The sequence below is a fragment of the Chiloscyllium plagiosum genome, unplaced genomic scaffold (genome assembly GCF_037043375.1).
Source record: "Chiloscyllium plagiosum isolate Xiang-an unplaced genomic scaffold, Cpla_swu_hap1 HiC_scaffold_47, whole genome shotgun sequence".
NCBI classification, from domain to species: domain Eukaryota; kingdom Metazoa; phylum Chordata; class Chondrichthyes; order Orectolobiformes; family Hemiscylliidae; genus Chiloscyllium; species Chiloscyllium plagiosum.
Genome location: NW_028270185.1, coordinates 29429107 through 29562078, shown reverse-complemented (window position 1 = coordinate 29562078; position 132972 = coordinate 29429107). Strand labels below are relative to the sequence as shown.

The 132972-nt window shown below is 43.3% G+C and overlaps 2 pseudogenes; one reads left to right on the top strand and one right to left on the bottom strand.

The window, feature by feature from the left end:
* Positions 1–74763: 74763 nt before the first annotated feature.
* On the bottom strand, positions 74764–114861 carry LOC148136041 (uncharacterized; annotated as a pseudogene).
* A 30-nt stretch (positions 114862–114891) lies between these two features.
* LOC148136040 (putative G protein-coupled receptor 139) lies at positions 114892–119217 on the top strand (annotated as a pseudogene).
* The last annotated feature ends 13755 nt before the right edge of the window (positions 119218–132972 follow it).

The window sequence follows — 132972 nt, the reverse complement described above, 5'->3', positions numbered from 1 at the left end:
TGAAGGTTTGTTTTCAGACATTTTGTCTCCATACTGGGTAACATCATCAATGAGAGTCTCTGAATGGACAAATGCATTAGAATGAAGCATAAGCTTTAAACAGTAAACACAGAAAAAGAAAAAAAAAATCTTGCACTACAAGATAAGTTAGATAAACTCATACAAAGCTTCATTTCATACAAAACTGATGTTTAGATAAAAAATCTTTCAGACCATCCACTTACCGATACAGGAAAAGCAGTCCTAGACAGAGAGTTAAACTACAATTACAAAGACATGAGTAAAAAGGATTTCCTCACAGCATTTGAACCTACTTTAGAAAAAGGTCTTTCAGAGGAAACACAGCAGACCATAGGACAAGCTATTGCACCGACATTAGGCCGATAAAAGGAAGGAAGCACACTTAATGCTCAAGAAAACAAAGCCTTAGAAAAACTTAAAAAGGAGAAAAACACGGTTATCCTACCTACAGACGATGGACGCATGACTGTTATTTGAAAAAAACTGCCTATTTTAAAAAGGCAAATGCTCTACTTGCAGATACTGAAACTTACCAGTAGGTGGCAATACTTCATCAAACAAACTTGCAGGAAACTTGGCACCAGGATACATGAACACCAACTGGCCACCAAAAGACATGACCCACTATCACTAGTTTCTATACATAGAGACAAAGAAGGACATCACTTTGACTGGGACAACACACATATCCTAGGACAGGCAAAACAGAGACACACACAAGAATTCTTAGAGGCATTGCATTCTAAGGAGAACTCCAACAATACACACATCGAGTTAGACTCTATCTACCTTCCCTTGAAATAAAATGGAAATGACATCACCCACCTGAAGTAACCAAGACCTAAATAGAGAGGTGGGACACACAACCAGCACTTCACCAGAGACTCTCCCTGATGATGTTGCCTAGTATGCTGATGAAACGTCTGAAAGCAAACCATCAAGCTCAGCGAGCTAATTACTTACTTATTAGCAACTCCTCTCGATCTGTCAGAAAAGGAGGAAAAATGCACTTGTTCAATCCAACCTCGTTTCAACTTAGGACTGTCTTTATTTTTCAAGTGGGTTTCTTGTAAGTAAATTATCTGGTCATTAAGATGGTGTAAATAATGTAAAACCTCACTGTGTTTGATTGGGTTGTTCAGGCCTTTGCAATTCAGACTGGCAAATTTAATGTTCCCACCTGCCAAGGGCAGTGAATCATTAGCTGTGTCATATGTAATACTCACCATTAAATCCCAAATGTGCAATAATAGATAAACAAGAGTAAACCTTGCAAAAGTGAGGTATGTGTCACTCCCCCCACCTCCATCAGAACAAAACAAACTCCACCAACTCCCATAATAGTAACCCCCCAAATGGAATACCTGCCTACCAACCCCGCCCCCTCCCAGCAGAAGCCCGCTCTAGATGAGTACGTGCTCTCTTCCCCCACAGTAAAAATCAACTGTCGCGTTTTGTAGCTCAAGCAAACTACAACGTGACCTTGGGGAATGTAAAAGTTAACTGTTCAAAAACTGTGAAGCAAAAACGAGTAAATGTAATAAAAATAGTTACTGTATCTACTTAAACAATTAAACTCTACATTCTTTGGTACTAATAGTGCAACCTCTCAAAAAAAATAAAGTCTTGAGTAAGGAAACATGTACTTCTTGGTGGATGAGGTCAAATGTAAAAAGAAATCAAATCCAAGTCTGTAAACACAGTATACCATCCATTTTAATCTCCCCAGTGGGAAATGCAGTCTTTGTCCGTAGTAGCATAAAACTAATGTCGAACTGACCTAGTTAGGCCCAAACATCAAACCGGCTCTGGAACTGCAGTCTTTTTATGGTTTTTATTCACAAGGTCCATAGCCCAACCCAGGTCATCAAACCTATGTGTTAGTCTGCTCGGCAAGATGATATGTAATATCGCTGGATAACAAAGACCAAATTTAATGTTAGGACATGAGTGAGGCTCCTTCTTTACCTTGGCAAAAGCCGCATGCTGCTTAGCAACAGTCGGGTGAAATCAGGAAAAATGTCTCCTCTCTTTCCATTATATACAAGGGGAGAAGCTCGTCCAGCACAGCGCAGAATGTGATTTCTCACTTGAAACTGGTTCACCCTGACAGCCATCGGGCGAGGTAACCCGCCTTCTTTCAGGTTAGCACGCAGCGTACGATGAGCCTCGTCCAACACGGGTTTAGCCTCAAGTACTAGCAAGGCCTGTAAAAGTCAGGCTATAAATTCTGTTGAATGAAAATCCTCCGATTCTTTGGGTAAACCCACAAGTCGAATATTATTCCTGGAGCAGGTCTCCAAGTCTTCACATTTCTCCGTTAGAGACTCAATCGTAGCAGATAACATTAGCTTGGAGGTTAGTTATCTGGTTATCATGCTCATGAGCCAAATGTTCCAGGTTCAAAATACTCCTGCATTGTGAAGAACCGTTTTCCTCCAACAGCTTCAGAGCAGCTGTTACCTCCTTCCAAACCCTCTCTCAAATTACAGATTCAAACTTGATAATGATTTCAGTCCGTAAATCCTCCATCACGTCCTTAATGCTAAGTAGCGTGGCTTCATTGGTATCCGGTTTCTCTGGAGCCTTCGGCTCAGGCGAATGGCACAGCCTGGCACGATTGGAATGGGCTGTCTCAATTTTTGTTTGAGAAGGTGTCATTTGCAAGGTTACAGGTAAAAAGTAGGTCGTATTTTTTAAAAATATCCAAACTGAGTGTAGAGGGCATGTAACGGCTAAATTTAAGAAATCAAAATATCTAAATTTACTACATTCCCGAGGAGTGACCACAAACTACACCCTACATCCTCCGTGCCAACCTGCACTCCCCATTAGGCAGTCTCAAGGTCACTCTCCTCCATGGAATATCTGAAGGAGTTCGATAGTTCTGAGGGTGACCTGTTGGTTATTCCCAGTGTCACATGTTCCTGGTCCGATCCAGGCTGCTTCCCTCTCCTGAACCTCGAGACCCCCCATGAGCTGCAGCAGCGAAGCTGTTTTCTTACAGTCACTGGAAGGAGTTTGTTTTAAAAAAACCCTCTGACTCCACTGCAGCTGAAACCCCTGGGGTAGAGAGGAAGAGCCAGTGGCCGCTCCGTGGATTCCGGCTTGAAATGCTGCAGCCACATGTATTTTTCAAACTGATCAAATTCCTTTCGCCTTTGGGTTTGCCTTTTGAACAATGTAAAAACTCTCAACTTGCGATTGCCAGGAATTAAATTGGCCCGAGGGACTTACCTCAAGAGTCAGGTCTCTGTTTTTCAGGAGCAGCAAGGAGAGAGGGAGGGAGGAGCAGGGGCTGTTAGGAGATATGTTTCTGCTTTGAAAACTGACCTCGTGAATAGGCTGAGCACAGGCTGAGCAGGAACGGACATGGGACTGCTGAGTGAGTGAAGTAATATATTTGGGTGCTTGGCTTCCCCGAAACACTACTTAGGTGGTGTCTCCTACCCATCATCCTCCTCTCACCAAAACAGGATTCGGTGTGCCGGATTGGTAAGGTAACTAATTTTTTTTTTCAATAGCCTCTTTGGGAATTTAGAATAGTGGGAATGGCAGTTAGGGCAGTTGAATGTTCTTCCTGCAGAATGTGGGAGGTAAGGGACACCACTAGTGTCCCTTATTATGAAGGTGTAGGTGTGTCCTGTACCTTTAAGAGAGAGAGAGGAAGCTCACAAGGCCTGACTGAAAGCACAGAGTGTCCTGAATAATTTAAAAATGTAACACTTGGTTGAAACAAATAGCTGGAGTTGCATTGCCATGGAACAAAAACAAACTCAAATTTGGCCAATCAGTTTAAATTCTGCCCCAGATACCAAAAATCCAATCGAATTTGAATTTAGTGTTTTGATAACATAGAGCCTTGTAAATATTTTCTGAACCCTTTCAAGTTTCAAAACATCTTTCCGATAGGAAGGAGACCAGAATTGCACGCAATATTCCAACAGTGGCCTAACCAATGCCCTGTACAGTCGCAACATGACCTAACTCCTGTACTCAATATTCTGACCAATAAAGGAAAGCATACCAAACACCTTCTTCGCTATCCTATCTACCTGTGACTCCACTTTCAAGGAGCTATGAACCTGCATTCCAAGGTCTCTTTGTTCAGCAACACTCCCTAGGACCTTACCATTAAATGTATAAGCCCTGCTAAGATTTGCTTTCCCAAAATGCAGCACCTCGCATTTATCTGAATTAAACTCCATCTGCCACTTCTCAGCCCATTTGCCCATCTGGTCCAGATCCTGTTGTAATCTGACATAATCCTCTTCGCTGTCTACTACACCTCCAATTTTGGTGTCATCTGCAAACTTACTAACTGTACCTCTTATGCTCTCATCCAAATCATTTATGTAAATGACAAACAATAGAGGACCTAGCACCGATCCTTGTGGCACTCCACTGGTCACAGGCCTCCAGTCTGAAAACCAACCCTCCACCACCACCCTCTGTCTTCTACATTTGAGCCAGTTCTGTATCCAAATGGCTAGTTCTCCCTTTATTCCATGAGATCGCACCTTGCTAATCAGTCTCCTATGGGGAACCTTGTCGAACGCCTTACTGAAGTCCAGATAGATCACATCTACTGCTCTACCTTCATCAATCTTCTTTGTTACTTCTTCAAACAACTCAATCAAGTTTGTGAGACATGATTTCCCACACACCAATGAAATCATCTGATTGTTTGGGGATAAAACCAGACATTCTGAGCAGTTCGGGGGAGCACTGCCACAACCTCAACAAGAATAGACTGCTAATTGAGCCGCTCTCTGAAAGGTACCTGTCTGTAAGAAACGCTGTGCAGGAGAAGACCGAAGAAACATCAACATATACAGAGGAAAGTCTACAAAGGAGAATCGACAAAGCTGACTGGTTTTGAAATGTGATTTTTTTTTTTGTAAACTTAGTTGGGGCTATTTTGTTCAGACCAGTATTGTAGAGTGGGCAGTAAAAGATAGGTTATAAGAGAAAGGAGTTGTAAATAGTTGTCTAATGTTCTCTGTTAAACTTAAAGAATAAAATTGTTAATTTTTACTTTAATAGTGAAATCTGGGATGGTTCTTTGCCTGTTGAAATGTAACAGATTACAGCACGGGGTGAGCATCTCTGTGTGTCAGGTTTAAATTCGCAGAGGGGTTTAACCCGTGTCATAATAGTTTGGTGGATCGTCGCCAGGATTTGAGCAGTTTGAGTCTCCAATTCATGATCTGAATGTGTTTGGATAGATCCAATCTGAGATTTGGACAGATTTGAATAGATTTGGGGTACAAAAAAAGCCCAGTTGATTTAACCACTTACCAATTAGTGTCCTAGATCTTTCATAGGTGAGACAATGAGTTTAATTTTGGTTACCTGTGGTTGGTTAAATTAAAAGTGAGAGAAATGGCTCTTCAAATTGCTAAGGAGGTTCTGGGGTTTGGAGATGATTCCCAAATTGGCCAAGAAATTTAGGAAGAAAAGACGATATTCTTAGAATTAGCAAAGAGGTTAGAATTGGATTTAACCAAGGACAAAAATAAAACTGAAACTGTAAGGGAATTACTCAAACACTCAGGTGTGCCAGAGAAACAGACAAGTGTAGTACAGTTAGAAAAACTTCAATTACAATTGAGGAAAATAGAGTTAGAAGATAAACAAAGAGAGAGAGAGAGAAAAGAAATAGAGAGACAGAGAGAAGGTTCTTAGCTGAACAGAGAGAGAGAGAAGGAAAGTAGAGCAAAAGAGAAAGAGAGAGAAGCACGTGAGACAGAAAGAGAGAGGAGAGAGAGAGAGGCAGAGACAGGAAAAAGAAAGAGGGAGAAAGTTATTCGCTGAGCAAAAAGAGAGAGAGTTTGAACTTGAGAAGTTGCAACTTAGTCAGCAAAGTCAAGTTAACAGGATGGAGATTAAAGGAGAAGGTAGTGATATATGCAAATATGTCAAAACTCTGACACATTTTGATGAGAAAGATGTTAAAGCCTTCTTTATTTCATTTTTAAAAATTGGCTTGGCAGATGGAGTGGTCCGAGAATGTATGGGTGATGCTAATTCAGACTAAGCTGGAAGGCAGAGCTAGTGAGGTATTTGACACGCTGTCAGATGTCGGGTCAAGAGATTATGATGAGGTTAAACAGGTTATTTTGAGTGCTTATCGATTGGTCCCAAAAGCGTACAGACAGTGGTTCAGAAATATAAAGAAGGAACTAGGTCAGACTTATGTTGAGTTTGAAAGAATTAAACATAATCATTTTGATAGATGGATGTGAGCCTTAAAGGTTGATAAGACCTATGAGGCTCTGAGAGATTATTCTGCTGGAGGAGTTTAAAAACTCACTTCCAGAGATGGTCAGGATTCATGTGGAGGAACAGAAAGTTCAGGAAGTGAGAAGTGCAGCAGGATTAGCAGATGAGTACGTGTTGGTGCATAAGAGAAGCTTCAGGGCAGAAGTTTGCCCTGTGTGGGATAGAAGTTGGGAGAAGTGGAGATCCTACACGAGGAAACAAAAAGGAGAGAACATGTAAGTATTTACCACAGGTTAGAAAACAAACCCAAGAGGGTGGAAAGGAGGTGAAAGGCCTCAGGTGTTCCCACTGTGGGAAAGTGACACATTTAAAGTCACAGCGCTGGTTGTTGAAGAAAGGCATTGTGGGAAAAGATGCTAAGCCAGTGGCATTAGTGAAGGTGGTAAAGGAAACCCCAATAAGAGCCGAGGAGCTGCAGGAGAGGCAGGGGCTGGGTATGGAGTTAGTACCTGATCTCTACAAAGAAATCGCCGCTGTGGGTGAAGTTTACTCTGAAAGAACAGGGGGAGAAGAACAAGAAATTATAATTTTGAGAAATACACTATCTAACCAGTCTCTAATTGTAAGAGTTGAGTGAAATTGCACTGTTCCTGATCTGCTACCCGAGAGTTTGGTAATCTGTGGGATAGGCGGACAGAGAGTTAGCATTCCTTTATGTAACATCAGGTTGGAGTGCCAACTCAAGGCTGGGAGAGTAACAGTCCTGCCCCTCAGATGCTGCCTGACCTGCTGTGCTTTTCCAGCACCACTGTCTAATCTAGACTCTGGTTTCCAGCATCTGCAGTTCTTGGTTTTACCTGGGAGAGTAACAGTCAGAGTTTGACAGAGGGTTGGTTCCAGGAATTCAGTTTGTTCTTCTGAATGATTTGGCAGGATCCAAGGTGGGAGTGACATCCCTTCTTGTGGTGAAGCCCAAGGAAGATCACCAAACTGAGGAATTAAAAGAAAAATATCCTGATATTTTCCCAGACTGAGTAGTAACAAGATCCCACTAACATAAGTCACAACAAAAACTGAAGAGAAGGATGAAGGCGTTGAGGTTCAGTTAGCGGACACCCTGTTTGACGTAATGGTGCAGGAAAAACCTGAACAGGCAGAGGGTCAGACAGAAGTGATTACTCCTGAAAGGACTTGCAACAGAAAGATAAGACGATAAAAGATATATAAGTGGATGTGTACTCCGAAAAGGAGGCAAAGAGTATTCCTGAGGGTTATTATCTGAAAGATAGAATCCAAAGATGGAAATGGAGACCACGGCAGGTTAATACAGAGGACAGATGGGCCGAAGTGCACCAGATTGTGTTGCCGGTAGCATACAGACAGAAGATGTTATGGGTAGCACATGAATTACCTGTAGAAGGTCACCTAGGGATATGAAAGATTCAGGCTAAGGTACAAAAACATTTTTATTGGACTGGAATTAACAAGGATGTGATTAACTTTTGTCATATGTGTCATACATGCCAAATGGTCGGTATGCCACAGGCAGTAATAAAACCAGGACCTTTATTGCTAACCCCCTTTTGCGTGGGTTGTAATTGATTGTGTAGGTCCCCTCCCGAGAACTCAAATTGAGAACGAGTACATGTGGACCATAAAGGATGTGTCTACCAGATTTCTGGAGGCAATTCCATTACAGAGTATCAAGGCAAAAAAAAGTGGGAGAAGAGTTAGTAGCTTTGTTCACATGGTATGGGCTACCCAGAGAGATTCAGTCCGATCAAGGGTCACATTTTACTGCTAGGCTGTTTAAGGAGGTTACGGATAGCTTAGGTATACAGCACTTTAAATCCAGTGAATATGATCCTGAATCCCAAGGAGCTTGAAGACCATGTTGACAACATACTGTCAGGATTACCCGAAGGACTGGGATAAAGGTATCCCATTCATATTGTTTGCCATTAGACATGCCCCAAATAAATCTACTCAAATTACTCCCTTCGAGTTAATATTCCACATGAAGTGAGAGGCTGTTTGAAATTAATCAAAGAGAAATTAACAGGACCAAAGTCATAGATCTCACACTTAGATTATGTATCAGAGGTGATGAAGAGACTAAATCGACTAGGTGAGTTAGCTAACCAGCGCGTAAAGAAGGCACAGCATAGAATGAAGCAGATGGCAGATGAAAAACTCTGAGACTCAAACATTTTCCTGAGGGGATGCCGTGTTGGTATTGGTACAAGGATTGGCGATCCATTCAAAGCCAGGTTTAGTGGGACCTATCAGATTGAGAAAAAGTTGAGTCAGGTGATCTATCTAGTAAAGATGGCAGATAGAAGAAAAACTGTACTGGGGATGTCATGTTGAATCCTCATTATGCTAAAGAGAAAGAATGAGAGACATAGACATTAGTTACTGCCCTACAGAGCGAGGAATCAAATCCAGATATTGTGAATTTTGATGTGCCTCAAAATATGTTAAAAAATGAACAAGTCCTTGAGAAGTTGTACATGTTAGTAAGCTGGCAGTCTCAGGAGCACAGAACGCAGTTGAAAGGTTTATTACTGAAGTTTGAAGACATATGTGAGAATCAGATGGGGAGGACTAATGCTGTTGTACTTGAAGTGGACATAGGGAATACTGTCCTGATAAAACAACACCCCTATTGGCTTACTCTTTTCAAAGCCAGACAGGTCCAGCTGGAGGTGGAGGCCATGCTTGACAAGGACAGCATTGAACAGAGGCAGAGCGAGTGGAGTTTGCCGATCGTCTCAGTTCCAGACCAAATGGGACTCAATGATTTTTCGTGGATTATTGGAAGGTGAACGCCGTTACAAAATCAGAATCATATCAGACAAGCCAGTTACATCACAAAGTTAGACTTACTGCATGGTTACCTTTGTCAGAGAAGGTGATAGAAATTTCTGTGTTTGTAACCCCAAATGGGCTACATCAATTCAAGGCGATGCCTTTTGGAATGAACAATGCACCCACCACATTCCAAAGACTCCTGAACAAAGTTGCGGCTGGGTTAACAGACTGTGCAGTCTATGGGGACGATGTAGTGATCTTTGGTAAGTCCTGGAAAGGTCACATGGTATAGTTGGCAGAACTCTGAATGACTACGAGAAGCAAAACTGGTAATAAACTTCAACAAAACTGAATTTGCGAAAGCAGAAGTGACATTCATGGGATGTAACATCAGTCATGGAAGGTTGACTCCCATGGAATGCAAAGACGAAGGCCATCAAGGAATTTCCACAACCAACCTCGAACAAAGAGGTGCATCAATTCTCGGGACTAAGCGGGTTCTACCAGAAGTTTGTTCTGAACATCAGCAGTGTAGTGGCACTCTTTACCGATTTGCTGAAGAATAACACAACGTTTTGGTGGGCAGAACAATGCCAGGAGGCATTTGGCCATTTCAAAGCAATATTAACTATCACACCAGTTTTAGCTACACCAAACCTTTCAAAGTTGCCATCGATGCTTGTGACCCAGGAGTTGGAGCTGTACTGCTACAGGAAGATAAGGATGGGATTGAACTGCCAGGTGGTTACTTTTCACAGAAACTCAACACCCACCAGAGAAAATACTCTATGTTCGAAAAAGAACTATTGAGTTTGGTACTGGCCTTACAACACTTTAATGTGTTCATCACAAACAATGTGTCAGAGACGGTTGTGCACACAGATCACAATCCTCTTTCATTCTTGGAAAGCACTAAAGACAAGGATATGAGACTATTTCATTGGAGTCTTATGTGACAGACTTTTGATTTAAAAATCGTACATGTTCCGGGTCATATGAATGTAATCACAGATGCGGTATCGCAGATTTAATTAATAATGTATTGGTATGTATTTAATGTTTCATATATACGGGAAGAAGTTAATATGAACTTCGATCAAAGAAATAGAGAAAACAAATGAAGCAATTTTTTCATTATGATGGTTCAGTTTCTCCTTAAGGGGGGAGGTGTTACAAAGGTGTAGGTGTGTCCTGTACCTTTAAGAGAGAGAGAGGAAGCTCGCCAGGCCTGACTGAAAGCACGTGTCCTGAACAATTTAAAAATGTAACACTTGGTTGAAACAAATAGCTGGAGTTGCATTACCATGGAACAAAAACAAATTCAAATTCGACCAATCAGTTTATATTCTGCCCCAGATACCAAAATCAAATCAAATTTGAATTTATTGTTTTGATAACATCACACCAATGAAATGATCCGATTCAATTTGGGGGATAAAACCAGACATTTTGAACAGTTCGGGGGAGCACTGCCATGAACCCGAACAAGAATAGACTGCACATCGAATCGCTCTCTGACAGGTACCTGTCCATGAAAAGCTGTGCAGGAGAAGACCGAGGAACAGCTAACCTCGAAAAATCTACAGAGGAAAGTCTACAAAGGAGAATCGACAAAGCTGACTGGTTTTGAAATGTGACTTTTTTTTGTAAACTTCATCGAGTTTTTTTTTAATCAGACCAGTATTGTAGAGTAGGCAGTAAAATATAGGTTTAAGAAAAAGGAGTTGTAAATAGTTGTCTAACGTTCTCTGTTGAACTTAAATAAAATTGTGAATTTTTATTTGAAGTAGTGAAAACTGGGATGGTCCTTTGCCTCTTGAAATTTAACAGGTCACAGCAAGAGGTGAACATCTCTGTGTGTTGGGTTTAAATTAACAGAGGGGTGTATCCTGTGTCATAACACCCTGCTGACTCCGTCTGTGGGAAGTGCACCCAACTGCAGCTCCTTGAAAAACACTTTAGGGACCTGGAGCTGGAGCTGGATGAACTTTGGATCATTCCAGAGGTGGGGAGTTAATGAGAGGAGTTACAGGGAGGTAGTTGCAACTCAGGGACAAGGGCTGATGGGTTCCAGTCAGGGGATGGAAAGGGAACTAGCAGGCAGTGCAGGGATCCCCTGCGGCCGTTCCCCTCAATAGTCTGTCCCTGTTGCTCAGAAGGGAGGGGGAAGATGAGCAGAGAATTAGTCATTGGGGACTCCATAGTTAGGGGGAAAGGCAGGAGGTTCTGTGAGAATGAGAGAGACTCACGGTCGGCATGTTACCTCCCAGATGCCAGGGTTCAGGATGTCTCGGATCATGTTTTCGGAATCATAGAATCGTAGAATTCCTACAGTGTGGAAACAGGCCCTTCTGACAACATGTACACAGCGATACTCTGAAGAGTAACCCACTCAGACCTATTCCCCTACCCTATTATCCTATATTTACCCCTGCCTAATGCACCTAACCTACACATCCCTGAAAACTATGGCCAAATTAGCATGGCCAATTCACCGAACCTGCACGTTTGGATTGTGGAAGGAAACTGGAGCACCTGGAGGAAACCCATGCGGACACCGAGAGAATGTACAAACTCCACACAGACCATCGCCCAAGGCTGGAATCGAACCCGGGTACCGGGTGCTGTGAGGTGACAGTGCTAACTACAAAGTCACTGTGCCACCCATAAGGACTCCCTTGAGGGTGACGGGGAGCAGCACCAAGGTGTGGTCCACACAGGCACTAATGACATGGGTAGGGAAAGGAGTGGGCATTTAAGGCAGAAATTCAGGGAGCTAGGGTGGAAGCTTGGAGCTAGAACAAACAGAGTTGTTATCTCTGGTTTGTTGCCCGTGCCAAGTCTGGCGAGGCGAGGTATTGGGAGAGAGAGAAGTTGAATATGCGGCTAATGATACAGGAGGCAGGGTTTCGGATACCTCGATAATTGGGGCTCATTCGGGGTAGGTGGGACCTCTACAAACAGGATGGTGTCCACCTGAACGAGGGGGGTTCCAATATCCTTGGGGGAGGGGGAATTTGATATTGCTCTTCGGGAGGGTTGAAACTAATTCAGCCGGGGAATGGGAACCGAAATTGTAGTTACAATGTCCAGGAGGGTGAGGGTAGTGAGGTCAGAAATATGGTTTCATGGTCGCAAGAGTGCACCAGCAAGCAGGAAAATGGTTTCAATGTCAAGAGCATCCAGAATAAGGTGGGTGAACTTGCAGGATGGGTTGGTACCTGGGACTTCGATGTTGTGGCCGTTTCTGAGACATGGATAGAACAGGCACAGGAACGGTTGTTGCAGGTTCTGGGGTTCAGATATTTCAGTAACAACAGGGAAGATGGTTAAAGAGGGGGAAGCGTGGCGATGTTAGTCAAGGACAGTATTATGGTGGCAGAAAGGACATTCGAGGACTCATCTACTGAGGTAGAATGGGCTGAGGTTTGAAAAAGGAATGGAGAGGTCACCCTGTTGGGTGTTGTCTATAGGCCTCTGAATAGTTCCAGAGATGTCAAGGAATGGAAAGATGTCGAGGAAAGATGATTCTGGAGAGGAGTCAGAGTAACAGGGTAGTTATTATGGGGGACTTCAACTTCCCAAATATTAACTGGTTATACTATAGTTCGAGTACTTCAGATGGATCAGTTTTTGTGGAATGTGTGCAGGAGGGTTTCCTGACATAGTATGTAGACAGGCCAACAAGGAGCGATGCTGCAGTGGACTTGGTACTGGGTAATGAACCCAGCCAGGCATTAGATTTGGAGGTAGGTGAGCACTTTGGTGATAGTGACCACAATTCATTTATGTTTACTTTAGCAATGGAAAGGAATAGGTATATATTGTAGGGCAAGAGTTATTGCTGGTAGAAAGGCAATTATGATGTGATCAGGCAAGGTTTAGGATGCATATAGTAGGGGGAAGGAAACTGCAGGGAATGGGCACAATTGAAATGTGGAGCATATTCAAAGAATAGCTACTGCGTGTCCTTGATAACTATGTACCTATCAGGCAGGGAGGAATGGTCGAGTCAGGGAACTATAGTTTACTAAGGAAGTTGAATCTCTTGTCAAGCGGAAGAAGAAGGCTCATGTTAGGGTGAGACAGGAAGGCTCAGTTAGGGTGCATGAGAGTTACAAGTTAGCCAGGAAAGACCTAAAGAGAGAGCTCAGAAGAGCCTGGAGGAGACAGGAGAAGTCGTTGGCAGATACGATCAAGGAAAGCCCTCAAGCTTTCTACAGATATGTCAGGAATAAAAGAATGACTACAGTAAGATTAGGACCAATCAAAGACAGTAGTGGGAAGTTGTGCATGGCGTCTGAGGATATACACTCTGGAAAAAGACAACGCAGAGATACAGGGTACGAGACTAGACAGGACTGTGGTGCACAAGGAGGAGAGGTTAGCAAGTCTGGAAAGTGTGAAAATAGTTCAGTCCCCTGGGCTGGATGGGATTTATTCTAGGATTCTCTGGGAAGCCAGCAAGAAGATTGTAGAACCTTTGGCTTTGATCTTTATGTCATCAACGTCTACAGGAATAGTACCAGAAGACTGGAGGACAGCAAATGTTGTCCCCTTGTTCAAGAAGGGAAGTAGGGACAACCCTGGTAATTATAGACTAGTGAGCCTTACTTCACTGTGGGTAAAGTGTTCAAAAAGTTTACAAGAGATAGGACTTAAAATCATTTGGAAAGGAATCAATTAATTCAGGATAAGCAACACGGTTTTGTGAGAGGCAAGTCATTGCTACTTCTCCTTTATTGAGTCATAGAGTCATAGAGATGTACAGCATGGAAACAGACCCTTTGCTTCAACTCTTCATTCCGACTAGATATCCTAATTTAGTCTAGTCCCACCTGCCAGCACCCGGCCCATATCCCTCCAAACCCTTCCTATTCATATACCCATCCAGATGCCTTTTCAATGTTGCAATTGTACAGCCCCTGCCACTTCCTTTGGCAGCTCATTCCATACACATGCCACCCTCTGACTGAAAAAGTTGTCTCTTACGTCTCTTTTATATCTTTCCCCTCTCAGCCTAAACCTATGCCCTCGAGTTCTGGACTCCCCCACTCCAGAGAAAAGACCTTGTCTACTTAACCGATCCATACCCCTCATGATTTTATAAACCTCTATCAGGTCACCCCTCAGCATTCGACATTCCAGGGAAAACAGCCCTAGCCTATTCAACCTCTCCCTATACCTCAAATCCTCCAACCCTGGCAATATCCTTGTAAATCTTTTCTGAACCATTTCCAGTACAACATCTTTCCAAAAGGAAGGAGACCAGAATTGCACATAATATTCCTAAAGTGGCCTAACCAATGTCCTGTACAGCTGCAACATGGCCTCCCAACCCCTGTACTCAATACTCTTGACCAATAAAGGGAAGCATAACAAACCCCGCCTTCACTATCCTATCTACCTGTGACTCCACATTCAAGGAGCTATGAACCTGCACTCCAAGGTCTTTTTGTTCAGCAACACCCCCTCGGACCTTCCTATTAAGTGTATAAGTCCTGCTAAGATTTCTGGCTGTAACAGTTGCTCCATTTTTGAGGTTGTTTTAGGTGTTTGAGGTGATTTCCTCGAATTCCAGGAGTAGCAATTACTGTTTTATTTGCTGTTGTATTGTTATGGAACTTTGGAGAGTTATTGATTAGATTCCCTACTGTGTGGAAATAGGCCCTTCGGCCCAACAAGTCCACACCGACCCTCCAAAGAGTAACCCACTCAGTCCCATTTCCCTCTGGCTAATGCACCTAACATTATGGGTATTTTAGCATGGCCAATTCACCTGACCTGCACATCTTTGGACCTGTGGGAGGAAACCGGAGCACACGGAGGAAACCCACGCAGACACGGGGAGAATGTGCAAACTCCACACAGACAGTCACCCAAGGCTGGAATCAAACCTAGGACCCTGGTGCTGTGAGGCAGCAGCACTAACCACTGAGCCATCGTGCCGCCCAAACTGAGAAGGTGACCAAACTGATGGAGGAGGGTAAAACTGTTGATGTGGTGTATATGGATTTCAGTCAGGCATTTGATAAGGTTCCCCAGGGTAGGCTATTTCAAAAAACTATGGAAGCATGGGATTCAAGGTGATTTAGTGGGTTGGATCAGAAATTGGTGAACTGAAAGAAGACAGAGGGTGGTGGTTGATGGTAAATGTTCATCCTGATGTACTGCAAGGATCTGTGTTGGGTCCATTGCTGTTTGTCATTTTATAAATGACCTGGAAGAGGGCACAGAAGGATGCATTAGTAAATTTGCGGATACCACTAACGTCGATGGAGTAGTGGACAGTGCCGAACAATGTTACAGGTTACAAAGGGACATAGATAAACTGCAGAGCTGAGCTGAGAGGTGGCAAATGGAGTTTACTGTGGGAATGTGTGAGGTGATTTACTTTGGAAGGAGTAACAGGAATAAAGAGTACTGGCCTAATGATAAGATTATTGGGAGTGTAGATGGGGAGAGATCTCAGTGTCCATACAAAGACCTCTGAAAGTTGCCACCCACGTTGATAAGGTTTAAAGAAGGCACACGGTGTGTGAGGTTTTATTGGTAGAGGGATTGGGTTTTGGAGCCACGAGGTCATGTTGCAGCTGTACAAAACTCTGGTGCAACTGCACTTTTGTGTACAGTTTTGGTCACTGCATTATAGGAAGGATGTGAAACCTTTGGAAAGGTTTCAGACAAGATTTACTAGGATTGCCTGATATGGAGGGAAGGTCTTATGAGGAAAGGCTAGGGGACTTGTTTTCATTCGAGACAAAAAGGGTGAGAGGCGACCTAATTGAGACGTATAAGATAATCAGAGGGTTAGATAAGGTAGACAATGAGAGCCTTTTACCTCAGATGGCAATGGTTCATACGAGGGGACATAACTTTAAATTGAGGGGTGATAGATATAGTACAGATGTCCGAGGTAATTTCTTTACTCGGAGACTAGTAGGAGCATGGAAAAACCTGCCTGCAACAATAGTATACTCACCACCATCGAGGGCTGAAGGACCTGTCCTGCGCTGTATTGTTCTGTGTTCTATGTTTAGTGTGAGGAATTGAATGGAAACTAAGTTTGCTATTGTTGAATATAAATGTGCAATTCAAAGACACAGAGACCTGACACTATGTTATTTCCTCTTTTAAACTTCTCATGTTTTTTTGTTAATTTGCCCAGACGTGTGGGTCAGAGTATTCAGTGAGGAAGAGTGGACAGGAGCCTGTTGTTGCATTTCCCTCTATGGCCTGCAGTGAAAGATTACATTCCTGCCTCAGGTAACTGTCTGTGTGGGGTTTGCACATTCTCCGTGTGTCTGCGTGGGTTTCATCAGTTTCCTCCCACAATCCAAAGATGTGCGGGTCAGGTGAATTGGTAATACTAAATTGCCCACAGTATTAGGTGCATTAGTCAGCGGTAAATATAGGGGAATGGGTCTGGGTGAGTTACTCTTCAGAAGGTCAGTGTGGACTTGTTGGGCCAAATGGCCTGCTTTCATACTCTGAACAATCTAATCTCATCTCATCTAATATTCACCTTACTCCATATGATTTATTTTTCTACCCACTTCATTCACTGAGAACAGATTACTTGATATGAATGTTACTTTTGTGCGTATGTAATTCCTCTTTTGGTTTTGCTTGTGTTGATCCACTTCCTACTAATTGTTGCTGATTACTAACAGCACTTTACACTGGTTTTACACCTCCAGTCTCTGTCATTTTGCCGCTCAGATGGAGTCATTCCTTGCCCATGAGGAAAGGAGTGTTATCATGTTGCTGCTCCTCCTTCTCCTTTCGGTCCATTCCTCACGTGGACTCCTCGTTCCATTCTCTGCTGCACCTAATGTTGGCTCTGAGTTACTTGGATTGATTCAAAAATTGAATTATTTTTATAACTGGATATGTCATGGTGTACTTTAACTGGTCTCTGAAATGTTTCTGTGTCACCACATAAATAAGGGCATTTGTGCAGCAACTTAAGTTCCTCAGCATGAATCCAATCTGAGCAAATAGACTCAAAGAAACAGAATCCAAGGAATAACCGGCATTAAAGAAATATAAAATATGCAACAACCAGAGAAGTATGAAGCTGGCAGATATGGCAAAGAGTACAATCACAGAATTCTTCCTACTCTCTACCTCTGGATCATTCTGTGTTTTTCTCTGACCTCTCAGTTCCTTCCGCACCTTAATGGCCTCGAAGATATGTCTGACAGTCAGAATGTTGATAAAGACAATAAAGGTGAATGGGAACATTGGTGTTAAAAAAGTCTGAAAATATCTAAAACCTATCCACCGAGGGTCATTATAATAACTATACCTGGTATAACAGTACCATGGAACATTGTTGATAATCTTTCCAGGGTAATACACAAAGGAGTTGGGAATGTTCTTTAAACAAAAGAAGATGCAGATTGCTGCTAGAACCCTGGTTGCAGTTTTCCCTGTGCAATACTTAGTTTTCATCTCATGTAAACAAATGGCGACAAATCGATCAAAGGAAAAAGCAATGGTGAACCACGCAGAACAGTCAATGCTCAAGCAGCTGAGGAAATGGCGAATGCTACAAACAGGAGTGATTTGCAGGAAACACGGTGGATAATAATAACGTTGAAATCGGTGAAGGATGATACAAAAAACAATGAACAGTAGATCTGAAATCGTCATAGCCACCAGATAGCGAGTGCTGCATGTAGAAAGGCCACATTTGCCCCGAGCTAAGTTTACAATCACCACTAGACTTACTGTAAGAGAAAAAAAGGTTTTCAGTTATTAATCAAAGATTTTTTGTGCCTGAGCCCAGACTGTAAGTAATGACACAAAGATAATTGTTGTTCCATGTCATATGAAGTTTAAAGAATCTGAACCACATCTCTCTAAATTAATAATTTGCACTTTTAAAGGATATAGGGAGAACATGAGCAGCAGATTACTCACAGAAACACAGTCATGTACTCAAGGTGGTTTTGGGTCAGCAGCTGCTTTACAGGTTAGTCTAACTGGCTGACATTTCCCCTAAGTCCCCAGCATTCACACAAAGAAACCTGGTATTAGGAAAACAAAGAACATCAGACACCTAACATGGACATTGATCGCAAAATTTCTGTATTCGGTTTTGGAGTCTCCACAGTTCAGCTTGCCTCCAGAATTCTATATCCCCACTGTATGAACTGCAGGACAGGGCATTTAATCCCCCCACAGTGTCCAGGAAGGCTGGGTTCTATATTATGGATGAACAAATGAAAAGGCATTGAATCTCTCCCTCGTGCACAGGATTGAACATCCTGACCATCTGAACCATGAAGGTGTTCAGCAGCAAATCCAATCACATTGTACCAAGTTGGATACACACCACAATCAGGAAGACTTCAACATTTGACCCAACTCCTCCACCTGTCCAAGATTGTACAACATAGCCCTCAGCAAATAAAACCTGAATTCATGCAACTTTGGTCACTGTAACTGTCCTGAAGAAGAGCCCTGCTTGGAACCTCTACTTTCTTCCTCCTGAGATGCTGCCTGACCTGCTGTGCCTTTTCCAGCACCACGCTCTATCTGCAGCCCCCATTGTCTCCTCATTCCTAATGACCTGCTGAACCCACCCATTACCCTGTTGTATCTGGGCTCCCATTTGGAGCGAGCTGCCTGAACAAGATCCACCAACACAATCCCTTTCCATCAAGGAATGGGAAACACCAGGTGTCACTGAGAGGTGGGTTGTTACAAAACCCACCTGACCGATAGCAGGCTGTGAACTACCACAGAGAGAGGGTGGTCTTCCGAAACACTTTCTAGACCAGCCAGGGGCGGTGCTCAGCCAAACCCCATCAATGTGGTCTCCGTCTAAACCCATTCTGCACATTTTAGAAAAACACAATGCTGAGGACCCTCCTAACTGACAAACTATTCACTTTAAACTCAGTCAGTAAGGACACTATTATCTGACAGTGGGATTTGCCTTCCTAAACGAAAATATATTATCAGTTGTTGATAGAGCATAGAACATTACAGCGCAGTACAGGCCCTTCGGCCCTCGATGTTGCGCCACCCTGTCATACTCATCTGAAGCCCATCCCACCTACACTATTACATGTATGTCCATATGCCTGTCCAATGACTACTTAAATGCACTTAAACTTGGTGAATCTACTACCATTGCAGGCAAAGCATTCCATACTCTTACTACTCTCTGAGTAAAGAAACTACCTCTGACATCTGTCTTATACCTATCTCCCATCACTTTAAACTTGTGTCCCCATGTGTTTGCCGTTCCCATACTTGGAAAAAGGCTCTCTCTGTCCACCCTATTTAACCCTCTGATTACCTTGTATGTCTCTATTAAGTCACCTCCCAGCCTTCTTGTCTAATGAGAACAGCCTCAAGGCCCTCAGCCTTTCCTCGTAAGACATTCCTTCCATACCAGGCAACATCCTAGTAAATCTCCTCTGCACCCTTTCCAAAGCTTCCACATCCTTCTTATATTGTGGTGACCAGAACTGTACACAATACTCCAAGTGTGGCTGTACCAGAGCTTTGTACAGCTGCAGCATAACGTCCTGGTTCCAGAACTCAATCCCTCTATTAATAAAGGCCAAAACATCCCCTCTATTAATAAAGGCCTTCTTAACATCCCTGTCAATCTGGGTGGCAACTTTCATGGATCTGTGTACATGGACACCGAGAACTCTCTGCTCATCTGCACTCCCAAGAATCTTACCATTAGCCCACTACTTTGCATTCCGAATACTCCATCCACACTTGTCCACATTAAACTCCATTGCCACCTCTCAGCCCAGCTCTGCATCCTATCTATGTCTCTCTGCAACCTACTCCATCCTTCTTCACTATCCACAACTCCACTGACCTTAGTATCGCCCGCAAATTTACTAACCCACCCTTCTAAGCCCTCATCCAGGTCATTTATAAAAATGACCAACAGCAGTGAACCCAATACCGACCCTTGCAGTACACTGCTAGTAACTGGACACCAAGATGAACATGTTCCATCAACTGCAACCCTCTGTTTTCTTTCAGCAAGCCAATTACTGATTCAAACTGCTATGTCTCCCACAATCCCATTCCTCCGCATTTTGTATAATAGCCTACTGTGGAGAACCTTATCGAATGCCTTGCTGAAATCCATATACACCACATCAACCAGTTTAACCTCATCTATCTTTTGGTCACTTTGTCAAAAAAGTCAATAAGATTCGTTAGGCACGACTTACCCTTCACAAAACCGTGCTGACTGTCCTGATCAGATTATTCTTTTCTAGATGGTTATAAATCCTATCTCTTATAACCTTTTCCACCACTTTACCAACAGCTGAAGTTAGACTCACTGGTCAGTAATTACCAGAGTTGTCTCAACTACCCTTTTTGAACAAGGGAACCACATTTGCTATCCTCCAGTCCTCAGGCACTATTCCTGTAGACCCAATGATGATTTGAAGATCAATGTCAAAGGCTCGGCAATCTCTTCCCTTGCTTCCCAGAAGATCCTAGGATAGATCCCATCCGGCCCAGGAGACTTGTCTATTTTCACACTCTGCAGTATTTCTAATACCTCTTCCTTGTGAACCTCAATCTCCTCTAGTCTAGATGCAAGTATCCTCACCAACATTTTCATTTTCTATAGTGAACACTGTCGAAAAATATTTATTTAGTGCTGCCCCTATCTCCTCTGACTCCACACACAACTTCACACTATTATGCTTGATTGGCCCTAATTTAACACTCGTCAATCTTTTATTCCTGACATACCTATGGAAAGCCTTAAGGATAATCCTGATCCTATCCACCAACAATTTCTCATGTCCCCTCCTGGCTCTTCTGAGCTCTCTTTTTAGGTCTTTCCTGACTTCCTTGTAACCCTCAAGTGCCCTAATTGAGTTTTCACATTTTGTCCTAACATAAGTCGCCTTCTTCTTCTTGACCGGGGATTCCACTTCCTTAGTAAACCACAGCTCATGCGTTCTATATCTTCTTCCCTGCCTGACAGGTACATACTTATCTAGGACACACAGGAGCTTTTCCATGAATAACCTCCACATTTTTAATGTGCTCATCCCCTGCAGTTTCTTTCCCCATTCTACGCTTCCTAAATCTTCCCTAATTGCATCATAATTTCCCTTCCCCCAGATGTAACTCTTGCTCGGTGGAGTACACCTATCCCTTTCCATCACTAAAGTAAACTTGACAGAATTGTGATCGCAGTCTCCAAAGTGCTCACTTAATTCCAAATCTAGCTCCTGGCCAGGCTCGTTACCCAGTACTAAATCTAAAGTGGCTTTGCCCCTTGTTGGCCTGTCTACATACTGTGTCAGGAATCCCTCCTGCATACACTGGACAAAAACTGATCCATCTATATTACTCGTACTGTAGTGATCCCAGTCAATATTTGGATAGTCGAAGTCCCCCATGACAACTACCCTGCCTCTCTCACTCCTGTTGAGAATCATCTTTGCTATCATTTCCTCTACATCTCTGGGAGTATTCGGAGGCCTATAGAAAACTCCCAGCTTGGTGACTTCTCCTTTCCTGTTTCTAACCTCAGCCCATACTACATCGGTTAATGAGTCCCCAAACATCCTTTCTCCAACTGTAATATTGTCCCTGATCAACAATGCCACACCTCTCCCTCTTTTACCGTCTTCTCTGTTCTTACTGAAACATCTGAATCCCGGAACCTGCAACAGCCATTCCTGTCCCTGCTCTATCCATGTCTCCGTAATGGCCACAACATTGAAGTCCCAGGTACCAACCCACGTTGCCACGTTATTTCGGATGCTCCTCTCGTTGAAGTACACACACTTCAATCCAGGTTCTCGCTCGCCAGTGTCAGGTACTTGATTTGGGAACTCCCTACTCTCATCCTCTTCTGTACCTCTTCTACAATTTTGGTTCCCATCCCCCTGCTGTATTAGCTTAAATCCACCTTAATCACTTTAGCGAATTTCCCACCCAGGACATTGGTACCCCTCTGGTTTAGATGAAGACCACCCTGCTTGTAGAGGTCCCACCAACCGCAGAAAGAGTTCCAATTATCTAAAAACTCGAAACCCTCCCTCCTGCACCATCCCTGTAGCCACGTGTTCAAATCCTTTCTCTCCCTATTCCTCACCTCAGTGGCACGTGGCACGGGCAGCAAACCAGAGAAAACAACTCTGTTTGTCCTAGCTCTAAGCTTCCATCCTAGCTCCCTGATGTTCCATCTCTCTTCCGACCTATGTCATTGGTGCCAATGTGGACCACGACTTGGGGCTGCTCTCCCTCCCCCCCGAAGGATCCCAAAAACACGATCAGAGACATTGCGGACCCTGGCACCCAGGAGGCAACACACCAACCGTGAGTCTCTCTCGTCCCCACAGAACCTCCTATCTGTCCCCCTAAATATCGAGTCCCCAATGACTACTGCTCTGCTCCTCTTCCCCCTTCCCTTCTGAGCAGCAGGTGCCCTACAGCTTTCCCCTGGTAAGTCACCCCCCCCAACAGTATCCAAAATGGTGTACTTATTGTTGAGGGGAATGGCCACAGGAATAAGGATGATTCAATACAGAGTTTTGTATGAGCTAAGTTGTTACAAGACTTACCAGGAACACCAACCACAACGAGGATGGTGTCAAACACCTGATCCACCCTTTCTCTGAGAAGATGCATTTCGTTGTTTCTTTCCCTTCCTGCTGCTGGTAATCTGTTGGAATCGGAGAATTCTCTCGGAGATGGAGCTGACACAGTTCCAGAGACTTTATTTATATTGTGTGGTATTTCCACTGGGAAACCGTGATTACATCTTCAAATTTTTATATCATTTTGAACAAACAATTAATGACAACACATTTATTTTAATGATATGATATCATTGAGATTTAAGTCTGTATTTGAATACCCCAAAGACTAGATTAATCTGATCCTGTTCGGTCTCAAATGTTCATTCCAAATTGTCTTCAACAACAATACTTGCAATATTTCACTCACTATCAGTCCCATCAATATCTGAATATCTTTTGATATTCTTTTCAGTGATGACCTTCATTCTGCTGAAGTTATTCAGTCATTTAATACCTCATGTTGTCGAGCTCCTTGAGAGCTGTTCCACTGCTCACTGTTATCCCACAGCTTTCCTTGTTAATCCAGCTGTACGACTGATTTGGGAAATTCTCTCTGTGAATGAGCACTCTCATACAGAACCTGAAGCTGATACTGACCACACCAACAGCTGGAACTTCCACTCGGTCACATTTTCTCAAAACAAAAATCAGAACCTTACATTCAAATTAATAGCATGATAGCATCATACGGGATAAATGTCCCGTTTGGTCCATCGAGTTTGTACCTCCAAAATTACACAAAAAGCAACACAAGTCTCAGTCCCCAGCATTTCGTCCATGGTCTTGAATGTTTTGACATTTCAGTGCATATTCAAGTACTTTGTGATGGTTTTGAGGATTTCTACCTCAACTCCCCTCCTGGATGATGAAGCGCAGGCCCCTACTATCCTCTGGGTGGCATGTCCTCTCTAAACCATTTGCCATTCAGCTTAAAATTACACCATCTTGTTAATTGCCCTCTGACTAAGGGGGAAAACTGCTTTCCATTCACCCTGTCCACATCTCCCTTGGTCTTATATACCTCGATCTCTGCTCTAAAGAAAGCAGCCTGAGTTTATCCAGCCTCCCCCTTCACAGCAAAACTGCTGCAGCCCAAGCCATGTTCTGGTGAATGTCCTTTACCCTCCCTCCAGTGCAATCACACCCATCCCATGGTGCAGTGACCAGAACTGCACACAATACTCCAACTGTGGCCTATCCAAATGGCTGTAGAGCGCCAACAGGACCCTCCCTGCTCTGATAATCTCTGCCTCAAAGGGTAAAGACATGTTTCCTATCTGCCTTCTTAACTGCCCACTTAACTCAGTGGCCTCCGCACTGGGACTCGAGTCCCAGTGCGGAGGTCAGTGAGGGGAATCGAGTCCCAGTGCAGAGGTCAGTGAGGGGAATCGAGTCCCAGTGCAGAGGTCAGTGAGGGGAATCGAGTCCCAGTGCAGAGGTCAGTGAGGGGAATCGAGTCCCAGTGCAGAGGTCAGTGAGGGGAATCGAGTCCCGGTGTGTGAATGTGTGTGTGTGTCTGTGAATGTGTGTGTCTGTGTAAGTGTGTGTGTGACACACTTACACAGACACACACACTTACAGAGAGATAAACACAGACACGCACAGACACGCACAGACACGCACAGACACGCACAGACACGCACAGACACAGGCACAGACACAGGCACAGACACACGCAAACACAGGCACAGATAGACATACGCAAACACAGGCACAGATAGACATACGCAAACACAGGCACAGATAGACATACGCAAACACAGGCACAGATAGACATACGCAAACACAGGCACAGATAGACATACGCAAACACAGGCACAGATAGACATACGCAAACACAGGCACAGATAGACATACGCAAACACAGGCACAGATAGACATACGCAAACACAGGCACAGATAGACATACGCAAACACAGGCACAGATAGACATACGCAAACACAGGCACAGATAGACATACGCAAACACAGGCACAGATAGACATACGCAAACACAGGCACAGATAGACATACGCAAACACAGGCACAGATAGACATACGCAAACACAGGCACAGATAGACAAACACAGACAGACAAACACAGACACAGATAGACAAACACAAACACAGACAGAGACACACATACACATGCAAACACACTGACAAACACAGATACACAGACACACACTGACAAACACAGATACACAGACACACACTGACAAACACAGATACACAGACACATACTGACAAACACAGATACACAGACACACACAGACAAACACAGATACACAGACACACACAGACAAACACTGACAGAGACTGACAGAGACTGACAGAGACTGACAGAGACTGACAGAGACAACACAAAGACTCACACACATAGACGGAGATACACAGTCACACACACACAGACTCTCACAAACACACATACACAGTCTCATACAGACAAACAGGCACACACACACAAATACCCTGATTCTCTGACTTCTCATTTCCCTTTATTGACATTTCTGTTTATATTTCATGGGATAGACTGGACGCCAATGTCTATCATAAACACCTTGCCTATACATCCACACATCCTGCATCCTGCAGAGACTGTATTCCATTCTCCAACTTGGCAGCGGTCTTCAAGGCAGGCCAATTCCTCCAGAGCAGTCCCACCTCCTTGCAAGCATGACACCGCATAGCCTTCACTGACCAGAATGCCAGGTAAGCAAAGACCTCCTTTAGACCAAGCAGTACTGACACCATACACGAAAACATCTCCCCGAGCTGGTGAAGGTGTGATGGAAGTAAATCAAATGGAACAAAGGGCAGGATGTTCAACAAAATGACCCTCTGGGAAATTACCTCCAGAAGGTCAACAGGCAATACCATCGTAGTGACAGTAAGGCCCTTCTCCAGGGTGAGTTGCACCACCTGCTCAGTCTTCAGGAAGAACACTGCCTTCCTTTACATTTTTGATGCAGCGACAATGGTGGGGAACCAGACTAGCCCCACCAAGGCCGCTGACAGGTCTTAATGGTCATGTTGGGGTGAATGTAACATTTCATCCCGAGCTGGTTTGTTAAATAAGGAAAGGGTGACAATGCCCCGGGAGGGGCTGGTTGGGGAGGTGAAAGATGCATCCACCCCCATGTAGGAATGACTGGGCCCCACCCTCGGTGTTGTTTTACAGAGTCCTGTGATCACCATCGCCCCTCCCAACCTAGACCAACACCTCCCCTCACATAATAGTCAGTAAAGGAAACTGAGAGAGTCCTGTTAGACTTGACCTGTCAGTCCAGTCACCCTGGCAACCATGCCCTGACCTGCTACCCAAACCACAGGTGCAAAACAATTGTTCCCCAGTGCCCAGAGCAATAGTCACTGGCAGCAAATAGGTTACTGTCACAAAGCAGCAGCCAAAAGGAGATGGTCCAGGCTCCAAATAGTTCCAGGACTCCAACATACAGCCACTCACTAAGTGTTCAGCTCACTCTCCCCCCTCCAAGAATTAGTGTCCAGGCCAGAATCCCCAAACCGAAGAAGACATCCAGGCTCCAGAAACAAATCTTCCAGGCACCGGTGAATAGAATTGCAGACCATCAGGCTTCTCAGGGCAGCAGCAGCAGTGACAGCAAGTCCCAAGTTTGGTCCCCTCCAAGCTGCAGTACCTAAGGCCCAGGCTGTAGGCCCCAATCCTCAGCATTTTCTCCCCTGCATAGGAGGTGCAATTACAGCAGTCTTCAACTCACTGAGGAAAAATACAGGCCACCAGACTTACAAAGGCAGTAAAAGGATCAGAGAATCCCAGGTTCAAGTGCTTCCAGGCAGGCAGGCTGCAGCGCTAGAGACTCCATGCTCTAGGCCTCAACCTACTCAGCTGCTCTCAGTTGCAACAACTCAGCATCTATTTTCCAAGGACAGCAGCAGCAGAGTGCAGACTCCCTACATACTGCCCTCTATGGGAGAACAATCCTCTGCCGTCACTCTGTCCCCTGACATTAAGCCAGTTTTGTATCCAAGTGGCAAGATCACTCTGAATCCCTGCGATCTAACTCGATTAATTAGTCTACTTTGTGGAACCTGGTCAAAGACTTTACTAAAGTCCAAGTATACAACATCTACTGCTCTGCCCTCATCCACCTTTTAGATAACTTCTTCAAAAAGCTCAATTACATTTGCAAGACACGATTTTCCTCATACAAATGGATGCTAACTATCCTGAATCAAATTCTGCCTCCATAAATATCCAAAAATCTTAGCTTTTGAGCTCACCTTCAACAATTTAACAACAACAGATGTCAGTCTCACAGGTCACTAGTTCTCCTTACAGCTCTTCTGAAATAAAGGCACTATATTAGACACTGTCCAGTCACCAGGCACCTCACTTGTAGTTATAGATGATGAAAACATTTTGCAAGGGGCCCCGTAATTCCCTCCCTTACTGTGTATATCTGAGTGGGATGCATTAGACCAGGTCCCAGAGATTAATCCATCTTTATATTCCCTAAAACCTCCAGAACACCTTCTTCGGTGATGTGAACTGTTTTTAAAACATTAATATTTATTATTACATTAAAATATCAGGTATCATTTTATGACAGTGAATTCAGAGAAATTTAGAACCCAGCAAAGGAGGACCAAGAAACTGCTCGGGAAATCAAAAGGAGAATGTGAATGCAAACAAGAAACAAACAAATGGACAAAAAGCTTCAATCGATGTTTAAAAGGGAAATGAAAGCAAAGTCCAATGTGGAGCAGTGAATGTGTGGACAGGATAAACTATTGTGGAGAACATGGAAATTACTGGGAAAATAAACAACTACTTTGTGTCTGTTTTCATGGAGTAAGATCCAGCAAATCCCCCAGAAACACCAAGTGACCGTGGGCCTTGTGCAAATAAAGAAAATAAAATCCTTCCTATCAGGGAGGAGGTAGGATTTGGAAACAAAGCTGGATTGAGCATTGATAAGTCTGATGGATGAAATGTACTTCATCCCAGAATTCCGGAGGAAGCAGCAATAGAAGCATTGATTGCATTGGACAGCATTGGGTTTTGCTCTGGTCATTCGCAAAGGCAGGAGTCCATTCTGGGTAAGTGGAAGGTGATTAATGTGGGAGACAGTATGCACTGCAGATGTTGGAAGTCAGAGTCAACAAATGTGAAGCTGGAACAGCAGAGCAGGTCAGACAGCCTCCAAGGAACAGGAAAATCAATGCTTCGGACCAAAACCCTTGGATAACCGGAATGTTATGAACATATTCCGACTACTTGCGAAGGGAAGAAGAAGGAGATTGGCGACCTACAGATCTGGTAACTTGTTATCCACAGTCAGGAATCTGTTAGATTCTATGATAAAGAATGTGATCTTAGATATTTAGAATGTAACAGGAAAATTGGAGAGAAAGATTATGCATTGATGAAAGGGAAATCATTACTGAGAAATGTTTTTCACAGTATTTGAAGATGTTTCTTGTAAACATGGACAATGGAGAACCAGAGATATGGTATAGATGTGTATTCCAGATGATTTTTGAAGACCTCACACAGTGAGTTAGCAAATAAAGTTAAAGGTGAGAGTATTGGCAAGAACATGTGCAAATGGAAAAGTAAAAGTTAGGTTTGCCTTCATTGAAAGGGATTCGGAATATCGAAGTAAAGACATTCTGCACCAGTTGCAGAGAGTGTTGGCGAGACTGTATCTGGAGTGTTGTGTTCTGGTCTCCTGATCTGAGGAAGAATATGCTGAGTACAGACGAACTACAATGGAGATTCTCCAGATTAATTCCTCAGGAGGGAAAGTTGTCTGATGAGGAAACGTGGCCTGTGCTATTGAGAGGTTCAAAAGAATGAGGCATGATCCCGGCAGAGAAGCCCAACTAACACAGAGACATGGAGAAGTGCTGGCAGGCAAGATTAGGAAGAATCCCAAAATATTCCACATGCACATCAAACAGAACAGAGAACCAGGGAGCAATTAGGGCCTATTAAGACCAAACAAGGCAATCTGTGTGTGAAGCTGACAAACATTGGCAGATACTTACATGACCGCTTCATATCTGTTTTACTTGGGAGAAAGAGGATGCAAGTACAGATTTCGAGAATGTGGACTATGAAGCTCTTCAGCAGATTGGTATAAAATGCGAGCAGGGGTTGATGGTTTTAGTTGGTATGCAATTGGTCAAATCCCCTAGTCTGAATGACTTGTGTCTCAGGACACTGTGGGAGAGCCAACAGAGGAAAAGGCCTGACCAAAAGTTTTAAGTCAACTTTTGTCACAGATGTGGTGCCAGAGGGATAGAGAACAGCTGGTGTGGTTCCACATCACAGGAAGGGTGCTGGAGATAGACCAGGCAACTCTCGGCCAATGAATATCAGATCAGTGTCAGGGAAACTATTGGAAAAAGCTGGGAAGGAGAAAATTGATCTTCGTTTGGAGAGGCAAGGTTTGATCAGAGAGAGACAGCATGAATTTTATCAGAGGGTAGTCTTGCCTAACGGATTTGAGTGACTCATTTTTGAGAAAGCCGTTCATCTTGATTCTTAGCAAGATCATGAGAAAACTCCACATGGGAAATTGAAAAACAAAGTAAAGTCTCATGGTGTCTTGGCAAGTTACATCCAAAATTGTCATCGTGGCAGGAGACAGAGGATGGTGGTACAAGGCTGTCTGTGTGACTGGAGATCAGTGTCCGGTAGGTGTACCACAGCGATCAGTGCTGTGTCCCATATTATTTGTGGTACTCGTGATGTAGATGTGAATGTGGAGGGGGGGGGGGTTAGTTTGTGGGGACTGTGATGAATAAGTTTGCATTTGACACCAACATTGGCTGGTGGTTGACAGTTAAGAGGAAGGTCTTATGATACAGGAAGATGTAGGTGGAATGGTCAGATGGCAGATCATTGACAGATGGACTATAACACTGATAAATATGAGGGGAAGAAGGAAGCAGACAGGGGCATACACAATGAATGGCAGCACGTGAGGAAGCTCAAAGGTTGCTTCTCCAGAGATCCCTGATTTGAAAGGCTATTAGGCTACTCAAGAAGGCATATGGGACCATAGACATAACCATTCTTCATCGAGCCATAGATTATAAGAGCTATTTGGGACTTTGGTTAGACCACAGAGGAATACTGTGTGCATTTCAGGATTGCACAGGAAGAGGAGATTTACTAGGATGTTCCCTGGGATGGAACATATCAGCTATCAAGAGCAACTGGGTAAGCTTGGGTTGTTTACTCTGAAGCAGAGAAGGCTGATGGGGATGTGATTCAGAAGGATAAGATGTCAAGGAGCATGGACAGGGTGCATAGACAGCACCTGTTCCTTTTAGTCCAAGGGTCAAGAACAAAGGAATACATTTTTAAAGTAAAGAATGTGAGGGTTAAAGAGGTTTTGAGGATTGTTTTTCACCCAGAGGATGTTGGGGACTGCAATGCACTTCCTGAGAAGGTAGTTGTCATGGGTAAACTCACAATCGTTAAAAAAGACTTGGAGGAGGACTGGAAGTGCCATAACATTCACAGCTATGGGCCTCGTGAAGGAAAGTGGGACTAATGCAGATTGAGCTGGATTTCAGATGGTACAGAGTCTGTGCTTCTATGGTTGTGGAAGATCAATTAACCTTATGACAGGAATTGATGTATTTCTGAAGAGTATATGAACAAGGGTTATAAGAATGAACTGGAACATCTTCTAAAAGAATGTCAATGGGAAAGGTTAACGAAAACAAGTGCAGCTTCCTTCCAGTCTGAAACCCGAGAATGCAGAACAGGGAAATGGCAGAATGATGAAGCAACTACTTCAGTTCTGTCTTCACAGGAGAAAACAAAACAAAAATAACTTCCTAACAAGAGAAGGAAACCTCAGTCTGGTGAGAAAAACAATGAACAGAATGGAATTAGGAAATAAATGGTTTTGGAGAAATGATTGGGAGTGAAGTAATGGACAGAGACAAAGTTAACATAGATTTATGAAATGGGAATTATATTTGAGAAAATGACTGGTACTTAAATTATGGAGAAGTAATGGATGTGATGCATTTGGATTTTCAGAATGGTTTTTGATAAAGTTCCAATCCTAGTTTGTAAAATCATTCTATGGGATTGGGGCTAGTATATGGACATGATTTTCGAATTAGAGAACTGACAGAAAATAGTGAATCGGAATGAAATAATATTTTTGGAGGATAAAGCTCATAGGCTGTCACAGGGATGGGTGCTTGGCCCCCAGCTGTTCACAATACTGATCAAACATGTGGTTGAGGGACTCACATGTAATATTTCCAAGCCTGGTGATGGCTCTAAATAATGTAGGATAGTGAGTGGGTGAGGAAGATGTAAAATAACTCCAAGGTGATTGAGACAAGTGGAGTGAATGGGTAAATATGGGGGAGATCAAGAGCAATGTGGATAGATGTGACATTGTATACATTGGAAGGAAACATAGAAAGGCAGCCTACTATTTGATAAGGGATTGATTGAACGACCTCAATCTATAAAAGGACTTACATTCCCTTTTTTGTTTGCTTCTGTGCAGGCCTCAGAGGTCCATGCTGGGCAGCGAGTTCTAAAGCTAGAAGTCAATACTGGGAATGGCATTGGCACGCTGACCAATGTACATACACCCAGCCAAGTGGGTAGCTGTAACATTGAAAAGGAACTGAGTCTCCTTATACATTAGTCACTGAAAACAATACTGCGGGGGTAGAAAACAGTGAGCGAGATAAGTGCTGTATTGACCTTCATTACGAAGGAATTTGAGTACCGGAGTAATGGGTGTCTTACTGCCTCTGTACAGGACCTCGTCTCAAACATTGTGCGGTATTGTGTGCCATCTGGGTCTCCATACTGAATGAAGGACAATCCTGACATTGAGGGAGCGCAGTGAATGATGGCCAGACTGATCTCTGGGATGACAGTTTGTTGTGGGAACAAGTTTGGGTAGACTGGGTCTGTATTCCATGAGGCTTAGGAAAACGACTGAAGGATACAGTGACATATACAAATCTCACTGTAATGATAACTCCCCTGGATGATACGTCTAAAACAACAGGCTACAGTATTAGGTACAGGCAAGTTACTGTGCATTGAGATGAGAATAAATGTCTGCACTCAGAGACTGGTGAACCTGGGGAATTCTCTACCACAAAAGGCCATGGAAGCCAAAGCCCTGAAGGTAAGTAAGGATCTCTAGAGACTAAAGGAATGGGAAAAGAGCAGGAGTATGGTGGGGAAATGAAGGATCAGCTATCTTTATATTGAATGGAGAGAAAAATCGATAGACTGAAGGGACCACCACTGCAGTTCCTATTTTATATTTTTTACAGTCAATAATCACATTAAGAGATATGTACATTGTCTGGGAAAAGTGCATAGAGGCGATGTTCGGCAATATGGGTGACTCTTAACTGACTTCAACGTATCATGAAAAGGGAGAGATGAATCACCCATTCAATAGTTTTGGCTGAGGATGGTGCATATACTGCATCCTAGTCTTTTACACTGATGTACAGGGGTGTTCCGTTATTCAGGATGGGGATGTTTGTGGAGCCCTCTCCTCCAGTGTGTTGTTTAACTGTTGGTCACTATTTCTTGAGATCACAAATACTCTATCACTATTTATGACGGGATGGGACATGATCTTTGGTCAATTGGTATTGGGATCATTTCACCTTCTCTATCAGATGTTAGTCCTGCTGCTTGGAATGCAAGCAGCCAAGTGCAGTAGCTTTAATGGGGTTGCCATCAGTTTTCAGTAGACATGGTTTTGACCCTGGCATATTCACCCACACTCTTCACTGAACCCTGGATTGATGGCAATGGTAGATGGAGAGATTATCCTGGGAGGAAAGTTACAGACTGTGGTTAAACCTGAATCTGTTGCTGGTGTGGTCTACAGCACCACATGAATGGCCAGTCTGAGCTGCAATATCTGCAATGCATTCTGTTTCCTGTCCCCCAGTTCACACCGAGACCCATTCACCCATCGTCCCTGTACTCAGTGACCTACTCTGGTTTCTGATGTAGGAACACTTCAATTTCAATATCGTCATTCTCCTGAGGGTCCCTTCATAGTGTCACACCTCCAACTTATCATATCACACAAAATCCTTTAACATGTTCATCTGAAACTTTTCGCTTCCAGTAATGGCATCTTCAGTGTTTAAAGTGAATGTCTTCCCTTCTGTTTCAGTCCCTGACCATGATTAAGAGCTCTATAGGGTCATTGATGACAGCCATGTGTCGTTTCAGAACCAATGAAGTAGTGCACATTGTGCTAGTGTTCACTTCCCGGTGTATAGTGCTCTACGTTGGACAGGGCGTTGGAGCAGTTTTTTTATTATACATCACTGAACTTTGTTCAAAAACAGAAATTGGTGGAGAACCTAAGCAGGTCTGACAGCTCCTGTGGACTGAATACAGAGTTAAAATTCTGGGTCCAATCTCCCCTTTTCTCCAGCAATTTAAGTTTTTACTGTAGAGTTCCAGTATCCACAGTTACTTGTTTTATTGAAAATTGGTTCTGTGCCTAAACATTTCTGGAAATAGTCAGGTCTGGCAGCATCTGCAGGGACAGGGAAAAAGATTGAATGTTTCAAGTCCAGCGTGACATTTCTTCAGAACTGGAAAGGGATTGGGACATTTGATTTTTAATCCCTTGACAGCAGTGGAAGAGGGGTGATGGAAAACAGAGGGTGTGGAGTTGCAGCATAAAAGACAAAAGTATTTTTAGTTGTGGTGAAAGAGAAACAGCTGTAAAGTGGGTCTAAGTTAAGGTGGACACGGTTCAGAATCACACAACACCAGGTTAGAGTCCAACAAGTTTATTTCGACTACAACCTGGTGTTGTGTGATTTTTAACTTTGTCCACTCCAGTCCAACACAGGCACCTCCTCATCATAAATTAAGGTGGGAATGGGGGGAATGGGTTCTCACCATTGAGTGCCAGATAAACAAGACACAGACAAGACAAGGTCATTATTTAGAATTGATACAGATGATTTGGAGTTGGGGACCACATGTAGGGTGTCAAAGTTTGCATATGAGACTGAGATGAGTAGCAGGACAAAGTGTGCCGAGGACTGGCAAACTTTGCAGAGGAACATAGATACATTGTGTGAGTGGGCAATGGTTTGGCAAGTGGAATATTATGTTCATAAATATGAAGTCATACTCTTTGATTGGAGTAACATTAATAAAAAGATTATTACTTGAATTTTAAAAAAGTTACATTATTTGCTATGCCGAGACACCTGAACATCCTGCTGCAGGAGGGTTGGTCACCAGGCACAACAATCAATTCAGAGGCAAATGGAATTTTGTCCTTCATTGCTGAAGGGATTGTGTTTAAAAGCAGAGGTTATGTTCTAGCTATAGTGGGTGCTGGTGAGGCCACACCTGGAGTACTGCATGCAGTTTTTAATCTCCTTACGTGCTCAAGAATGTACTGGCACTAGAGGGGGGTGCAGAGGAGGTTAACTATGTTGATTCCGGAGGTGAGGGGTTTGGCTTAACAGAGACTGGGTAGATTGGGATTATATTCATTGGAATTCAGAAGAATAGAAAGATATAAAATAATAAATGGAATGAATAAAATATAAGTAGAGAGGATGTTTCCACTGGCAGGTGAAGCTAGGACAAGAGGGCATCACCACAAGGTTAGAGGCAGCAAATGTAGGAGTGAATTGAGAAGGAACATCTTGACCTCGATGGAGTGCATTGCCCAGGGAAGTAGTTGGTGCTAGTTCAATGAACGTTTTTAAAGCTAAGTTAGTTTTTTAAAAAAAGAAATAATTAATTAAGGAATACGGTGAGAACGTGAGTAAATGGTTCTGCATCCACAAAATGATCAGCCATGATCAGCCATGATCTTATTGAATGGTAGAGCAGGCTCGAAGGGCAGGACGGCCTTCTCCTTTTCCAAGATCTTTTGTTCTTATGTTATGCATTCCTCCCTCACTCGGACTTGGAGGTGCTGGTGTTGGATTAGGATGGACAAAATTAAAATTCACAGAACACCAGGTTATAGTCCAACAGGTTTATTTGGAAGCACAACTTTGCTGGTCCTTCATCAGGTGGTTGTGTGATTTTTAACTTTGTCCCTCACTCTTGTAACTGAGAAACAGTAACAAAAGCCACAAAGCAGCAGTGCGCAAGCTCCAGCCAACAGTTGGTATTGTGAACAATGAAGAAAGATATCTCAGAATACAATGGGATATTGATCAGATGGGCCAATGGGCTGAGGACTGGCAGATAGGATTTAATTTAGATAGATTAGGTTAGGATATTTGGTTGTCATCGACAGGTTGGACCGAAGAAGTGATTGATGTCAGCGGCGGACCAATGCATAGGCAGGGGAGGAGCTGGAGGACCTGGCGGGGCAGTTGGTCCTCCGACCAATTCGTGAATGAGGGCAGGACTAGACTATACCACGTGATCATCCTCGCGGGATGTTTGGAGTGTGTGTGTGCGGAGGGCTGTCGGCAAGGAAAGAAATAAACAGCAGGAAGCAGGAGGGAAATGGTGTTGGTATGGTCTGAGAGGTTTTACAATCATTTGGTACACATCGGAAAATACAAATTTGAAACTTACAGTCCCGTTTTTGCAGCAAACGGGAAATGCCTCGTTGAGTAATCGGGAGAAAGTGAGGGCTGCAGATGCTGGAGATCAGAGCTGAAAATGTGTTGCTGGAAAAGCGCAGCAGGTCAGGCAGCATCCAAGGAACAGGAGAATCGACGTTCCTTCAGGAAAGAAGGGCTTATGCCTGAAACATCGATTCTCGTTGAGTAATCGGCCCGAGTGAGCGCCGCCATCTTTATTCGGGGCAATGATTCAGTGGACACGTGCGCAGCCGCCAGCTTTGTAGGGGGCAAAGTTCAGAGGGGTGTATGTACAGCCTTCCCTGGTAAAAAGAGTCATAGGGCAGTATTTACACAGAGCACATTCAAACCCAGAGAAATGTATTTTTTTTCTGGATTTGTTTCGTCATTCATTTAAATGATTTGGATGTGAATAGAGGCCGTATAGTTAGTAAGTTTGCAGGTGACACCAAAATTGGAGGTATTGTGGACAATGAAGAAGGTTATCTCAGAGTACAGTGGGATATTGATCAGATGGGCCAATGGGCTGAGGAGTGGCAGATAGGATTTAATTTAGATAGATTAGGTTAGGATTTCTGGTTGGCATTGTTTGGACCGAAGAAGTCCGTTTCTGTGCTAGACATCTTTGACTGTGGGATCATAAAAGTGAACTCTGCTCTGGTTCACCTCTGCGTTCTCTGATGTCCACTTGTTCATTATCTAGCTTCCTCAGTCTCTCATGGGTGTATTTTTGCTCTGTATAGTATTTTGCTATTACTTTCACAGCTATTTTGTAAATGAATTGAAAAATGTAGAGCTGGAAAAACACAGCAGGCCAGGCAGCATCCGAGGAGCAGGAGAATCAATGTTTCAGGCATAAGCCCTTCTTCAGGAATGTAAATGAATTGTCCACTGCTGCCCGGCTCCTGACCATATGCTGTTCCATTATCAGGTTATTTTTTCCACAATATCTTTGACAGTCAAGAATTCTTTTTTCCAATAAGCGAGTGCATTTTCCTTCAATTTCTGACAATCAAATTCTGCACCATTTTCATTCCCTGTAATTCATATTGCACTCCCTGAAACATCAACTGTGTATTTCTCCTTCCACAGAAACCAGTGATCAATGCCAAAGCCTTGTTGCCTGTGGAGCGGGTGATGTCTGACTTCCTCGTATTGCTGCAGTTTGTATGGTGAAGGTGCTCCCACAACGTGGTTGGGTAAGAGACATTACAGATTATTCACTCAGCTATATTGAAGAGTAGAAGATATCTGTTCAAATCATCATGGTTTTAATTTCACAAAAATATTATTGAGAACTTTTGACATAAGGCTACAGATGGAGAATATTGTGTCCAGTGACCAAAACCATTGCCAAATAAGCAGTTTTTCAAGAATGCCTGAAAGGAAGAAAGTAGATCTTAGAGGGTGAGAGTGGGGATTCCAGACCATGTTCCCTTGGAGTCTATAGAAACAGTCACACAGGTGAACTCAAAAATAAACACATCATTGAGAGTCTGAACTAAAATGAGTTATTGAGATATGAAAGGGTGTGTGGTGCAGGGAGATAGGAATGATTACAGCCAGGAATTAATTCAAAGGTGCGAAAATAAATTGTTGTTGCTTATAAATGGAAGTTTTGTGATTGATCAGCAAGTTTTGGTACAAGTGAGCACTTCGGCAGTAGAGTTTTCAATATTCTTGAGATTATCGGGAGGGTGAATGTGGGATGCTGGCCAGGAGTGGGTTTAGATAATGAAATCTAGAGTTAACAAAAGGAACAAATGAGAGTTTCAGCAAATGAGCTGAGACTGTGGTCAGGTCAGGTGATATCACTGAAGTCGAAATAGTGGTCTTGGAGGGGGTCTGGTCTGTCATCCTCACCTCATTCAGCTGCTTGTCAGTTTGTGAATCAAGTCTGTAACAAGCTCAGGAGCTGAGTGGCCCTGGCAGAACCCAAACTGGGCATCGCTGAGCAGGGTATTGCTGAGCAGGTGTTTGACAGCACTGTTGATGACACCTTCCATCCCTTCACTGCTGAGCGAGTGTGGACTGATGGAGGGAAATTGGCTGAGTTGGATCTACCCTGTGTTTTTGTGTTGGAACATCCCTGAGCAATGTTTCACAAAGTCAGTAGGTGCCAGTGCTGGAGCAGTACTTGCCTTGGTGGCCAGCAGGTTCTGGAGCACAGCCAACAGTATTATTGCCAGAATATTGGCAGGGCCCATACCTTTACACTGCTTATCCATTTCTTGATCTGATTTGAAATGAGTTTTCAACCAAATCGATTCATGTCTGTGATGTCAGGGACCAATGGAGAAGGCTCATCCACTTGGCACTGCTGGCTGAAAATCACTGCTAATGCTGTCCTTTATCTGTTGCATGAATGTGTGAGACCCCTCCATCAGTAAGGGGGGGATATCTGTGATGCTTCCTCCAGTGAGTTGTTTAATTGTCCATCACTATTCTTGACTGGATGTGGCAGAACTCAGATCTAATCCATTGGTTATGGGATCACTTAGTTCTATTTGGTGTTGCTTGTGCTGTTTGGCCATGCAGGTTTGGTAGCTGCACCAGGTTGGCACCTCATTTTTAGGTATGCCTGGTACTGCTCCTGGCATGCCCTCCTGCATTCACCATTGAACCAGGGTTGATTCCCCTGGCTTGATGTTAATGGTTGAGTGGGGGATATCAGGCCATGAGATTTCAGATTGGGTTGGAGTACAGTTCTGCTGCTGTTGTTGGCCCACAGTGAGGCGGAAGTTGCAGGGTCAAGAGGGCTGATTGTGTGGTTGGTTTTGCTAGTGCATTGGTAGATGTAATGTGGTCCATCCAGTTTCATTCCTTTGTTGAGACTGTGCAGTGATTAATACAATGAGTGATTTGATGGGCCACTGTTGGGTTTCTTTCCCTCAAGGACATTGTCAATGGCAGAAAAACATCCCCAATGGTTCCATGGCAAACAGTAGATTCTTCATTCCAGTTATTTTTTTCTTGACTTCAGAGCCAACCTCTACCGATTTGGGATTCAAACCTGAACTTCAGTTGTATATTTTAATATTCTTGATAAATACGACAGGTTTGATCACTTAATTTTAGAATCACTATCACAGGTTTTGTTTATTGTTTCGGAAATTTAAAAAATGTCCATTATCCTGTCTCCTCCATCCTCCCTTCCAACAACAAGAGTGAGGAGCACATGGAGTTTCTCTGTCAATAACATTGAGTCAATCCAATCAGCTGCCTCTGCTTCTTTCCTCCCTCTCCACTAGCCCACCGAGCTAAACTGCCTCACAAGGATGATCCTCATTATCGTCCTAAACTTGCATTTCTTAGAGTCTCTTGTCAAGCCTTATTAGAGGTCATCTTGACCATTTACCCTAGTGTAGCTAAATCATGGACATTCCAAATCTCTGTCTCATCCTCCTGCTTGTCACTGCCCCCCACCCCACCTTGCCAATTCACAGATATTGTTCCATGATCTGTCTGTCTGTCTTTTCTGGTTATGTCCTTCTCTCCCATTCTGGTAAAACCTAATATTTGACCACCAGATGGAAAATCCTGCTCCATCTCCACTCTCCCTTTCCTTTCTGAATTCCTTGTATTTGGTCTCCTTCCAGGATCTATCCTTGGTCCGTCCTGTTTCTCACCTACATACAGCCAGGAGGTAACATCGCCCAAAAGCACTGTGTTAGGTTTCACATGTACACTGACCATGTCCAGCTCTCCCTTCCCATCATCCGTCTCCATTACTCCACTATTACTCAGTTATCGAACTGCTTACCACGCATCGATTAGCTGCAATTCACTCCAATGAAACACTGTAATTGTTAAACCCATTGCCTTCAGTACACTAAAGACAAAAGAATAACTAGGCAGAGAATAGCGACCCTCAAAGATCAACAAGACTGTCTATGGAACAGCACGAGGTAGGAGAGATTCTGTAAGTATTTCATGTCAGTTTTTACTGAAAGGGGATATTGAAGTTAGAGAAGTTGGAGAAATAAATAGTAATAACTTGGCAAGTGTACATATTACAGAGGAGGAGGTACTGGATGTCTTAAAATGCATAAAGGTGGATAAATCCCTGGAATCTGATCAGGTGTATCCCAGAACTTTGTGGGTAATTAGGGAAGCTTTTGCTGGGCCCCTCGCTGCGATATTTGTATCATCGATCGCCACAGGTGAGGTGCTGGAAGACTGGTGCCATTATTTGTGAAAGATGGTAAGGAAAAGCCAGGGAACTATTGACCGGTGAGCCTGAAGTCAGTGGCAGATAAGTTGTTGGAAGGGATTCTCAGGGACAGGATTTACATGTCATTGGAAAAGCAAGAAATGATTCGGGAGAGTCAGCATGACTTTGTGCATTGAAATCATTAACTTGGACTTGAGAAAGACACAAGGTTTCACATAACACACTGGTTAGCAGGTTCAACACCATAGAATTCTGGGGGAACTAGCTGTTTGGATACGGAATTGGCTGGAAGGTCAAAGAGTCATAGATGGACAGCACAGAAACAGAGACCCGTCGGTCCAACCAGTACATGCTGATCAGATATCCCAATGCAATCTAGTCCCACCTGTCAGCACCCGGCCCATATCCTTCCTAGTCATATACACATGAAGATGCCTTTTAAATATTGCAATCGTAATGGCCTCCACCACTTCCTCTGGCAGCTCATTCTATACACGTACCACCCTCTGTGTGAAAACGTTGCCTCTCAAGTCTCTTTAAAGTCTTTCCCCTCATACCATAAACCTATGCCCTCTAGTGCTGGGATCCCCCACGCCAGGGAAAAGACTTTGTCTATTTATCCTATCTATGCACCTCATGTTTTTATATACATAGATAAGATCACCTCTCAGCCTCCGACGCTGCAGGGAAAACAGCCCCAGTATATTCAATCTCTATTCAACCCCCAGCCTAGCTCAAATCCTCCAACCCTGGCAATGTTCTTGTAAATCTTTTCTGAACCCTTTCAAGTTTCACAACATCCTTCCAATAGGAGGGAGACCAGATTTGTACGCAACGTTCCAAAAGTGGCCTAACCAATGTCCTGTACAACTGCAAGATGATCTCATAACTCCTGTACTCAACACTTTGTCCGATAAAGGAAAGCATACCAAATGCCGCCTTCACTATCCTATCTACCTGCACTCCAAGGTCTTTGTTCAGTAACACTCCTCAGGACCTTATACACTTAATGCTAAGTCCTGCTAAGATTTGCTTTCCCAAAATGCCACTCCTCAGCCCATTCACCCATTTGATCAAGATCCCATTGTACTCTGAGGTAATCTTTTTCACTGTCCACTACACCTCCAGTTTTGGTGTCATCTCACTAACTATACCTCCTATGTTCACATCCAAGTCATTGATATAAATGACGAAAGGTAGTGGATCCAGCAGTGATCCTTGTAACACTCCACTAGTCACAGGCCTCCAGTCTGAAAAGCAACCCTCCATCACCACCCTCTGTCTTCTGCCTTTGAGCCAGTTCTGTATCCAAATGGTTAGTTCTCCCTGTATGTCACGAGCTCTAACCTTGCTGAGCAGTCAGTGTCATAGTGGAGGCTGCTTTTTGGACTGGAAGCCTGTGATGAGCAATATGCGGTCAGGCTGGGTGCTGGGTCCACTGCTTTTTGCCATTTATATAAATGATTTCTATGTGAATATAGGAGCTATGGTTAGTAGGTTTACAATAGACACCAAAATTGGAGGTGCAATGGACAGCAAAGTTACCTGAGAGTACAATGAGACTCCGATCAAATGGGCTGAGGAGTGGCAAATGAAGTTTAATTTAGATATATGTGAGGTTCTGCATTTTGGAAAAGCAAATCAGGGTGGGACTTATACACTTAATAGGAGGGGCATGGATAGGGTAAACAGCCAGGGTCTTATTCCTGTTTAGGTGAGTCCAAAACTAGAAAGCACAGGTGTGAGGGAAAAGATTGAAAAGGGATATTAGGGGCAAAGTTTCAAGCTGAACGTGGTATGTGTATGGAATGAGTTGCCAGAGAAAGTAGGATGAGGGATGAGGGATGAGGGAGCTCTCAGTGGGCTAGGCAATGGCCTAGTGTTACTCTCACTTGACTCTTCATCCAGAATTTAATGCTGGTAGCAGGGATATCCATCTGACTGCTTAATACCCTTTAAGTAAGGAAATCTGTTATGTGCTGCTGGTCTGGCCTACATGTGAATCCAGACCTAGAGCAAGGAGGTTGACGCTCAACTGCCCACTGGAATGATCTGGCAAGCCACTCAGCTCAAGGGCAGCTTGGGGGTGGGCATGAAATGCTGGCCAGCCAGAGACAGCAACATCCCATGAGTGAAATAAAAACAACACTGCAGGGAGCAGTGTCCTGGCCAATCATGTTGGTAGGTTTATGGACAGGGCTTTAAACTGACAGAGAGGATGCAGGGACAGGGTTCGGGTGAAAGGAGCTTTCCAAATCCAAATAGAAAAGGTGAAGCATCAGAACAGCACAAGGACGTGACTGAATACAAGCAGAAGGGAACTGGAAAGGGACAGAGTTTAAATAAAACTGTACACCAGTGAATTAGGCTGTGACAGCAATTTCTGGGAAAAAGTCAATAACAGTTTTTTTTGGAATTGTCAAAGTATCAGCAATAACTTGTGACACAGGGATAAATAAGATTTGGTCACCAGAAAGATGTGTTTACAAGAGAAACTGTGCTGTGTTCTAAACAGGGAGCGTTACAATGGCAGGAAGAAGTTCAGGAGGCTGAAGAGGATGAGATCTGAACGAATAGATACAATTAGGAAGATTTGCTCGGAGTGCCAGAAGTAACAGAAACACCAATGTCCTGATCTGAAACAGATGACCCAGACTGGGATGGGTGTGGGGATTGGAGGTGGTTTCACAGGGTGGGTTTGGGGGCAGGCGGGATGCTCTGTTGGACGCGGGCGGAGGGTGATATTGGATGGGTTTGGGGGCGGGCAGGGTGCTCTGTTGGTGGCGGGCGGAGGGTGATGTTGGATGGGTTTGGAGGCGGGGTGTGTGGCAAGTGAGGGTGGTGTTGGACGGTTTTGGAGGCGGGGTGGCGTGGGTCGGTGTTGGATGGGTTTGGGGGTTGGAGGTGAACTGTTGGAGGCGGGTGGAGGGTGATATTGGATGGGTTTGGGGTGGGCGGGGTGCCCTGTTGGTGGCGGGCGGAGGGTGATGTTGGATGGGTTTGGGGCGGGCGGAGTGCTCTGTTGGAGGCGGGCGTAGGGTGATGATGGATGGGTTTGGGGTGAGGTGGGTGGCAAGTGGAGGGTGGCAGTGTGCGGATTTTGTGGCGGGGGCGGCGTGGGTCGGTGTTGGATGGGTTTGGGGGTTGGAGGTGAACTGTTGGAGGCGGGTGGAGGGTGATATTGGATGGGTTTGGGGTGGGCAGGGTGCCCTGTTGGTGGCGGGCGGAGGGTGATGTTGGATGGGTTTGGGGGTAGGTGGGGTGGCAAGTGGAGGGTGGCGCTGGACAGTTTTGGAGGCGGGGTGGCGTGGGATGGGTTTGGGGTGAACTGTTGGAGGCGGGCGGAGGGTGATATTGGATGGTTTTGGGGGTGGGCGGGGTGCTCTATTGGAGGTGGGCAGAGGGTGGTGTTGGATGAGTTTGGGGCGGGCGGAGTGCTCTGTTGGAGGCGGGCGTAGGGTGATGATGGATGGGTTTAGGGGTGAGGTGGGTGGCAAGTGGAGGGTGGCAGAGTGCGGATTTTGTGGCGGGGGGCGGCGTGGGTGGGTGTTGGATGGCTTTGGGTTTGGGGTGAACTGTTGGAGGCGGGCAGGGGGTGATATTGGATGGGTTTGGGGGCGGGTCGGGTGGCAAGTGGAGGGTGGCGGTGGGCGGTTTTTGTGGCGGGGGACTGGCGTGGGTTGGTGTTGGAAGGGTTTGAGAACGGGTGGGAGGCGATGTTGAGGTGTGGGTGGGGGCGGTGTTGGAAGGATTTGGCGCCGAACAGCTGGGTATTTTCGGGGGTTGGCGGGGCGTGAGGGCTCACGCATGGTTTGCTGCTGTCGAGTCACCTCAACGGGGAGTAGACATTACCAAAAACTCCGAGTCCCAGAGGAAAGGCATGGAATCGATTAATCGAATAACCAATTATCTGAATGTACTATTGCCCGCCCATCTCGTTCAGATAATCAAGGTTCCTGTGTAAACAGCTGGATGTTAACCTGGTGTTGTGTGATTTTTACCTTCACCCAATCAACCCCTGCTCGATCCTGCTGAATGGCCCCAATGGTGGCCCTGTTCCAGTTTAAGACCTTAATCTGTGGACCTGTCTGATCTTTTTCCATAACTATGTTAAAAATAAGATAGTTGTGGTCACTGGACCCAAAGTGCTCTCTGACTGACAATTCAGTCACTTGCCCGACCTCGATTTCTGAGGGGAGGTCCAGTGTTGCATCCACCTGAGTGGCATAGAGCCCTGTACATCTTGATTTAGGAAACATTCTTAGACATATTTGACAAATTCCACCCCGTATGGTCCTTTTACACTCTGGGTGACCCAGTCAATCCATGGGAAGTTAAAATCTCCATCCAATATTACTCTATTATTTTTATAGGTACCTGCAATCTGACTACACATTTTCTCCTCTCGTACCCGCTGGCTATTTGGGGGACGAGAACACCATCCCAGCAGACTGACCACCCCCTTTTTGTTTCTAACTTTTAAAAATATGGCCTCATTTGATGACCACTTAACAATATTGTCTCTCAGCACTGTTTTTCTGTCCTCCCTAATCAAAGGGACAACTTCCCCTACTCAACTACTTGTTCTTCTGTCACGCTTGTAGCTTCTGTATCCTGGAACACTGCCAGTCCTGCCCTTCTCTCAGCCATGTTTCTGTTATGGCTGTAATATCCCAGTCCCCAGAGTGAATCCATGGTCTGAACTTGTCTGCCTTACCAGTCAGACCTCGTGCGTTGAAATTAATGCCTTTTAAACCAGAAGTCTTTTCCCTCCCTGTACTGTGCCCAGATATCCTGGATAGGAAACTTGCTTTCGATGGCTCATGTATTTTCCCCTGACTAGTTGATGGCCCCTCTCTTATTCAGAGTCTCAATTCCCTGCCAAACTAGTTTAAATCCTGCCGGGTAACACTAGCAAATCTCCTCCCAGTGATACTGGTGCCTCTCTGCTTCCAGTGCAAACCATCCCCCTGGTGCACGTCACCTCTACCCCAGAAGAGATCCCAATGACCTAAGAACTGAAAACCCTACCCCCTATACCAGCGCCTCAGCCACACATCCATCTGGCCGATCTTTCTAATTCTATCCTCACTGGCACGTGGCACTGGGAGTAATCTGGAGATCATTAACCTCAATATCCTGTTTTTTAACTTCTTACCTAACTCCCTGTACTTCTTTCACAAGGGCCTATCCCTTTGTCTACCTCTGTCACATGGGCCGGTGTGCACAATGACCTCTGAATGTTCACCCTCCCCTTCAGAACGTTCAGTAACCGCTCAGAGACATCCTTGACCCTGGCACCCTGGAGGCAGCATACCATCGGGGTCTCTTCTGCAGCCACACAGTCTCCTGTCTGTCCCCCTCACAACTGAGTCTCTTTTCAGTATTGCGATCATTAGACAGGATCTGGCAAACAGAGACAGGGAGGAACTACCTGCAGTTGGGTCGATATTAGGAAAGTGGGAGTATTTAAAAGTGATGCTGTGAAAACACGGGGCCAGTGTGTTCCTTGAAGAGTGAATAGTAAAGGCAGCAACTCCAGCGAATACTGATCAAGTGATATCGTGAGTTTGATAAAGAAAATCCAGTTCAATAAAATCAGGAGAAGCCATTCACAAGTATAGAGAGGGCAAAGGGAGTGTAGAAAATGAGGGACAAACAATGGTCATGAAGTACATTTGGCAGATACAACTGAGGAAAAACCACCATCGTTAGCATAAGAGGCTTCCCAGCGAAAGAGCGAGGCCTGTTAGAAACCAAAGGGCTAATCTGTGCATGGAGCCAGAGGATGTAGGCGAGGTCTTCAATGAATACTTCCCATCTGTATTCACAAAGCAGCAAGGCATTGTAGCCGGAGATATCAGTCGTGATGGTGAGGTTCTAGAACATGGTAAGATCAATAAGGAGGGGGTATTAAATGTTTTCACAGGCATAAATAGGTGGAGAAATCCCCAGAGCCCAATGAAATGTACCCCAGGCTGCTATAGGAGGACAATCGGTACATGGAGCCAGAGAAAGTCGGTGAGGTCTTCAATGAGTACTTCCCATCTTTATTCACACAGGAGAAAGACATTGTAGCCAGGGATTTAAGTGGAATGGTGTGGTCCCAGAGCATGTTAAGATCAATAAGGAGGAGGTATTAAATGTTTTCACAGGCATAAAAAGTGTAGAAATCCCCAGTGCCCAATGACATGTGTCTTAGGCTGCTGTGGAAGGTAAGGGAGCAGATTGCTGGGGCCTTGGCAGAGAAATTTAATACTTTGCTGGCCATAGGTGAAATTCAAGAAGGGTAGCAGGGATAGGCCAGGTATTTAGAGTGTATAGCCCAACATCAGTGTGAGGGAAATTATTGGAAACAATTGTGAGGGTCAATTTGAATCAATAATTGGAAAGGTAGGGATCGATTAGGGATACTCAGTATGGATTTGGTAAGAGAAGATCCTGTCTGATGAATTCAGCTAATTTTTCTTTGAAATTACAATTAAAAATATTGATAAGGGCAGTGCAGATTATGTGGGTTCCATGGAGTTCATTAAGGTCTTTGACAAGGTCCCATATGGAGGGCTCATCCAAATGGGAAGAGCCCATGGGATCCAAAGCAAGTTGGCAAATTGGATCCAAAATTGGTGGAGGATTGGTTTTGTGATTGAAAACCTTTGCCCAGCGGGTGTACCACAGGGATCTGTGCAGCAACCGTTGCTGTTTATTATGTACATTAATGAGTTGGATGTGAAAGCAGAAGGTATCATTAGTAGGTTTCCAGATGACATGAAAGGTGAGGGTGTTGTCCACAGTGAGGGGGACGGTTTCAGGCTACAGTCTGAAGGTTGAGGCTGGATCAGAATTTCAAGACAGTCATTTCAATTGACAAGGCAGGCAAGAGCACAGCAGGCGATGAGGGAAAACTGATGTATTAAGGTGCATTTACTTTGATATAAAATGGCTGACAGGAAATGCAGATGAATGCACGGCATGGATAGGAACATGGGACTGGGATATCACAGGAATTACATAGGTCCAGCTGTGGGAAGGATAGGCCAAGCAACTTAATGTTCTGGGCTAGAGATGCTACAGGAAGAAAAGAAGGAGAGGCATTTGAAGAGGATTTGAAGCGGATGTTTTGATCAGTGAAAACATCACTGCAGAATTGAGAGAGGATATTCCTGGCGATCACTCAGTGAAGCTGTAATAGTGCAATTTAGAAATAAGAATGTGTCATCAGTTTGATATGACTGTACTACAGGTCCTCAGCAGTCAGCAGGAATTTGAGCAAAAGGTATGTGGGAGATGTCAGATATTTGGTCCACAAGACGTGACATAGGTACAGTGTTTGAGGGACAGCACAGTCCAGAAAGTTCCCAGTCAGCATTACAACCCACTCATGGGAAGCCTGCTTTCCCCTCTGTTGTACTGATGTTCGCTAAGACAGCACAGGCCTGGATTTATAACTGTGACACCCCGGTGCCAACTTAGTATAACAAAACTCACAGTTGGGGTAGTGACTGAGCCTGGGTATGTCTGTACCGTGCTCCCCCTCTGGCACTATATCCATGTCATGTCTTGTTAGCTGATGTTTGGAGCCCTCTCATTGCTCTCTGCTCTGTGCACTGTGAGTGATCTTACCTCACAGCAGGATTTATTGAAGGCTCCAGATCTCCCTGCACTTTGTCTCTCTGGCTGACCGACCATCTTCAATGTGGCGATGGACAATACACCCAGCAGTTGGGAAGTCTATTGAGTCAGGAACTTCCTGAGTACCTACAGGAGATAGAGAGATAGACAGAATGGGAAATTAGACTGATGCAGTCAGGGTTACATGTGGAGAATGGCACTGAGTTGCACAGAGATCTGGAAAATCCCAGTCTCCATCTATGGCCTGTGCTGCTGCGTTACTTTAAAGTGGAGAATTCTGTTGGCTCAGGATCTGCAGTAGATGCAAAAGAGAGAGGCGCTGACAGAGTAATTAGACCCTCACAGTGAAGGATACCACATGGAGAGAGACTGAGTGATAGCACTAGAGTGCAGGAAGATGGCAGCATCGCACAATTGTGTCGGAAGAACAGGTTTTGCTTCATGATGCACTGGTATAACTGGTCAGGAATGAGCAACCAGTGAGCAGGCGAAGTGATGGCCCAGTGGTATTATTGCTAGAGCATGTATCCCAAACTTCAGCTAATGTTCAGGGGAGGCAGGTTTGAATACCACCATTTGAAATGGTGGCATTTTAAATGAATATACTTTTTAAAAATTGGAATTAACCATCCATAAATAAGTATTGATAAAAATCCAAACACTTGACCTTCAGGGAATGACAACAGTTCACTCTCACGTGGTCTGCAGGACATACCCACAGCAAAGTGTTTGCCTCTCAATTGCCCTCTGAAATGGGCGAGCCAGCTGCTTAGCTCAAGGGCAGCAAGGGATGGGCAATAAAGGCTAGTCAGCCAGAGACATCCACATCCCATATCTGATTTTTAAAAAAATCCATTCAGATTGTTCCACTGGAACAGTGCTGGGACCAGTGTGCTGGCCAATCACGTCAGTAGGTTTATGGACAGGGCTTTAAACTGACAGAGAGGACGCAGGGACAGGGTTCAGGTGAAAGGAGCTCTCCAAATCCAAAGAGAAAAGGTGAAGCATCAGAGCAGCATGGGAATGTAGCTGAAGACAACAGAAAGGAACAGATGGGACAAAGTTTAACTAAAACTGTACATCAGCAAATCGATTTGTGACAGGAAATTGTGGGAAAGAGTAAATTATGTTTTATTTTAATAGACAAAGTCTCTACATCAAGGTAGATGGATTTGTGACAGAGATAAAAGAGATTTATCACCGGGGAATTGTGGTTACAGGGTGAACAAAAGGTGGAACATAAATATTCAATGGTTCACAACCTTGCAGAAATTCAGGCAAAATGGGCAACGCTAACAATAATGGATAACAAAGGCCTTACAGAGAAAGCATTTGGTCTCAGATCATGAAGTAGAGTAAGTCTGAATGTAAATTCTGGCTATTACTTGCCAGGGACACAAGCAGCAGAACAGTTTTAGACCACGGAACAGTATTTAATTGCCCATCACTGCAATAAGCAGGAATTCAATGGAATTTTTAATAAAGGCACTGTGAAAATTTAGTGAAATGTCAATATTCGCATAATCTGGGACAATCACACTGACAAGAGTGATATTGGAAGAGGAGTTCGGAGAATTTCTTTTTCAGTGTTTCTTTGATTAACACATTGTGCAACTGACTAGGGACATAACTATCGCAGAGCGACAGTTGTGTGATGACACTTCGTGAATGAGTAATGTCACTTGGAGAGATCCTCTGGGAATTTGTGATAAAGTGCAGTTTAAAGAAATATAAAGTTTTAAAGTGAATCACAGAAAGGACAAACTACAACTAGAAACAAAAATAGACAATTACATGAGTTTGAGAGGAGAACTGACCAAGGTAAACAGGCTGAACAGACTGAAACATGTGTCTGTAAATGAACAGAGGAAAACATTTGAAGGAACAGTGTAAAACACTCAAAAGGTCATTTCACTGAAACAGACCAAACCTCAGCAAGAAATCCCCACCGGTCCCTCACTCAGGACAAAATGGATCATATTAGATTATCAGGCTGAGAAGATCACACAAAGTACTTAAAATCCTGAAATGAGAGAGTGTTTTAGGAGTAAGTTTTGAAGGAATATAAAGAGTCTGCTAGCAGGGGGAGGGCAGTGGGAAGGGGAATCATTGTCAGGGTTTAATGACACGATAGGAACAGGGAGAGGTGAAGGTGCTGGAGGTGGTCAGAGTGTGGTCAGGACCTGAATGGTGTTACAAAGCCAGTAAGGATTGCTGCAGCTGTGAGGTGTGTCAGAGGTAAGGAGGGACATATGTATTTTTATTTATTCTGTCATGGGATGTGGGTGTCACTGCCTAGACCAGCATTCTTTGACTCCATGCTAATTACCCAGAGATTGCTGGGGCCCTGGTGGATATATTTAATACTTTGCTGGCCACAGGTGAAGTGCTGAATGACTGAGGATAGCTAATGTGGTTTCTTTGTTCAAGAAGGGCAGCAGGGATAGGCCAGGTAATTACAGAGTAGATAGTCTAACAGCAGGGGGAGGGAAATTATTGGAAACAACTGTGAGGATGAATCAACACTTGCAAAGGTAAGGATCAACTTGGTTTAGTCATCACGGATTTGGCAGAGGTTGATATTGTCTGAGGAATTCAGTTCAGTTTTTTTTTGAAATGGTGCTTAAGTATATTGATGAGGGCTGTGCAAATGATGTGGTTTACATGGACTTGACTAAGTCCTTAAACAAGATCCAACATGGAAGGCTGGTCCAAAAGGACTGGGTTCCAAGGCAAGTTGGCAAATTGGATGCAAAATTGGTGGATAGCATACTTTCACCAGTGGATGTACCACAGGATCTGTGCAGGAACCACTGCTGGGTATTCTGTCAAATAATAACTTTGAAGTGAAAGCAGACGGTATCAAGAGTAGGTTTGCAGATGACATGAAAGGTAAGGGTGTTGTTCACAGTGAGGAGGATGGTCTCCGTCTGCAGTCCGATGTCGATCAGATGATAATCTAAGCAGAGTTTAGTTCTGATTGAAGTGAGGTAATACTCTGTGGGAGGTACGATAAGCGAAGAACAGACATAATGAACGGTAGGTCCTTGCGGAGTACTGAGGAATTCAGGGACCTTGGTGGACAAGTCCATAGATCCCTGAAGGTGTCAGCACAGGGAGACAGGGTGGGAAAGGCATCTCAACTGGGAGCAGGAGAGGGACCCATATCCTGGTGGAGTGAATTGATAGAGCTGCTTGAGAGGATATAACCTAGTCTGGCAGGGTGTTGGACCTTAAACAGTCGTCAAGTCAGAAAGAAGATGGAACACAAGTTAAAGAGAGTGATTTCAAAAGACAAGGCAGGCAAGAACATAGCAGGAAATGGGGGAAAACTGGTTATTAAACTACATGTATTTCAATGCAAGGGACCTGACAGCTAAGGAAGATGAACTCAGGGCACGGACTGGAACATCAGACTGGGAGATTATAGTTATCACAGAAACACAACTGAGGGAGGGGCAGGACTGGCAACTCATTGTCAGGGATTGCAGGAAGCATCGAAGGGGAGGCAAGAGAGGATGTGTGGTGGTGGGTTTTGATTGCATGAATCATCACAGCAGTACTTAGAGAGGATATTCCTGTGGGATTGCCCAGTGAAGCTATGTTAGTGGAACTGAGAAATAAGAATGGGTCATCACTTTGACACAACCGTACTGCTGACGCCTAATAATCAGTGGGAGGCTGAGGAAGAAATATGAGAAACTGAGGAGCTCAAAAATGGTCTGAGGAGAGCCAGGAGAGGGCACGAGAAAGACTTGGCAGAACGGATTAGAGAGAACACAAAGGGATTTTACACTTATGTGAGGAATAAGAGAATGGTAAAGAAAGAGTAGGGCCAATCAGGGATAGCATAGGGAATTTGTGTGTGGAGTCTGAGGAGGTTGGGGAAGCCCTAAATGAGTTTTTTGCTTCTGTCTTTACGAAAGAAACAAACTTTGTAGCGAATGAAACCTTTGAAGAGCAGGTGTGCATGCTGGAATGGATAGAGATAGAGGAAACTGATGTGCTGAAAATTTTGTCAAACATTAAGATTGACAAGTCGCCAGGCCTGGACCAGATTTGTCCTCGGCTGCTTTGGGAAACGAGAAATGCAATTGCTTCGCCACTTGTGAAGATCTTTGCATCCTCGCTCTCCACTGGAGTCGTATCTGAGGACTGGAGAGAGGCAAATGTAATTCCTCTCTTAAGAAAGGAAATAGGGAAATCCCCGACAATTACAGACCAGTAAGGTCTGCAAGGTGTTAGAAAGGATTCTGAGGGATAGGATTTATGACCATCTGGAAGAGCATGGCTTGATTAAATGCAGTCAACACGGCTTTGTGAGGGGTAGGTCATGCCTCACAAACCTTATCGAGTTTTTTGAGGATGTGACAGAAACGTTGATGAGGGTCGAGCTGTGGATGTGGTGTATATGGACTTCAGCAAGGCATTTGATAAGGTTCCCTCATTCAGAAGGTCAGGAGAAATAGGATAGAGGGGAACTTAGCTGTCTGGATAAGAATTGGGTGGCCAACAGAAGACAGCGAATGGTAGTAGATGGAAAATATTCTGCCTGGAAGTCTGTGGTGAGTGGTGTTCCACAGAGATCTGTCCTTGGGCCTCTACTGTTTGTAATTTTTATTAATGACTTAGATGAGGGGAACTGGAAAGTGCTCAGAAAAGATTGACAAGATGTTGCCAGGGTTGTTGCTGAAGAAGCTGGGGTTATTTTCCCTGGAGCATCGGAGACTGAGGGGTGACCTGCCAGACGTTTATATAAACATGAGGGGTATGGATAGGGTAAACATTCAAGGTCTTTTCCCAGGGATTGGGTAGTCCAAACCTAGAGGGCATATGTTTAAGTTTAGAGGGGAAAGATTTAAAAGGGACCGAAGGAACAGTTTTTTCATGCATAAGGTGATGCATGTATGAAATGAACTGAGAGAGAATGTAACAGATACTGATACTATGACAACATTTAAAAGATATCTGGATGGGAATATGAATTGTAATGGTTTAGTGGTACATGGGCCAAATGCTGGTAAATGAGATGGATTTGTTTAGATCTTCTGGTCAGCATGGACGAGTGGGACCAAAGGGTCTGTTTCCATGCTGTACATCTCTATGACTTGAAAAGAGTGCATGTTATAGAAGAGGTGGTGATGGAAGCTTTATAACACAAAGGTATGGAAAGGCCCAGGACCTGATTAACTGTAAGACAGGCGATGCTAGGGAAGAAATTGTGGAGCCCCAAGCAAAGGTATTTGTACCATTGACAGCCACGTGAGATGGGCTGGAAGTTTGGAGGGTGGAATAATTGACAGTGAAGGAGGTTTTCTAAGATTACAAAGGGATCTTGATGAGTGAATGGGCTGAAAAACTGTAGATGGAATTCAATTTGAATAAATGCAACCTAATAAATTTGGTAAAACAAACAAGGGTAGAGCTTATATAATTAATGTTAGGGCCTCGGTTAGTGTTTCAGAGCAGAGCAACCTCTGGGTACATAATTCTTGAAGTTTGCAACACAGGATGGATAAGGCAGTGCTTGGCATGATTGACTATTGCTCAGTCCATTGAGTGTAGGATTTGGGACGTCATGTTGAGATTGTACCGATATTGGTGAGGCCTCTTCTGCAACCCTCTTGTCCATTCTGGTCACCCAGTTATAGGGAGGATATTATTCTGCTGCAAGGGGTTCAGAAGAGATATACCAGGATGTTGCTGGGTATGGAAGGTTTGAGATGTGAAAAATGGCAGAATATGCTGACTCGTTTTTCACAGGAGCCTGGAGATTGAGAGGTGACCTTATAGAAGTTTATATGATAATGAGAGATATAGATAGAGTTAACGGTCGCTGCATTTTCCCCAGGATGGGGGAGTCTCAAGAGAAGGAGCCACATTTTTAAGGTTGGGGGAGAGAGATCTTCAAAAGAATGACATGAGGATCAAATTGTTACACAGAGGGCGGATTGAGTGTGGAATGAACTTCTTGAGGAAGGGGTGGATGTGGGTACAATAACAACGTTTTTCAGACATTTTGATAAGTACGTGAATAGGACACATTTGGAGGGATATGGGCCAGCAACCGGCAGCGGGGATGGGTTTAGTTTGAGATTATGTTTTCTACTAACTGTAGGGTCTGTTTCCATGCTGTACAATTATGACAAGAATATAGTTTTGGTCCATTTTTTGGGAAACGCGTTGATGGAATGCTAGGGAACTAAAGACCAATTAGCCAGATGTCAGTGATGGGTAGGTTGTGCCAGGCAGGAGTTACATGCATTTGCAAAGGCAAGGATTGATGAAAGCTAGTCAGTACAAAGTCAGGTCTCACTAACTTGATTGCTTTTGTTGAAGTGGTGACCATACATTGTCTACGCTAAAGTCAGCAGGACCTTTGACAGGGTTTAGCATGATACACTGGTTCAGAAGGTTAGATCACATGGGATCAGGGAGAGCTAGCCAACTGGATACAAAATTGGCTTGACAGTTGGAGACAGAGGGTGGTGGAAGGGGATTGGTGCTCAGACTGGAGGCCTGTGACCAGCGGTGTGCTATAAGGATCGGGGCTGGGTCCACTGATATGTATCATCTACATAAACGATTTAATTGAGAATATAGGAGTCATTGTTAGTAAGTTTGCAGATGATCAAATTAATAGCATCGTGCAGTGAATATGGTTATCAAAGGGGTTCTTGAACAACGGGATCAGCGGACCAAGGAATGAAAGATGCAGTTGACGTATGGTGTTGGGTTTTGTTGAGGCAAACCAGGGAGGACTAACACAGTTAATGGTTTGGCCCTGGACAATGTTGTCGAACAGAGAGAGACCAAGGGGTGCAGTTACATTGTTCGTTGGAAGTGACATTGCAGTTGGACAGGGTGGTGAAAGCAATACTTGACGCACTTTCCTTCATTGTCCAGAGCGTTGATATGAATTGGAGACATTTGTAACATTGTCCTAAATATTTGCCTTAGGCAGAGGAGGCTACGGATTGACCTTCGAAAGGTTTATAAAACTATACGGGGCCTCAGTAAGGTGAAAAGCCAAGGGTAGGTGAGTCCAAAGCTAGAGGGTATAAACAGGGGGTGAGAGAGCAAGGATTCAAAGAGGGAGCTGAGCAGCAACATTAGCCACAGAGGATGGTGCATAGACGGAACGGGCCGCCAGAGGAAATGGGAGAAACGTGTACAATTACAACATGGAAAAGACATTTGGGGAGTACATGGAGAGGAGAAGGTTTGAAGAGATAAGGGCCAAACACAGGCATATGCGACACGTTTAGTATAAGAATCATGGTCAGCATTGATGGGTTAGAGTGAAGGTTCTGTTTCCGTGCTACATGACTCTGTATCCAGTTAAAGAGGAGGAGACTACTGAGATAAGGCATGTTGTAGACACTGAAGCAAGCTACAGCGATAGAGATGGTAGGCTGGAATGCAGTACGTTTCAAATTAGTGAAGTGACTATAAGGAAGGGAGGAGGTTACAAAGATAGCAACTGTTATAGGATTTTAAAAATTATTGAAGACATTGGTCACCAAGATATGACATAGATTCAGTGTTGCAGTGTAGTTAGTCTTAGTACAACAGACCTTACATTATGGGCAGTGATTGAGCCTGGGGTATGTCTGTATTGTGCTCCCCCTCCAGCACTGTATCTATGTCATGTCCTGTTAGCTGATGTTTGGAGCCCTCTCATTGCTCTCTGCCCTGTGCACTGTGAGTAATCTTACCTAACTCCAGGATTTATTGAAGGCTCCAGATCCCCCTGCTCTTTGTCTCTCTGGCTGACCAACCATCTTCAATGTGATGATTGACAAGACACCCAGCAGTTGGGAAGTCTATTGAGTCAGGACCTTCCTGAGTACGTGTAGGAGACAGACAGACAGAATGGGAAATTAGACTAATGCTGTGAGCGTTACATATGGAAAATGGCAATGTGCATCACACAGAGATCTGGAAAATCTCAGTTTCCATCCCTGGCCTGTGCTGCTGCGTCTCTCTGGAGTGGAGAATTCTGTTGGCTCAGTATCTGGAGATTCTGAGTGAGAGACACTGACAGAGGCAGCAATTAGACCCACACAGTGAGGGATACCACATGGAGAGAGACTGAGTGATATCACCAGAGTGCAGCAAGTTATCAAGATCAAACAATTGTGTTGGAAGAACGGGTTTAGCTTCATGATGCACTGGCGTCAGTGTTCAGGGATGGGCAACCATCGAGCAGGTGAAGTGATGGCCGAGTGGTATAACTGCTCGAGCATGAATCCAAAACCTCAGCTAATGTACAGGGGAGAAAGGTTTCAATCCCACCATCAGAAATGGTAGAATTTGAAATCAATAATTTTAAAAATAGTAATTAACAATCCACATCTAAGTATGAGACCATTGCTGATGTACAAAAACCCAAACACTTGTCCTTCAGAGATGGACATCTACACATCCTGACGTGGTCTGCACTACATAACCACAACAAAGTGTTTGCCTCTCAATGACCCTCTTAAATGGCCAAGCAAGTTACTCAGCTCAAGGGCAACTAGGGCTGGGCAAGAAAGGCTGATCAGCCAGAGACACCCACATCCCATACCTGTCGGTAGGTTTATGGACAGGGCTTTAAACTGACAGAGAGGATGCAGGGCTTAGGGTTCAGGTGAAAGGAACTTTCCAAATCCAAAGAGAAAATGTGAAGCATCGGAACAGCATGGGAATTTGGCTGAAGACAAGCAGAAAGGAACCAAAAGGGACAGAGTTTAACTTAGCCTGTACATCAGCGAATAGGTATGTGACAGGACATTGTGGGAAAGAGTAAATTATGTCTTTTTTTCGCATGGACAAGGTCTCTGCAATAAGGTAGATGGATTTGTGACACAGAGATAAAAGAAATTTAGACACCAGAGAGACATGGTTACAGGGCGAACAAAAGGTGAACGTAAGTATTAAATAGCTCACAACCTTGCGGAAACTCAGGCAAAATGCACAACGAGAACTATAATGGATAACAAAGGCATTACAGAGAAAGCATTTGGCCGCAGATCATGAAGTAGAGTCGGAATGTAAATTCTGGCTACTACTTGCCAAGGACAGAATAAGTAGAACATTTTTAGCCACCGAACAGCATTTCATTGCACATCACTGCATTAAACAGGAATTAATTGGAATTTTGATAATTATCAATAATAATTTTGGGAAATAATTTTGGGAAACTTCAATATTCGCATAATCTGGGACAATCACACTGACAACAGTGATAGTGGAAGGGGAGTACAGATAATTTTTTTTCAGTGTTTCTTTGAATAACACATAGTTATGTCCCTAGCCAGTTGCACAATGTCAGATCGATGGTTGTGTGATGAAACTTAGTGAATGAGTAATGTCACCTGGAGAGATTCTCCGGGAAATTGTGATAAAGTGCAGTTTAAAGAAATATAAAGTTTTAGAGTGAATCACAGAAAGGACAAATTACAATGAAAAACAAAAATAGCCAATTGCGTAAATTTGACAGGAGAAGTGACCAAGGTAAACAGGCTAAACAGACTGGAACATGTATCTGTAAATGAACAGTGGAAACATTAGAAGGAACAGTGTGAGTCACTCAAAAAAAGTACATTCCATCGAAACAGACAAAACCTCAACAAGAAACTCACTCCTGTCCCTCACTCAGGACAAAATGGATCATATTAGATTATGAGGCAAACAAGATCAGCAAAACGTGCTTAAAATCCAGAAGTGAGAGCGTGCTTTAAGAGTAAGTTTTAAAGGAATCGCAAAGGGTCTGCTCGCAGGAGGAGGGCAGGTGGAAGGTGAATCATTGTCAGGGTTTAATGACGTGACAGAAACAGGAAGAGATGAAGGTGCTGGAGGTGGTGAGTGTGTTACAGAGAGTGGCCAGGATCTGAACAGTGTTACAAAGCCAGTACGGATTGCTGCAGCTGGAGGGGTTTACAGAGATAGGGAGGGAAATTGGAGGGAGAGGATCAACCACCTGCTCATCCAAAACCACCACATCAGTGGCCACAGGATTTTTCATACACACTATTGACCATCCTCAGGCCATAGGATTATTCACACACTGACCATCCTCAGCCCCCAGGAGCATTTACATAAAGCATTTACGAATTACAGGCCAGAGGATAATTCACACACTGTACTGACCGTCCTCAGGACACAGGATTATTCACAGATAGTATTGACAACCCTCAGGTCACAGGATTATTCACACAGTTTTGAGCATGCACAGCGCACAGGATTATTCATACTCTGTATTGACCATGCACAGGCCACAGTATAATTAACAAACAGAAATGACCATGCAGAGACCACAGATTATTAACACACAGCATTGACCATCCACAGGCCACATTATTACTCACACACAGTATTGACGATTCACAGGCCACAAGTTTATCAACACACAGTATTGAACAACCTCAGGCAACAGGATTATTCATACACAGCATTGCCCATTCATAGGTCTCAGGATTATTAACACACAGTATTGAACAACCTCAGGCAACAGGATTATTCACACACTGCATTGACCATCCTCAGGCCACAGGAGTATCCACACACAGTATTGAATATCCTCAAGGCACAGGATTATTCCCACACAGTATTGACTATTTTCAGGGCACAGTCTTATTACCACACAGCATTGACCATCATCAGGCCACCGGTTTGTCACACACATTATTGAACATCCTCAAGCAACAGGATTATCCACACACAATATTGACCATCCTCGGGTCACAGGATTTCTCACACACTGTATTGACCAGCCTATGGCCACAGGATTTTTGAACACACTGTCTTGAACATTTACAGGTCACAGGATTACCCACAAACAGTATTGACTACCCTCAGGACACAGGATTATTCATACACAGTATTGACCATTCACAGGATACAGTTTTATTAACAAACAGTATTGACTCTGCACAGGCCACAGATTATTAACACACAGTAGTGACCATTCAATGGCCACAGCCTTATTCCCGCAAAAAAATTGACTATCCTCAGGCCACGGGATTATTCCCAAACAGTATTGACTACACTCAGGCCACATGTTTATTCACGCAGAGTATTGAGCGGTCACAGTACACAGAATTATTCACACTCAGTATTGACCATCCCTAGGCAAAGGTTTATTCACACACAGTATTGACGATTCACAGGCTACAGGGTTTTTCACACAGATCACTGACCATCATCAGTCTGGACTATTATTCACACACAGTATTGACTATCCTCAGGCCACAGAATTATTCACACACAGTATTGACCATTGACAGTTCAAAGGATTAATTGCACATCATGTTGACCATCCTCAGTCCACAGGATTACTCACATACAGTACTGACCATCCGAAGACCACAGAATTATTCACACACAGTATTGACCATTGACAGTTCAAAGGATTAATTGCACATCATGTTGACCATCCTCAGTCCACAGGATTACTCACATACAGTACTGACCATCCGAAGACACAGGATTATTCACTCACAGTATTGACGATTCACAGCCCACAGGATTACTCACACAAGCATTGATCATTCACAGATAACAGGATTATTCTCACGCAGAATTGAACAACCTCAGGCAACAGGATTAATCATACATCGTATTGATCATCCATAGGCTACAGGATTACCCACACACAGTTTTAATCATCCTCAGGCCAAGGGTTATTCACACACAGTACTAATGATTCACATGCCAGAGGATTAGTCACACACAGTATTGTCCAACCTCCGGCCACAGGAATGTTCACAAACAATATTCAACATTCTTAGGACACAGGATTAATCACACAGTATTGATCACTCCAGCCACAGGATTAATGAACATACTGTTTTGACCACTTACAGATCACAGGATTATTCACAAACAGTACTCACTATCCTTAGGCCACAGGATATTTCACACACTGTATTGATCCTCAGGCCACAGGATTATTCACACACAGTATTGACCATGTTCAGGCCACAGGACAATTCACACACAGTATTGAGCATTCACAGTGCACAGGATTATTCAACACTTTGTATAGTCCATCCACAGACCACACTATTATTAACAAACAGTATTGACGGTTCACAGGCACAGGATTATTCGCACACAGTTTTGACCACCCTCAGGCCAAGGGTTATTCACACACAGTATTGACGATTCACAGGCCAGAGGATTATTCATACATGGTATTCACCATTCACTGTCTAAGGATAATTCACACACAGCATTGACTGTCACAGGCCACAGGTTTATTCACACACAATATTGAATATCCTCAGGGCACAGGATTATTCAGTATTGACCATCATCAGATCACAAGATTATTCAGACACTGTATTAACCAGCCTCCGGCCACAAGATTATTCACAACAGTATTGACCATCCACAGGCCACAGATTATTAACACACAGTATTGGCCATTCACAGACCACAGCCTTATTCACACACAGTATTGACTATCCTTAGGCCACTGGATTATTCCCACACTTTATTGACTACTCTCAGGCCACAGGTTAATTTACACAGAGTATTGAGCAGTCACAGTGCACAGGATTATTCACACACAGTATTGACCATCCTCAGGCCATAGTATTATTAACAAACAGAAATGACCATCCTCAGTCCACAAGATTTTTCACACACAGTATTGACCATCCTCAGGCCAAGAGTTATTCACACACAGTATTGATGATTCACAGGTCAGAGGATTATTCACACATGGTATTGACCATTCCTGAAGAAGGGCCTGTGCCCGAAATGTCGAATCTCCTGTTCCCTGGATGCTGCGTGACCTGGTGTGCTGTTCCAGCAATAAAGTTTCAACTTTGATCTCCAGCATCTGCAGACCTCACTTTCTCCTCATTGACCATTCACTGTCCAAGGATAATTCACACACAGTATTGACGTTCACAGGCCACAGGATTATTTGCACACAGTATTGTACATCCTCAGGCCTCAGAATTATTCACACACTGTATTGACCAGTCTACGGCCACAGGTTTATTCACACACAATATTGAACATCCTCAGGGCACAGGATTATTCAGTATTAAACATCATCAGACCACAAGATCATTCACACACTGTATTAACCAGCCTCCGGCCACAAGATTATTCACAACAGTATTGACCATGCACAAGCCTCAGATTATTCTCACACAGTATTGACCATTCACAGGGCACAGGATTATTCACACACAGTATTGACTAGCACATGGCCACAGGATTAATGAACACTCTGTCTTCAACATTTCCAAGTCACAGGATTATTCCCACGTTGTATTGACAATTCTCAGACCACATCATTATTCATTCATTGTATTGACCAGCCTCCGGCCACAGGATTAATGAACACACTGTCTTGACCATTTACCGGTCACAGGATTATTCCCACACAGTATTGACCATCCTCAGGCCATGGATTTTTCACACACAATATTGACAATCCTCAGGCCACAAGATTATTCACACACAGTATTGACTATCCTAAGGCCACTGGATTATTCCCACACTTTATTGACTACTCTCAGGCCACAGGTTAATTTACACAGAGTATTGAGCAGTCACAGTGCACAGGATTATTCACACACAGTATTGACCATCCTCAGGCCATAGTATTATTAACAAACAGAAATGACCATCCTCAGTCCACAGGATTTTTCACACACAGTATTGACCATCCTCATGCCAAGAGTTATTCACACACAGTATTGATGATTCACAGGCCAGAGGATTATTCACACATGGTATTGACCATTCACTGTCCAAGGATAACTCACACACAGTATTGATGTTCACAGGCCACAGGATTATTTGCACACAGTATTGTACATCCTCAGGCCTCAGAATTATTCACACACTGTATTGACCAGTCTACGGCCACAGGATTATTCACACACTGTATTGACCATCCTCAGGCCACAGGATTATTCACACACTGTATTGACCATCCTCTGGCCACAGTATTATTCACACACATTATTGACCATCCACAGGCCAAGGGTTATGCACACACGGAATTGACCATTCTCAAGCCAGAGGATTATTTTCACATGTTTTTGACCACCATCAGCCCACAAGGTTATTCACACACATTATTGACAAACCTTAGGCCACAGGTGTATTCATAAACAGTATTGAGCATTCATAGTTCCCAGGATTATTTACAGGATTATTCACACAAGTATCATCCATCCTCAGGCTGCAGGATTATTCACACACAGTATTGAACATTCAAAGTGCACAGGATTATTCCCACACTGTATTCACAATTCTCAGGCCACAGGTTAATTCATACACAGTATTGACCATCCTCAGGCCATGGATTATTCACACACAGTATTGACAATCCTCAAGCCACAGGATTATTCCTACACAATATTGAACATCCTCAGGCCACACGAGTACTCGCAAACAATATTCAACATTCTAAGCCGACAGGATTATTGCCACACAGTATTAACCAGCATATGGCCACAGGATTAATGCACACACTGTCTTGTTCATTTACACGTCATTGGATTATTCCCACACAATATTGACGATTCAAACGGCCACAGCAATATTCACACACAGTATTGACCATTCACATGGCACAGGATTATTCACACACAGCATTGACGAGCACATGGCCACAGGATTAATGAACACTCAGTCTTCAACTTTTGCAGGTCACAGGATTGTTCCAACATAGAATTCACAATCCTCAGGCTACATGATTATTCCCACACAGTATTGACCAGCCTACGGCCACAGGATTAATGAACACACTGTCTTGATCATTTACAGTCCAAAGGATTATTCACACACAGTATTGACCATCCTTAGGCCAATGGTTATTCACACACAGTATTGACCATCCTTAGGCCAATGGTTATTCACACACAGTCTTTACGATTCACAGGCCATAGTATTATTTACACATAGTATTGATTGCCCTCAAGTCACAGGATTATTCACACTGTGTTGAATATTCACAGTGCACAGGATTATTCACACAGAGTACTGAATAATCTCAGGCAACAGGATTAATTACACACTGTATTGACTATCCTCAGACCAAGGGTTATTCACACACAGTATTGACCATCCTCAGAGCACAGGATTATTCACACACAATACTGATGATTCATAGGCCACAGCATTATTCACACACTGTATTGACCAGCCTACTTCCACTGGATATTTGAACCTACTGCTTTGTCAGTTTACAGGTCACAGGATTATTCACACAAAGTATTGAACATCCTCAGGCCACAGGATTATTCCCACACAGCATTGATCATTCTCAGGCCATGGATTATTCACACACAGTATTGACAATCCTCAAACCACAGGATTATTCCTACACAGTATTGACCATCCTCAGGCCACAGGATTATTCACACACAACTTTGATGATTCATAGGCCACAGCATTATTCACACAGTGTATTGACCACTCACAGTCCAAAGAATTATTCACACACAGTATTGACCATCCTTAGGCCAAGGGTTATTCACACACAGTATTTACGATTCACGGGCCATAGGATTATTCACACACTTTATTGAGAATTCACAGTGCACAGGATTATTCACACAGAGTATTCACAATTCTCAGGCCACAGGTTAATTCACACACGGTATTGACCATTCTCCGACCACAGGATTACACACACACAGTGTTGACCATTCTCCGTCCACAGGATTACTCACACACAGTATTGACCATTCTCTGTCCACAGGATTACTCACACACAGTATTGACCATTCACAGTCCACAGCATTTTTCACACATAGTATTAACCATTCTCAGGCCAGAGGACTATTCACGCACAGTATTGACCATCCTCAGGCAACATAAGTTTTCACACACCGTATTGACCAACCTCAGGCCACAGGATGATTCCCACAGAGTGTTGACCATTCACAGGCCACAGGATTATTCGCACATAGTATTGACCGTCCTCAGTCAACAGGAGTTTCCCCACACAGAATATGACCACACTCAGGCCACAGGATTATTCACACAAGGTATTGAACATCCTCAGGCCACAGGATTATTCCCACACAGCATTGATCATTCTCAGGCCACAGGATTATTCCCATACATGAATGACCATTCTCAGGCCACAGGATTATTCACACACTGTATTGACCATCCTCAGGCTACAGGATTATTCCCACAGAGTATGGACCATTCTCAGGCCACAGGATTAATTACTCACTGTATTGAACAACCTCGACAGCAGGATATTTAACACACACAGTATTGACTATCCTTCGGCCCAACGGTTATTCCCACACAGTATTGACCATTCTCAGTCCACAGGATTATTCACACACAGTATTGACCACCATTCGGCCACATCATTAATGAACACACTGTCTTGATCATTTACACGTCACAGGATTATTTCCATGCAGTATTGACGATTATCAGGCCACAGCAATATTCATACACAGTATTGATCATTCACAGGGCACAGGATTATTCACACACAGTATTGACTAGCACACGGCACAGGATTAATGAACACTTTGTCTTGATCATTTACAGGTCACAGGATTGTTCCCACACAAGATTGACCATACTCAGGCCATGGATTATTCATACACAGTATTGACCATCCTCAGGTACCATGATTATTCACACACTGTATTGACCATTATCAGGACACAGGATTATTCATATACAGTATTGACTTACCTCAAGCCACAGGATTTTTCACACACAGTATTGACGATCCTCAGGCCACGGGATTATCTTCACAAGGTATTGACCATCATCAGGCCACAGGATTATTCACACATAGCATTGACCATTCTCAGGCCACAAGATTATTCCCATACAGTATTGAGCATTCATAGTTCCCAGGATTATTTACACACATTATTGACCATCCTCAGTACACAGGGATACTAAAAAAAATTAAACATTCTCAGGTCACAGGAATACTCAGACACAGTATTGACCACCATTAGGCCACAGGATTAATGAACACACTGTCTTGACCATTTACAGGTCTCAGTTTTATTCATACACAGTTTTGACCATTCTCAGGCCACAGGATTGTTCACACAGTGTATTGATCACCCTCAGGCTGCAGGATTATTCACAGACAGTACTCACTACCCTCAGGTCACAGGATTGTTCACACACAGTAATGACCATCCAAGGATTATTCACACACAGTATTCAGCATTCACTGTGCACAGGATTATTCACACACAGTTTTGACCTTCCTCAGACCAAAGGATTATTCCCATACAGAAGTGACCATCCTCAGGCCATGGGATAATTCCCACAGATTGCTGGCCATCCTCAGGCCACAGGATTGTTCACAAATAATATTGACCAGCCTCGTGCCGCAGGATTATTCGCACATAGTATTCACCATTCACAGTCCACTGCATTATTCACACACAGCATAGACTGTTAACAGACCACAGGATTATTCACACAGAGCATTGAATAACCCTAGTCAACAGGATTAATCTCACATAGTATTGACCATTCACAGTCCACAGCATTTTTCACACAGTATTGACCAACTTCAGCCCACAGGATTATTCACACACAGTATTGACAATCCTCGGGTCGCAAAATTATTCACACACATTATTGACCAGTCTCATGCCACAGGATTATTTACACACTGTGTTGACAGTACAGAGGCCACAGGAGTATTCACACACAATATTCAACATTCTCAGCCCACAGGATTATTCCCACACAGTATTAACAAACATACGGCCACAGGATTAATAAACACATTGCCTTGACCATTCAGTACAAACAGTACTGAACATGCACAGGCCACAGTTTTATTAACAAATAGTATTGAACATGCACAGGCCAGAGATTATTGACACAGTATTGACCAGTCACATTCCACAGGGTTTTCACCACACAGTATGGAGCGTCCTCAGGCAACATAAGTTTTCACACACTGTATTGACCATCCTCAGGCCACAGGATTATTCACTCACTTAATTGAACATCCTCGGGCAGTAGGACATTTAACACACACAGTATTGACTATCCTTCGGCCCAACGGTTATTCCCACGCAGTATTGACCATGCTCAATCCACAGGAATATTCACACACAATATTGACCAGCCTACGGCCACAGAATTAATGAACACACTGTCTTGACCATTTACAGGTAACAGGATTATTCCCACACAGTATTGACCATCCTCAAGGAACAGGATTATTTACACATAGTATTGACCATCCTCAGGCCATGGATTATTCACACACAGTATTGACAATCCTCAAGCCACAGGATTATTCCTACACAGTATTGACCATCCTCAGGCCACAGGATTATTCACACACAATATTGATGATTCATAGGCCACAGCATTATTCACACAGTGTATTGACCACTCACAGTCCAAAGAAATATTCACACACAGTATTGACCATCCTTAGGCCAAGGGTTATTCACACACAGTATTTACGATTCATGGGCCATAGGATTATTCACACACTTTATTGAGCATTCACAGTACACAGGATTATTCACACACTGTATTCACAATTCTCAGGCCACAGGTTAATTCACACATGGTATTGGCCATTCTCCATCCACAGGATTACTCACACACAGTATTGACCATCCTCAGGCCAAGGGTTATTCACACACAGTATTGACCATTCACGGATCAGAGGATTATTCACACGTGGTATTGACCATTCACTGTCCAAGGATAATTCACACACAGCATTGACCGTCCCAGGCCACAGGTTTATTCACACACAATATTGAACATCCTTAGGGCACAGGATTATTCAGTATTGACCATCATCAGACCACAAGATCATACACACACTGTATTAACCAGCCTCCGGCCACAAGATTATTCACAACAGTATTGACCATGCACAAGCCACAGATTATTCCCACACAGTACTGGCCATTCACAGGCCACAGGATTATTCACACACAGCATTGACGAGCACATGGCCACAGGATTAATGAACACTCTGTCTTCAACATTTGCAAGTCCCAGGATTATTCCCACAGTGTATTGACAATTCTCAGACCACATCATTATTCACACATAGTATTGACCAGCCTCCGGCCACAGGATTAATGAACACACTGTCTTGACCATTTACACATCACAGGATTATTCCCACACAGTATTGGCCATCCTCAAGCCACGGGATTGTTCACACACACAGTATTGACCATCCTCAGGCCATGGATTTTTCACACACAGTATTGACAATCCTCAGGCCACAGGATTATTCACACACTGTATTGAACATCCTCAGGCCACTGGATTACTTACACATAGTATTGATAGTAGACAGACTGCAGGATTACTCACACACAGTATTCACAATTCACAGGCCACAGGATTACTCAGACACTGTATTCACAATCCTCAGGCCACAGGATAATTCGCACACAGTATTGAACATTCTCAGGCCACAGGATTATTCACACACTGTATTCACAATCCTCAGACCTCAGGATTATTCGCACACTGCATTGAACATCCTCAGGCCACTGGAGTATTCACACATAGTACTGACCATCCTCAGGACACACGAGTATTCACACACAATATTCAATATTCCCAGCCCACAGCATTATTCACACACAGTATTGATTGGAACACGGCCACAGGATTAATGAACACACTGTCTTAACCATTTACATGGTCACAGAATTACTTCCACACAATATTAACTATCTTCAAGAAACAGGATTGTTCAAACACAGTATTGAACATCCTGAGACCACAGGAGTATTCACACACTGTATTGACCATTCTCAGGCCACAGGATTATTCCCACACAGTATTGGACATCCTCAGGCCACAGGATTATTCACACATAGTATTCACCAGCATACGGCCAGAGGATTAATGAACACATTATCTTGACCATGTACAGGTCACAGAAGTATTCGCACCCAGTATTGACCACCCTCACGCCACAGGATTGTTCACACTCCGTATTGACCATACTCAGACCACAGAATTATTCTCACACAGTACTGACCATCCTCAGGCCACAGGATTGTTCACACACAGTATTGCCCATTCTCAGGCCACAGGAGTAATCACACACGCTATTGACTATCCTCAGGGCACATGATTATTTTCACACTGTATTGACCATCATCAGGCTACAGGAATATTCACTCACAGTCGTGACAATTCTCAAATTACAGGATTGTTCACACACAGTATTGGCGATTCACAGGCCAGAGCATTATGCATACATGGTATTGATCATTCACTGTCCAAAGGATTATTCCCACACAGTATTGACCATCCTCAGTCCACATGATTATTCACACACAGTATTGATGAGTCACAGGCCACAGGATTATTCCCATACATTATTGACTATTCTAAAACCACAGGATTATTCACACACAGTATGGCTGTCCCCAGGCAATGTAATTTTTCACACAATGTACGGAGCATTCTCAGGCCACAGGATTATTTCCTCACTGTATTGAATATCCTCGGGCAGCAGAATATTTAACACACACAGTATTGACTAGCCTTCAGCCCAACGGTTATTCCCATACAGTATTGACTATTCTCATTCCACATGATTATTCACACACAGTATTGACCACCATACGGCCACAATATTAATGAATGCACTGTCTTAATCGTTTACACATCACATGATTATTTCCACGCAGTGTTAACGATTCTCAGGCCACAGCAATGTTCACACACAGTATTGACCATTCACAGGGCACAGGATTATTCACACACAGTATTGACTAGCACACGGCCACAGGATTAATGAACACTCAGTCTTCAACTTTTGCAGGTCACAAGATTGTTCCAACATAGAATTCACAATCCTCAGGCTACATGATTATTCACACACAGTATTGACCAGCCTACGGCCACAGGATTAATGAACACACTGTCTTGATCATTTACAGGTCACAGGATTATTCCCACACAGTACTGACCATCCTCATGGAAGAGGAAAATTTACACAAAGTATCACCATGCTCAGGCCATGGATCATTCACACACAGTATTGACAATCCTCAAGCCACAGGATTTTTCGTATACAATACTGACCATCCACAAGCACCAGGATTATTCTCACACTGTATTGACCATTCTCAGGCCACAGGATTATTCACACACAGTATTGACCATTCACAGTCCACAGGATTATTCACACACAGTATTGACAATCCTCGGGTAGCAAAATTATTCACACACATTATTGACCAGCCTCAGGCCACAGGATTATTTACACACTGTGTTCACTGTACAGAGGCCACAGGAGTATTCACACACAATATTCAACATTCCCAGCCCACAGGATTATTCCCACACAGTATTGACGAACATACGGCCACAGGATTAATAAACACATTGCCTTGACCATTCAGTACAAACAGTACTGAACATGCACAGGCCACAGTTTTATTAACAAATAGTATTGAACATGCACAGGCCACAGATTATTAATACACAGTATTGACAATCCTCGGGTAGCAAAATTATTCACACACATTATTGACCATTCACAGTCCACAGGATTATTCACACACAGTATTGACAATCCTCGGGTAGCAAAATTATTCACACACATTATTGACCATCCACAGGCCACAGGATTACTATCACACAGCATTGACCATCCACAGGCCACAGGATTATTATCACACAGCATTGACCATCCACAGGCCACAGGATTATTATCACACAGCATTGACCATCCACAGGCCACAAGATTACTATCACACAGCATTAACCATCCACAGCCCACATTATTATTCACTCACAGTATTAACCATCCTTAGGCAAAGGGTTATACACACACAGTACTGACGATTCACAGCCCATAGCATTATTCACACACAGTATTGACTGCCCTCAGGCCCCATTATTATTCACCATCCTCCGTCCACAGGATCAATACTCTCACACAGTATTGATCATCCTCAGGTCAAGGGTTATTCATACACAGTATTGACCATCCTAAGACCATAAGATCATTCACACACTATATTGACCAACCGGAGGCCACAGGTTTAATGAACACATTCTCTTTACCAATTAACAGGTCACAGGAATATTCCCACACAGTACTGACAATCCACAGGGCACAGGATTATTCACACACAGTATTGAACATCCTCAAGTTCAGGATTACTCTGACACACGATTGACCATTCACAGTCCACAGGATTGTTCACACATAGTATTGTTCATACGCAGTCCAAGGATTAGTCAAACACAGTATTGATGATTCACAGGCCAGAGGTTTATTCACACACTGTATTGACTAAACACAAGCCACAGGAGTATTCACACACAATGTTCAATATTCTCAGCCAACAGGATTATTCAGATACAGTATTGACCATCATACGGCCACAGGATTAATACACACACTGTCTTGTTCATTTACACGTCACAGGATTATTCCCACACAATATTGACGATTCAAACGGCCACAGCAATATTCACACACAGTATTGACCATTCACAGGGCACAGGATTATTCACACACAGTATTGACTAGCACATGGCCACAGGATTAATGAACACTCAGTCTTCAACTTTTGCAGGTCACAGGATTGTTCCAACATAGAATTCACAATCCTCAGGCTATATGATTATTCACACACAGTATTGACCAGCCTACGGCCACAGGATTAATGAACACACTGTCTTGATCGTTTACAGGTCACAGGATTATTCCCACAGAGTATTGATGATTCTCAGGCCACAGGATTATTCACACATAGTATTGACTAGCACATGACACAGGATTAATGAACACTTTGGCTTGATCATTTACAGTTCACAGGATTGTTCCCACACAGGATTGACCATCCTCAGGCCATGGATTATTCATACACAGTACTGACCATCCTCAGGTACCAGGATAATTCACACACTGTGTTGACCATTATCAGGACACAGGATTATTCATATACAGTATTGACTTACCTCAAGCCACAGGATTGTTCACACTCCGTATTGACCGTCCTCAGACCACAGAATTATTCTCACACAGTATTGACCATCCTCAGGCCACAGGATTCTTCACACACAGTATTGCCCATTCTCAGGCCACAGGAGTAATCACACACGCTATTGACTATCCTCAGGGCACATGATTATTTTCACACTGTATTGACCATCATCAGGCTACAGGAATATTCACTCACAGTAGTGACGATTCTCAAATTACAGGATTGTTCACACACAGTATTGGCGATTCACAGGCCAGAGCATTATGCATACATGGTATTGATCATTCACTGTCCAAAGCATTATTCCCACACAGTATTGACTATCCTTCGGCCCAACGGTTATTCCCACACAGTATTGACCATTCTCAGTCCACAGGATTATTCACACACAGTATTGACCACCATTCGGCCACATCATTAAAGAACACACTGTCTTGAGCATTTACGCGTCACAGGATTATTTCCACGCAGTATTGATGATTCTCAGGCCACAGGATTATTCACACACAGTATTGACTATTCTAAAGCCACAGGATTATTCACACACAGTATGGCTGTCCTCAGGCAACATAATTTTTCACACAATGTATGGAGCATTCTCAGGCCACAGGATTATTCCCTCACTGTATTGAATATCCTTGGACAGCAGAATATTTAACACACACAGTATTGACTATCCTTCGGTCCAATGGTTATTCCCACACAGTATTGACCATTCTCAGTCCACATGATTATTCACACACAGTATTGACCACCATACGGCCACATTATTAATGAACGCACTGTCTTAATCATTTACACATCACATGATTATTTCCACACAGTATTAACGATTCTCAGGCCACAGCAATGTTCACACACAGTATTGACCATTCACAGGCCACAGGATTATTCCCACACAATATTGACGATTCAAACGGCCACAGCAATATTCACACACAGTATTGACCATTCACAGGGCACAGGATTATTCACACACAGTATTGATTAGCACATGGCCACAGGATTAATGAACACTCAGTCTTCAACTTTTGCAGGTCACAGGATTGTTCCAACATAGAATTCACAATCCTCAGGCTATATGATTATTCCCACACAGTATTGACCAGCCTACGGCCACAGGATTAATGAACACACTGTATTGATCATTTACAGGTCACAGGATTATTCCCACAGAGTATTGATGATTCTCAGGCCACAGGATTATTCACACACAGTATTGACCAGCATACGGACACAGGATTAACGAATACACTGTCTTGACCATTCACAGGGCACATGATTATTCCCACACAGTATTGACTATCCTCAAGCCACGGGATTGTTCACACACAGTTTTGACCATCGTCAGGCCATAGGATTATTCACACACAGTGAAGACCATCCTCCGGCCACAGGATTGTTCATACACAGTATTTACCATCCTAAAACCATAGGATTATTCACACAGAGTATTGACCATTCACAGTCGACAGCAATATGTACACACACCATTGACCATTCACAGGCTACAGGATTATTATCACACTGCATTGACCATCCACAGGCCGCAGGATTATTCACACTGTGCATTGACCATTTACAGTCCAAAGGATTATTTACACACAGTATTGACCATCCTTAGGCCAATGGTTATTCACACACAGTATTTACGATTCACAGGCCATAGTATTATTTACACACAGTATTGACTGCCCTCAGGCACAGGATTATTCACACTGTGTTGAATATTCACAGTGCACAGGATTATTCCCACAGAGTCTGGACCATTCTCAGGCCACAGGATTATTCACTCACTGTATTGAACACCCTCGGGCAGCAGGATATTTAACACACACAGTATCGACAATCCTTCGGCCCAACGGTTATTCCCACACAGTATTGACCATTCTCTGTCCACAGGATTATTCACACACAGTATTGACCACCATTCGGCCACATCATTAATGAACACACTGTCTTGATCATTTACACGTCACAGGATTATTTCCACGCAGTATTGACGATTATCAAGCCACAGCAATATTCACACACAGTATTGTTTATTCACGCAGAGTATTGAGCGGTCACAGTACACAGAATTATTCACACTCAGTATTGACCATCCTTAGGCAAAGGTTTATTCACACACAGTGTTGACGATTCACAGGCTACAGTATTATTCACACACAGTCTTGACCATCATCAGTCCGGACAATTATTCACACACAGTATTGACTATCCTCAGGCTACAGGATTATTCACACACTGTATTGACCATCCCTAGGCAAAGGTTTATTCACACACAGTATTGACGATTCACAGGCTACAGGGTTTTTCACACAGATCACTGACCATCATCAGTCCGGACGATTATTCACACACAGTGTTGACTATCCTCAGGCCACAGAATTATTCACACACAGTATTGACCATTCACAGTCCAAAGGATTAATTGCACATCATGTTGACCATCCTCAGTCCACAGGATTACTCACATACAGTACTCACCATCTGAAGACCACAGCCTTATTCACTCACAGTATTGACTATCCTTAGGCCACTGGATTATTCCCACACCTTATTGACTACTCTCAGGCCACAGGTTTATTTACACAGAGTATTGAGCAGTCACAGTGCACAGGATTATTCACACACAGTATTGACCATCCTCAGGCCATAGTATTATTAACAAACAGAAATGACCATCCTCAGTCCACAAGATTTTTCACACACAGTATTGACCATCCTCAGGCCATAGTATTATTAACAAACAGAAATGACCATCCTCAGTCCACAAGATTTTTCACACACAGTATTGACCATCCTCAGGCCACAGGATTATTCACACACAGTATTGACCATCCTCAGGCCATAGTATTATTAACAAACAGAAATGACCATCCTCAGTCCACAAGATTTTTCACACACAGTATTGACCATCCTCAGGCCAAGAGTTATTCACACACAGTATTGATGATTCACAGGCCAGAGGATTATTCACACATGGTATTGACCATTCACTGTCCAAGGATAATTCACACACAGTATTGACGTTCACAGGCCACAGGATTATTCGCACATAGTATTGTACATCCTGAGGATTCAGAATTATTCACACACTGTATTGACCAGTCTACGGCCACAGGATTTTTGTATCCACTGCCTTGTCACTTTAAAGGCATAGGATTATTCATACACTGTATTGACCATCCTGAGGCCACAGGATTATTCACACACATTATTGACCATCCACAGGCCAAGGGTTATGCACACACGGAATTGACCATTCTCAAGCCAGAGGATTATTTTCACATGTTATTGACCACCATCAGCCCACAAGGTTATTCACACACATTATTGACAAACCTTAGGTCACAGGTGTATTCATAAACAGTATCGAGCATTCATAGTTCCCAGGATTATTTACACATAGTATTGACAATCCGCAGTCCACAGGATTATTCACACAAGTATCATCCATCCTCAGGCGGTAAGATTATTTGCACACAGTATTCTACATCCTCAGGTCTCAGAATTATTCACACATCGTGTTGACCATTCACAGTACAAAGGAATAATTACACATCATGTTGACCATCCTCAGTCCACAGGATTACTCTCACACAGTATTGACCATCCGTAGACCACAGGATTATTCACTCACAGTATTGACCATTCACAGGTAACAAGATTATTCTCACACAGGATTGAACAACCTCAGGCAACAGGATTAATCACACATAGATTTGATCATCCTCAAGCCACAGGATTATTCACACGTGGAACTGACCATTCACTGTCCAAAGAATTATTCACACACAGTATTGACCATCGCAAGTCACCGGATTAGTGGCACACATTATTGAACATCCTCAGGTAACAGGATTATTCACACGCAATATTGACCATCCTCACGCAAAGAATTATTCACACATAGTATAGACCACCCTAATGCCACAGGATTATTCATACACAGTGTTGACAGTCCGCAGGCCACAGGCTTATTTTCACACATTATTGACCAGCCTCCAGCCACAAGATTATTCACTCACAGTATTGACCAACCTCAGGCCACAGGACTAGTTCACAGAGTATTCATCAACTCAGGCAAAGGGATTATTCACACGCAGTATTGACCATCCTCAGGCAACAGGATTATTTAAACACGGTATTGACAATCCACAGTCCACAGAATTATTCACACAAGTATTCTCCATCCTCAGACCGCAGCATTATTCGCACTCAGTATTCTACAGGTTTAGTGACACACATTATTGACCATCCTCAGGCAACGGGATTATTTTCACACAGTACTGACCATCCTGACGCAACACAATTATTCACACACGGTATTGACCATCCTCAAGCCACAAGATTATTTTCACATGGTATTGACAATCATCGGGCTACAGGATTAATCACACATGGTATTGATCAATTGTCCAAAGGATTATTCTCACACAATATTGACCATCCTCAGGCAACAGGGGTAGTTCACAGAGTATTCATCAACTCAGGCAACAGGATTATTCTCATGCAGTATTGACCATCCTCAGGCCACAGGATTATTCACACGCAGTATTGACCATCCTCAGGCCACAGCATTATTCACACACACAATATTGAGAACCTCAGGCAGCAGGATTAATCACACATGTAACTGACCATTCACTGTCCAAAGGATTATTCACACACTGCATTGAACATCCTCAAGCCACCGGATTAGTGGCACACATTACTGAACATCCTCAGGCAACATTCTCAGTAGTCAGTATATAGGGTCCAGGCCAATGTGCTTATTGATTGAATCTGTGGATGAGTGCCAAACCTCTAGGAATTTCCTGGCTGTTCTGTGTTTGGCTTGTCCTATAATAGTAGTGTTGTCCCAGTCGAATTCATGTTGCTTGTCATCTGCGTGTGTGGCTACTAAGGATAGCTGGTCGTGTCGTTTCGTGGCTAGTTGGTGTTCATGGATGCGGATCGTTAGCTGTCTTCCTGTTTGTCCTATGTAGTATTTTGTGCAGTCCTTGCATGGGATTTTGTACACTGCATTGGTTTTGCTCATGCTCGGTATCGGGTCCTTCGTTCTCGTGAGTTGTTGTCTGAGAGTGGCTGTTGGTTTGTGTGCTGTTATGAGTCCTAGTGGTCGCAGTAGTCTGGTTGCCAGTTCGGAAATGCTCTTGATGTATGGTAGTGTGGCTAGTCCGTTGGGTTGTGGCATGTCCTCGTTCCGTTGTCTTTCCCTTAGGCATCTGTTGATGAAATTGCGCGGGTATCCGTTTTTGGCGAATACATTGTATAGGTGTTCCTCTTCCTCTTTTTGCTGTTCTGGAGTACTGCAGTGTGTTGTGGCCCTTTTGAATAGTGTCTTGATGCAACTTCTTTTGTTTGTGTTGGGGTGGTTGCTTTCGTAGTTCAGGACTTGGTCTGTGTGTGTGGCTTTCCTGTAAACCTTTGTGGTGAATTCTCCGTTCGGTGTTCTCTGTACCATCACATCGAGGAATGGGAGTTGGTTGTCCTTTTCTTCCTCTCCAGTGAATCGGATTCCTGTGAGTGTGGCATTGATGATCCGGTGTATGTTCTCTATTTCTGTGTTTTTAATTATTACAAAGGTGTCATCCACATATCTGACCCAGAGTTTGGGTTGAATTTGCGGTAAGACTGTTTGTTCTAAGCATTACCGCTTCTGCTAGGAGTCCAGAGATGGGTGAGCCCATGGGTGTGCCGTTGATTTGTTCATATATTTGGTTGTTGAATGTGAAGTGTGTGTTGTGAGGCACAGGTCCAGTAGTTTGAGTATGCCGTCTTTGTTGATAGGTTCAACGTCCTGTTGTCTGTTCTGTATGTCCAGCAGGTTGGCTATTGTTTCTCTGGCTAGGGTTTTGTCGATAGAGGTGAACAGTGCCATTACATCAAATGAGACCATGGTTACTTCCTTGTCTATGAGTATATGTGTATATTTCTGGGACAACTGGGACAACACTACTATTATAGGACAAGCCAAACAGAGAACAGCCAGGGAATTCCTAGAGGCATGGCACTCATCCATAGATTCAATCAATAAGCACATCGAACTGGACCCAATATACCGACCACTGCAACGGATAGCTGGAACTGACAACCGGAGGCGGCAGGTTCAAACCACTACAAATGCCGGAGGAAAGATCACAGAAACGCTTCCCAGGAGGCTCCCAAGCACTGAGGATATCACCTAGACAGGGGACGAAACGTCTGCAACACAAATTCCCAGCTCTGCGAACAGAACCACAACAACGAGCACCCAAGCTACAAATCTTCTCACAAACTTTGAGACCTGTAAGATAATCAGAGGGTTAGATAGAGTGGGCATCCTTTTTTTCTTGAATGGTGATGGTTAACATAAGGGGACATAGCTTCAAATTGAGGAATGATAGATATCGGACAGATGTCTGGGTAGTTTATTTACTCAGAATGTAGTAGGGGGCATGGAACACATTGCCTGCAACAGTAGTAGACTTGCCAACTTTAAGGGCATTTAAATGTTCATTGGATAAACATGGATGAAAATGGAATTGTGAAGGTGAGATGAGTTTCAGATTGATTTTACATTTTGGCACATCGAGGGCCAAAGGGCCTGTACTGCGCTGTAATGATCCATGTTCTATGTTCTGTCCTATCCCCATTCCCTATCCTTGTATCCTCCTCCAGCCCCTTCACTGCAAACTGTGTCTGTAATATTCAGTTCACAAATAGGAGATTCATCACATGCACAAAGATTGCTCATCAACAGACACAGTCTGCCTTTGTTTAATGCAGATGTCCCAGGATAGTCCACTCCGCCATTCAATCATGGCTGACGGGCATTTCAACTCCACTTACCCGCATTCTCCCCATAGCCCTTAATTCCTTGTGACATCAAGAATTTATCAATCTCGGCCTCCACTGCACTCTGCGGCAATGAATTCCACAGGCCCACCACTCTCTGGCTGAAAAAATGTCTCCGCATTTCTGTTCTGAATTTACCCCCTCTAATTCTAAGGCTGTGTCCACGGGTCCTAGTCTCCTCGCCTAACGGAAACAATTTCCTACCGTCCACCCTTTCCAAACCATGTATTATCTTCTAAGTTTCTATTAGATCTCCCCTTAATCTTCTAAACTCCAATGAATACAATCCCAGGATCCTCAGCCGTTCCTTGTATGTTAGACCTACCATTCCAGGGATCATCCGTGTGAATCTCCGCTGGACACGCTCCAGTGCCAATATGTCCCTCCTGAGGTGTGGGGACCAAAACTGGACACAGTACTCCAAATGGGGCCTAACCAGAGCTTTATAAAGTCTCAGTAGCACAACAACAGTGCTTTTATATTCTAACCCTCTTGAGATAAATGACAACATTGCATTTGCTTTCTTAATCACGGACTCAACCTGCATGTTTACCTTTAGAGAATCCTCAACTAGCACTCCCAGATCCCTTTGTACTTTGGCTTTACGAATTTTCTCACCGTTTAGAAAGTAGTCCATGCTTGTATTCTTTTTTCCCAAGTGCAAGACCTCGCATTTGCTCACATTGAATTCCATCAGCCATTTCCTGGACCACTCTCCCAAACTGTCTAGATCCTTCTGCAGCCTCCTCACTTCCTCAGTACTACCTGCCTGTCCACCTAACTTTGTATCATCGGCAAACTTCGCTAGAATGCCCCCAGTCCCTTCATCCAGATCATTAATATACAATGTGAACAGCTGTGGCCCCAACACTGAACCATGCGGGACACCGCTTGTCACCGGCTGCCATTCTGAAAAAGAACCTTTTATCCCAACTCTCTGCCTTCTGTCAGACAGCCAATCCTCAATCCATGCCAGTAGCTCACCTTGAACACCATGGGCCCTCACCTTGCTCAGCAGCCTCCCGTGTGGCACCTTATCAAAGGCGTTTTGAAAGTTTAGATAGGGCGGCACATTGGCACAGTGGTTAGCACTGCTGCCTCACAACGCTAGAGACCCGGGTTCAATTCCCACCTCAGGCGACTGACTGTGTGGAGTTTGCACATTCTCCCCGTGTCTGCGTGGGTTTCCTCTGGGTGCTCCGGTTTCCTCCCACAGTCCAAAGATGTGCAGGTTAGGTGAAATGGCCATGCCAAATTGCCCGTAGTGTTAGGTAAGGGGTAAATGTAGGGATATGGTTGGGTTGCGCTTTGGCGGGTCGGTGTGGACTTGTTGGGCCAAAGGGCCTGTTTCCACAGTGTAATGTAAATGTAAATGTAAAAAATGTAATAAATAGACCACATCCACTGGGTTTCCCTGGTCTAACCTACTTGTCACCTCTTCAAAGAATTCCAACAGGTTTGTCAGGCACTACCTCCCCTTACTAAATCCATGCTGACTTGTTCTAATCTGACTCTGCTCATCCAAGAATTTAGAAACCTCATCCTTAATTCTTAATGATGGATTCTGGAGAAACCTCATCCTTAATGACGGATTTTTCAACAGGGAAAGGACATTTCCCTGTGTCTTCCCACTGAAGCTGGGCTGGAATGGAATTTCTGTCCAACAATGAATTGGCTGCTTGACTCCAGCTCCTTTTGCTGAAACAATATATTTTAAAACTGACAGTAACTGGCCATACACGAGTTGGTGATGAGAAACCAGGCAGAAGTCATTCAGAATCTGATGGTAACTGTGTACCCTGTAAACAATAACAAAGTCATGACAGAGTACCTCCAATTGTTATTTCTGTCACCATTTTCTTTCGTTTTGAATGCTTTTGGACAACAGCTTTTGAAGATCCTGCCATTTACACCCTCAGCTTTTGTTTCTTCATTTAATGATTTCCCCTGCCCACCCCAGTCCTTGCACAATTTTGGTCATTCCGTCATTGAAGTCTCTCCTGCCCTCCACCCATAACAGACTTTCCCTTCTGCTTTCCTTCCCATCTTTCTCCTGAGATCCAAGGAATAATGCAGGTGGTTCCTTCTCTCCCGCATTCGGTACATTATCACCCACAGAGATACACAGAGATCATCAAACCACAGGCTCAAACAGAGACTGTGTTCAGTCCCACTCCGATCTCACAGTCCAGTGACATATTTATATTCTAACATTCAAACAGAGCAACAGAGAAATAAGTCATTTCCAATTCTCTGCACGCCAGTCTGTAGACAAATCCTAGGAGAAAGTGAGGACTGCAGATGCTGGAGATCAGAACTTAAAAATGGGTCACTAAAAAAGCGCAGCAGGTCAGGCAGTATCAAAGGAGCAGGAGAATCGATTTTTTGGGCATAAGCCCTTCTTCAGGAAACATTCCTGAAGAAGGGCTTATGCCCGAAACATCGATCTCCTACTCCTTTGATGCTGCCTGACCTGCTGCACTTTTCCAACAACACATTTTTAAGCTGTAGACAAATCCTAGCCTCCAAATCACAGCGACTGTAAGATCAAAAAGGACTGTGTTAATCTCTCAATATTTACCCACATCAACCAACTGAATAATACTTTGTGAAGGTTTATAATTGGAAAAACTGTATTGTCCAGATGCTGTGAACATTAATTAAAAACAGAGACTGCTGGAAATACTCACTCATTTTCTCTGATGAAAGGTCATTGACCAGAAACATTCATTGTGTTTCTCTCTCCACAGATGCTGTTTGATCTGCTGAGTATTTGCAGCACTTTCTGTTTTACATCATTTAGGTTCACTCCATGTTCAGAATGCACACAAGTTATTTAATTAAAACAGATATTCCCATTGAGTTCAGGTTATTTATGATTGATATACGACAGAAATCTATTTGTACTTTACAATATTAAAGATACAATTACATACACAAATGTGGAGATAAACATTAAATATATGAACATAATCCATCAGACATACAAAGAATAACAGAGATCTGAGTGCTGAGTGGTCTCACTTCATGTACAATATCAAAGACTGGGAAACAAACTCAACACATCACATTTACAGGCTGGAGTGCCCAGAGATTGAATTATTCCCACTGTCAATTCGAAAATCTTTAACTTTTGGATCAGGCTTATCCTTTTCCATAGCTATTTTAAAACTGATAGAATTGTGGTAAGTGTTTCCCCACTAATATCTCAGTGACTTGCCCTGCCTTATTCCCCAAGAGGACGTTAAATTTTGCCCCTTCTCTCGGATGGCCATTTACATATTGATTGAGAAGGTTTTCTTGAATAAATTTAACAAATTCCTCCCATCCATTACCAGTCTATGTTTGGAAAGTTAAGATCTCTTTCTATTATAACTTTATTATTCTTACAGCTATCAGCGACCTCCCTGCATATTTAGAACATAGACACATGGTGGGTGGCACGGTATCTCAGTGGTTAGCACTGCTGCCTCACAGCGCCAGAGACTCGGGTTCAATTCCCACCTCAGGCGACTGTCTCTGTGGAGTTTGCACAATCTCCCTGTGTCTGTGTGTGTTTTTTCCGGGTGCTCCGGTTTCCTCCCACAGTCCAAAAATATGCAGGTTAGGTGAATTGACCATGCTAAATTGCCTGTAGTGTTAGGTGAAGGGGTAAAGGTAGGGGAATGGCTCTGAGTAAGTTGTGCTTCGGCCGGTCGGTGTGGACTTGTTGGGCCGAAGGGCCTGTTTCCAAACTGTAAGTAATCTCACCTAATCTAAAAAAAAGTGCATCACAGAACAGGCCCTTAGACCACGATGTTGTGCCGAAATTTAATCCTAATGTAAAATATAGTAACAACCTACGCACCCCTCAACTCACTGCTATCCATGTGCATGTCCAGCAGTCACTTAAATGTCCCCAATGACTTTGCCTCCACCACCTCAACTGGCAATGCATTCCATGCATTCACATCTGTCTGCGTAAAGAACCAACCTCTGATGTCTCCTTTATACTTTCCTCCTAATATCTTCAAACTATGACTTCTCGTACCAGTCAATCATCAATTTGCTCCTCAATTTCCCGCTGACTACTGGGGAATCTATGTTACGATCACATCAGAGTGATCAAACCTTTCTTTTTTCTCAGATCCACACACGTTGCTTCACTGGGCGATCCCTCAGGAACATCCTCTCCAAGTCCTGTCATGATGTTTTCCCTAATCAAAATAGCCACTCCCCCTCTTCTCTTGCCTCCCCTTCCATCTTTCTAATGAATAGATCATGGAGTATCTGATCTTACTACTTCTGATGAAGAGTCACTGGACTTCAAATATTAACTCTATTTTCTCTCCACAGATGTTGCCAGACCTGCTAAGTTTCTCTAGCAATTGTGCCTGCAGTTTACCCAGCTTCAGCAGCAAGTCATAGAACATAGAGCATTGCAGGGCAGTACACGCCCTTCGGCCCTTGATGTTGCGCCGATCTGTGGAACTAATCTGAAGCCTATTTATCCTACGCTATTCCATTTTCATCCGTACGTTTATCCAATGACCATATAAATGCCCTTAAAGTTGGCGAGTCTACTACTGTTGCAGGCAGTGCATTCTAGGTCCCTCCTACTCTCTGAGTAAAGGAACTATCTCTGACATCTGTCCTATATATATATCACCCCTCAGTTTAAAGCTATGTCCCCTTGTGCTAGCCATCACCATCCAAGAAAGAAAATTCTCACTGTCCACCCTATCTAATCCTCTGATTATGTTATATGGCTCAATTAAGTCACCTCTCAACCTTCTCACTAATGAAAACAGCCTTTCCTCATAAGACCTTCCCTCCATACCAGCCAACATCCTAGTAATTCTTCTGAACCCATTCCAAAGCTTCCACATCCTGCCTGTAATGCGGTGACCAGAACTGTATGCAATACCCCAATGCAGCCGCACCAGAGTTTTGTACAGCTGCAGCATTACCTCATGGCTCCAAAACTCAATCTCTCTACCAATAAAAGCTCACACACCATATGCCTTCCTAACAACCCTATCAACCTGGGTGGCAACTTTCAGGGATTATATTCCAAGTTAGATCTTCATGCTCTTTCTTCTACTATGACTGCCATGTTAGGAAATTCCTAGTATGAGCCTTGTTTTGGTTTTAATGACATCACTGTCCTGTTTGAAGCCATCCCCAGATGCTCTCTCCCTCCTCCTCTCTTCCAGGTTGTGGTTGAAGAAATATTTGCAGCTGTCTGGGCTGTTATTTCCAAATGCCTTAGCTTAATGGTCATAGTAACAATGGGACACAGTTCTCCAATACAGTGTTTAAGTTCTGATCTTTCTCAATGCAGTTCTTTGATCTAAGGAGAATTTCTACTTCAATATCACGGAGGGTGGTGTGTGTATGGAATGAGCTGCCAGAGTAAGTGGTGGAGGCTGGTACAATTACAGCATTTAAAAGGTATCTGGATCATGCCTGAGACAAATCTTTCACATTGGTCTTCACCACATCAGATTTAAATTCATGAATATGGAATAAATCACAAACACAGTGACATGATTCACTGTGATTAAAGTAATAATACAAGAAGCAATGCATTGGATTATCATGGTTTGTGTATGTGTATTAGTGTGCGAATGTGCATCGGCAACATTAATCATCTTCCACTTCTTTGACACCCCTATCATTTTCATAGTTATCTTTTTGGTCTTAATCAACTGATAAACCATTTCTTTTCCTGTCGATTTTACCCATTTACAATTTCCCTGTGCTTCCTTGGCCTTTCTAAGTTTTTTTTAGTTTTCAGTTCACCCATTTAGATTCTAGGCTAAGCTTCCCATTGTTTTTTAATTGTTTTGTCAGGATCAGTATCTTTCTTTTACTGTTTCATGTCACCCTGTATGCTTGGGGACACCTATGGAGCACGAGATGTGGAAATATAATGATATCTGTTATTGGATCATGTTTACTCTGTTTCTTTAGAATCTCACTTTTGAGATCCTCCCACTGATTTGTCATTATTTTATCTTCAAATACCTGCATCCAGTCCAACTTCGTCAGATTATCTCTCAGATTAAGAAATAGAAACGTACAGCACAGAACAGGCCCTTTGGCCCAAGATGTTGTGCCGAGGATTAATCCTAATTTCAAATAAAAAAACTAACCTACACACCCTTCAATTCACTGTTGTCCATGTACAAGTCCAGCAGTCACTTCAATGTCTGTAATGAATCTGCTTCCATCACCACCGCTGGCAATGCATTCCATGCGCTCACAACTCTCTGCGTAAAGAATCTAATTCTGACGTCTCCTCTATACCTTCCTCCTAACACCTTAAAACTATGACCCCTCGTGGCAGACTCATGAGATTTGTTCCCCCTGACATCAACGTTTTAATCTTGCTGTCTTTGTCTTGTTCCATATTTATGCTCAATGTAAATGTATTAATGTCAGCAACTCAAAAATAGTCCCTCTCTCTTAGTTCATCCAGAAGACCAGCTTCATTTCAGAAGATCAATTCCTGAATTGCTTTTCCTCTCACTGAGCTCTTATGTGCTAAAGAGGTCAGTTAAATATGGTACAATAATCTTTTTGCTCTCAGTGTCTTTCACACTGTTCGTATTGAGAGATTTTTGAGAGATGAAATCCCCAAATACTCTGGTACTTCAAAATATTCAAAAATGTCTGACATACTACTCTTCTGTTTTCCTCAGAGGATTTGGTCATCACCTGTAAACTGCTAGCAGTGTGGCTGCCACCTTTTTAAAACGATCTCAGCTGAACCCTTATCGCGTCTTTTGTAAATTCATTGAGTATATCAATGAAGGCCCTGTTAACCAGAGTGGAGGAGGAGAAACAGTTGAAGATTAAGGGATGCATAGAGTCATTGAGATGTCCAGTATGGAAACAGACCCTTAATTCCAATTGTCCATGTTGACCAGATATCCTGAACACATCTAGTCCCATTTGCTAGCATTTGTCTCATATCTTTCTAAATTCTTCCTATTCATGGACCCATCCAGATGCCTTTTACGTGTATTTACACGAACACCGCTCCCCCCCCCCCCCCACCCCGACTTATCTGGCAACTCATTCCATACACACAACAACCTGTGCGAAAAAGTTGCTCTTTAGGTCCCTTTTAAATCTTTTCCCTCTCGAATATGCCTTCCAGTTTTTGTTTCCCTACCCTGGGGAAAGGATCTTGGCTAATCACCATATCCATGCCTCTCATGATTTTATAAACCTCGATAAGGTCACCCCCCTCTAGTCTCCAAGCTCCAGGCAAAATAGCCCCACTTGCAAGGAACTATGAATCATTCTTTTGCTAATTATCTTAGCTGTGTTCTCTATTAATGGTCTCCCTGTCAGTCTAAAGACAGACAGTAATTGCTTCCAGCACGAGGGAGAGAGAAGCTCATATTAGATGCACGCTGGTGGAAGGTGACATCGAGTCATAGGGTGGTACAACATGGTACAACTTGTCCATGCTGACCAGATGTCATAAATTAATCTAGTCCATTTGCCAGCATTAGCACCAAATCCCTCTCAACCCTTCCTAATCATATACACATTCAGATGGCATTTAAATGTTGTAATTGTACCAGCCTCCACCACCTCCTCAGGCAGCTCATTCCATACACACATCAACCTCTGCATGAAAAAGTTGCCCCTTAGGTCCCTTTTAAATGTTTCCCCTCAAACCATAAATCTATACACTCCAGTTCTGGACTCTTCCACTCCAGGGCAAATACCTTGTCTATTTACCCTATCCATGCCCCTCAGGATTTTATAAACCTCGATAAGGTCACTCCTCAGCCTCTGATGGTCCAGGGAAAACAGCCCCAGCCTATTCAGCCTCTCCCTTTCACTCCAACCCGCTAACCCTCGCAATATCCTTCTAAATCTTTTCTGAACCCTTTCAAGTTTCACAACATTTTTCCTATAGCAGAGAGACCAGAATTGAATGTGGTATTCAAAAATGGTCTAACTAATGTCCTGTACAGCCACACCATGACCTCCCAACTCCTACTCATTGCACTGACCAATAAAGGAAAGCATACCAAATGTTTTCTTCACTATCATGTCAACCTGCAACTCCACTTTCAAGGAACTATGAACCTGCACTCCAAGGTCTATTTGTTCAGGGACACACTCCAGTACTTTACCATTAAGTGTATAAGTCCTGCTCTGATTTGCCTTTCCAAAACGCAGCACCTCATATTTATCTAAACTCCATCTGCCAATCCTCAGCCTATTGGTCCATCTGATCAAGGTCCCACTTTACTCTGAGGTGACCTTGTTCACTATCCACTGCACCTACAAATTTGTTGTTATTGTAAACTGACTAATCACACCTCCTATATTCACATCCAAATCATTTATATAAATGACAAAAGGTAGTGGACCCAACACCAATCCCTGTGGCACACTGCTCATCACAGGCCTCCAGTCTGAAAAACAACCCTCCACCACTACCTCTGTCTTCCACCTTCGAGACAGTTCTGTATCCAAGTGGCTTCTTCCTGTATTCCATGTGAACTAACTGTGCTAACCAGGCTACTATGAGGAACCTTGTCAAACACCTTACTGAAGTTCATATAGAACATGTCCACTGCTCTGTACTGATCAATCCTCTTTGTTACTTCTTAAATAACTCAATCAAGTAGGTGAGACATGATTTTTCACACACAATGCCATATTGACTATCCCTAATCAGTCCTTGCCTTTTCAAACACATGTAAATCCTGTCCTTCAGGATTCTCTCCAGCAACTCACTCAACTCCAACGTCAGGCTTATTGGTCTATAGTTTCCCAGCTTTTCCTTACCACCTTTCTTAAATACTGACACCACATTAGTCAGTCTTTCAGCACCTCACCTAGCTATTGATGATACATTTATCTCAGCAAGGGGCCCAGCAATCATTTTGCTAGATTCTCACAGACGTCTAGGGTACACTTGACCAGGTCCTGGAGAGTTATCCACTTTTAAGGATTTTAAGCCATTCAGCACCTCCTCCTCGATAATATGGACATGTTTCAAGATATCACTAGTTATTTTCACATGTTCTATATCTTCCATGTTCCTTTCCACAGTAAACACTGATGCTAAACACTAATTTATTATCTCCCCCATTCTCTCGTGGTTCCACACATAGGCTGTCTTGCTGATCTTTGAGGGGCCCTATTGTCTCCCTGGTTACCCTTTTGTCCTTAATGTATTTGTAAAGCCCCTTTGGATTTTCCTTAACCCTATTTGCCAAAGCTATCTCATGTTCCCTTTTTGTCCTCCTGATTTTCCTCTTAAATATAATTCTATAGCCTTTATGCTCTTCTAAGGACTCACCCGATCTCTGCTGTCTATGTCTGACATCTGCTTCCGTCTTTTTCTTGACTAAAACCTCCATTTCTCGAGTCATTCAGCATTTCCTCCACCTACCACCTTGCCCTACACCCTCACAGGAACATACCTTCTCTGGAGTTCCATTATTTCATTTTTGAAGGCATCCTATTTTCCAGCCATCCCTTTACCTGCAAACATCTGCCCGACCCCAAACAACTTTTGAAAGTTCTTGCCTAATACCATCAAAATTGGCCTTCCTCCAATTTAGAACTTTAATCTTTAGATCAGGTCAGTGCTTTTCCATGGCTATTTTAAAACTAATAGAATTATGCTCATTTGCCCCAAAGTGCTCCCCCACTGACACCACAGTCATCTCAGACTGCCTTATTTCCCAAAAAGACATCAGGTTTTACACCTTCTCTAGTCGGTATATCCACACACTGAATCAGAAAATTTTCTTGTACACACTTAAGAACTTCTTTTCCATCCAAGCCCATACTGTTCAATTTATTAAATGTATATTATTCTAAGGCATTAGTTTTCACATTCAACACCCAGGCTGCAATTTGCCTACTTATGATAGAACCCATTTGATTTGAGTTCCATTGAATTCAGAGAACACGTAGACATCTACTCTTCCATATAGACAATGAAACTTGTTCTGATTCCCAACTGATGGTAATACTGGACCAGAATCAAACCTGGCTTGATGGATCATAGGTTTAATTTTCTGTTGCTAAGTTAGTTAACGTAGTGGTTAGTCACTGTGGCAGATTTGGTCCGACTGGATTTATACATTCCTTTTTGGGAAGGACATACTATATGGTCACTGTTAGTGTCAGGGTCAATATTGTAGATGAATTGGAACAGCTTCACTTCAATACCTTAGGGCAGACTTGATAACATATGAAGATTATGCCATGATCTTGAGAACTGCTAACATTTTTAGAGGTGCAAGTGTCTTAAGTGAAATTTAAAAGTAGTGAAGATTGTGTAGATGGTGATAATCCTGTGATCAAACAGTTTTGATCAGGTGCGAGTTGGTGACAGCCTGTTTGAGTGCTCATACTGTCCCTTGGTTGGTTGTTGGTTCAGAGCCCTCATCAGCTGATGATCACCAGGTGACGGTCAGAATACCCGTGTGCAGCACGATGCACCGAATGGCCTCCTGCTACATTATGCCAATTCTGTGATTCTGTTTTCCTCATTGTTTGGATGTGAACATTGACCACGTGTTTCAACACAATATCAAAATTGAGATTGGGAATTTAGTAACAATCAATCACAATATCTGAACATGTTCCATTGTTTTAACTCACTGTGTTCTGTTGTACCGTGTAGTTTCTCCCCCATATCCTCTCAAGCTCACTTCACTCTCATTCACAAGACCCATCCTGGCTATTCAACTTGAAAAAGAATGATTTGCATTGATAGAATATCTGTCACAATGATAGGTCTTTTCAAACTGCTTTATGGTCAATGAATCCTTCCAAAGTACAGTTGCAGTAGGAAATGTGACATTGAGTGTTCACAAACACAATGTGGTAATGACCAAATCACCGGTTTCTGCATTAATACCTGGGAGTAAATATTGAACAGAACTCTGGGCATAACACTCTTCATCCCAGGCTGCAAAAGGAACAGGATGTGAACATAGGAGATGGCTCATTGTGAACTTCCAGTCTTCACTTGATTTAGGGAGGATGCTACAGAATCAGACATTTCCAATCCTTGCTCAAAAAAATGTGAGCTCAGTCCTCGTAATGGTAGGCCAGTCAGTTTAATGTCAGTGATGAGGCAGGTTTTAGAAGTAATAATCTGGGCAAAAATTGATAAACACTGGGATATTTCTAGTTAATCACAGAGCCAAAACACATTGTAAAAGGCGGATTTTGCTTCACTAATTTAATGGAATTTTTTGATGAAGTAACAGTGAAGGTTGATGAAGAGAATATGTTGGATGCTGTTTTGGAAAACATTTGACAAAAATGCCACATAAAAGGCTCCTGACAATGTTGAAGTTCATAAAGTAGGACAGTTGGTATTAGTTTGGATGAAATCATTGGCTACAGGACTGAACAGCAATATTACATTTTCCTATTGTGCACTGAATATAACTATGTTCCATACTCCAGCTGTAGCCTAACCAATCAATACTCCAACCTCTCACCCTCGGAACGCGCAGCCCTCCACTCCCTCCGTTCCAACCCCAACCTCACCATCAAACCAGCTGACAAGGGAGGCGCAGTAGTAGTTTGGCGCACTGACCTCTACACCGCTGAGGCCAAACGCCAGCTCGCAGATACCTCCTCCTACCGTCCCCTTGACCATGACCCCACCCCCCACCACCAAACCATCATCTCCCAGACCGTCCATAACCTCATCACCTCAGGGGACCTCCCATCCACCGCCTCCAACCTCATAGTCCCACAACCCCGCACCGCCCGTTTCTACCTCCTGCCCAAAATCCACAAACCTGACTGCCCCGGACGACCCATCGTCTCAGCCTGCTCCTGCCCAACCGAACTCATCTCGGCATACCTCGACACGGTCCTGTCCCCATTAGTCCAAGAACTCCCCACCTACGTTCGTGACACCACCCACGCCCTCCACCTCCTCCAGGATTTCCGCTTCCCCGGTCCCCAACGCCTCATCTTCACCATGGACATCCAGTCCCTGTACACCTCCATTCCCCATCACGAAGGACTCAAAGCACTCCGCTTCTTCCTTTCCCGCCGTACCACCCAGTACCCTTCCACCGACACCCTCCTTCGACTGACCGAACTGGTCCTCACCCTGAACAACTTTTCTTTCCAATCTTCCCACTTTCTCCAAACAAAAGGAGTAGCCATGGGCACCCGCATGGGCCCCAGCTATGCCTGCCTCTTCGTAGGGTATGTGGAACAATCCATCTTCCGCAACTACACTGGCCCCACCCCCCATCTTTTTCTTCGCTACATTGATGACTGTATCGGCGCTACCTCGTGCTCCCACGAGGAGGTTGAACAGTTCATCCACTACACGAACACCTTCCACCCCGACCTCAAATTCACCTGGACAGTCTCGGACTCCTCCCTCCCCTTCCTAGACCTTTCTGTTTCTATCTCAGGCGACCGAATCAACACGGACATCTACTACAAACCTACCGACTCCCACAGCTACCTGGACTACACCTCCTCCCATCCTGCCCCCTGTAAAAACGCCATCCCATTCTCCCAATTCCTTCGTCTCCGCCGCATCTGCTCCCAGGAGGACCAGTTCAAAATACGTACAACACAGATGGCCTCCTTCTTCAAGGACCGCAATTTCCCCCCCGACGTGGTCGACGGTGCCCTCCACCGCATCTCTTCCACTTCCCGCTCCTCCGCCCTTGAGCCCCGCCCCTCCAACCGCCACCAGGACAGAACCCCACTGGTCCTCACCTACCACCCCACCAATCTCCATGTACAGCGCATCATCCGCCGTCACTTCCGCCACCTCCAAACAGACCCCAGCACCAAGGATATATTTCCCTCCCCTCCCCTATCAGCTTTCCGTAGAGACCACTCCCTCCGCGACTCCCTTGTCAGATCCACACCCCCCACCGACCCAACCACCACTCCCGGCACCTTCCCTTGCAACCGCAGGAGGTGCAACACTTGCGCCCACACCTCCCCCCTCACTTCTCTCCAAGGCCCCAAGGGAAACTTCCATATCCGCCACAGATTCACCTGCACCTCCACCCACATCATCTACTGCATCCGCTGCAGCCGGTGTGGCCTCCTCTATATTGGGGAGACAGGCCGCCTACTTGCGGAGCGATTCAGAGAGCACCTCTGGGCCACCCAGACGAACCAACCCAACCAACCTGTGGCACAGCATTTCAACTCCCCCTCCCACTCCACCGAGGATATGCAGGTCATTGGACTCATCCACCGCCAAACCACAACAACCCGACGGTCGGAGGAGGAGCGTCTTATCTTCCGACTGGGAACCCTCCAACCGCAGGGGATGAACTTGGACTTCACCAGTTTCTTCATCCCCCCTCCCCCCACCTTGTCTCAGCCGGATCCCTCCAGCCCGGCACCGCCTTCCTGACCTGCAGTCTTCTTCTTGACCTCTCCGCCTCCATCCTACTCCGACCTATCACCCTCACCTTGACCTCTTTCCACCTATCACATTTCCAACTCCCCTCCTCCAAGTCCCTCCTCCCTACCTTTTATCTTCTCCTGCTGAACACTCTCTGCTCATTCCTGAAGAAGGGCCTGTGCCCGAAACGTCGAATCTCCTGTTCCCTGGATGCTGCCTGACCTGCTGTGCTGTTCCAGCAATAAAGTTTCAACTTTGATCTCCAGCATCTGCAGACCTCACTTTCTCCCTTAACCTATCAATAAAACCTCCAATGCTTCGGCTAATAAGAAAATGTATGATTTTGTGACCACTGTATAATCCTCCCACTCACCTTCAAGGACTTGTGGACATTCACTCCAAGGTCCTGTCTCTCATTATGTCACTCTCTGTTCCCAGTTCAGTGTATTGTCACACTCTGTCTCCCTGTATTCACAGGTCAGTGTGTTATCTCTCCATCTTTCTTTCTTCCCAGTTGTGTGTTCTCTGCTTGTCTCTCACTTTTTCCAGTTGTGTGGTCTCTGTTTTTCTCTCTCTCTGTTCCCAGTTCAGTGTGTTGTCTCTCTGTCTTTCTCTATTGCCAGTTGTGTATTATCACACTCTCTTCTCTCTTCTCAGTTCAGTGTTTTATCTCTCTGTTTCTCTCTATTTTTAGTTGTATGCTCTCTGTTTCTCTCTTTCTCCATTCCCAGTTCAGTGTTTTGTCAGTTTATCTTACTCTATTCTCAGTTCAATGTGTTGTCTCTTTGTCTCTCTCCATTTCCAGTTCACTGTGGGTGTCTCTCAATCTCTATTCCCAGTTCAGGGTGTTCTCTATCTCTCTCTATTGCCAGTTCTGTCACTCCTGTTCCAGTTCAGTATGTTGTCTGTCTGTCTCTCTCGATTCCAAGTTGTGTGTTCTCAGTTTGTCTCTCACCTCCCCTAGTTCAATGCATTCTCTGTTTCTCTCTCCATTCCCAGTTCAGTGTTTTGTCAGTTTATCTTACTCTATTCTCAGTTCAATGTGTTGTCTCTTTGTCTCTCTCCATTTCCAGTTCACTGTGGGTGTCTCTCAATCTCTATTCCCAGTTCAGGGTGTTCTCTATCTCTCTCTATTGCCAGTTCTGTCACTCCTGTTCCAGTTCAGTATGTTGTCTGTCTGTCTCTCTCGATTCCAAGTTGTGTGTTCTCAGTTTGTCTCTCACCTCCCCTAGTTCAATGCATTCTCTGTTTCTCTCTCCATTCCCAGTTCATTGTGATGTTAGCTTATCTCCTTCTATTGCCAGTTCAGTGTGTTATCATCTTTTGTCTATGTTGTCTATCTATCTCTCACTATTCCCAATTCAGTATCTTGTTTCCCTGTCTCCCTCTTTTCCCAGTTCAGAGTGTTGTATCTCTGTTGCTATTGCCAGTTCTGTGTTGTTACTCCATCTCTCTCTGCATTCCCAATTCAGTGAGTTGTCTCTCTGTCTCTCACTTTCAGGTTCATTGTGTTGCCACTCTGTCTCTCTCTAATCCCAAATCACTGTCTCTCATTACCTGGTGGTCTAGTGCTTAGGATTCGGTGCTTTCACCGTCGTGGCCTGGGTTCAATTCCCAGCCAGGAAACGGGTGTGTTTAATTTTTTTTTGGGTGCCACAGTAGCTCAGTGGTTAGCACAGCTGCCTCACAGCGCCAGAGACTCGGGTTCAATTCCCGCCTCAGGCAACTGTCCCTGTGTCTGCGTGGGTTTCCTCCGGGTGCTCCGGTTTCCTCCCACAATGGGTGAATTGGCCATGCTAAATTGCCCGTAGTGTTAGGTGAAGGGGTAAATGTAGAGGAATGGGTCTGGGTGGGTTGCTCTTCGGAGGGTCGGAGGGCCTGTTTTCACACTGTTAGTAATGTAATCTAATCATTACGTCTCTATTTCCAATTCAGTGTGTTGTCTCTCTCTGTCTCTAATCCCAGTTCACTGTCTTGTCACTGTCTCTCCCCATTCCCAGGGCAATGTCTTGTCACTGTCGCTCCCCATTCCCAGGGCAATGTCTTGTCACTGTCTCTCTCCATTCCCAGGGCAATGTCTTGTCACTGTCTCTCCCCATTCCCAGGTCACTGTCTTGTCACTGTCTCTCCCCATTCCCAGTTCACTGTCTTGTCACTGTCTCTCCCCATTCCCAGGGCAATATCTTGTCAATGTCTCTCTCCATTCCCAGGTCATGTCTTGTCACTGTCCCTCCCCATTCCCAGGGCAATGTCTTGTCACTGTCTCTCCCCATTCCCAGGCCACTGTCTTGTCACAGTCTCTCCCCATTCCCAGGGCAATGCCTTGTCACTGTCTCTCCCCATTCCTAGGTCAATGTCTTATCACTGCCTCTCCCCATTCCCAGTTTAGTATGCTCCCTCACAATCTATCTCTATTGCCAGTTCATTCTGATGTCCATCATTGTCCATCCTTAATTGTGCAAAGGGCAGTTAAGAGTCAATTTGCTGATGACATAAAGGTGAGTAGTAAAATGAGTTGTGAAGACAAACCATCTGGCAAATGGAGTACAATGTGGCAAAGTGTGAAATGGTACATTTTGGAAGAAAGAATAATAAGGCAACATATTACTGCAATACTATGGCTGAAGAGCTCAGGGATGGAGAGGAATCTGGGTGTCTTCGTACACAAATCACAGAAAGGTAATCTATAGGTATAGCAAGTAATCAGGAAGGCTAATCGTGTCACATTTTATTGTGAGAGGAATTGAAAGCAAGTGTGTGAAGGCTCTGCTTCACTTACCAAGGATGTGGGTAAGGCCTCATGTGGAGTGCTGTGTACAGTACCGGTCACCGTACTTATGTTAATGTGTTGGAAGAAGAACAGGTTTACTAGGCTAATACTCGGAAGGAGCGGATTGTTCCTTATATTTTTCTCGGGATTTACTCAATCACTGCTGTTAATACCTGACATCTGCTTCCTTCTTTTTCTTGACCAGAAACATAATTACTCTAGTTATCAGCATTCCCTACACCTACCAGCCTCGCCCTTCAACCGAGTAGGAACAGACGGTATATTAGACTCCATTATCTCATTTTGAAAGTTTGACATTGCCCAGCCATGCCTTTCCCTGTGAGTATCCACTCACAATCAACTTTCAAAAGTTCTTGACTAATACCATCAAAATATGCCTTCCTTCAATTTTGAATGTTAACTTTTAGATCTGGTCTATCCTTTTACATCACTATTTTACAACTAACAAAACGATGTTAACTCCCCCATTGATACCGAATTCACTTGCCCTGCCTTATCCCAAAAAAAAGGTCAAGTTTTGCACCTTCTCTAGTAGGTATATCTACATACTGAATCAGAAAGATTTCTTGCACACACTTAACAAATTCCTCTCCATCCAAGCCCTTAGCAGTATGGTAGTCCCAGTCAATGCTTGGAAAGTTAAAATCCCCTACCATAACCACCCTATTATTCTTACAGATAACGGATATCTCCTTACAAATTTGTTTCTCAATTTCCTGCTGACTATTGGGGGTGTAAGGGCTCTATCGTACAATCCCAATAAGGTGATCATCCTTTTCTTATTTCGCAGTTCTACCTAAATAACTTTCCTGTGTGCATTCCTAGGAATATCCTCCCAAAGTACAGCAGTAATGTTATTCCTAATCAAAAACGCCACTCCCCCACCTCTCTTGCCCCTTTCTATCCTTCCTATAGCATCTATAAACTGGAATATGAAGCTGCCAGTCGTGTCCATCCCTGAGCCCCATCTCTATAATTGCTGTGATATCCCAATCTCTTTTTCCCAACCACGCCAAGTTCATCTGCCTTCCCTGTTATGCCTCTTGCATTGAAACAAATGCAGCTTAATTTATCAGTCCTACCTCATTCTCTGCTTTGTTCCTGCCTACCCTATTTGACTTGCTCCTTTCCCCAACTGTACCAGTCTCAGACTGATCTCTTTTCTCACTACCTCCCAAGGTCTTCCCCCTACACCCCCCCCTCACATCCCACCTCTGCACCCTTTCCCACCCTGCACTAGTTTAAATCCTCCTGAGCAGCTCGAGGAAATCTCCCTACCAGTATATTGGGAGAGGTTGGAAATCTTACAACGTTTAAAAATATTTGAATGAGCACTTGAAATAACATAACATTCAAGACTATGTGACGAGTACAGGGATTTGGGATGACCATGCCTTTGGTGATAGTTAATGTCAGTGAGGACCCAATAGGACAAAAGGCCTTTTCTGAACTGTCTAACTATGACTTTATTAAAGGGCCTACATAACATTTAAAGCAAAGCATTCCAAATTTGCCAGAACATTTTTGATTTCAACTGCATTAATAATGTATTGGTGGTAAAAACTTCAAATCTTTAAAGAATCTTTTGAAAAACAAATCTATAAAGCCCCACAAAACATGTCACTTATCTAAAATATGCCGTTTATTTTAGAAATCTGATGGAGTACTTGGGTCATTTGGGCTCAGCACTAACCTGGAGCATAACAGCCTTTACAAAACAACACACAAACTTTGATCTGAGGAGTAAAAGTAAATAGGAACGCAAAAGCATATGATGTCATTTCATGTGGCACCATCTCATTACTTCAGGTTATCCCCAAGAGTCTTCACCATTAACTAATTCCTTTTGAACTGCAGTCATTACTATTATCTATGCAAAACATACCCATCAATTTGCACATACCAAATCCCATAAAATGTAAGAGGGAATCGGTTTTGATGATATTGATTAAAGGATGAATGCAACCTTGGTCCCTCAGGACTCCCAGCTCCTATTCAATGAATGACTGAAGTCTCCGTTGTGCCCTAATTTGATTGTTGTATGATCACAGGTTAAATTACAGCCTCAACTTCATACTAGGACTTAACACACAAACTTTCCTTTAGAGGAAATATGATGATTAAGAATGTAGTTTAATTCACTGTTTCCTTTTATTTTGTTCAGAAGCTGAAGTTCCTGACTCATGTTCCACGGACCACAGTTGCCTTCCGGTACCTCACTGTTATTGAGCCGTATTCAATAATGGAAGGAAATAAAGCAAAATCCTTTCTTCACTGAAATTCATAAACCCCAAGGCCACAGGGAAGTCATTGCCTTGTGATTGGAAGAGGGAAGCCCAATGGATTTCCAATAGTCACTCATTAAACATCACTGAAGTTGATCATTGTCGATAGTCAGATTTCTCACCATCGATCTTCCTGCTCTGTAAGACTGAAAGAATGGACTGAAAGAAGTGAGCATGAATGTTATTAATAACTCCAGTGATATTAGGTAGATGAGAACACTCACAGCTGATCCAATAGAAACTAGGAACAAATACCCTGGGATGTCACTTCATCCTCTGTACTGACTTCACAGGGAAATATCTTCAATGGCAGAAGTGTGGACCTCTCCCAAAGCCATGCCATAATAGATGGTGTTACCAATCACTGTAACCCATGGCATTGAATTAGTGGTGAACCTGGCTGCCCACTTCCCTGTGTTGTTGGGGACTATGACTCTATCATTACTCCATCATCCGGTCCTCAGGTACTGAAGCCCAGCATCAGCTGTCTCTTCTGTAGACATGCCTAATGTTCGGGGGTGGGGTGGGGTTGAAACAGATAATAATACAAATTACCCAAACTTACTTTTTTTTATTGAAAAGAATATATGAATGATTGACTTTGAAGTTTATTAGGCTCAGCTGCTCTGTTCAGTCTTCAAGCTTCAGAAGGGACTCATTCACTCCGTTCCATCTAACCCTCTGTACATCCTTCAGGTTTTCATTTTCTTCTCATGGACTTGATGAACACCCCCTTAAATGGTGCTTACAATATTTCTCTCAACTACATGTGGCATTGAACACCACATTCTGAAAGCTCTTTGGAGAAGACGTTTCTCCCGAATTCTTTATTGGTCTTAATTGTGACCATCTTATATTGATGTCATCTGATTTTTATTCCTCATGTGCAGACACCACGTTTTTACACCCACATCATCAAATCCCCTCAATTTTAAACATACATTTAAGTAGTTTCCTCCTTCTCCTTCCTATGTGAATACACCACCTCTTAAAATTATTTTCCACTGTCTTGCCCATTCTGCTCACCTCTCTGGAATCTGCTATTTTACCACAACCTTCCTCAGTATTAGGCATAGTCGCCAATTTCCTGTCATCCACATAATTGTTATACCCCTGATCTCCAGGCACAATTACTTTCAGGACTAGTACCCTGTGGAACAACACATTCTGTCAGTCTGAACAACTAACTTTTAGCTTTAGTTTCTGTTTCTAACCCTATTGTTATCCATTCTGCTATTTCTTCCCTGCATCCATGTTGTAACTCTCGTTTACTATTAACATATCTTTTAAAAGTCCAGACATAAACACACCCTCCCCAATACCTTTACATATACTGTTATGTCATCAAACAATTCAATAAGGTTTGACACCAATGCTGACTGTTCTTTATTACATCCTCAGTTCTGGATATTTTACCATTATGGTTTTGAGTAAAAACTGCAATATTTTTCCTACAACCAACTTTAAACTACCTGGTCTGCAGACCCACGTTGTATTATTACTATGATTGTGATCCGGTAGCTGAAGATGAAGCAATAAAGCCAAATACTTTCATCAATTAATTAATTATCAAATTTATACAAAATCAGTTCGCTCAATGAGCTCCCCTTGAACTTAAGGTGTCCAAAAGTTTAAAAACAAATTTTAAATATCTGCCAAAATGCTCACTGTTTTGATATGAATGCATTGTCTTTCATTTAGGGGGAGGCAATGGCCTAGCGGTATTATCACCGGACGGTTTACCCAGAGACTTTAATAAGCCCACTCAATTCTAATTTCACAAAGCAATATATCCTTTTTAACAAGGCATTTTTCAATGATCTTTGTCTTCTCAATGCTGTCATTCCTACCCGAATGACTGTTTTTATTGGGTCGAGGTATATATATATATATATATATATATACACACACACACACAAACGTGATCTGGGACACTGTACCCAATTCGGCACTGCAGCATGGGGGAGGTGCAATACAGAATCAGCAGAATGATTCTGAGATTAAAAAAGTTTCAACGAGGCCAGGTTATATAATGTACATTTGTATCAGCTTGATTAATATTTAAGGTAAAGATAGGTAAAGAGAGATTATTTCCCTGGGAAAAGGTCAGGGGAGAACAGCCCAGAAATAAGAGAGAAGCGTGAAAATTCAAGGAATACCTTTCAAGATGATAAATGGATGTGCTTTCTATACAACACCACAGAGGGCTTTAAGAAAATTCAATGCCAAGACAAATTGACTTTAATCAATAAGGGAATCAGGCATTATGGGAAAAGGCAGGCAAGTAGAGTTGAGAGTTACCAGATCAGCCGTGATCTCATTAACTGGCAGCTTTTATCAGAATCAATGAAAGGTTACAATCTGAAATGTGAACTCTGTTTCTCTATCCACTGATGCCTCCTGATGTGCTAAATGTTTCCAGAATTTTCTGTTTTGATTCCTGGCATCCTAAGGCGATGTTAAACAATCTATTGGTTTGTTTTGTTCAGTTCCTTTGACACTATACTTGACTCAATAGTCTTGGTGTTGAGAACAATTATTCTCACATTTCCTCTAGTTTTAGTTTCTCAATTTTCCCTCAGTCCATTGAGACTATGATGAAACTGGGAGTCCAATAATTCTAACAGAAGGTAAACAAAGATTTACTGACCTGGTCATTGGAGAGTAGAAGCTGCCAGATGGTACTCGAGACAGAGACATAGAACATACAGCGTGACAACAAACCCTTCAGTCCAACTTGTCCATGCCAACCAAATATCCTAAATTCATCTAGTCCCACTTGCCAGCACTTCGACCATATCCCTCTAAACCCTTCTTATTCATATACTCATCCAGATGCCTTTTAAATATTGTAATTGTACCAACCTCCACCACTTCTTCTGGCAACTCATTCCATTCACACACCACCCTCAGCATGAAAAGGTTGCCCCTTAGGTCCCTTTTAATATCGAAATGTCACGTCCAATAAACCACCTCATCTGTAAACCACAATCACTGTTTGGTCAGACATCCCATGGGATAATCAAGTGCAATTATGTCCTATGCTAAGGGGCAAAGAACTGAAAATGTGTTGCTGGAAAAGCGCAGGTCAGGCAGCATCCAAGGAGCAGGAGAATCGACGTTTCGGCATAAGCCTGAAGAAGGGCTTATGCCCGAAACATCGATTCCCGATTTTGTAGATGACGTTTGTTTTGCATGCTGTCTGGTTCATTAGCTACTGTTTAAGTGTGTTGTTTGGTTTGTGGGCTACCATGCTGCCAACAGGTCTGAGTAGGCTGGCAGTCATTTCAGAGATGTCTTTGATGCAGGGTAAAGTGCCTAAGGCTTCTGGGCCTGTTTTGTCTGCTTGTTTGGGTTTGTTGCTGAGAAATCGGTAGAATGTGTTTATTGGGTACCTGTTCTTCTTGAATACACTGAATAGGTGGTTTTCTTCTGCTCTTTGAAGTTCTACAGTGTGTGGTGGCTCATTGAAATACTGTCCTAATGCAGCTTTGTTTGTGGGTGTTGGGATGATTGCTTCTGTATTTCAGTATTTGGTCCGTATGTGTTGTTTTCCTGTGGATGCGCATTTGAAGGTCTCCATTGGCTGTCCGCTCTACTGTGAAATCGAGAAATGACAGGTTATTGTTGTTTTCCTCCTCCTTTATGAATTTTATGCCAGTAAGGATACTATTGATGATCTTGAAGGTTTCCTCTAAATTGTTTTGTTTAGTGATCACAAAGGTGCCATCCACGCAGCGGACTCAAAGTGTGACTTGGATGGTTGGGAGAGTTGTTTGTTTGAGTCTCTGCATTACTGTTTCTGCGAGGAACCCTGATATGGGTATTCCATTGATTTGCTTGAGGGTCCTACTATTGAAAGTGAAGTGGGTGGTGAGGCATAGTTCTACTAGCTTGATGATGTTGTCCTTGCTGATGAAGTTGGTGGTGTTTGGTATATGTGTCTTTGGTTTTTCTAATAGCGTAGTCAGTGTTCCTTTGGCCAGGTTGATGTTGATGGATGGGAACAGGGCTGTTACACCATTATTTCATCCACTTCTTTCTTGGTGTCTTTGATGAGGTTCAGGAGTTCTTAGATGCAGTGGTAGGAGTACTCTACTAAGTGCTTTAGACTTTTGTGAAGTTCCTTGGCTAGTCTGTATGTTGGTGTTCCTGGTAGTGAGACTGTGAGTCTGAGGGGGGCTCCTGGTTTGTGAACTTTGGGTAGTCCATAGAAGCATGCTGTGTTGGATCCGTCTGGTTTCATTTTTTGGAAGTCTGTCTTGTTTAATTCTCCTGATTTCTTAAGTTTTCTGAGGAAGGCTATGATTCAGTTCTCCAGTTGAAACCCTCCAACCCTGGCAAACATCCTTGTAAATATTTTCTGAACTCTTTCTGCACTCTAAGCAACACTCATCAGGACCTTACCATTAAGTGTATAAGTCCTGCCCTGATTTACCTTTCCAAAATGCAGCACTTTACATTTATCTAAATTACATTCCATCTGCCACTCCTTGGCCTATTGGTCTATCTGATCAGGATCCCATTGTAGGTGCAGTGTATAATAAAGAAGTTTAACTCAAATGTTGGTGTCATCTGCAAACGTACTAATTATACGTCCTGTGTTCACATCCAAATCAATTATGTAAATGATGAAAACCAGTGGACTCAGATCCGATATTTGTGGCACACCACTGGTCCAGGCCTCCAGTCTGCAAAAGCAACCCTCCATCACCACCCTCTGTCTTCTGCCTTCGAGCCAGTTCTGTATCCAAATGGCTGGTTGATATGTACTACTCGACGACTACTGCCATGTTATGATGTTTTGAAGGAGAATAGAAGGATTAGGTTAAATATAATCTTTTTTTATCTAGGTAGAACTTAACTTGCTTAGTCTCTACATTGCTGGGTGGATGCCAGGGGTATAGAAACACTAGAATACATTGAATAAGAAGGAGGCAATGCGATGGATAGGTCATGAACATTGCAGCCAAGATATTATCACAACCTGTAGTCTTCAATTTATCAATGCTCCCAGCCACAACTTGCTATCAGTTGGTGTGAACTGAATTGATTATCACAGCAGGTTCATGTTTTGTACCTCTGTAACCCCTTGAACATGAACTGTTCACTCAGAATCTTAGAATCCCTACTGTGTGGGAAAAGACCCTTCGGCCCAACAAATCTATACTGATCCTCCAAACCCATATCCCATTACTCTACATTTACCATTGACTTAAGCTACACATCCCTGAACACTATGGGCAATTTAACATGGCCAATTCATCTAACATGCACATCTTTGAATTGTGAACAAAACCGGAGCACCCGGAGAGAACCCACGCAGACACAGGGAGGATGTGCAAACTCCACACAGACAGTCGCCCAGGGCTGGAATCAAACCCAGGTCCCTGGCACTGTGAGGCTGCAGAGCTAACCAGTTGTTGCTTTGGACTATGTTAACATCTTTAAAGGTGCAGCACCATACAGTTAAAACTGGCAGAGAATCATGTGAAATCAATGTACTATCCAACTCTAATCCATGCTATGGCTGATAGTTCAAATTCTAATTTAACATATTTAATATCTTTGGCCCAAAAGCACACTCTTCTCTGCTGCAGCTTCTGGCTGAGCTTCTCCACTGACTGTAACCCTGTTACCATTTGACTGACAGTTCCACAAACTTTCATATTATTTGGTCACACTTCTTAAAGTCTTCATTCTTGCACCAGTGCATGGACTGATCCCCGAAATTTCACTGAACCCATGCTTCTCTTTGACAACCATATTCTACTTCTTGAATTCTTCAAGGAGAATTTCTTAGCATCCTGTTCAAGTCTAATTGGCTTTTTATCCTTGGTTCCTTTATTGTTCCTTAACAGGTTGTTTCTCAAATTAATTGGTTTTGTACATGTTGATACTAATTGGCTTAGACTATTAGGGTCTTTTATTCATTTAATCCTTGGTCAGTTTCCATTCACAGATTAGAAACCCTTGTCTCTGATCCCTGCCTTTTTGAGATTAGTATAGTTTTAGTAGTGAACCCTGATTAATATGAATTGGTTTTACAGTTTGACCATTACATCTGTTAATCCTTGCAGTAAGACACAGCAGAAGGTGGCCATGCCGTCCCTTAAGTCTGCTTTGCCATTTAATGAAATCATGACCGATTTGATATAATGCTTACTGATTCCCTTAAAATTCGCTCAGTATTGAATGTCCTTTTACAGCCTATACAGTCTCTGTGATAAATAATTCCATAGATTCATTACACTCAGAGAAGAAATTCTACCTCATCTGTCTTAGATAGGTGAGAGACTATTCAGAGATTATGCCCTCTGCTCCTGCAAGAGGAACCAATCTTTTTGCATCTAACCTGATGAGTCCTCTGGGAATCTCAGATGTCTCAAGAAGGTTGCATCTCATGTGGAAAGGTCCTGACCTGTACCAAACTGTTTCACTCCACCAATACTGTCTGATCACATGTGCTTTCCTGGCATTTTGTGTTTTTAATTTCAGATTTCCAGCATTGGCAACATTTTGCCTTTCTCTCGGGACATCAGGCTCAGCGGTTTGCACTGCTGCCTCACAGTGTCAGGGATCCAGATTCAATTCCAGCCTTGGGTGACAGTGTGTGTGGAGTTTGTACAGTCTCCCAATGTTCTGCATGGGTTTCCATCGTGTGTTCCAGTGTCCTCCTACAGTCCAAAGATGTCACGTTAGGTGGATTAAACATAGCAAATGTGTGATTACAGTATAGGGTAGGGAGCGGAGTCTGAGGAAAAAGCTGTTGGGAGGGTCAGCACATACTCAATGGGCCAAATGGTCTTTCTCCACATTGTAGGGATTCTATGATCAGGAATTTTTCCAGGTGGCATCCTCATCTTGCCCATTTTCAGCTGTTCCTTCAACAATCTTCCATTTATCATATAAAGTCACAGCGGTGTTCATGAGCAATTTTACATCATTCAGCTCCATTCCCAATTCCTTCCAGAATAAGGCAGCTCACAAGGCTCCTACAGCAGGACCTGGACAACATCGTGTGGCAGGTAGTACTTACTAATGAAGAAATCACCATTTCCAACAAGAAAATATTCAACTGCCTGATTATTACAAATGTGGATTTGAGAATGTGGCAGAGACTAGATACTGAGTGACTGTCAAATTCTATCCACCATTTATAAATTAGAAGGTAGATGCAGGTGATGGAAGTTTCCTTCCACAAACAGACATCAATATCTGATCAATTGTTTACTCTTAAGCGAAAACTAAGATTTCTGTTAAACAGAAGTACTGAGAGTTAGAGTACTTCTGTCCCTCAGTACTCCAGACACAGGAAGATCCGAAGACAAGAACCTACAGCTGCCTGGTTCTGAGATAAGAAGTGTTGTTTAGTAATTCTTAATTGGGAGTTTATTGGACTAGTATTATAGAAGGGAAGTTAGAATATAGGTTAGAGAAAGAAATTGTAAATAGTAGTTAATTATTCTCTGTTATACTTTAAGAAATAAAGCCATTAATTTTATTTTAAATATTCCTTGGCCATTCGAATTTTTACAGATTACTGCACAGGATCAATCTTTTCTGTGTTGCTGGTTTTAAATTAAGCAGGAGGGTTTACCCTGTGTCGTAACAAGGGTTACCGTAGAAATCACCCTAGTTCTAGTTCCATATGGCTGCTCTCTCATAGACAGAGAGTGAGAGAGAGCAAGAGAGAGTCAACTGGTGGTGAGCTTAACCTAAGGATCACTTCTTCTCTTTACATCTCACACCAGTGACACCGATAGCATAGGTTCAATCCCCACACACTAGCTGAGATCATCATGAAGGTCCCACCTTCTCAACCTCACCCCTCCCCTGGGGTATGGTGACACTCAGGTTAAACTCATGACCAGTCATGTCTCGCTAATGAGAGAACAGCCTGTGGTTCACTATGACTATGGGGACATGGAAGGAATATATATCCAAAACACGATGGTGAGTGGTTTGGAAGGGAACATGTAGGTAGTGGTGTTCTCATGCATCTACTGCCTTTGTCTTTAGGAAGGTATGGTCATACGTTTGGAAGATGCTAAGGAGCATTGGTGAATTTCTGGAGCATATCTAGTTGATGATACATAAGGCTGCTAAAGAAGATTGGTGTTGGATTCACTGCATGTTTGTAGATAGGGTGCCAATCAAACTGGCTACTTTGTCCTAAAAAAGTAAGTGCTGGAGAAATTCAGCAGGTCTGGTAGTATATGTTAAGAGAGAAAGAGAATTAATGTTTCTAGTCCTACATGACTCCTCCTCAATACTGTTCTGAAGAGGAGTTATATTGGAATCAAATGGTTAATTCTGTATTTCTCTCCACCAATGCTGTCAGGCTTGTTGACTTTCTCCAGCACTTTCTGGTTTCATTTCAGGCTTCAAGTGTCTACAGCATTGTGTGTTTATCATGGCGGTCTCCAATTTCTTGACTGTTGTTGGAGATACATTTCATCCAGTCAAATGGGGTGTATTCCATCATATTCCTGATGTGTGCCTTGTAGATAGCAGAGAGGCGTTTGGCGCCATGAACTGCGTCACTCACGGCAGTACTTTTGCTCTCTGACCTGCCCTTCTATCCAGAGTGAGCAGGACTTATCTCATGAGTCCAGTTCATTTTCAGCTCAATGGTAACTCCGATACTGTTGATCGTAGGGGATTCAGCAATAGCAAAGCCTTAAGTGTCCAGAAGCATTATTTAGGTGATTTCTTATTGAAGGTGGTAATTGCTTCGCATTTGTATAGCGTGAATGTTAATTGCCAATCGTCAGCCCAGGCTGGAATTTTCAGGGATCTTGTGACACAGCGACATGGAGTATTCAGTATCTGAGGATGTAAGAATGCTTTGAACATTGTGCAAGTATTAGCGAACCCTCTGATTTATGGCATTCTGATTGAGAGAAGGTCAGTTATACAGTCACTAAAGATAGTTACGGCTAGGACACAATCTTGAGGACCTCCTGCTGTGAGGTCTTGGAGCTTAGATGGCTGACCTCCATAAACCACACCAATTTCTGTGGGTCTGGAGTCACATGTAGCCCAGACCAGGTAAGGACAGTAGTTATCTTTCCTTAAAGGATATTAATGAACCAGGTGCATTTTCTTTGACAACTGACATTAGTTTAATGGTTGATATTAGAGTTTATAATCCACATACTTATGAAATTGAAGTTTTGTCATGCTGGGATTTGACCCAATTCCATGATAGTAGCTCTCAAGTATCTGAATATGAGCTAATTCAATGGCTGGCTTCCTGGCTGATTTGGAACCCAACTTGATTTTTTTTTTAGATTGGATTACTTCCAAGTTAATTTGTTTCTATTTGATCCCAAAAAATGGAAATATGACAGACTAAGTGATAGTGGTCAACTACATGAATTTGTCTTGACTATGACCAATTGTGAGAACATCCAGTTTGTATCAGGGTTTGTGTATTTGCTCAGTGGGAGTTATAATGGAACGATGGATGATTAGAGGGGATTATTTTACCATTCAGAGGGAGGTATAAAGGTAAAAGAATAATTTATATGTGTGTGAGGTAAATGTGGTGTGTATGTGTGTATGTGTACACATGTGTACATGTCTTTCTGTGTCTCTGTGTGTAAAATACCTAAGAAATTCTTCTGCATGAATAAGAACTTTTTCTTTCCCTTAGTCTTAAAGGACTTTGGAATGTGCTTATCTGAAAAATTGGAATTTGAAACCCAAAGTTCTAAGAACAGGAATAACAGACCAGGAATAACAGACTAGTGAGTGTCTATCAATGTTACAGAAATTATTGGAGAAAATTCCAAAAGAAAGGATTCATCTCCAATTAAAGAAACAAGGTTTGATCATGGATAGTCAGCATGGCTTTGTCAGATGGAGGTCATGCCTAACAAATCTGGTGGAGGTTTTGAGGAGGTGACCATGTCTGTGGATGTGGCTAGGACAATTGAAGTAGTTTATTTGGGTTTTAGCAAAGTCTTTGACAAGGTTCCACATGGGGGATTCAGAATGAAGGTAAAAGCATATGGCAGCTGGAGCAACTTGGCAAGTTGGCTGGGAAATTGGCTCAGTCAGAGGAGGCAGCGGATATTGACAGAAGGCTGTTTGTGTAATTAGAGGCTCATGTACGGTGTGTATCACAGAGATCAGTGCTGAATCCCTTACTGTTTGTCATATTCATAAATAATATAAACCGGTCAGATGGGCAGATGCAATTTAACTCTGACAAATGTGAGATGATGCACTTTAGTAGAAGTCACAACATAAGGCACTGAGTGGTGGGACACCAGGAAGCTCAGAGAAACAGAAGGACCTTGAGGTGCTTGTTAACAGATCCCCAAAGGCAGCAAGACAGGGTAATAGGATAGTTAAGGCATACAAGATACGTGTCTTTACCAGTCCACGATTAGATAAAGTCATTGAGATTCTCAGCATGGCCCAAATTGCTTGTGCCACCCAGTTTTCACAATTAAACTAGTCCCATTTGCCTGGGTTTGGTCCATATCTACCCCATCCATGTACCTATTTAAATGTTTCTTAGGGCGGCACGGTGGCTCAGTGGTTAGCACTGCTGCTTCAGAGCGCCAGGGACCCAGTTTCAATTCCCATCTCGGGCAACTGTCTGTGTGGAGTTTGCACATTCTCCCTGTGTCTGTGTGGGTTTCTTCTGGGTGCTCTGGTTTCCTCCCACAGTCCAAAGATGCGCAGGTTAGGTGAATTGGCCACGCTAAATTGTCCATAGTGTTAGGTGTAGGGGAATGGGTCTGGGTGGGCAACAAGTGTGGACTTGTTGGGCTGAAGGGCCTGTTTCCACACTGTAGGGAATCTAATCTAATCAAATCACAAAATTGTACTTGCTTCTGCCAATACCTCTGGCAGCCTGTTACAAGCACTCACCACCGTCTGTCTGAACAAAGTGTCCCTCTGAATCCTTTTGTATCTCTCCACTCTCACCTTAACTTATGCTCTCTAATTTTTGACTCTCCTATACTGGCGAAAGTCTGTTGGCTATCTATCTTATATGAATCTCACAAGATTTAATAAAGCTCAATAAGGTTGCCTCTCAGTCTCCTACGTTCCCGGGGAAAAAAGTCCCAATCTATTCAACCTCGTCTTATAGCTCAAAACTTCCAGTCCAGGTAGCATCCTAGTAAGTGGAGGGCCAATACTGAGGTGTAGCTGAAAGGCAGGAGGTTTAGAGGGAACATGACATCCAGAGTATGGAAGGGGCCTACAGTGCATTGCCCAGGAGGATAACTGAGAAGGAAATCCTCAAAACCTTTAAAAAGTACTTGAATGAGCATTTGAAATGTCATAACATTCAAGACTGTGGACTAAGTGCTGGGGAGTGGGACTTGTGCAGCTTTTCATGCAATTTTTGGAGGGACAATCTTTATGGATCGATGGGTCACTTCTGTCCTACATGGTGCTATCATTCTATAATTTTGAAGTTAAGGTTCTGATTTCTTTTTGTCTTTGTTTTGAGAAATTATTACCAAGTGTAAGTTCCAGTAATTGTTGTGGTCAGTATTAGTTTCAGCTTCGGTATTTGAGTGTTCAATCAGACAGACTTTCCCAAACGAGTTGTGGAACTGAATTAACAAGGGAAGTAGTGATATAACAGTGTGCAGTAGAACAGCTGTCAAGGTACAACATGAGGTATTGAATGATTGAATATCCTCAGTAAAATAAAAGTTATCACAGAAAAGAATATCAAAAGATATTCAGATGTTGATGGGACTATCAGTGTGTGAAACACTGCAAGCATTCTTGTTTGATGACAAGTTGCAAGGAGCGGTTGTGACCAAATAAGATTAGATTCATCTAGTCCTTGGGGTATTCAAATGTAGACTTAAATTTCAATGACATTACATCATCAAAATAAACCTGTTGTCGTAATCTCTTTGTTCAAAATGATATTAAAAAGGTGAATGTGTGATCATATTTTCCCAGGAGAGATACAACAAAATATAATACGATGTCTCTGGATATGTCTCATCTCTCATTTTGAGACAATTCGGACAGATGCCAGCAGCAGGAAGGGAGAGGTTGTTTCACAAACAATAAAATGTATTTTGCAAACATAATGATCTCAAAAATATACGGCACCATCCTTGTCATTGTTGGTGTACCCGGTAAGTCTTGGAACAACTTAAGTTACATAAGTCTATATTTCCGATCTGCATTTACTGATGATTTAATTTCCATTTAGCAAGGCAAATCCCAATGTCAGATGAAAGTGCTCTCACTTACAGAGTTTAAAGTGAATTGTTTGTCGATTCGGAAGTTTCTCAGTAACGTGTAGCGGTGTCTGTTTCTCTGTCCTGTGCAGAATGGGTTGACACGGAGGCCTCAATGAAGAAGAGTGGCTGAGCACCGGCCCCAGCTTGTCTAGAAAGGGTTTAGCAAGACCATTCTCTCTCCATGGTCACTTAAAGCCTGCTCTCAGTCAGCTGGATTAGATTGGGTTCCCTGTGACATGGTGGCTCAGTGGTTAGCATTGCTGCCTCACAGCACCAGTGACCTGGGTTCAATTCCTGCCTCTGGTGATTGTCTGCATGGAGTTTGCATGTTCTCCCTGTGTCTGTGTGGGTTTCCTCCCACAATCTAAACATGTGTAGGTGAGGTGAATTGACCATGTTAAATTGCATACAGTGTTAGGTCCATTAATTAGTGTCAGTGTGGACCTTTTGGGCCAAATGTTTCCACCCTGTAGAAAATCTAATCATGATAAGGGTGGATCAGCCCAGATGGCTTTGACCACCTTGAGTTTTTGTCAGTCAGTGGATGCCTGGGGTTATGATATTTGTGAGGACAGATCATTGGGAAGGGTATTGAACACAAGGTTCCAACTACAATGTAGATTGTTGAAATTATGTGAATGCTATGTGAGGTGTGCCATTTGTAAAATGATGCACAGTGCTGTGGTGTAGAGCCCAATAGGATAAGCGCTGAGGTCTAGAGTTTTAGGTGCCTCAGAGGATTAAATTGTCCAACAGGATGTTTTCTATCTTGCCTTTTCTTGCTTTATCCTTTGATGTTCCCCAAATGATAATGTGAAGGTCCTCCAATTTGCGTTCATTTGGGATTATTATTTAGACTTTAGCTGTCAGTTTAAATATGTAATTGCTATCATTATTATTCACATTATTGTTATAACATTATTATTATGACTATTTTGTCAGGACTGATGTTTTAGAGACAAAAACTCCTGGATATATTTTTAGATGGATTCACCTTGAGGCTAGAGTGTTACACCATGTACTGCAGTACTCCATCAACTTTGTGAAACCTCTGTCATTGTACCTGGCTCAGAACAGTGGAGATTGGGTGGTACAACATAATTTTTTGTAGATGAAAGACATTTTGGTTTGGGGTGACTGATGTGCAATTTCGGATATTTGATATAGTTGTGCTGTTCAGAGGCTCCAATCAGGATCAAGAACATCCGGCCATATGGAGAGAAAGTCAGCCCTGCTACTGTGACACCAACTGACCTGATGTTCAGTATTGAGGGACATGCTGCATTAGATACTGTATCAGGATCACCAATTGAATCATAGTCCATCAACAGCACACTGCTGAACGGATATTAAAATAAACTATTGGAGATTATTCTTAGGGATAGGGTTTACATGCATTTGGAAATACAGGACCTAATTAGGGACAGTCAGCATGGCATTATGCAAGGCAGGTCATGTCTTACTAACTTGATTGAATCTTTTGAGGAAGTGACAAAGGTAATCGATGAGGGTAGAGCAGTGGATGTGGTCTGCATGGATTTCAGTAAAGGGGCCCGCTATGGTCCCTCATGGTGGGCTCATCCTGAAGATTACACTACATTGGATCCATGGTGAGGTGGCAGCTTCGATTCCCATAGAAAGCAGAGGAAAGGGGTTTTTCTGGCTGGAGGGTCGTGACTTGTGGTATTCCTTAGGGTTTCATAATGGGACCTCTGCCCTTTGTTTATTTGCAGATGATAGAACGATCAGTGAAGTTGTGGATAAGGTTGTCAAAGATACAGTGGAGATCAATTGCCGATATGGGTGGAAAGGTGGCAGATGGAGTTTAATCTGGGTAAGTATGAGGTGCTGCACTTTAGGAGATTGAAAGTTAGGGAAAAGATATACAGTAATGGCAGAACCCTGAACAGCATTGATGTACAGTGATCTTGGTGTTCAAGTCCATAGCTCCCTGCAAGTGACCATGCAAGTAAATAGGGTAGCAAAGATGATGTATGGTCAGCTTGCCTTTATTGGCTGATAAATTGAGTACAAGAGTCAAGATGTCATGTTTCAGCTTTATAAAGACTGTTCCTGTGCTGTACAGCTCGATGTTCTGTGTTCTCATGTGAATCATCTGTCAACCCTGATTTACATGATGCTCTTTGTCTCATGGTGTAGGACATCATTGCACCGATTGTCACATAGGATGTCTGTCCAAACAGTAATTGTGGTTTACACCATCGAGACAGATTTGCATAGACATATCAGTTCCTGCAGTTATAAAGTGAGATGTTACATCAATGCTAGTCAAGATCTTGCTGATCAATTTGAGCCAATCTTCCCTTAGAAATGTTGTCATATTTTCCTCCCATTCTGAATGATTGGAAAGCTGAGGTGAGTGGGAATGACTGCTCACCTGTATTCACTCATGTCTTAACCCTGGCCATTCAGGGAACTGATCCCACAGTTCAGTGCATTCAGCCCCTTCTGGTTGGATAAAAGTTTTCATGTTGATTGAATCTCTATATCAATATGAGGTGGTTTATTGGAGATCACACTTAGGTGCTGAGTAATCTCAGACTGTTTTGTGGCTATCGAGGAATCAAATTTAAATTGGGAGTGGATGAGAGATAGTATGGAAGGATCTTGCTGATGCCAGCTAGCACTTGGAAGTTTATAAATGTTTGCAGTAACAGTAACGCCGAGCTGTAAATTGTAAATGTCAGGACTGCTTCATCAACACTGCTGCCTGGGGCATGTCTGGAACAGTGTGTTTTACATCAGGGGAGTAACACAGTAGGTCAAACTCTTTGATGCAATAATGACACCGTTCTTCAATTCCATAATGATTCACTTGAAGGAAAATAGTGTTCGATATATTGTGTCACCATAGTCTTACCAGAGCATAGGGCTCTCATTAGAGAGAAGTAGCTGCTGGTGATTTAACTTGAGGGCCACCAGACCTCAGATGAGGGAAGAGGTTGAGAAGAAGAGTCCTGCATGGTAACCTCAAGCCAGTGATGAGAATTGAGCCGATGCTGTTAGCATCATACTGCTCTGCAAACCAGCAATCCAGCCAACTGAGCTCAACCCATTCCCATGGAATGTTGGATGACAAGATATTAAACAAATTTCATTTGACAGCCAAGGGAACGATGTCAGATTCAGAGAACATGCGTTGCTGCCATTATGCCAGAGGTTAGTACAATACAGAAGACTGAATGTTCTGGGGTACAAGCATTCTGTGATGGGCTATCTTCAAGTATTTATTTCTTCTCTTCAAGATCAGTCTTTATCTCCCCAGAGGAGCCACCTCTCAGATGTGGGGTACTCTCTGAATGCTGAGCCATTGGTGTGCATGACAAATACATTTAACCCTCGACTTACTGGCCACTGAACTGGGCAGTACAAATTCCTAATGTGTGATATCATGTATCCATTTAACATTTCCAAACTAACCCTGTGGTGTAATTCGGCAACTGAGAACAACAACAAAAAAAGATTTTATTGCCCACAGGTGCTCTTCATTGCCACTGATTTACTGGATTGATGTGTGATACTGAATCAAGTCTCCAGAAATCACTCTGAATGAAGGCATTAATGATCATGGAACTGAACTGTCTTGGGATCACTAACATCAGGCTGGACCCTCTCATTGTAATGGTGTCTTGTTGTTGGGACAATCCATCACTGTAGAGCTGAATTGCAGAGCTGATTTCCAGAAATGTGGTGACACTGATTACCTTTGTCAAGTGTGGCATCAGGAGCCCAGGCAAAACTAGAATGAATGGGGTATCAGGAAGTAAACTCCGATGGATGGAGTCAAAACTGGCACAGAGTGGTTCTTAGAGGTCAGTCTTCACATCTCCTGGTCATTTCTGCAGCAGTTCCTCAGAGTAGTGCTCTAGGCCCAACCATCTTCGGCTGCTTCATCAATGACTTGCCCTCCGTCAGAAAGTCAGAAGTGGGGATGTTTGCCGATAATTGTACAATGTTCAGCACCAGTCACAACTCATCTGATACTGAAGAAATCAATGTTTTAAGGGAGCAAGATCTCAACAATATCATGGAATTGTAGAATCCCTACTCTGCAGACAGAGGCCATTCAGCCCATTGGGTCAGCACCAACCCTCCGAAGACCATCCCACACCACCACCCTACTGGCGTAATTCTGCATTTACCATGGATAAGCTACCAATCCTACACAGCTTTGGACTGTGAGATGAAACCATTGAAACCAAAACCACACATACAGGTAAACTCCATGCAGATGGTCCTTTAAGGCTAGAACCTAAACTTGGGCGCCTGGTGCCGTGAGACAGCATTGATTACCACTGTGCTGCCAGATATGCTGGGTATCTGGGCTTGGGCTGAAAAATGGCAGATAAGATTCACGCCATAAAATGCAAGGCAATGACTATCTGTGATAAGAGATGACCTTCCCTCCACACCTTGACATTCAATGGTGTTAACATCAGTGAATCCCCCATTATCAATATTGGCCAGAAATTCAACTGGCCTCACCCCATCAATACAGTGGCTGGGACAGCAGGTCAGAGGCTCAGAATACTGTAGCAAACAAATGACCTCCTGACTCCCCAAACCCTGTCCACCACCTGCAAGGCACAAGTTAGGGGCGTGATGGAATACTCCCCAATTGCTTGGAGGAGTGAAACTTCAACAAAACTGATGGATCTTGACACCATCCTAAACAAAGCAGTGCATTTGAATAGCACTACATCCACAAACAGTCACTATCTTCACCACTGAGAGCAGTGTGTTCAGTCTACAGGATACGTGCAGAAATTCACTAAAAGTCCTTAAACAGCACTGTCCAAAACGATGATTAGTACCATCTAGAAGAACAAGGACAGTGGATACTTGGGAACACTACCACCTGAAAGTTCCTCTCCAAGCCACTCTCCATCTTGACTTGGAAATATATCACCATGCCTTCAATGTCAGACTGGGTCAAAATCCTGGAATCCATTCCCTTATGGCATTGTGGGGGCAACCTACAGCACATGGACTGCAGCAGTTCAAGAACGCAGCTCACATCACCTCTCAAGGGCAACTGAGGTTGACTAATAAATGCTGGCCAGCAAACAATTCTTTTTGTTTACTGACACACAGAATTGGTCATGAGGAATTTGTGACCCAGTGTTCTCGCTTTCCTGTGGGTATCTGTAAAAGCAGCATTGTATTCAATGTGGACCATGAATAGGAAAATGCCCTCAATCGCTAATACTTTTCACTGGAGAACTGTTTTGCATGTTGGTCAATAGCCTTAAGAGAACATCTAATTCCAGTGGCATTGTGATTCAGTTAGGATCTTTCAATTAGAATTGCACTGAGTGTGGGTTCCTAGCTAAAGGGGAACAACTTACCCCAGTGTTCAGGTGTCACTGGGAGCATCTCTCAAAGTAAAATTATACTGAGTGTGGGGAGGGGAACAACTTAGCCAGTGGCCTTGCATAAGTAGGAGTATCTCTGACTATCTCTGACATATCTTTCCCATTACGAAGTGTTCGAATGCTGAATGAATATTCTAACAAAACAAACTAGTTGTTGTCACCCTTATTCATGGAAATTCCATCTCTGTATCTTGCATCGCTAAATCTTTTTTAAAGTTTTGTACCCCAACTTTAGCTGTACTCGTCTTTCAAGAAACAGAGGCATACTTCTTTTTGGATGTGGTACTGTAGGGAGTATTCCATCGCATTCCTGACTTGTGTCTTTGAGCTGGTGGACAGACTTTGAGGAGTCAAAAGTGAAGATGTAGTGCATTTGGATTTCAAAGGTTTTTTTTTTAAGTGCTGCATGGAAGGTTAATGCTCAAGACAGGAGCTCACAGGGTTGAGTGTAATGTATTAGCATGGATTGAGACTGGATTGACACACAGAAGATGGAGAGTTGGGATTAATAGACATTTTGTAATTTGTGAAGTGCCATCAGAACCTGTCCCAGCATCTCAATTCCTTGCTATCTATGTTAATGACTTGAAGAAGGAAATAGAGTATAATGTATTCAAATTTACTGATGATATATAAATAGCTGTGGTACATTCTAGTCAGAACATAAGGAATCTGCAAGGGGATATAGATACATGGAGTGAATGGGCAAAAAACTTGGAAGCTGGAGCTTTAATGCTGGAAAGTGTAAGGTCAAACACTTTGCTAGGAAGAATCAAAAAGCAAACAATTATAAATGGAGGAAGATTTCAAAAAGGTCAGCAAAGTGAGATTTGTGTGCAAAACAAAAGGTTAGCATGTTCATCAAGTAATTAAGGATACAAGTGGAATTTGGGCTTTGTTACCATGGGTTTGAAGTGTAAATATAGGGAAGTCTTATTACAACTGTACAGATTGTTGAGACTCCACCTTTAGTACTGTGTATGATTCTGGTTTCCATATTTATGAAAGGAGATGCTGGTGTTGGAGGCAGTTCAAAAGATTCACTAGAGGGATTCCTGGGGTGAAGGGTTGACTAAGGAAAAATGATAACCAGATTAAGTCTTTACTCATTAGCATTTTGAAAAAGTAAGGGGTGATCTTATTGAAATATACATAATTCTGAGGGGGTTTGACAGGGTAGATGTTGAGATGATGTTTCCACTTATGTAGGGGTCTTGAACAAGGGAACATAGTTGCAGAATAAGGAGACACTTACAGTCAGTTCTGCTATAATGTGGTAATTCCATTCTTGTGCAATCCCGTGTTATAAGAACATTTCGTAGTAAGAGCACCATTTGAACTAATGGGGCCGGAATAGTATTATAACTAAAACACACCTTAAAATTTTGCACTTTAGAAACAGTGTCTTCAATTTGTCAATTGCATTATAGCGATTTTGTGCTAACGAAACACACTGTAACAGAACAACCTGTACATGAAATATTGTAAAGTATGACTGATTAATTTTACCTTCAACATAACGAGTTATTTCTGCCTGCCCTTGGTATACATGTCACTAAGACAATTCCCACTTCTAGTATTGGGAGTATTTCTATCCCTTCAGTGTGATAATGACAAACATTCTGACTTTTCCTGGGCATTCAAACTGTGTCACACATTGACCTGTTTTTTTCCCTCAGCCTTTGACCTTCCAGCACAACCACATTTTTATTTTAGTGTGACGAACTCAGGATCATTTGACTTGGATTTACAGATGTATTGATTGTATTTATCTCAATCAGATGCTTCTCTTTTTACAGTTAAATTTTAATTACTGACAACAAATGCTCAGCTCTTATTGTCAACACATATTCACAATAAGGACTCCTTGAAAAACTGAACTCACCAAGATTACAACTCTCGCGTTTCATCCTGACCACAGATGAAGATAGTTACGGTTGATGGCGGTCAATCATCTCAGCCGTCACACATCTCTGCAGGAGTTCTTCACACTTGTACCTTGACCTTAAAATCTGCAGCTGCCTCATCAATGCCTTTCCCTCCATTGCCATTTCCAAAGTAGAGAGGTTTGTTCATGCTTGCACAATATTCTGCACCATTTACATCTCCTTAGATAATGAAAAGATCTGTGTCATTATAATTCAGAGAGGCCAGTGTTGGACTGGGGTGTACAAAGTTAAAAATCACACAACACCAGGTTATAGTCCAACAGGTTTAATTGGAAGCACACTAGCTTTCAGAGCGACGCTCCTTCATCAGGTGATTGTGGAGGGCTCGATCGTAACACAGAACTTATAGCAAAAATTTGCAGTGTGATGTAACTGAAATTATACATTGAAGAATTGATTGTCTGTTAAGCCTTTCATCTGTTAGAATACAGTGATAGTTTCACTTCTTTCATGAAAGATCTGTATTCTAACAGATGAAAGGCTTAACAGACAATCAATTCTTCAATGTATAATTTCAGTTACATCACACTGCAAATTTTTGCTATAAGTTCTGTGTTACGATCGAGCCCTCCACAATCACCTGATGAAGGAGCGTCGCTCTGAAAGCTAGTGTGCTTCCAATTAAACCTGTTGGACTATAACCTGGTGTTGTGTGATTTTTAACTGTGTCATTATACAGTGACATAACATCTAGCTTGGTCTGGTAATTGACAAGTAACATTCGTATCCCACAAGCACAAGGGAATAGCCAACGCCAAGAAGTGAGAATCTATCAATATGCCATTGGCTTACAGTGACATTACTGTCACTGAATGCATGGCTAACAACAACCTGGCCCAACCATTGACAAGAAAATGATCTGGTCCAGCCATGCAAGTGCTGTGGACACAGGAGTATGTCAGATATTGATTACTGCAGCAATAAGCTCCCTGTCTGTCTCTCCAATCCATGTCTACCATCCAGAAAGTATAGCTTGGGTGGGATGGAATGCTTTCCAAGTGTCTCTCTGAAAGCATCTCCAACAACATTTACAAAGCACCACATTGTGCAGTACAAACAGCTGATTGATCAGATTGCCAATTACCACATTCCATACTCACTCTCTTCACTAATAACATGAATGACCCACAATGAATACCATCCACAGATGCAAAACATTACACTCCAAGTGTTTTTTGACTGTACCTCACAGAACCATGACCCCTAATAGCTAGAAGAACAAGAGCAGAAGTTGCATAGAAACACCATCACATGCTACTTCCCTTTCAGGATAGATTTCATTCTGACTTGGGCGGCATGGTGGCACAGTGGTTCGCACTGCTGCCTCACAGCGCCAGAGACCCAGGTTCAGTTCCCGCCTCAGGCGACTGACTGTGTGGAGTTTGCACGTTCTCCCCGTGTCTGCGTGGGTTTCCTCCGGGTGCTCCAGTTTCCTCCCACAGTCCAAAAATGTGCAGGTCAGGTGAATTGGCCATGCTAAATTGTCCGTAGTGTTAGGTAAGGGGCAAATGTATGGGTGGGTTGCGCTTCGGCAGGTCGGTGTGGACTTGTTGGGCCGAAGGGCCTGTTTCCACACTATAAAGTAATCTAATCTAATCTAATCTACTCTACATCATTGTTCCATTACTACTGCTGTCTAAACATTATGGAACTCTGCTCCAAAATATACAGGGTTTTCCTATCCACCAGATAGGAAAACCCTGTATATCCTATCCTGAAGAAGGGCTAATGCCCGAAACATCGATTTTCCTGTTCCCTAGATGCTGCCTGACCTGCTGCACTTTTCCAGCAACACATTTCCATCTCTGATCTCCAGCATCTGCAGACCTCACTTTCTCCTCAAAGATATCCACCAGATAATGCAGGTGTTCAAAAATGCTGCCCTCCAGTACTATATCAAAAGCAATTAGAATTGGGCAAGAATTATTGGTCCAGACACCAAAACTCACATTTTGTGAGTACATTTAAAATTAACCAATATTCCCACATCTGAAAGAAGATAGCTCGGAACCTGAGCTGTGGTTATTGTCCAAAAGAATGTCCCACATGGGAGACAGCAGAAGAAATAACCAAGGGGAAAGTAGGGAAGCTTGGTGCTGATATCTTGCTGGATTCAGGATGTCAGCTATTCCAGTGGATGGTCCATGTCAAAGCTTATTTTGTCTTGTCCAACGAATTTCCCAACTACTACTGTCGAGAAGCCAGAAGACAGATACATTTCCCTGTCGTCTATGGGTTTATGCGTTGGTGTTCCTTACTTTAGAAAATTACACAATCAAATTCAGGATCTTTTATCTTCAAAACTGGGTCGATTTTGGGAGTTGCACGCTCGTGAAAATGAACATCACATAAGGATATCCTATCACAAGAAGTGGTCTAAAAAAAGGGAGCAATCATTTTAGAGTCACCATGAGCCCATCATCTCCCCTAACCTTTAATATTGGCCTGAATTCAGAGAGAGCCTCTGAAGCCAGGCAATGGAACAATGTTTGGGTCTCCCACAACAAGCTTTAGTACCATTCTCATGATTTCCAAGGTGTGTGTTGGGTAACCTATGGACATTCTTAGCCCCAGCATGTGCTCTGAATCTGGGAGGAGGATCTCTGGTCACAAGGAGAGGAGCTTGTGTGAGAGAGCCTGGACATCAGGCAGGAAGCTTTGCTTCATCCCAGATAAAAAGTGTGAATTCTAAACTAGAAAGTTGCAATGAGCAATGCTGCATGGATTTGGGTGGGAGCAGTGGAGTACAGTCTCAGACAGGCCAGGGACTCCGTGCCAAATATTGAAATTCTTATGATTGTGGTAGGCACCTAACCTGGGGTATGGTGCCTGGATTCACTGCCGAATACTTCCATGGATAAAATTGTTGGTATGTTCAATCCTGTACACGTGGGATGGACTCAAAATTTTATCATTTTTTAAAATTTCATATTGTGGAGTGCATCCACTCCCGGTCACTGTGAAGTGATTTAATATCCCATATTATAGTTCATACAGTGTGGACCTAAAATTCTAGACGCAATCTGAGCTGTGGAAACTCCAAAACTGATTGCAAGAATTTTGCAATCAATGTTTGTGCTAAATGTACAACATTGTTGATTTACTCTTGCAGGGTGCCTTTGTGTAGATGTTGCGGTCCTATAGGAAAATCCAACCAGTAAGAGTAACCTATAAAACAGCTCAAACCAACCACTGCCAACCCGAACAAAACATTGAATATGTGACCATCTTGCTATGAATAAACTGTCACTCATGTTCTTACCTCTGTCTTTTAAATGTGCAAATGATTCATTTAGAGAGTTTGCTACTGAGGTTCAGATTCGAGACTTCATGTGGTTTATAACAACGACCTTCTTGCCATTACTTACTCTCTGTGCCTGAGCCCAGATTGCAACTTCAAGTCTCTTTTTCTCCTTTCTCTCTCTTACAGTGAGTCTAGTGGTGATTGCACTCTTGACTCGGGGCAAGTGTGGTCTTTCTACATGCACCATTCGCTATCTGGTAGCCATGGCAACATCTGATCTACTGTTCATCGTTTTTGATATCGTACTTGATAGATTTGTGTCTTATTATTATCCACGCTGTTTCCTGAACATCACTCCTGTTTGCAGAGTTATCTATGTCTTGACCTGCTCAGCCATTGATTGTTCTGTCTGGTTCACTGCTGCTTTTTCTTTTGATCGATTTGTTGCCATCTGTTTTCATCAGATGAAAACTAAGTATTGCACAAAGAAAACTGCAATGAGGGTTCTAGCAACAATTTATATTTTCTTTTCCTTAAAGAACATTCCTAACTACTTCCGATTTAAACCTGGAAGGATCATCAACAATGTTCCATGGTACTGTTTTACCACACACAGTTATTATAATAGCCGTCGGTGGGCAAGTTTCAAATATTTTGAACAATTTTTAACACCAATGTTCCCATTCACTTTTATTCTATTTATCAATGTCCTGACTGTCAGACAAATCTTCGAGGCAATTAAGGTGCGTGTGGAACTGAAAGGTCAGAGAAAAATAGAGAATGACCCAGAGCTGGAGAGCAGAAAGAAATCTGCCATTTTACTCTTTGCCATATGTGCAAGCTTCATACTTCTCTGGTTGGGGTACATTTTATATATGTTTAGTGCTGCTAATTCTTTGAATTACACTGCTTTTCGTACATTTGAAAGAATCGCATTCATGCTGCGGAACCTGAGTTGCTGCACAAATGCTTTTATTTATGTGGTGACTTAGAGAGCATTCAGAGACCAGTTAATATATGCAGTGAAATATCCAGTTATAAAAATAATTCAATTGAGGAATAAATCCAAGTAATGAGAGCCAACATTAGATGCAGCAGGTAATGGAACGAAGAGTCCACATGAGGAATGGAATGAAAGGAGAAAGAGGTGGAGCAACATGATAACACTACTTCATTCCCTTGCAATTTACCGGTCAGCAGAACAGGCCCACAGTGGACACAATTCCCTCGCCCTACATTTGTCCCTGGAACATCTAGATAATAAGGATACCTACATCAGGCTCCTACTAATCAACTGCAGCTCCACCTTCAACATTATAATCCCAATTGAACTAATCTCAAAACTCCGAGACCAAGGGCAGTTCTACAACTGTATCCTCAGTTTCCTGACGCACAGACCGCAATCAGTGAAAGTAGCTAACTGCACCTCTTCTACAATAATTCTCAACACTGCGGCCCCGTAAGGATGCATCCTCAGCCCCCAAACACTCCCTGTACACATGACTGATTGGCCACATTTCATACGAACATCTACAAGTTTGCTGATGACATCATGGTTGTAGGCTGCATATCAAATAATGATGAGTCAGAATATAGGAAGTCGATAGCGTGCTTGGTTTCATAGTGCAATGATAACAATTTTTGTCTCAATGTCTGCAAAACAGAAGAACTGATCATTGACTTCAGGAAGCAAGATGGAGGGCAGACCCCTATCTACATCAATGGAGAGGGACGAAAGCATCAGGTTCCAATGAATAACGGTAACCAACAATGTGTCCTGGATCTCCTGGATCACAGTCAATAATTTGTTAACAATGTATAATTTTTGTGCCCTGAATAATACTAAATATAGCTTTCAAGAAAATTGTTATGCTGTTGCATGTATTGCTATTCAAATTTTACCTGTCTGTGTTGTTCAGTTACCTGACCATCGCTGGATACATTGGTCAGTTGTATAGTATGCTGTCCTGCTCAAGCCTGTTACAATAAGCATTAAAGAAAACTCTCACCTTTCACTGTCCTCACCATTCCAAATTGTTTGTGAACACTCAGTCCAGATCGATTGGTCACTTCCAACATTTATAAATAACTTTTTATAACTAATAAGTTATGACTTTTTGACAATTCTTGACAAAACTGGAGATATTTTGACATAACATGATCTGATAATAATTGCGAAATATAGCTGGGTTTGATCATTGTGAATCTATGCAGGACTTCCACTTTTGTGGTACTGAGAGTGTATCAGAACGCATTCCAGATAATTTGTTCAAAGATAGTGAAAAAAGTTGCATGCTCATTAATGAGGAGCTTTTGCACTATTGGAGGATCATTACAAAAGGAAAGGTTGCATTGTCTCAGTCATTTAAATCAAGTGCTCCATCTCTTCTCTCAGACCATTCTCACTATTGCAAAAGATACCAGAAATGTTGTGGTTCTGTTCGCTGAGCTGGGAATTTGTGTTGCAAACAGAACCACAACAACGAGCAGCCGAGCTACAAATCTTCTCCCAAACTTTGAAGATACCAGAAATAGCCCGTGTGTCTTCTGGCCAATAATTCTTCCTCACAACAGAGCACTCAAGAAACAAAAGATGATCTGGTTCCAATGATATTACTGTTTGCGGAAGCTTGGTGCGTGTAAAGTAGCTGCCGTTTCCCTACGTTACAACAGGGACTGCCACTTCAGCTGGCTTAATAAACTTTATCTTTGTAAATCCCTTTGGGATGTACTAAACTGAGAAAATCCTTCTTTCTGAAGGAATGTGGACTGAAGGACGGACAGAAACCATGGGATTACTAAGGAGGAATTTCTGGGACGTTTTGATCAAATAACATTAACGGAATGCGGTATAGTTTAAATTCAAACTAGTGCGATATAGTCTATTGATGGGTTCCTCAGTGTCTGTGGAATTTGCCCTTTTCAGTGACAGTGGTCTTTTTATTTTTGGAAGGTTACATCCACGGTGCTTTGGTTTGGAGCCTGAAGCAGCAAAAATCTCAGAGCCAAATTAAAACTGAGATGAAAAGTTCATATTCAGAGTGAAGCCTGAACCCTATTAGGATGGATCCAGGAGCAAGCGGTGGGAGAAAAAGAGAGAAAGACAGACAGAAAGACAGAGAGAGGGGATTTGGTCTGTTACCCAAAACACCAAGCAGATTAGGACTGGTGATAGACTCGAGGAGACAGGGAGAAATCACAATGTGGGGATCTATTATAGATCAGGGCAGCACAGTGGTGAAGTGGTTAGCACTACTGCTTCATGGCGCTAGGAACTTGAATTTGATTCCACCCTCGGGTAACTGTCCTACTAGAGTTTATACATTCTCTCCATGCCTCCAAGCGCTCTATTTCCTCCCACAAAGATGTGCAGGCGAGATAGATTGACCATGAGAACAATGTGGTGATGGAGTGGGTCTGCTTGGGATGCTCTTCGGAGGATGCATGTGGACTTGATGGTCTGAATGGCCTGCTTCACACTTAATTAAAGATTAAATATGAACTGGAGTTTGGGTCTGGGAGAAGATTCGGAACACACAGTAATTTGTGCATCGATGCTCTGGGTTCAGAGCATCAAAGCTGAATCAATTGAAGCTCGAGATGATCCACCTCATGAGGCAAATCAATGAACTTGGATAGTGAAACAGAACACAAAATTGTGGAAAAGAGGAAGACACAGGTGAGCTTCAATGTTTCTTATTTTACAGAAAGGTAAAAACATTCCATGGTAGATCCTGGGTCTGACTGGATGGCAATCAGAGCAGGATACATTGAGTGCACGGTGTAAGCATTTGACTGATGAAAATGAATGAAGTAGTCAGATGTCAGTCGTTATGGTGACCACTGAAAGGTCAGGGCCTCACAGAATGTCACAGGAATGGCAGCGGGCTGGGTGTTCATTCCAGCAGAGAGTGAACATCATGAGATAAAAAAAAGTGTCTGAATCAATCCCACAAACACACATTCTCGTTCATCCTGGATATTACCACATTCAGCAATTCGTGGTAACAAATCTACACTGAATAAAGGGGGAGGAGTTTTCCTGAAACTGGAAAGACATCATTCTCCATGTAAATGCTGCTGTAATCTCCCCTTTCATGACTGTGAACTGTGTCTGCAGAAAGAAGATAAAAATCACAACACCATGTTATAGTCCAACAGATTGATTTGGAAGCACCAGCTTTCTAAGTGCTGCTCCTTTATCACACCTGATAAAGGGCACCTCCAAGTCATGTCTGCAGGATGAGTTACAAGAGAGCGTGCGGATTTTCAAATCCACGGTCAACTCCGTCCAAGTAAATAACAAATCTCAAGATTGAGAGGAAAGATATTTTTTTAAAAGCTAATGAGGAATATTGAGTACTATGGCCCCATGCTGAGAATGGTTAGCATCTCCACAAGTTCTTGAGATTGGCACCCTTGGTAATGTTGGTGGAATGAGGGCAATGATGATGTGAAGCAGGGCATTATCTCTCCACAATACCCTCCCCTCTAATCTTCACCATCAGATTCCTCTCCCACCCTAATCTCTCACAGGGAGCTCCACTTCAATCAATCCCTCTCCAACTCAATTTCTGACCCGTCTTCCTCCAAGTGACATGCATTGTCTCTGGGTTCTCCTCAAATTGTTGGCAGACCAGTTCTCTACTGAACGATTTTTACCACCCTTTTCAAAAGGACGAAAATAGGTATTGGCCAAGGTCTGAGGAAAAGAGTAACATTTGAGACAGTTTCTGTCCCTCATTAAGAATCAGTTCTGTGTATCTCACCGGTTTCAATAAGCCCCAATCTTTCTCAGAATAAATCTCTATAGCATTATTCCCCAATAGAGTTTTTACAAATACATTAAGAACAAAAGGGTTACTTGGGAGAGAATAGGGCCCCTGAAATAACTGCAAGGCGGCCTTTGTGTGGAACCACAGGAAATGGGGGAGATACTAAATTAATATTTTGCATCAGTATGTACTGTGGAAAAGGATATGGAAGATATAGACTATAGGGAAATAGATGATGACATTTTGCAAAATGTTCAGATTACAGAGGAGGAAGTGCTCGATTCTTGAAATGGTTAAAAGGTGGATAAATCCCCAGGACCTGATCAGGTGTACCCGAGAACTTTGTGGGAAGCTTGAGAAGTGATTGCTGGTCTCTTGCTGAGATATTTGTATCATCGATAGTCACAGGTGAGGTGCCGGAAAGAAGGGCGGTAAGGACAAGCCAGGGAACTATAGACCAGTGGACCTGACCTTAGTGGTGGGCAAGTTGTTGGAGGGAATCTTGAGGGACAGGATGGACATGTATTTCCACTTCCCGATCCTCCGCCCTTGAACCCCGCCCTTCCAACCGCCACCAGGACAGAACCCCACTGGTCCTCACCTACCACCCCACTAACCTCCATGTACAGCGCATCATCCGCCGTCATTTCCGCCACCTCCAAACGGACCCCAGCACCAAGGATATATTTCCCTCCCCTCCCCTATCAGCATTCCGTAAAGACCACTCCCTCCGTGACTCCCTCGTCAGATCCACACCCCCCACCAACCCAACCTCCACTCCCGGCACCTTCCCCTGCAACCGCAGGAGGTGCAAGACTTGCGCCCACACCTCCCCTCTCACCTCCCTCCAAGGCCCCAAAGGAAACTTCCATATCCGCCACAGATTCACCTGTACCTCCACACATATCATCTATTGCATCCTCTGTACCCGATGTGGCCTCCTCTATATTGGGGAGACAGGCCGCCTACTTGCGAAGCGTTTCAGAGAACACCTCTGGGACACCCGGACCAACCAACCCAACCACCCTGTAGCTCAACATTTCAATTCCCCCTCCCACTCCACCAAGGATATGCAGGTCTTTGGACTCCTCCATCGTCAGACCACAGCGAAACGACGGTTGGAGGAAGAACGCCTCATCTTCCGGCTAGGAACCCTCCAACCACAAGGGATGAACTCGGATTTCACCAGTTTCCTCATTTCCCCTCCCCCCAGCCTGTCTCAGTCAAATCCATCAAATTCAGCACCGCCTCCCTAACCTGCAATCTTCTTCCCGACCTCTCCGCCCCCACCCCAATCTGTCCTATCACCCTCACCTTGACCTTTTTCCACCTATCACATTTCCGATGCCCCTCCCCCAAGTCCCTCCTCCCTATCTTTTATCTTAGCCTGCTGGACAAACTTTCCTCATTCCTGAAGAAGGGCTAATGCCCGAAACGTCGATTCTCCTGTTCCCGAGATGCTGCCTGACCTGCTGCGCTTCTCCAGCAACACATTTCCATCCCATGTATTTGGAAAGGCAAGGACTGATTAGGGATAGTCAACATGGCTTTGTGCTTGGGAAATCATGTCTCACAAACTTGATTGAGATTTTTGAAGAAGTAACAAAGAAGATTGATGAGGGCAGAGCAATAGATGTGATCTATATGGACTTCAGTAAGGCGTTCGACAAGGTTTCCCAGGGGAGACTGATTAGCAAGGTTAGATCTCATGGAATAAAGGGAGAACTAGCCATTTGGATACAGAACTGGCTCAAAGGTAGAAGACAGAGGGTGATGGTGGAGGGTTGTTTTTCAGACTGGAGGCCTGCGACCAGTGGAGTGCCACAAGGATCGGTGCTGGGCCCTCTACTTTTTGTCATTTACATAAATGATTTGGATGAGAGCATAAGAGGTACAGTTAGTAAGTTTGCAGATGACACCAAAATTGGAGGTGCAGTGGACAGCGAAAAGGGTTCCCTCAGATTACAGCAGGATCTGGACCAGATGGGCCAATGGGTTGAGAAGTGACAGATGGAGTTTAATTTAGATAAATGCGAGGTGCTGCATTTTGGGAAAGCAAATGCTAGCAAGACTTATACACTTCATGGTAAGGTCCTAGGGAGTGTTGCTGAACAAAGAGACCTTGAAGTGCAGGTTCATAGCTCCTTGAAAGTGGAGTCGCAGGTAGATAGGAAAGTGAAGAAGGCGTTTGGTATGCTTTCCTTTGTTGGTCAGAGTATTGAGTACAGGAGTTGGGAGGTCATGTTACGGCTGTACAGGACATTGGTTAGGCCACTGTTGGAATATTGTGAGCAATTCTGACCTCCTTCCTATCGGAAAGATGTTGTGAAACTTGAAAGGGTTCAGAAAAGACTTACAAGAATGTTGCCGGAGTTGGAGGATCTGAGCTATAGGGAGAGGCTGAACAGGCTGGGGTTGTTTTCCCTGGAGCGTCGGAGGCTGAGGGGTGACCTTATAGAGGTTTACAAAATTATGAGGGGCATGGATAGGATAAATAGACAAAGTCTTTTCCCTGGGATTGGGGAGTCTAGAACTAGAGGGCATAGGTTTAGGGTGAGAGGGGCAAGATATAAAAGAGACTTAAGGGGCAACTTTTTGACGCAGAGTGTGGTACGTGTATGGAATGAGCTGCCAGAGGATGTGGTGGTGGCTGGTACAAATGCAACATTTAAGAGGCATGTGGATGGGTATATGAATAGGAAGGGTTTGGAGGGATATGGGCCGGGTGCTGACATGGGGGAACTAGATTGGGTTGGGATATCTGGTCGGTGTGGACAGGTTGGACTGAAGGGTCTGTTTCCATGCTGTACATTTCTATAACTCTATGACTCTATAATTACCCCAAATCCTCAGTCTGTGAAAGAGGAAGAATTTTACACTTACCTTTCAAACCTCCCCATCTTCTGCCTGATCCAAATGCTGATGGTGTTTTCAAAGCTTTGTTTTCTCTTTGTAAAGTCCAGCTGTTTTGATGATCTCTCTGATCACATTCACTCGCAGACAGATCAGCCAGAGACACGGTCAGTGCAGTGACCTAGCCTTCCCTGTGTTTCCTGACACAACCTCGTGTCTCAGTTGAAGCCAGTTTACAAACCAGTTGTGATGTCAGAACTCTCTCTGTGATGTACACAGTGAGGTCACACTTGTTCTGTGAGGTCACACTTTGACCTGTCCAGTTCAAGTGGCCTCACTGCGATCAAACAGGGAGTAAGCCGGGGAGGACCGAAACCCTCACCTTTCTCAGGTTACAATGTGTTCATATTCCAGAAGAGACAAAGCAGTTCTAGACATAGACATTAGGGTGTACGGGTGATGCTCAATGACACGGAGTCAGAGACACACAGATACAGATTGAGACTGCCCAGGAGATGTCTCAGAGCTGACTCTGAGACACACACGATATGTACGGCAGCAAATGGGGGTGAATCACATTCTTTGTTCCCTGCCGTGTACTGGGCATGCTCAGTGTAGAAACCCAAAACAGCTGACTGATGATGGAGCTGTTTGAAGGGGGATGGAGGGGTGAGGCCAGGGAGGGTATGGGTCTGGGCCCACTATACAGAGAGGTGTGGGTTTCACTCCTTGTCTGTCATATACTCTTGCTTCACTGTCTACATCAGTCTGCAGCCTTGTCCACTGTGGCATTTCAAAATATCATTCATATAATTCCAAATTGTCTTCAGGGTTCACACCTCTACCACTCATTTTGGCTGTGCTTTCCAGCTCTTTCTCTTATCCTCCAGCCATTTAGTTGTTGACACGCTACTCCTCCCTTAACTAAAGGGTGCAGTTTCCTTCACTTAAATCTATATCCGGTCCTTAATCCCTCCATCCATGGGAAATGTTCTCTTCCTATATACCCTCCACCCATCATAGTCTTATACATCTCAGTCGTGTCTCCTCTCCATCGCCTCTGCTTTAATGAAAACAATCCCAGTCTGTCCAAACTCTCTTCAGAACTAAAACTCTCCAAGCCCAGGGAACGTCCTGGTCAATCTCCTCTGCACCCTCTCCAATGCACTCACATCCCTTCTAGAATGTACAGAACTCTGTTGGCCAATATTTCAAGTGAGTTTGCGAACGGTCATGTCGAACCTTAGACATCGCTGGTAGCATCATGGACAGTTCTAGAGTGTTCTGTTCTGGATGGAATTCGATTGGTCAGAATGTTGAGCTTTACACAAAACACACTTAATTCTTACACCACAATTAAAATGCAAACAATGAAAAAAAAACACAACTTGAACCTGTTGGAATACAGAACAAAATAATATATTATTTATTTCTACCAATCAACTGTTCCAACACAGCCACATCCTATAAACAGACCCATAGTAAAGGCAAATTCAGCAAAACAGATTTCCCTCACTTACTATCTCCTCCAATCCAGAAGATGGGAACACCAAAACAAACAATCTCACAGCAGAGAGAGAGTTCAAGCTTTTTTCCTACAGCAGAGAGAGGTGACAGCTGTGACTAATAGCTTCAACACCAAATAATGCAACTTCAGTAACTGAAAGCAGCACTGAGCCCCTGGATCGGTGAGAGCCGGACTCCACTTCCTCATGCTGCTTTGGTCGTAATTTAAGAAAACCCAAAGTTATTTACTCTGCTTTCCATGGAACATACACCTTGGTACCAGGTTGATAACATCCCTCATCAAGGGAAACAGAACACATCCTCCTTAAAGGGACAAGGTATCAGTCTGCTCTCCTTGGAGTCAGTGATACCGACACAGTGGGGTCAGTGACACAGTAACTATTAGATGAGAAATGCACAGCCCCATCCCAGCAGTTTCAGCAGAATGAACCCTGTCTTAGATTAGATTCCCCTACAGTGCGGAAACAGGCCCTTTTGCCCAACCAGTCCACACCGACCCTCTGCAAAGTAACCCACCCAGACCCATTTCTCTCTGACTAATGCACCTAATATTATGGGCACTTTAGCATGCCCAATCCACCTGACCCGCTCATCTTTGGACTGTGGGAGGAAACTGGAGCACCCAGAGGAAACCCACGCAGATACAGGGAGAATGTGCAAACTTCATACAGTCACCCGAGGCTGGAATTGAACCTGGGGCCCTGATGCTGTGAGGCAGCAGTGCTAACCACTGAGCCACTGTGCTGCCCCAGGGCACGAGATTGTCCATCCTTATTCATTTATCACCTTCCAATTTTACTGAAGAGCTCTGGTAAATTTGTAATCAAGTTTCACAGGAAAAGGAGGAGGCCATTCAGCCCCCAAATCCTGTTCCAATCCCTCAATAAGATCGGGGTTGATCTGTGGCCTCACTCCATTTGTCTGCCTTGACCCCATAATAAAAATCATTGCTTATGTCAAATATAAATTTAACAATTGAATTGGTATAGACTGCAGTTTGAGGTACAGAGTCCCAAACCCTACCAACTCTTCCCATCTCCAAGTTCTCTTTCTTTCCTCAGTCCCCGGGCATCCTCCTGCATCTGGAGCGTGTCCCAGCGGCAAAAAAAATCGGTGTGGTCCTCGCTGTCGCGGTGGTCAGCCATCCCTCTTCCTTCACCAGCATCAGCTCCCCACCATCAGATAATATCCTCCAGTGTAAATAAAAACCCTTGAAGCAAAGTGAGGGGGGGGAATATAAAATAAAATTGGTAACGGTCACCCGGCCCCGCTTACCGGCAAGATGTCTCACTGTGGGGAGGGGACCAGGCTCAATCCCCTCCCCCTCAGCCCCCAATGTCCACCATCATAACCTTCAGGAACAGGACTTTACTGACACAGTCCACTCTCCCTCCATCCCCCAATAACCACCATCGTTACCTTGGGAACCGGGACTTTATTGACACAGTCCGCTCTCCCTCTGACCCTTTTCCTTTCTGGGTGGGACCGCCGCCATTTTAGCTCCAGGCCCCGCCCCCTCCCCCGCCGTGCGCGAGCTGGCGGTTAACGGCCGCCTCGTGCCCCGAGTGACCGTTAGCAGCTGCTTCAGAAGATAAACTCTTTAAAGAGAAACAACTCTTTCAGGAGAGAAAACAGAAACACAAAAGGGCCGACTTCGGTGTCGCCAAACAAAATAATACGTTTTATAATGAAAAATACTCCTTCCCACAGGCAGGGAGGTGAAAGTGATGAAGAAATTGTGTGTCGCCGCATCAAGTCCCAAAGCGCGATCTTCCGAATGACGGCCGTCCCCGGACCCCAAACGTTGTCTCAGCTTTATCTCTCTCTGGGCAGATACTGCCAGACCTGAAGCACAAAGGGACTTGTTAGTCCGTGGTCAGGATTCTCTTCATGTTAAAATGTAGCTTCAGTTAGCAGTTAGGAAAGTAAATGCAATGTTAGGGCTTGTTTGAGAAGGTTAGAATAGGGATGTGTTGCTCAGGCAGTATAAGGTATTTGGAATATTGTGAGCAGTTTTGGGTCCCGTATCTAAGGAAGGATTCTTTTTATTTCAAAAATACAATTTATTCATGAAAAATATATAGATATCCATAGTTACTAAAGAAGTTTGATTCTTTACAATAGCAAGTAAAGAAAACAAGACAAACATTGAAGTTGGACTCTATCCATTATCAAACAAAAGGCATCTCTTACTTGTATAAGATTATTTCTATTTTTGAGGTACCCAAAGGGTCCGATAACTTAATGGACCTCCACTTGCCTTCAGCAGAAAGACCTCAAACAGTGGTCCTTCCCCAATGTGTCTTGATAGCAGCTGCCCCAAGCTTTAGTGCATCCCTCAGCACGTAGTCCTGGACCTTGGAACGTGCCAGTCTGCAACACTCGATGGGGGTCACCTCCTTGTTTTGGAAGACCAACAAGTTTTGGGCAGAACAAAGAGCATCTTTGGCCATGTTGATGGTCCTCCAGGCACAGCCAATGTTTGTCTCAGTGTGTATCACAGAATCCTAGAACGTAGAGTTCTGCTTCACAGAGCTGCTTGAGATGAACCTCAACAAAAACCACTGCATCTTTCTGCAGACTTCCTTTGCAAAGGTACATTCCAGAAGAGGATGTGACACAGTCTTTACTCAGTCTGCAGCAGCTTCAAGGACAGAGTGTGGTGGCACACACAGTCTAGGAAGACAAGAGGGTCTTGCAGGTAGTGCCCTTCCCACCACCAGCCAAGCAATGCCTTGGTGTTTGTTGGAAAGTTCTGGTGATGAGGCATTTTGCCAAGTTATTTTTGACAGTTTGCTCAGGGAACCATGTTACAGGATCTACCCTCTCCTTTTGAGAAAGTCTGTAGCCTTAAAACTTGTCCATAAACATTTCGACTAAAATGTAATGTTGAATTATAGAACACATTTGCTACACACTAGAAAATAGACAGGCAGGGAAGGTAAGGCAATTAAGAATATTTATCTTGGCATCAGTGAATCTGTGTAAACAGGACACAGAGTGATAACATTCATGGCTGTTCCCTTGTGAAATTAGGAACAGTGTTTGATTCTGACCTCTAAATGAAACTCGGTATCAATTAACTTCTCTCCTGAATTATTGTCCTTCACTGTTATCTTTCTAGTTAAGAACATGCAGTGTTTTTGTAAACTTGATTTGAATAAAGGAAGCCTGTTTGTGACAGTACAGCAGCGTAGCCTGCTGGGCTGTAGGGGAGCTGATATCCTACTCCTTAGTTATGAGAACCTAGTTAGCCTGGCTTAAAGATATCAGTGTTACATTGTAACAGTGATGCTATTGGTAATTAAAGGGGATGACTAAAATTAAACTAAACTGTCTGAAAGAGGTTTTTTTAATTCCAGACTTCCAAAAAGTACGATCTCTGGGACGAAACAAGAGAGGCTTACAGGTTGAGTCCACAAGGGGTTCCCTGGGCCATCTCAAATCTGTACTTTATCAATTTGGCGCTGCAAGCAGGGTTCCAACAAGGGACACGTTTGAGTGAAACTGGAAAAGAGGAGCTTTACCTAAGGGTCGGGCTCACAAGGTAAGATTATATCTTGATTGCTCTTTGTGTGCTGTTTCCCCATTTCACTCTCACGGTACCCTGACTGAATTCTAAATGAGATAGTTTAACTAGAAGCAGAAAGTTATGGGGTTAGAAGCCGCTGTGTTTTGTGGGGTTAGAGACCCCTGTAGTGATTGGGGTTCGAGTCCCCTGTAGATCAGTAGTTTTGTGAAGGTCTAAAGTAAATAAGATAAATATGGTGCAACCCTCGATAAGATGGAAGACAAATGTCCCCTAACAAAAATAATAAGTCTGTATCCTAACTATGAGAAACAATTAAGGAGAATATCGACCACAGCTGCTCAACAGAATAGACTTGGGGAAAAAAGAAAGGAAACTAAGCAGAAAGAAGCCATATCAGTGTGGAAAAAGGTAGCTCAGGAAAAATGGGAAAAATCCATGCAATCATCATGGAGACCAAACTTTATTAAAAAGGGAATAAGTCCATTAACTGAGGGAGGATCTGAACTAAATTGGATAGAACTAAAATGTACACATGAAGCACATGATTTAGAAGCAGAATTGGAATTGGCGAGGGAGAAAATAAAAAAAAATAAAAAGGTTAAGCAAAGAATCACAGTCGAAGCTGAAATGTCAGGGGCCCAAAGAAAAGGGAAACGGCTGAATAAACAACAGATTGCAGCTGCAGCCGCGCAGGACTAGACAGACGATAAAGACTGTTCCTTATATCCCACCTCTCCCAAAGACCCATTACAAAAAAATCCTGATGCATCCGCGAATGAGTGATGGGACTCAGATTCAGAGGAGGAAATATTTTACGCCTCCCGTCCAGTCAGCTGATTTCCTCTGATTGCCCACCGGGGACCTCCTCAAACCTCACCCACAGTACGACCAAGGTGAACACTCTTCATAAAAAAATGTTGCCTGAACCCCACACCCCACCCACACTCTGAGGACCAGTGTACCAAGGCCCATGCCCTTCCCCCAATGAATCATTGTCCCTGTGTGTTTTAGGAGTGTTACAACTGCACTGATAAGTGAACTTAAGGCCACTGATTCTGATCAAATCTAACTGCTGCTTTTAAAACCAGTTCATACTCTTTAACCAGAAAGAAAACAATGTACTGCTGAAAGAACCAAAACTTTGCTAGTTTTTCAAAAAAAAAGTATTTTAGTTTGACTTTAAAACAACCAGAAGTGCAAATTAGATACAAACTAATGCAATTTAAAATTCTGATTAGAAGGATTAGGCCACCGTACAGGTTGGCAATTACAACTCTGCCTCCTAATTAGTATTTACAGACAGCCTATGGCATTCTACTGGGACCACATTTAATTCATTCAAGATGAAAGTACATGTGGCTGCTACACGATTATTTTAAAACTGCACCCAAATTCTCCCCGCCATTCATACTATGGTAGCGGCTGCCCCTAATATAACTTCTCATCAAAATGTAGAAGTCTGTACATCCCATTCTGTGGTATCTTTGCTTACCTCTAAACATACTCAACACCTCACTGTGGCTCGACTCTGTCGCTATGAGATTTCAATACTTCAGAATCCACTTCTCTCCTTTAGAGACTGCTCCAAAATTTACCCCGGTACATTCCTGCAGGAAGAGCCTCTTGAACTGCCTGATCCTCCCCATGATTGTGTTCTCATAAATGAACTTGTTATTAAACCATGTCCTGACGTTACGGATCAGGCTCTTGTTAACCTTGACCTTACACTTTATGTCGATGGTTCTTCTTCTACTTCTCCAAAGGACAAACGCATGTCAGGATATGCGATCGTCACTTTGTCCTAAACAATCAAAGCTTATTCTGTCGACCCACCCTGTTCCGCCTAACAAGCTGAACTCTTTGCTTTCACCCATGGCTGTACACTTACTAAAGGAAAGTCAGCTAATATCTAGACTGATTCCCACTACGCTTTGGATGTGCCCATGATTTTGGTCAACTCTAGCAGCAGCGCAGCTTCCTTGCCTCATCAGGAACTCCTATCCTCAATGCTGTCTGTTTTGCTAATCCCCTCAGTGCTATTCAACTTCCCTCTCAGCAATTATCAAATGTTTTGTTCACTCAAAAAGTAATAGAGATGTACAGCAGGGAAACAGACCCTTTGGTCCAACTCGTCCATGCCA